Source organism: Athene noctua, chromosome 15 (assembly GCF_965140245.1).
Source record: "Athene noctua chromosome 15, bAthNoc1.hap1.1, whole genome shotgun sequence".
NCBI lineage: Eukaryota > Metazoa > Chordata > Aves > Strigiformes > Strigidae > Athene > Athene noctua.
Genome location: NC_134051.1, coordinates 2,621,607 through 2,759,400, shown reverse-complemented (window position 1 = coordinate 2,759,400; position 137,794 = coordinate 2,621,607). Strand labels below are relative to the sequence as shown.

Genomic DNA, 137,794 nt, shown 5'->3' with positions numbered 1-137,794 from the left:
GACCCATCTCATCAAAGTGGATGGGAACTGAATCAAATTATAAAGGGCTAAGAAAAGCAATATTTTGTTTCCTGAAGGCACAAAATTTTATGGCAGTATTATAGAACTTGCTTCTTTAAAACATGAGCTAACTTGAAGAGAAAACTTTAAAAAAAAAAAGCATGTATGTATTTAAGCACTTACTGAAATGTATTTATTCAAAATACTAGCTTATTTTAAATTAATTTTTAACTTATTTATAATTTTAGAATGACTATTTATTAAATTCAATCACCTTTTTTAATGGCACGAACTTTGTTTTAGAAAGAAATAACTGATTGTCTTCAATACCCAGGAATCTTTCTACTTAAGTTCTAATCTTTGTGATCGCTGGATGTTCTTGCATAAAGGGCTGTATCATACATAGCATTTGGGGTAAGGGCTGTCTGTCATCTTTTCCTACAAGGTGAGGTTAGAGTCCTCTGCCTTCGAGACCTTAGAGGGATGTTTCTTAGAGGCCAGGGTTGAGTTCAGGTGTTGTAAGAAGACAGTGCATCTTCATGACACACCAAAACCACCATGTTTGTCCATAATCTCCACAGATTATCCCAGAGAGTAGATGTGTAGTGAAGGTGCTAGTCGTCCATTTATCAGGTTGGGTAGCAAAGTTTTGTATGTGTCCTTGTCTAGGTGGCAACAAAATGAAAACAGGTGTCGAATACTTGATTGCCCTTAGGCAGCATTTGCAGCTGGCAGATGTGCAGGACTTGTGATGTGGACAGATGTCTGGGTTCAGATCCAGCTGTGCTGCGTGAAGGCCTCACCCCACCAGCTGGAGGTTACCTCTGCGCAGATCTGCTGCCTACAGAAGGATCATGAGGGTACTGCCCCTGCAATTGCTCAGGTTATCCCAGCTGAGTGGCTCATGTCACATAATATGGCAAATGTGGTCTGAAATGAATGAGTTTACAGTTCCCTGGCTGGGGACAAACAGCACAAAAAGTTCTGGGCTTGAGGTGCAGGGAAGCACAGTTAGTGGTGGAAGTTGGTTTCTTTCTCCATCACAGTAATCCATGTATCTATGGCCATCTTTTTCAGTAAAGATTTGGGGCTTCTTTCCCTCTCGCCAAGTTTTTAAGGTTGATGGAGTCTGTGCAGCTAAGAGCGACATACATGTAAAGCAGTTCCTTCTAACCATGCTTTTTTAATCACTGGTTTTGAATCACCAGGCACTGACAAGGGAGATAAGAATATTTGGAGCAATGGGAGATTAAGAACTTGATGTGTTTAGGTTGCTTGTTTCTTTGAAGGATTGGAGCCAAGGCAATTACTCTCCCACCTTGCATCTCTCACTGTAAGAGTGGAACAGGAAACTTTTATGCAGGCCCCAGGGAAGTTCTGATTTCAGAGAAATCGGTTGTTCTGAGGACTTTACCATTTCTCCCAGATGAATGAAAATCAAGAGTTCTGGAATTAAAAGGGCATATGTGTATCCCTCATGTAAAATCCTTTACCCATACTTCTGATGCTATTTATCAAACATATATAATTTATACATGTTTCTTTTCTAAGTAAAGGTGGCCTATCCACCTGTGTCCAAATCAGCAATTGATTGTCCAGATCAGTAATTCATGTCCTTTTACCAGAATAAGTGACACATGATTTTGAGTCCTATATCCCTACATACTGTCAGTGGTTTCTTTTCATTGCTCCTACTCTTTTCCCTGGGGCCTAACTCACTCTGGTTCATCCTGAGACTGATTAGTTCCACCCTACTGATAAGGGATATACAGAAGAATAATTTATTGAAATAATTCATTACAAAGTAGAGCTACAGATACAAGGTGAGGATTTAGAACTGTATGCAATTGACTAACAAAGTTATGTACAATATCTACTGATGATGGACAACGTTCAACTTTATCCTGTCGGGAGCTGGAGAGTCCCAATTCCACCAACAATTCGTAATTACCCAGATACCATTTGTTTGCCACCTGCACACAAAGGAAATCCCATAAATTTGATAATGGTAGCATTAGTCAGGTCTTGTACTTGATCTTTGAGATGTTGATATTTACTTTCTCCGCTGCTGCTTCCACCGATGACATTGGTTTACTTTCATACCCACTTGTGACATCTACCGCCAGAGCTTTTTCCTCTTTGACAAATACCAAGTCTAGCTTATATAATTAATTTTGTTTGTCTTCTGTTTGTCTTGAAATAATTCCCATTCTTTCTTTTTGGCCTTTTCCACCAATAGTTCACATAGTTGGTTACGTCTCTTGATTCCAGCATCTTGTACTGCAGGGCAGTATCCAGTGATGTGTGAGCAGGTCTCATTCTCCACTTCACAGTGTCGACATGATTTAATTTGTGTTTCCTGTCTTCTCCTAGCCAAGAATTCTCTCGTGGGGTAAACATTAGCTCTTAGTTGTAACACAGTGATGAGCTTTTGTTGGGGAATGCCTCTAATATTTAATCCAGTTGTTACTGATTTTATCCTCGAAGGTGGAAAGTCCACAGCCCTGGGACAGCAGCTTGGTCTGGTTCACAAATTCCTGTTTTCACCAGTTACAGGGTCTCGGAAAGACTTGTTCTTCTCTGCCTAGTTCTGTTATTACCATAACCACTTTCGGGTCCCAAATAGATGGAATTTTCTTTTATCTCCTCTTGCTACGATCCACAACTGTTCACAGTCCTCCTCCTCAATAATTTCACACCTTTATTGTTTCATCTGAAGACTGTGCAATTCTGTATAGTCTTTGGGCCTGCACACTGGGAATCAATCCCAAAAGTCTGGTAAGGCCTAAGCCTCCATCCTTAGTGCTGGAATATAGGGAGGCATCACAAGTACTTGCTGGTAGATGTAACCATTCCTTAACAGCTGCTCTTATTGTCAAGTTGAATGTTTCCAGGTATGGGGCTCTTACACCAGCCTGCTCTGCCAAGTAGTTCAGATATGGAATAATATATCTCTTCAAGATACCAACTTTCTGAAACAGCTTCAAAGATCTCCTGATCTGATGTCACCACCCTTTCACTTTGTCCAGTAATTCTGTTTTTAATATTCCAATCCACGGGTCTACACGTAGGCCCAGGTATTTCTCAGAACTTCCAGGTTCGACCACACTGAGGGGGTGCCTTTAACAGTCCATGGGGAATGGTCATTGATTGTATGAGTCCTTTGTAGGCTCGATGTAAAAGCCATAGCACTTCTCCCCTTGTGTTTCGAGGCATGTTAGATCACAAGACCCCCACAACTCCCCCACAACTTTGTTCTTCTGCAGCCCCTCCCAAGATCTTGATAGTACCAGGTTGTCTGCAAAGGCCATAGTTGTTACATGTGTTGAGTAGTGTTGGTTTCCACTTCCTCCTCCAGTTGGCACAGCAAGAGGGTCCACAGTTAAAGTTTCAAACTGACTCCCAAAGCATCAGGAGCCAACCCAGCCTTGTCCTGCTTAAGGATTTCAGCTTGATTCTAACGTGGTTGGTCACATCCCACAGTAGCAACGTTCCTGTTTCCTGTGTTTCCCTTGGTTTGCTCTGGTTAAGAATCTCTTCGATTGCACTGGATTTTGTTGCTTTAATTTTAAAATGTGGCGTGTGCTGTTCTCCTCTCCCCAGTAAGTTTTGGGTGTTTACCTCTTGTCAGCGACACACCTAGAACTTGGTCCCCCCCAGCAGGTCTCAGAATGAGCCAGGAAGAGGTGAAGGGCTGGTCCCGGTGCACTCCCTCAGCTGCCCCCGTGGAAGTCGCAGCCGCAGCGTTTCCTCTCGTTCGTTCTTCGGTGGCACGGTGAGAGGTTGCTGCACGTGGCTCTTTGGGAAGCAGCTTGCGACCTCTCCCTTGCCAGTTTTAAGCAAAACTGCCCAGGTTATTCCACCAATCAATTTACTCAGCTACCAATTTAAATAATCCAATGTAGATTCCCCCCCACCCCACCCCCTTTTTTCCTGAATGTTAACATAACAGGAAAAAGGGGGCAACAGCCTGGATGTTGCAGCTGATACTGTGCTGTGCTTTTTAAACCTGACTTTGTGAACTGCAGATACAAGAGAAGCAGAATTTTTCTAATACACCTTTTTCCCCTCTAAAATGACATCAGCATGCTTTAGGAAATCAAACACGCTGTTTTCTTCACAGCAACCTCTTTGTGAGCTGAGACTGGGAGAAGTTCTGGATTCTGGCTCCCTGGGAGCTACTCATCTCCCAAAAATCTTGTAAGCCAGAACCTTGAAAAACAAATTCCAGTTTTGGGTGATGAGGTGGTGGTGATGCAGCAGGGCCCTCCCTGCTCCCTGCAGCATCCCGGCAGCTGCTGTCCAGTGAAGTTGGTGAGCTCAGGCTGTGTTCAGGTAACTAGCTGGGTATGTAAAAAAAGCTCCTTGGTAAATTGGGGCTTCCCCTGTTTCAAATATTCGATATGCAAAACACAAAATACCTACCTCAAAGAGCTGTTGCCATGTTTAATGTCCGATAGGAGGTTCTCAAGAGAAAGGATGTGGTGTTGTAGGTACAAAGTGTTGTGCCATTGTTTACAATTAAATGTGGCCATATGTGAAACCTTTATTAGCAATTTCTAAAGGTTTGTCCCATCCCACCATTTACTGGCTTCTGTCCCAGCAGGACTGGGAAGGGCAAACACGGAGCATGTCAGCAGTGGGCACGCAGGGGCATGGATGTCAGACTATACGGGGGGCAGAGCTGGAATGCAGGAACTGAGTAATTTTGGCTAAACACTTTGTTGCCTTTTGGGTTTGAAAAGGGCTTGCTTTTTTTTTTTTTTCTAAACTGCTGTGGACAGGGCAGCTTAGCCTTGTGGAGGCTCTAGCCCAGGAATGCGCAGCAGTGCTGGCTGCACCAAGTGTTATGCAGCTCTGGGTGCTCCAGCTTGTCCTGGGGGTTGTTTCTGGGCTTCCTGTCCCTGCTGGGGGCAGAGACATGAGGTGAGGGAATTCTGAGTGATTGCAGTCGTGTTCGCTGCAGTGTGACGCAGCCTCATTCACTTCCATCTTATGGCTGACCCATTTGGTTGTATCAGTTCCCTTTCAGTAACAGGAAAAAAACCCAACCAACTATAGTCCCAAGTTGGTTTCTTCATCAAAAGATTTTGAAAACGCCATAATCCACTCATCTTAAATCTGTAACACCTACTGCAGCTCAGAATTCCTGGCAGGAAGCTGCGAGCCTCCCTGTCTGCTGTGGGTTGGTGCAGTAGCCAAGGCCAGCTGTGCTAGTCAGAGGAATCTCTGATTTCAATATGCATTTTACTAGCTCATGCTTCTTTAATATCAGAAATGTTTATCCTGTGAGCCAAATAATGCAAGAAACCTTGGTCTTAGATGCTTAAGGACTAAAACTGACAAGCATTTGTCAAAGATTCCTGCATGCTGTGAGCTTTAATATTCTTCTGAGTTTGTGATTATTCTTATACCTGATTATTTATATCTTGGAAGTCTAAATTGGATTCATGTGACATGCATTGGCTTTTAATGACATCAACATCCACTTCCAAGCTATTAGTTACATAAATAAATGGGCATTATTTATTTTTTTTTGCAAGCATGCACTTTGTCTCCCTTGCAGCCGTCTTCATTTTTATATACTGAAGTCCTGAATTTTCTCAGCCAAAAAACCCCAAACCTTCCTTAAGGGCACACTAGCAAGGTGCAGAGTGCTTTGTAATGTGTTACATGACAACAAATGTGCTTAGTTACGGTATTTGTAGGTTCTGGTAGGAGCTGTACATTTCTGTATGTTGGAAATAAAAAAGCATCTCTAAAGAACATGTCTAATTGTTTGATGCAACTGTTCAAATGGTAGTAAACTCTGAAAATTTAAGTGTGTGTGCTGTGCTCTACCCACAGAAATGGAGGTAAATCTTGCTTGTATTCAGTTATTCCTACTTAAAGAACATTTTAGTTAAATTTTTTTTTTCCTGTGGAACCACAATTTTTTAATTTTCATACCACAGTAGGCTGGTACAACACCTCATACTGCAATGTAAGCAGTTACTTAAAATAAAAAGGGTTCACAGGGTTGAATGCCCAACAGACATTAACTGGGAAAGGATTGTGTCTTCCTTCTGCAACGGACTTTTAAGAATAGAAGTTTCAGGCAGTTATCACTAATAGACTTTATTCAAGTTTCAAAGAGTCTTCTGTAAATAATAGAAAAATAGAATCTTCTGTTTACAGGTTGATTTGACACCAAGAGTGGCATAAAAATTCCATATCCTTTACAGGGAGAGACAGAGTGCATAAAAAGGTTCATATTCAGGCTCAGACAGGCGTTAAAACTCCCTTTGCAGCATTAAAGTAGCACATTAAAGGCTAGTTTTCCCTCCCATGGAAGCAAACTCCAATCTTATTTTTTTTAAAATGCATTGTGCAAGGATGTATTCTAGTAAAATGTCTGACTTCCAGCCAAGACGTTCAGGATCTTGGGTTGCTTCAGGGCAGTGGTTCCCTCGGATGAGGGAAGGGCAGTTCCAGCAGCAGGGGCCGGGCCAGGCCAGCCCTGGGCTCGGTCAGTGCCACCCGGCCCTGCCAGGCTGCTGCTGCCTCTTCCCTCCCCCAGGCAGGAGAGCTCCAGGCTGCTGGGCAGAGCATGCTGGCTTCTGGCAGCTGCAAGAGAACGCAGGAATTCTTGAACCAAAAAGGCTTTTTATATTGCTGTACTGCAACAACCCACCAGACACACAGTGCTCATGGAACACCCGTTAGACTACTTCTAGGACTAAGGATTCAGTAAGAAAACATTGGCCCTGCAGTCAAGAGCCAGGTGAAGAAAGTCAGGTGCAAGAAAGGCCCAAGCCTGTGTCAGCCCTGGAGCCTACCACTGCGGGCAGGAGGAGGAATGCTGGGGTTCAGTGTGTGCTCCACCTCTTTCAACATTTTAAGATGACTTTTTTCAGTTCTGTGATAAAAGTCTGAGCTTACCCAGGAAGGGCAGACACTAACCCATCCTTAAGCCAGTTTCCTTAAGCCTAGCTTTATGCCAGAGGCAAGTTATCTTGCATCTTAAACATACCTACCACTGCTCAGGGGAGATGGGACCTTTGGAGTGCCTATGGCTTATGTTCCTTACCCCCTTCCCTCAAGTATTGGAGGGAATCAGCCCCTTTCCTTTCCTGCTGCAGCAGTGGGGTTCCCTCATCCACCCACGGGTGGCAGCTGGCCCATGGCTTGTGCCTGGCTGCCTCTCATGGCAACTAATTAGAGTCCTGTTTGTTCCAGCTGGGGCTGCAGAGGGAGGCAGGGACACTGGCCGTGTTCTCGGCAGGGCTGGGAGCAAGGGAGTCCTGGGACTGTGGTATCTTGCTGCTGCTGCTCTTGTGTCAGTCAGCAGTGTCACACCAGGCCCGCACAGCCTCTGTAACAGCCAGTGCTGTGCAGCAGCACAAGGTGCAGAGTAAAATACCTCATCTCATCCGAGATGCTAAAGGAGCTCTTGGCTTTGGTCCTGAGTATCCTCTGTCTCAAAAGCAGCCGATGTGGAGGTGTGAGTAGCTTCCCCGTTCATCTCCCTCAGAGGGTGGTAGAGATAATCACCGCTCTCATGGAGCCTCTCCGACCTGCCCTTCAGAAAGAGGCCCACGTTTCCCACGGCACTGATCGCCAGAAGCAGAGCCAAGACAGAGGTCAGGGAGATGCAGGTTTTCCTGTCACATGGAAGAAAAATCCACATAAGCAACATTTCCTGACCTGCTTTCACATGTTCCCAGTGTGCAGATGCTTTCTCAAGGTTTGCACTCCCTTCTCTGTCACCACAAGCTTGTGGTTGTGCTCTCAGGCAGGTGAGAACACGCTCTGTGAAAGGCTGCTCCAGCAGCCAGAGCAGGGGGATGGTTTCAGCTTTCCCCTCAGTTCACAAGTGCCTGGCTGTGTCTGCAGCACGACTGTAGCTTCACCAATGTTGCAGAGGCCAGGCTCCGGTGTCAGAACTGTCCTTGTCTGGCTGTTGCATCAGGGAGAGGGAAGGTGGCTCTTGTTTAACTGCGCCAGGCTCAGCACATGAACTGTCACTGATGGCGGCTTCAGCTCAGCCCTTGTCTTACCACTACGATTTTAGCCCCTTGCCTTCCCTACCCTCATCCTTCCCACCACGACAGCTGCAGGTGACACAGTGAAATCAGAACAGGGAGGGCTGGGGCCATGCAGCACCAGCAGGTCTCCAACCTTCACCAACACAGGGCCCTGGCACCCATCTCGCAGTGAGCAGCTGATGGCATGGACTCGGTGTGGATGTATGCACATACAGGATGAGTATTACACACTTACTCTGAAAGAGAGAATTTTTCCTTGCTTCTTCCCCTATTCTGGGAAGCCAAACAGCGCCCAGCTGGAAAACAAAGAACAGGGAAGAAAGGCACTGTCAGGGGGAGGGTGTAAAATTCCCCTAAAAAAGAGCAGCCTTAGGTAAGATGACAGCCAGCGAGAGCTGATAACCAAGGAAATAGAACATTATGCACTAAAGCTGCTCTTCCAACTTTTTTTTTTTTTTTTTTTTTTTAAAAAAAAACCCCAACCACAGTAATCAGAGGTACCTTTGTTTAACTGGTTCTGTACTGCCCAGTCATAGGTGATGTTGCAGCTGCCTGTCTCCCGGTCGCAGGGACACATGTGTTCACATGCACACTGGTTCTGGCAGTTTGGCCCATACCAGCCCATAGGACACTCTAGGGAATTGATTACAAAGAAGTTGCTCATTATCAACTCATTATCAAAGCTCCACCTGCTTTGAAACCAACCAGTCTGTACTGCAGCTACCTCTGCCCCCAGCTCAGCTCCACCTGCTTCCCAGCGGGTCCCAGCTCAGGGCCAGGGAGGGTGGGCAAGCTCAGAGCTTTAGGAGAGGCTCAGACCTCGCCTACATCTCACCGAGGTGTTTGTGTTGCTTTACCACAGCAGTCTCTGGCCTCGCTGCTTCCCACGTGTTTTAAGGTCCTGCTGTTTGGCTCCTAAGCAAAGGCAGGGGTGGGGGCAGCAGTGGCCAATTCCTAAAGGGAAGCAGCCAAGTCGCCAGGTTTCCTGCAGCCTGGCAAAGCTGTTCTGCCTGCCCACCCAGCTTCTTCCAGCCTGGAAGCAGCAAACTGAGAGTTAACCACTGTTATTTTGTTTTCTTCACAGAGAAGATTTTGTGAAACGGGGATCAGGCTGGCTGAGTGTTCCTAGGCTGAGAACAAAGCATCACTAACCATGCAGAAAAGAAGTTTACACCCACGCTGTAATTAACTTGTCCTGTCACCAGAGCAGGCTGTTCATTCAGATACACAGGGCCTCGAGCACTTCAGAAAAGCTGGAGTGGTTACACAATCTAGTTACTAGCACAGGTACAGCAGGAGTCTGAAGGCTGTGTGCCAGAACGGCCCTCTGGAGCATTTCACACACTGACTTGAGGAACCTGGAGGGGGGGGGGGCAGGCAGGGCCTGCTGCAACACCCCCAAGGAAAGGATCACAGAATAATCTGGGTTGGAAAAGACCTTGAAGCTCCTCCAGTCCAACCATGACCCTCACCCTGACCGTTCCCAACTCCTCCAGATCCCTCAGCGCTGGGTCAACCGACTCTTCAACCCCTCCAGGGATGGGGCCTCCCCCCCTGCCCTGGGCAGCCCATTCCAACGCCCAACAGCCCCTTCTGCACAGAAATCCTTCCTCAGAGCCAGCCTGACCCTGCCCTGGGCAGCTTGAGGCCATTCCCTCTTGTCCTGTTGCTGGTTCCTTGGCTCAAGAGACTCATCCCCCCTCTCTGCACCCTCCCGTCAGGGAGTTGCAGAGGGCCAGGAGGTCTCCCCTCAGCCTCCTCTTCTCCAGACTAAACCCCCCCAGTTCCCCCAGCCGCTCCTTGTAATACATGTCAAGTATTCACATTCTACACTAACAAGCTTGGGAAAGCAACACAGTTCTGTGGGAAGAGGCCACACAGGCATCCACAGTTTTCTAATGCTGAAGAAAACTATTTGCTTCCCTCCTTTTCTTTTTAGCCAGTTTGGTTAGGACAGACAAGCCCCTAGTGCTGGCAGGTTATGCTCCAGCCTGAGCCTGCCTGGCAGAGCTCACGCTTGCTGTGCCTACAGGAGGTGGCTCAGATGTGACAGCGAAGCCTCCCCCCAGCCCCGCCGTTACTCAGAGCAGCCCCTACCGTGCTCACAGCTGGTGCCGTAGTACCCGGCCGGGCAGGAACAGGCTCCCTGCACTGGCTCACAGGAGCCACCATTCTGGCACTGGCATTTCTGGGTGCAAGAGTCCCCATAGAAACCGCTGGCACAAGCTACAGGAGAGAAGCAGAGCTCTCGTCAGGGCCCCAACTACAACGGCGAGCACTCCCACCCCACGCTTGCACCCCCGGAGCATTCACAGCACAGGGTGCTGGCGGCTGCGCAGAGAACACAGGCTGACTGTGCCTTGAACAAGGAGCAAGGCTTAAAGCGCTTCGCACCGAGCCCATCTTAAGATGCTCAGGCTGCAATTAAACTCACACTGACAAAAAGAAAAGCACATGGTGTAGGCTTTCCCTTCACTGCTCCCTCTTGGGAAGGCACCCACCACTGCCAGCAGCCAGCCCTGAGGAAGTGGTTCACACTCTCCTCTCACTGTGGAGAAGTGGAGTGGAAGTTAGCATTACCTTCACTGCAGTCCCTGCCAGTCCAGCCAGCGTCACACAGGCATCCAGCTGTGCAAACACACACAAGCAGGCATTAACAACAATAGTGAAAGACTCAGAAACAGCAGGAACTCAAAATTAGGAGCCTCTGCTTCTTGGGGTGCCCTCTTAACTCTCCCTGCCAGGGAACCCATAGAAGACAAATCCTGAACCCACTACAGTTGCAAACACAGCAGAACCTCCTGCTGATGGCATTTCAAGAGATTAACTCTGGGTCAGTTATTAGCAACACCTGCAGCCACTGAGCTCTGCCCAGTAACTTCACTGCTGCAAACTTGACAGTCAGTTGAATTAGGGTGGTAGCACAGGAAGAGGATTGAGCAGGCATGGAAAAGCAGAAGCTGGTGTGGGCACATCCAGCAGTTCCTAGATTTGAAATGTTTATGGAAGAGCAGCAACTGCATACTTGTAAAGCTCATGAAACAGAAGAGTCAAGTAAAGAAGGAAAAATAAGGGGAGGGGGCAGAACTCAGCTGCTCTGTCATACAGCCCAACACACCGCCCTTCCCATCAGCAGCTTTACAACCAAACCAGGAGCACAACCCCAGGGAGCCGAGAGGGAAACAGGCACAGAGTTCCAAGTCAAGTCCTATTACAGATCTGGTTTCCAGCCCTGAGCCCCAGCCTAGCCCTGATGCTGTCTCCTAACGAAAACGTGTTCTGACCGCCTCTATGGGGAGGGAAGGGGAGAGCAGCTCCGTGCGCCCAGAAGGGCTGAGGCACACAGCTGGCTGCCGGAGTCAGGGCATGGGCTGGCCAGACAATCGGCACCTGCAGCCCTACAAGGCTGGGAAGCCTCTCCAAGGGTGCTGCCCTCTGCTAGTGCCAGTCCATGGGAGCCACACTCCTTCACACTGAAATGGGCAAGGACGCTGTGAACCAGCTGGGCCTGTGCCCAGCAAGGTGCTGAGGGACCACCATGGTGCCTCGCAGGCAGGCAAGTGATACTGCCCATGGATGTACTGCCCGGGGCCGTGTTTCCCCTAGAGCCGCCCAGGGGCTCCCGCTGGCATCTCAGTTAAAGGCCTCTGTGCACCACAGGGACTCACAGCTGGTGCAGATGCCGTGCAGGCTGCAGTTGGAAGGGCCGCAGTCCAAGATGTCACAGGCTGGACCTGTCCAGAAGGCGCTGGTGCAGTGACATTCCCCTTCCACGCAGGCGCCGTGGCCGCTGCAGTCGGCCGGCTCGCAGGCGGGCTCGTGGATACACATGATGGTTGAGATGCTCCGAGGGCAACGCCACATGTTGTCAAAGGAGCTGGGGACAGAACATGGGTCCCATAAGGCATGCCAGCACTGTGCTGCTCCCAGCCCTATGTGAAACCAGTTGATATAACCCACAGATTTTCATCCTGATGCACACTGGCAAACAAGAACATTAATAATAAGAAAATATAAACATAAAACTAGGCTTGAGTCAATGTTTTAACCAAGTGTTAACTCCTCTTGGATAGCCATGATTTCAAACACGGAATTACAGGAAGCAATGTGCAGTTTCCCTTGAAGCAGTCTCAGCTCACCTAACTGGTGTTCAACATGCCTTGTCTTGAGTATTATCTGCTTTGATATAAGTGACATAACTGCAGTTATAGCAATGTTTGGCTTTCACCTGTCAGACTGCAAACTGAATTTTAAATCCCTTCGTGTCTACAGTCAGAAATGACTAAAAGGCTAAATTACTAAATACTTTAGTAAAATATTCTTTAGGTTCCCTCACATGAGGCAGGGATGGTCTCTAAGTCAGTGCTTCTCTTCCATAATAAAAAGCTGTTGACAGATCTCTGCTAATTCCTGTGAAGGTGCAGCTCTGAATCTCCCAGTGCAGGCACTGTCTCCTTATCTGACTCCCACATCAGTCAGCTTTTGGAGTCCCTCTCTCTCCAAAAACTTGTCACTTGACTTCACATTGCGATCTCCCAGCAACACAGACGGACTCCCTGGCAGAGCAGGGGGGTAGGACCGAGCTCTGCGCGCTCACGGGAGCCGGACGGTACCTGCACAGCCCTGGGCATGTGCCACCAGCACCTACCAGTGCTCAGACGGGTAGCTGGCAAGGGTCCCATTTAAGACCAGCGTTGCAGAGCCTCCACCATCCAGGTTGATAGCATTGATGACTCCCTGCTCCTTCAGAAATTCAGCCATTTCCCAGAGGTTGACCCTGCAAAAGCAAACAGTTGTTCCTTGTTTATTCATCCTATTTGACTTCAACAAAACTGCTGCATGGGAAGCTTGGTCCCTCTCCTCAGTGGAAGGGGGAAGCTCTCCCATCCCAGGTCTGCTGACTCGCTGCCTGCAGGCTGCCTTGGCCTTTTCTGGCTCTGCCAGAAAGACACCAAACAGCAGTGTCTTCAACCCACCTCTTGAGCTCTGCAAGCCTCTGCCTTAAACATATCACTGGCAGCTGCAGTGTCCCTCCAGTTCCAGTGACAGAATTTAAAGACCAATCCTGCACGCATCCCAAGACCTTACCACAACCCTGGCCTTACCCTCTGGATTCTGTCTGTCCATCCACATGAACCAGGACCAGCTGCCCCTGCCTGTCGTGTCCAACTGCAGTCCTGGCTGATATCACATTGATGAACTTGTCAAAGGTTCCTGTGCAGGAGAGGGAATAATTCACACATCAGCTGGGTGACATTGGCTGTTTAGACACATCTGTCTGCGAAACAGCTCCCAGCAAGGAGCTCATCTAAACTGAAACACAGTGAGAACAGAGCCCAGGTTCCTCTTGTTCATCCAAGCCCCTCTAGGAATAACATTTCCAGAAGTGCTCTTGTTAAGTTTTTGTCTGGCACAGGGACAAAGAAGGGGATTCAGACGTTTTAAACCCCTGTAAGAGGGATCTGCTTTGAGTTCCTCTAGACCAGCACCAATACTAATCCTGCCACCACTATTTACAGTCCTCAGCAAATTCTGTTCAACAACCCTGAACAGGTGAGTGCAGCCTCACCTTACAGGCAGCCTATTCATTGCACTGCACTTGCCCCAGACTCGGTGTAAAGCAGCACAGAAGAAATTTGGACCTCTTAAGTGAGTAGCAAACTGCAACTAGACAACACAGTTCCCACTGCTACCCCCTCCTTCCAACAGCCCCACCAGAAGGACAATCTATGCCCTGGCTGAAGCCAGGCTTTACAATATTTACCTGTGGTTTGAATTTCATCACACTCAGCCATTTGGCTCTGACTGATGTACACTTCTCCATCTCTTAGGAGCCAAACTACCCCACTCACAAGCTGCACAAAAGGGTTTGCTTGATCCAAGACATCTTCTTCAGACAGGTAACTAGGAAAGAGAGAGCAGGAGAGATTACCCACAGTCACAGCAGGGTCATGTAGAAGCCTCTTCTGCTGCCAGCAGGCTCCAGGAGCAGGGAGAAGGGGAGGCAGTGGCCAAATGAAGGCCAGCTACATACAAAACTAGAGCCCAAGCAGTGCAAAACATCACTTGTAGCAGCCCAAGTGGACCCTGTTCTCTGCTCTTCTACACAAAATCACTGTTAATGGCAGTCCCAGGACACTGTGCATGAAACAACTCCTGTCAACAACGTGGCCAGCAGACCTGAGCCAGGATAATAGGACCAGAAAGCATCTGGCAGAACATGAGGGCAAAGCCATTGCCAAATACTCAGGGATCTGTGGAAGCAGCTGTAACACCTTGCTGTCTGTCAGCTTCCATTCTGCAAAATAGTGTCACCAAACAGCTTTTGAGAGGGTTTTCAGCCACAGCATCCAGTCTGCCCACAGTTGCACCAAGGGAAAGACACTGCTGGACACTACCTGCTCCCCTCTGGCTGGAAAAGAGCTTCCTCTGCTCTTCCAGACAGCAAAACCTTTCACTGAACAGTCAGACAGCACAAAGGACTGTTCAGCGACCATTTCCGTGATGGGGCATTGTGCAACACTGTGGGGTGCTTCCCAAGGGATATTCTTCTCTCAGGAATTAGGGTGCTGAGTACCATCTGCCTCATCAGAACCTGACCCTAGGGGATGCTTGCAACTGCCAGGAGAGGACAGCAGCAAAGGCTGGGCTGAACAGCTGCGTTCTCGCTGAAAGCTCTGCCAGTGGCTTTTGGTTTACAACTGACTGCTCTGCATGCTCCAGGCATGTCTTGTGAGAGCCGGATGCTCAACTTTTAGTTTTTTAGTATCCATGACTGCAGCTGAACAAAGCTTCATGCTTTGTAGAAAAGTGTAATTGAAATTACCTGAATGGAAAACATGCAAAAAGAAATCCCTTTACTGGTGGGAAGAGAACACAAAGACGAAACGAACACAGCTGAAAATGGATCAAACTACAAAACAGCGGCAGTTGAGCATGGACTAATCAACTGCCAGCTTTTAAAGATTATCCATCCTCAGTCCAGGTGGTAGAGGCATAATCTTTCTTAGGTGGGGGGTAACAACGTGCCCCGGTGCACTGTGGCGCTGCTCATGATACAGTGTGACAGTCAAGTGCAAATTACTTTCCCTACAGACTAAATTACTTACACCTTAACTGTTTCTACCGTCATGTTTTGGAAGTCACAAAGGCACTAAGCAGACAACTCACACAATGCCACGACTCCATTAACATGGGAAATCCTGCCAGAGCAGGAGAGAAGCAGGGCAGAGCTGAGACTAAGACTCAAAGGTGACTTTGCAGTTGCTGCTGGTCCCCTCGGTAGAAGCCCCCTCACTAGAGAGGACATATCACCAGCTCTGCTATGTAAATCAAGGCTGTGGTTCTCCAGGCTGTCAGAGAACGGCTGCACACTAAAGCCCCATCTTGGTACACTTGGTTTGGCTTTGCAGAGACCCATGCTGAGGCCTGAGGGCACATGGGAGTGGGCTAACAGAAGGGTGAGGAATGCAGCAGCTTCCAGACTGCTTCCCAATCTTCTGAGACCATCAGAAGGACCTCGGAGAACCCTTCTAGGACCTTTAGGGTGCCTCCTGCTGCTGGGGAAAGGGAGCTACTGGGGGCCTTCACTCCCAGCAAGCACTAACAGTCCCTCTGTCCGCTCATCAAAGGGTGCTTTGAGCTTTTGTCTCCAGCTGATGAGGGGGTGTCACACACTCTTTCAGCTGGTGCCAGGCAGAAGCCCGTATGATCACTGCTGAGACCACAGCTCTCAGGAGCCAAGAGATACGGCATGTGGTGAGGAGCTGGAGCTTCTGCAGAGGGCAGAGCAGACACCTTGATTCTGCTCAAGCTGAGGAGGCAGAGGGCAGTGCTCCAGCTCTCAGGCTGCAGGGATACCTGTGCCTCTCGCTGGGGCCAGGGGAAAGGGTGTCCTAGTGCATGCTGGCTGGGGAGTGACACTGCTGGACCAAGGAGCTACAGGAGGAGTTCTGCACAGTAGGGATGATGAGAAAGAGGTGGACAGGTCTTCCCTAATAGCCTGCAGAAACAAAACCCTGAACCCCCCAATGCCCAGAAGGAGCAGCCAGGATCTGCTCAGTGGGGTGGTAAATCCTGTGATGATGAAGGCTGGAAGACTCTGAGCTCTAGCACCAGGAGGGTTCTTCCTTCCACTCGGGTTCAGTGCCCTGGCAGCAGGCAAGGGGCTGGGGGCTCTGTGAAACAAAAGCATCTGTGCCAGCTGAGCCTGAACCCTGCAGCAGAACCTGAGGCGGTGGGTGAGTGTAGGGGGAAGCTCCCTGCTGTGGGGGCAGAGGCCCCCATCTGCTCATCTGTCGAGCTGGGGGCTCAGATCTGGGATGACATGAGAAGACCAGTGAGGCTTCTCCAGCCCCCAGCCTGCCATCCCCTGCTGCTCTTCCACACGGGCACAGCAGCACTGCCAGGGGAAACCTGGAGCGTGTCAAGAGCAACTGCAGAGCTCTAAGGGTGACAGGACAAGGAAGGGCTTGAGAAGCAGGGGATGGATTCTGTGGGTCAATGTGCAGTAGCACAGCTGGTGTTGACAACAAGGATTTGGCTTTTTCAAGGACAGAACCCTCTCTGAGAAATAAGGACCCGATCAAGTGAGGCAAAAGTAACTCTGTAAATAGGTGATCTGTTGAGGAATGGTTTAGACCAGGAATGGCACAGGAGGGAGATGATCAGCCCCAGTCAAGTGAGGAAGCGGTGGAGCAGGCTGACAAGTGAAGGCTGCAGGGTGATGCGATGGCTGGAGGGCACAGCAATCAGACAATGAGAATTTTCAATTCTTGGGGAAGGAGTGAGGTCAGCAGAACTGCTACCCTGGACTCCTGGAGGGCAGTAGGAGCCTAGTTGCCAGAGTCCCTCGGGAGGCAGTCCTGAAGGGCAGAGGAGTCCAGGAAGGCTGGACATTCTTCAAGAAGGAAATTTCAAAGGCACGGGAGCAGGTCATCCCCATGTGCCAAAAGATGAGCTGGCAGGGAAGAAGACTGACCTGACTGAATAGAGAACTTCGGCTGGAACTCAGGACAAAAAGGAGTTTATGACCTTTGGAAAAAGGGGCAGGCAACTCAGGAGGACTACAAGGATGTCATGAGTGTATGCAAGGAGAAAATTAGAGGAGTCAAAGCCCAACTAGAACTTCATCTGGCTACTGCTGTAAATGGCAACGTTTCTATAAATACATTAGCAACAAAAGGAGGGCTAAGGATGATCTCCATCCTTTACTGGATGCTGAGGGAAATACAGTGACAAAGGACAAGGAAAAGGCTGAGGTACCTAATGCCTTCTTTGCCTCAGTCTTTAAGAGTAGACCAGTTGTCCTCTGGGTACCCAGCCCCCTGAACTGGAAGACAGGGATGGGGAGCAGAATGAAGCCCCCATGATCCAAGGGGAAATAGTTAGTGACCACTTAGACACACACAGGTCTATGGGGTCAGTTGGGATCCACCCATGGGTACTGCAGGAGCTGGCAGAAGTGCTCACCACGGCACTTTCCATCATTTACCAGCAGTCCTGGCTAACCGGGGAGGTCCCAGGTGACTGGAGGTTAGAAAAGATGACACCCATCTACAAGAAGGGCTGGAAGGAGAATTTGGGGAACTACAGGCCTGTCAGTCTGACCTTGGTGTCAGGGAAGGTTATGGAGCAGATCACCTCGAGTGCCACCACAGGGCACGTACAGGACACCCAGGTGATCAGGCCCGGCCAGCCATGGGTTTATGAAAGGCAGGTCCTGCCTCACTAACCCGATCTCCTTCTATGACAAGGTGACCCCATTAGTGGATGAGGGGAAGGCTGTGCATGTTGTCTACCTAGACTTTAGTAAAGCCTTTGACACTGTTTCCCACAGCATTCTCCCGGAGAAACTGGCTGCTCACGGCTTGCACAGGTGTACCCTTCTCTGGGTAAAAAACTGTCTGGGTGGCCGGGCCTAAAGAGTGGTGGTGGATGGAGGTAACTCCAGTTGGCAGCTGGTCACACGTGGTGTTCCCCAGGACTCAGTACTGGGGCCAGTTCTGTTCAAGATCTCTATCAGCGATCGGGATGAGGGGATCGAGTGCACCCTCAGTAATTTTGCGGATGACGCCAAGCTGGGTGGGAGCGCTGATCTGCTCGAGGGCAGGAAGGCTCTGCAGAGGGATCTGGGCAGGCTGGAGCGATGGACCCAGGCCAGTTGTATGAGGTTCAATAAGGCTCAGTGTGGGGTCCTGCACCTGGGTCACAACAACCCCCTGCAACACGACAGGCTTGGGGACAAGTAGCTGGAAAGCTGCCCAGAGGAAAAGGATCTGGGAACGTTGGTTGACAGCCGGTGGCAGCATGCCCAGGTGGGCAAGAAGGCCAATAGCATCCTGGCTTGTATCAGGAGTAGTGTGGCCAGCAGGACTAGGGAAGGGATCGTCTCCCTGTACTTGGCACTGGTGAGGCCACATCTCAAATACTGCGTTCAGTTTTGGGCCCCTCACTACAGGAAGACATTGAGGTGCTGGGGTGTGTCCAGAGAAGGGCACCAAAGCTGGTGAAGGGTCTAGAGCACAAGTCTTGTGAGGAGCTGCTGGGGGAACTGGGGGTGTTTAGTCTGGAGAAAGGAGCCTGAGGGGAGACCTTATGGCGCTCTACAGCTACCTGAAAGGAGGTTGTAGCGAGGTGGGGGTTGGTCTCTTCTCCTAAGTAACAAGTAACACAAGAGGTTTAGATTAGGAAAAGTTCTTCACTGAAAGGGTTGTCAAGCACAGGAACAGGCTGCCAGGAAAGTGGTTGAGTCACCATCCCTGGAGGTATTTAAAAGACGTGTAGGTGTGGTGCTCAGGGACAGGGTTTAGCGGTGGGCTTGGCAGTGTCAGGTTAACGGTTGGACTCAATGATCTTAAAGGTCTTTCCCAACCTAATTGATTCTATGATTCTGCCTAGTCACTGACCACAAACTAGCTGAGGGCTTACAGGTTAGGATTAGAGCTCTGGCAGATCAATGTAGGTCACATCATGGTGGGTGTTTGCTACAGACTGCCTGCTCGGGAAATGGTAGATAAGACCTTCAGAAAACTGGGAGAAGCTTCATGTTAACAGGCACTGGCACTTACGGGGAACAATCCTGGTATCTTGCTAAAAGAGCAACACAGCTGAACACAAGCAACCCAGGAAATTCCTGGATTTCTACTTAACAGTAAGTAACTTAATATAAGACAAAGATTTTTACTGTAAAGGATTGCCAATCACAGGAACAGGTTTGCCCGGAGAGGTGGTGGAGTCTCTGTCCTCGGAGATGTTAAAAACCTGACTGGACATGGCCTTGAGCAACCTGCTCCAGCTAACCCTGCGCTGAGCACGTGGTTGGATGAAGCAGCTCCAGAGGTCCCTTCCAACCCCAGTGTTTCTGTACTGCAGCCAGAGCAGTTATAGTCTGCTCTGCCACTCCTCTGGGGGGGGGGGGACAGAGACTCTCCCCCTTTCCTTTTACCATAATCAAGGGTAGCTGTTGCATGTCAGGAGCAGAGACACAGGAATCTAAGCAGTCAGAGATCAGTGACTTATCTGGCAGCGGCCAGACGGACAGCTCAGGACATCGCTGATTTCAGCACTCAAAGCCTGCTCCTGCTCTAACTGGGAGAGGCCAAGGAGGCAGTGCCTGGGCAGCGCCTCCCTCCTCAGTAATGCCTACTGGTCTTTGGGGAGGAGAGAGCGTTCTCCACACAAGCCACAAGTTCTTACCCGAACACCATGGTGCCATCCTTCCGGATGCCAAACTGAGCGTTTTGCAGGCCTCCAGAGTTTCTCACCAGCTTTCCATCGCTCACAACGTTCCCAAGGCACTCTCCAGTTCCCATGTCAAAGTACCCGCCGTTCTGGGCCACCAGACACTTCCCGAGCTTTGCGGTCTCTTCCACAGGGGCTCTGCGGTGAGCCTGGCAGCCTCCCGCGCCGCCCGGCTCCAGCACAGAGAACGTCCTCAGGGGGTTCCTCACAAAAGTGAAGTGGCCATAGACCACCTTGTGGTCCTTCCCCCCTGGGGGGATGTAAGAAACAAACGTTCTGGTGGTAGCCACTGGGCCACTCGTCCTGTTGTCGCTGGGCCAAGCTTCGTGCGTTATGTTGCCGTACTTGAGGGGCTGACAGTCTCTGACGTGCCTGTGGTGGTGCCGAGGGCCGTGCCCGGAGGGGAAATAGGGCTGCAGGAGGGGGTCGCTGGGGGGGCCCCTGCAATGAGAAGATCCGGTTGCCCCAAGGCTGCCCTGGCAGAGCAGCCAGCGCTGCGCGGCGGGACGGGACGGAGCTGCTCGGCTGGGGACGGCTCCACCGACAGCCCGGGCCCCGCTTCTTGCCTGCCCCCGGGGACTGCCCGGTACCGCTGTAACCCACCCCGGCTTAAGGCGGGCCGTCCCGCTTAGTACCCGCACCACCAGGCCGACCTCGGGGCGCCGGGTCGGCGGCGCCCGGCCAGAGCCCCAAGGCGAGGAGCGGCGCCACCGGCCGGGAAGGGACCCCCGGGGCCCGCCCGCACCGGGACGGCACCGCCCCGGCCACCCGCGCACACTCACCCGGCGCCGCGCGCCGCCTGCAGCCAGCCGAGCGCCGCCAGCGCGGCGGCCACCACCGCCGGCACCGGCCGCCGCCGCCCGCGGCCCCCGCCCGCGGCCCCCGCCGCCCCGCAGGCCGCCATCTTGGCGGGCGCTGAGCGGGCGGGCGCTGGCAGCGCGCCCCCTGCCGGCCGGCCCGGGCCAGGCCGCTTCCCGCCCTTCCCCTCCCTCAGCCGCCTGCGCGGCGGCCGCGCTCCGAGCCGCGGCCGGGCGGACTTCTACGACTAGAAGAGGGAAAGAAGTAATTTTGAAGTCCGTTGTTTCATAAGAAGCTGTGGCCGACCTCTGTGCGGTGGATGTAGATGTTGTCTGAGTTCACTTTCACCCGGGGAGGACACGCTCTCCGTTCCTCAGGGTCCGGCATTTTCTCATCACCGCCTCTCACAGGCAGCAAAGTAAAACTTTACAGCCACTACAACTTCATCATCCTCATTTGGAGGATTAGGGCTTTGTCCATACTCCGGAAGGGAAATATAACTAAACTGGGGGGGATAATGACATGGTCGGTCAGCCCTAGGTTTTCTCTACTGTAACTTCAGTGGCTTGGATTCTGTGATACACCTCGGCTGACAGTCAGGACAAAAATCTTGCAGAGAGCCTTAGTTTACAAATCTGGGAATTCTCTCTTTTAAAAAATACTCAGGTCAAATACATGATTTAAAAAAGCAAATCCTTCATTTCTGTATCTGCCTATAAGATTTTTTCGAACCAGGAACTATATGCCAGACCACTCATTTTCAGTAAAAATGTTTCTAATCTCCATAATTCTGTTTTGAATCAAACAACTATTTTGTTAACAGTGGTAAGGGCATCTACTTTATTCACTGTGTTTCATCTTTATATTAAGTGCTTAGTCCTGTCACCTCCTCAAGCTGTACAGACTGCTCCAAACACTTGTTAAGTTTCATATTTCTTTTTCTTGACGTTAACTTGCTTTTTGCACTTCCAGCCAAGTTGCAGGTCTAGCACTGACCCAACAAAAGAGGCTGTTTGGAAAGCCATAACCACCCGAAGAGCAACACTGAAAGCAGGCACCCTTCAGCGTTCTACTAAATTCTAATGGTTTAAATAGAAGAAGAAATTAATGGGTTTTTGCCAGGGTTTGGGGGCTAGTTGTTTGGGGGATATAAAAGCTAACATCAGGACATGGTTTCAGTTTCATTGCTCTGGTCTGAGCCATACCCATCACTGAGGAAAATACTACCAGTATGTTATTATATTGGAAATGAAATTTAAAAATATTTTTACTGGGAACAAAATAGATCTTTTAGGCATGCAGTCTGCTCCCAGGCTGGTGGGGCTCATCTTGAAATCCAAGCCTCTGTTCCCCCGGAGGCATGGCTCTGGCAGGCTTTCATATCTGTGACTGCAGAGGGCAGGCCTGCTGCTGCTGGCTGACAGCAGATGACCCCGTCGTCTTGGGATGGGGGATACAATTAAACTTTTCCTTTCTTTCACTGTGCGCAAATGTAGCTTGAAAGAGAAATTTCATATTTATATTGCAAAAAAATCAAGCCTACTGAGCTGCATTGCACACAATTTCCTTGAACTACTTGCTGAGTGAGGGAGAGGGGAATTCAAGAAGGAAGCATTGAGAAAGCCCCATCGTCACTGTAGAATGGTTCATTGCATTTGCCTGATGTGCATTTATGTCTGTTCAGCCTACATGAGGCTGATGAGCTCAATTGTCTAATTATTTTCAAAACTTTGATTCTGTAAATCGTATGACACAAGATATCACCCCTGTGAACGGGGGGAGTGGGGCTGTGGAGCCACGTGGCCAAGGCCGTGTTGCAGGTGGCAGACACTGGTGTTTCCATGGCCGGTGCTAAAGCACACACGGGTAGTGCCTCAGCTCTCCCAGGGTAAGTGTACCTGGTGTAGGTAAGTGTGTTGCTTGGCACCTTGCAGGTGGAAAAATGTACTTTTATTTCAGAAATGAAATGGAAAACTCTCTTAGTATGAAGCAGTGTGTTAAAAGATCTTAGCAAATGGGTTATTATGGCTCCACTTTCATTCAGCAGTGGAGAGCAGCATGTGTCCTGCTTGTGTTTTGAGCTGGAAAGAAGGGTGCCCAGTTGAAACTTCAGGGTGGACTAATAACGTGGTTTTAATGGCCTAAACTCAGCTCTACATAAAGCAGTGAGTAGAGTACTCTGGGAGTTCATTCAGGATTGTGCTTTGTTTTTTGCTCAAACACCTTAAACTTTTCACAGGGGACATCCTAAGGGATTCATCAGAAGGCTCCCACCCAATTCCCAAACTCATCCTGTCTGTTCCGTAGCTTACAGGAAAGGCCAAGATCACAGCATGGGGTGTAGAATCCACAGGTCAAAATCTGCCTTTGGAAATCCATAGGCGACAGAAACCTCATGCAAACTGGAATGAAAACAAAAACAAAACAGTATTTGAAAACTGAATAGTCTTTTCTCTCAATATAGGGCATTTGCTTTCCTCTCTAAAGCAGCTCCTCCTATTGCACTAATATGATGTAATGCATGGAGTGTAGGTAACTTCTTTTTCTATTTTCAAAGAGGGAAGGGGGCACTGTCAAAATTTCCATGTTTACAGCAACACAAGATTTCCCCATTAATGGAGAGAACTTCCTGGTGGTAAAAATAACCAGTCTCGATTTCAAGCGTGTCACAAACACACCTCCCCAAAATACAGGTTTTAAAGTATATGTATGTACAGGTGCTGGCAAAACACCTTATGACCACACTGATAAGTGTCACTGACATAAGTCACCACTTATGACTGAATGAATTTCGGAAGCTAAGCTGTCCTGGGCTTTGTTACAAAGACACAGCTCCAAACCTAACTTAGGCTTTAGTCTAAGTCAGGTACTAAATCAGAATATCTCTGGTTTCTCCACTCAGTGGAGGTCAGCTGAGCTTGGGCTTTTTGTTGTTTTTTGGTTTTTTTTGTTATGACAGTGAATATCATGAAAGGAATGTGCATGCTGATGTCTAGATCTAATACTAGCTCCCCCTCTGTCTTGATCCTGAATTTCAGCCCAGCTGTGAAAATTAGAGCATGAACACAATTAACAAGTATTTGATCCTTTTCCTGTAACTTGAAAATTTTTAGTTGTGGAAAAACATATCTAATAATTAGTAATTTGAATTTGCCTGTGGGAACTTACTGGGAATCTTGTAAGCCATATATACTGGCTTTTCTCTTTCTGATTAACTCAGCATCTCCCTTCTCCCTCTTCTATGCCCAGATCTCTAGAACTGGGTGGAAGTAAAAAGAGTATTTCTATAATGTACACCTGTACCTGTCTGAACAAGTGCCTAAGCCAATATAAATCAGTCAGGAGAAACTGTCTTTGGAAAGTTATGTAAAAATTTCCTCTAACTAGGTCACTTCTTTTTACCTTCACGCTTTCCTTAGGGATCCTTAGGGATTTTTTTAGGTGGGAATAAAGCAGATAAAAAGCACCTAGTGAGATTAAAAGGCAGCAACTAAAAGAAAGGTACAGAGTTTGAAGTGGTAGAAGGTGCTATAGGTGGAGAAAGGAGTATTTTTAAAAGAGTCCTTTCACACCATTTTCCCTTCAGGAAGGAAGGTTGAGGTTGGAAAGCTTGGTGAAAAAATTATGTGCTGTGGTTCTATCTAGTGCTAGTTGTAGTCTTAGCATAAAGAGGAGAATGGCTCAATTAGAGAAGGTCAGGCAGATGTACAGTTCATGTCACAGCAGGTACTGAACAGAATAAAATTAATTTCATATTTTAGAGTATGGTGGTCTTTGGAGGAACATTTAGCTTGGGGCCAGGGAACCCTACCTTTAAAATACCATGGCCTTGTCATCTTCAGTGCAGTGAGCAAAGCACAGGAGGTTCTCAGCAGCATGAACCCAGCTGTGGGCTCAGCACTAGGCTACCTGGAGTAGCATTTCAGGCTACCCAGAATTGCTTCCAAGTTGAGCTTATTCTGTGACCGACTCCTTTTCTCTCCGCGGTAGCAGAGGTTGCACTTTAGAAATTGGGCAAACAGGAGAACAAACACAAAAAACAAATTATTACCTTGCTGTTAAAAAAGGCAGTAGTTCATCCTCTGAAAATATAGCATGGCTTCAGTAGTCTAAACCCTTTGAAGTCGTATTGTGTTTGTGACTACTGTTAGTCTGTACCCCCACAGCGCAGGTGTGATTGGTGCAAATACTTATTACTGAGATATTCCGTGTTAACATTTTCAGTGCAAATGAAAAAAACCATAATGCCATTTTTAAAAGGTCTGTACTACATCTATTATGTGGCAGTAAGAGTAACCAAGGTAGAGCAGGTTTTTGTGAGGTTAGCTTGAGACATCTGAGTTGGTGACTTCTGGGATTACCCAAGTTCCACTAGTCAGAAGAATTTAGGCTTCTGTGTCTCTACTTACTGCACTTGCAGTGATCTGTCAAGGGGAGGGAGACTTGAGATGGATCCTCAGTGCTTACACACATACATACTGTGTATCTGTCAGGGAGAACAAGTTTGGTGATGTTCACAGGAACAGACATGACTCAAAAGCGGTGTAGCACTTCGGGTTTTTAAGTGTTCTGCGGTGTAACCCAGTGAATAACATAGTGGCTAACTGGTTATTCTGTTTTAGCAAGATATTCACAGGGATGATAAAGGAATTAAAAATGAAAGTGACTTGGAATAAAAATCTGCTAACTCAGCACTGCTCCTGAGAGCAAATATTGCTGGGATGCATACAAAGTGACCAGACAGTCTTAGGAAACTGGTGCTGAGTCTAGATTTTTGACTCACTGAGCTTAAATAGACCATTTCCAGAATAAACTGCAAACAGCATTGCCAAACTTTCTGAAATGTCCCAGGAAGAAAAGAGGGAAAAAGCCTTTTGAAAAACATAACTGTTATTCAATAAATATGAAAAATTTTACAAGTAGAAATCAGTTCTTTCACAAAATTAATTTCTTATAAATGCACATCTCTATTCCTATTTTCAGAACCTCAGATGTAAGCGATGACTGCATCATATTTATCTTTCTCTAACTAAGTGCTTTGAGGAATAGATAAGGCAAAAGAACAGTTATTGCAACTCTACCTTTATAAAGTCAAGCCACACTATCTATAAAGCTAATACACTTGTAAGTAATTTTAAGTAGTTTGATAGCCTGCCAGAAAATACAGGTATATGGATTTTGTTATGCCTGGTAGCCTGCAGGGATCAGTCAGTCACTCATTCCCTCACAGGACACAATATTTGCACTTTATTTACGAAAAACAATTTGCATTTCACAGTAAAGTGATATGCAGCAAGTAGCTGTCAGGTGAGCTAGCTGGGAATGAAATGAGAGATTCCCAAAAGAACAGATCTACAGGCTGGTGTGGGCGCGTGACTGCCGTGCCAGGGGTGTGTGCGTAAATCAGCTGCAGATGTGGGACAGCGGGGCTTTTCTTGAAGAGATCTTGACTGCTTTCCCAGTTAGAAAAAGATGCATTCTGAACAGAATCTTTGAGCAAATATTCCAGGCTTTATTATCTTGTTGAACCAGTCTGCCCACACTTGTAATTAGTTATAGGCTTTAAGAGGGAACAATGTTTTCATTGTTAGCACATGCTTGCTGGTAGGCAATATGGAGAATTACAATGGAAATATAATATATCTAACATCTGGTTTTGCCATAAGGGTAAAAGAAACATAACCAGAACACCAGTGTACCACGCAGACTGGGTGGCCATTAGCATCTGCAGAAGAGCATCCTTTATTTGTGTCTTTATTCCTATTTGTAGTGAAGAAATACCATTTGCTCTCTGCATTGTGTGACACATCTTATTTGATTCCTGGTCAGTACAGTGAACTTAGTTTTAAAGTCTTGCACAAGGCTGTAAGTTAATGATTTTTCACCTTGGAGTTCAGTTACTTCCACAGGGCTTTGGCAAGATAATGTGGCAAATGTTTCTGTCAGGAGGCTTCTATTTGCTCTTGGCAGCTGCATTTCCATGGGAAAACAGGGATCAGCAAACTGAAAACGTCTGAAAATGGTTTATTACATACATGTATTAGAACCTAGTGGAATGCAGATGTTTGAAGGTATTTAGTACCTGGTAGGATCAGGACTGGAGACAGCAAATCGAGAGCTATCACAGAAATATCCAGGATAGTAATTCAGATCCAGCGAAGTTGAAGAGCTCTTTAGATTTTAGTAGCATTTGAGCTAAAGAAAATCATAAGCATTCAGTGGGAATGGGGCTGCACTGAAATCATCCCTGACTCTCTGGGACACTCTAAAACTTGCCAGGAAATACGACATTGTGGACGACTGTTCAGTATTGCTGTAATTAAAAGCTAGCTCCCCAGGTGGAGCTCCTCGTTGTATTGCAAAGTGAGATTGTGATTTAAAAGGTCTAATCCTATTTCGCTATGGAATGAGCACTAGGATTGCTCAAGGAGCAGTCACCTCTCTGTGTAAATGGCATTCCCTGTTGACAGTCTGTAACTGTCAGCTGTCCTCATTATTGAATGAGGTTGCCTGGCTTGCATACGGGATGATCTGTACTGATTTTAAACCCCTGCATATCTGGAAGACTACAGTAGTTTAGTCAGGGAGATCAAATGGTAAAGGTGAACTGCAGGTTAGAACTTCAGTTGGACTTTACAGCCATCTTTACCCCATGATTTGTGTGTGACCCTGAGTTCAGCATTTGACCTTGGATAAAATACTCTTGTGCTCTATCATACCCAGCTGTAGAGAAGTGTAATCCTGTTTTTTTACCTAGTGGGGATATTGTCAATCTTTACAGTGATAGCCACTGAAGAGAAAACCTATCCTTTTTATAATGAAAAACATTTATTTCATTATATGAATTTGTATCACAGTATGAATAGCTTCAGTTGATATTTGTATGTGCTGGAATTCTGTAGTTCCAGAGACCAGAAACATGGATAAACAGATTAATACTGGAGTTTCCACATGAGGTGAAAATGTAAAAATTTTAACATTTCTGAATTTCCTAGTGCTGGGCATCCTGCAGTATAGCTTAGGGAGATATTTGACTCATTTTATGGGTGAACATTAGCTCTCTGACTAAACAGCCTGCTTTAGATAACATCTAGCATTTGTTAAGTGTTTTATTTTACAAATGCTGTATCCATCATGTCCTCCAGAAGCACCTTTTATTTGTTTAACCTATATAGATACACGGTAAAATGATAATACAGCTGGTGAATGTGAAATTTAACCCCCTTTGCTCACAAGCCACCTGCAAAAGGACTTGGTGTTTCCAAGTGTTAGTTTGTCAGGGCCCCGAGTGCAGCAGATGGCCCTGAGCAGACCCATGGGCCCTCCATCAGACCCTCTGCCCAGGGGCCTAGAAGCTTCATTTAAGCTCAGGCCTGGCCTTCAGTTCTTCCCTGAGGTATGTTGTGGGTGTACCTGTTTCCAGTCCTGTTCCTGAACTGTTGTTTAGATTTAGTGGCTTGACCTTGGCCTTGATACTTTGCTTTTGTCTGATGATCAGTGTGGACTGGCAATGGGACCTGTTGCTGTCACCATCTGGCCAGGGTTGCTGTGGGCCTCTGGTCTGGTGGCAAGATCATTCCTGGCCCGTGCTGTGCTCCCCTTTGGCTTGTCTTCTCTTAGAACACAGCTGGCTCTTGCTGATCCCTTTCTTAGAGTATTTTTTCCAAACCAGTTTCAGGCTCTGATTATAACAGCTTATTCAGAATGGGTGCAGACTGGAGTTTTCATTCTGCGTTCATGCTGTGAGATCTGTCTCCAAACTCTCATTTAATAAAAGGATTCCTCCCTGACAAAAATCTTGGAATAATCAGGATCATTTTTCTTATTCATGTGAGCATTTGTGATGCCTTCTTTCTGCAAACATTCTTAGGGAGACAAGAAGGCTGCTCCTACATGTAAGAAAGGGAACTCAGAATTACCTTGGAAACACTTGTATTGATTTATATTATTGAATAATTTATGCACAGTTGTTCAACAGTAACTGGAACAAAGCTTTCTAAAAGATACACCTTCCTACAAACACATCAACTATTTTTACTTGCAAACAACTTTTCCCTTAACTCTCTTCAGCAGCTGCTTTTGGTCTGCTACTCCAGAGGTGTGTTCAAAATCTGTAAGTGGAACAAAAAAAGAAGAAACAAGGAGAAATGGATTGCTCCACAATGCTGAGGTTTCATTCCCAGTGGAGACCCTAGTTAACACCTCTCTCTGAAGTTTCCACTTTCCTGAAGCAGAGATGGCCTTATACTGCTGAAGAAAGAGCCTGTGAGTGAGGAAACTTAGTACAAATGGGCTAAGGTTCTTTGTGACCAGGCACGTTCTTTGTGCTGAAGGCTGCATCATGTTTGTGAAAGATTTTGGACATAAAGAACATTAATGATTGTTCCTCTTCCAGTGGAGAAATGCTGTAAAACAGCCCCTTGATTTTCAGTCTATACCTTATATGTTTAGGCAAGGTATCACAACACCTCACTCCTGTGGTGAGGCTTACTCACTAGGTTCTCCAGAGAATCCTTCCTTAGGCTTCTGCCAAGTGAGAATCTTCTCCAGCCATCACCTGAGTCTGTAGAAGTCTGAGAAACCACACAACATAACGAGGGGTAACAAAATGGGCCAGAAAACCACATTACTGCTTTATATGTTTAATCTCCAGAAAAAAAAAAAACAGATGCTCGTAAAGCTGAACCAAAATCATACCCCATTAATCCTAGCAATCTATTTTGACAACAGATTTAGGCAAATAAATTCCAGGTTTAGAAATGATGGCCCTGATGGTACAGCTAAAGGATATAACAATCATAAACTTCACTTTATACATCTTGCTTAAGTTGGGATAAAAATTCAGGTTGTAAAATTTGAGATATTGTCTGATGCTGATGTTTCAAAAGTTGTGCAATTCATTACTTTAACATTGCAAGTATTTCATATCTTTTGTTAGATGATTCAATGCTGCTAGAGAAACGCCTTTGCTTTTATTATTGCACAATAACATTTACCACATTGTTGGTTAACTGAGGATAACATGCTGTTTCCCATTAAGAGGTCTTGAGTAGAAAACTCAAATCCATTGCTTTCAATCTCCAAGTTTATTTTCATCCTGCTAGCACAGAAAATACTCTTGTAATACTCAGAAACAGGTGATCCAAGCATTTTCTCTAGATACAGAAAAGAACTGAGTATTTGTCACGGTCCACTCGGTGGACTCGTGATGGTTCGTTTCCTACGATCTCGAAAGTGCAAAATTAAGGCGGCCAACACCAAAGGGGATTGTATCAATCAAACCGTGAAACTTTATTGTGTTGCCCATGAAGTGGCACACGATAGTTAGGGATGGGTGAAAGAAAGGGGAAAAGTGAAGTTTAGAAAGAAGAGAAAGAGAGGTTATAGCTACCACTGCTGATCTCTAGACGTCCCAACGGTCCCGGGTCCAGCCAGCGCTCCGTCGTCAGTCGCGGTGATTCTTGGTGGGGAAGCTTCACATTTTTGTTGCCCAGAAGTCATCTTTTATGCTTAGTGACACACCTTGCTCCTCCTCTGCCTCAGGGATCTCCGCCCTTCTCAGAATGCAATTATCATATCTCTGCCCTTCTCAAGCGAGGCTCCCACACAGGCATGAGGGGGAGTGTCCGAGGCGTGGTCAGTCTTGGAGGCGGGCAGCCTTCAACCAGGAGGTGTGTTTTGGTATTATAATGAAGCAAAGTTCATCTAAAGTTCATGATTTCTTCACTGATGTTGTGGCAACAGTTGCGATCCATCTTTTTTGACAGTGGCTATGTGGTTATCTCTAACGGCTCTGGCTGGGCCCAGGTACCAAACAATAGCACAGCACTCTGTAGCAGACAGCCCAGGCACCGCAGAACAGCCCAGCGCTGCCTGCACCGCCCGGTCAGCGTTCAGGAGAACAGCCCAGCACTCGCTGTGACACACAGTTCTGTATTCGGGAGCCTTTGCACCACATTCCTCTGTCAGGATCAGCAACTGTGTTCCAAGCAGGCCATTGTCAAGTACCTCACTGTCTGTGTCCCTGATGACAATGTTGAGACAACGCTGATCTTCTGACCCACTCTTACACCACCCTCCAGCTCAATGTGAACATCAGGATGTCAGGACGTCAGGAGCGCATGGTGGTAGCACAGTAAAGAAGAAGAAAAGCAAAAGAAAGAGAGAGAGAGAGGGAGAGAGGGAGAGAAGAAAAAAGGAAACAACAGTGATCAAACAATTTACAAAATTTAAATTGTTGAAACAATTACAATCAAAGCTGTTTGTATTAAAAAAAATTAACTTTTTTTTAAACATCAGTTGATTTGGGGATATCCACATTGGATGGGACATCAAGCATACTATGTGTTTTCAATACAGACATCAAACGTGTTAACTGATTCATCATTCTCCAGGTTATGACATACAATACTGCTGACACAACCAAACTGATCAAAACCAATATCAAGGGAACCATGATGGGATGACACAGCTTGTTCAGGATGCCTGCAGCAGTAGGCAACCATCCAAAAAGTGTGTCCCACCACTTACGTTCTGCACCCTTTTGCACTCTTTCCAAAACTCGTTGTATTTCTCTCACATTATGGTGAACAGTTATTAAGGTTTTCTGCCCATTTTCCCTATTTTTTTCCAAAATCTCTATCAAATCCTTGTACTAATTGCTTTACCAAAGTGAGATTCATCCCAGTGGGTGCAGGCAGCAGGCAATACAATTAAAGCTCAAGATATCTGTTTAGATACTGGACAAAGTATTTTGAGCTTTAATCGCACTGCCTTCACAGATAAATCCTTGTTACCGTACAATGCAAGATTCAAAATTGACAGTTTGCCATTTTTCATCCACCTTTCACCTTTCGGGCCCATACTCTATGCTCTTGGAGGATAGAGTATAGTTCCGTTACGGTGCAACCCTAGTGCAATGACAGGATAAATTGAGTGTGTGGTGGCATTATATATGTGGTAAGCACAAAGGTTTTAGCTGTGTTTGTGATGGGGTCATGGGTAAAGTTTACCAGATTCCACCAGGATTGAAGTTTCCTCTCAAAACCAGTGGCACTGTCCCAAATTATTTTCCAAATTTCAGTGGGGAGAGTGCCTTCTTCACCTTATCATAATTGAGGCAGCTACCGAATGCATCCACGGTTGAGCCTGGATACAACTGAGAGCCAAAGAAAGGTTATTTTGGATCACAACAAATGCATCTGCAATCAATTCGTGGTTCTTTACATTTACTTTTTCCCATTTTGGTAATATATTTGACAACAGCCACTGGTTAGTCCCCAAAGCCAATAAGGAAGATCGCAAAGGCTGCTGTAAGTTAGTCAAATCACTAATTGAGGTAGCCAATTTGTTCATTATTACCTCCAAATCGATACTATTTAAAACTCCCAATCCTGTCCCCAAAACACCGGTTAGGTCTCTCTGTGTTTGTCTCGTGTGAGGAGTTTGTTTTTGCAGCCAGTTTGTCCATCCCTCATAAAAAGCCTTTAGGAAAGGTGAGCAAGCTGGCTGAATTTCCAAAACATTGTTTTGCATCATCAGCTCAACTCATTTGAGAGACCATGCCAGGTTAAACAACATTTGTTGTTGGCTCGTATTTCTGATTACATGCGGTCCAATTCCAAAGATTTTTTGGCTAAGCACAACAGTTGGTTGGATAGTAGATATTGCAACATCTTTTTGAGTTCTCCCCAGTATTTAGTGTTATTTTTGCCATGCATAACTTTATGGGAGTACTGTACAGCAGTCAAATTTAGCCAACAATCTAGGTTTTGAATTTTACCCAACAAAATAGGGCCATGTGGTCCAGTTCCATAACTGTTTGTGGGTTCAACAAGGGATTCAGTGATCAATCTGCATCTTATTGCGATGTCGCTCCTTGTACCACTGTAAAAGAGGGTATAACTTCATCTTTGTCAGTGTGAAGAGGGTATTTATACCATGGTGTGTGACTACTGCAACACGCGTCACTGGAGGCTTAGTCATAGCATTTAGTCTGAATTTAAATGTTAGGCCTGATAGGCCTCCTGCCAGTGGATAAGGTTGCCAATTGCATACCACATAGACTGGCTTAGTCAAAGTGAAGTTATACCAACAATCTCCTTGTTCCTTCATACAGAATTTGGTGATTTCAACATTGTTGGTACTTGGGTCTAAGTTGTAGTTACCGACATTCTTTTGACGGCAACACATTATGAGAGAATCCTGTTTGCTACATTTCCATTCTGTAGTAGGACAGAGTTCTGCAGTGATGCTGGAATTTGGATCCAATAGATTTCCAGAGATGGTAATTGAGGAGGCTTTCTCATGAAGAGATCCTTCTACTTTTCTGCATCCCACCTGAATTTTTTCTCCAATAGTTCCGGTGAGGACATGGAACGAATCTTTTCTGTCCCATTCCCATTCCTGGGGATGGTACACTTCAGTATCATGCAGTACTACAGTGGCTAAGCTTGGGAGACGGTCTTTGGGATAGTGTCCCAGAGTGCTAGTATGCTTGATGGTAGCTTGGGACCATGGCCATTCCGTATTCTTTTGGTTACAGGTTAGTGGTAAGATGCAGAAAAGTACTACCAATCCAATTAAATGATTCATGATTCATGCTATTCTTGGCATCCCTCGGAGTTCTCCTGCAACAATAAAACAACAGAACTTGCCTCCCTGAGGCAAAAATTAAAACCAGACAGAAAATTAGAATGATGGAATTACCCAGTGAGTATTTATCTGATGTTCCTTCCCGAGGCCATCAGAAGCTACCCATGGATATACATTCAGTGGGGTTTTTAGTACGAGTGGTACACTTCCCATGGTGGGAAGTTCTACCAAAATGGGTTGATCTGGGAAGTGAGCTGGATTCGCAGAATTATCTGGTCATTTGTACAGGAGCTAGTCTTGCTAATTCATCAGCTCTGTTATTCCATTCCCTTGCTGAGCCCCCATCTACCTGATGAGAAGCTACCCATCCCACAGCAAAGTTCCCTTGGCTAGCAGTGCTTAAGATTTCTTGCCACTTGTCCTTTTGCCACGCTGGAGTTCTGTTAACCTCCCTTTCATTCTGCTCCCAGAAAGAGAGCCATTCAGTACATCCTTTAAACACTGCATAGGAATCGGTGTAAATGTGGACAGCGGAGATGGTTTGTGCTTCACACTGGAAAACGCTCCATACTGCAATTAATTCTCCCTGGGCACTCCCTTCTCCCTCTGTTATTTTCTGTTCATCAGCAATAGCGTGGAGAGCTACTGCCTGGTATTTCCACACTTTCCCTTCTCGCTTTGCAGAAGTGTCGGTAAACCAAGCATTCACTGATTGATCGTGGGAAAAAGGAGGGGCCGCTCGAATGACTGAGATAGGTTTGTCTTGGCTGCCGTCCAGGCTCTCTGTTTCTTGGATAGCTATAGTTTTTTAAAGCTCCTTCAGTCGCTGAGAAAAGGTTGCGGTAGTGTTCACTCTGGACATACCACTTTCATACCGAGGCTCTCCGGGCCACCCCATCAGGAGGGGGGGTCCTGCTAGCGACTGCCTTTAGAACTTTGAAAGGGCCTCTTAGCACGATTGGTTGCTGACATGTAATTTTCTCCACTTCTATGAGAGCCAGGCTAACCACAAACAAACCTTTCTCCCATGCAGTATATCTCTTCTCAGCATCCTTAAAGCGGCGAGAGTAAAATCCCACGGGGTGGGCTGGACCCTCAGGACCACGTTGCCAAATGTGTACTAAAAATCTGGTTGTGGCAAACCCCCATTCTACCTGAAAAGGGTCTGTAGGGTGGATAGGGCCAAGAGCCTGGTGAGCTGTTGCTTCAAAAATTAACAATGACATTGCTTCTTCCTGGGAAGCAGTCCATTCCCATTTGGCCCTTTTTCTCAGCAAATCATAAACAGGTCTGGCAATGATAAAAAAGTCCAGGATGTGTTTCCTCCAGAACACCAATAACTAAAGCATGCTGCAAATCCTTTTTTGATTCAGGCATTTTAATCTGATCTAGGGAAGTGAGGGTGCCCAGTGGGATACATGTCATTCCCCCTTTCCACCAAATTCCAAAAAACTTTACTTCTTGTGAGGGCTTTTGGATCTTTTATGGGGGAATTTGCAAACCCAAGTTCTCCAAATAAAAGATTATATTCTGTTAGGTTGCCCCCACCTCCTCTTCTTTATCTCCCCCAACGAGAATATCATCAATATACCGACAGACAGCTCTGCCTTCGGCTTTTGGTATTTTCTCCAGTGCTTGAGCTAAAGCATGGTGAGCTAAAGTAGGAGAATGTTTGTATCCCTGAGGCAGCCGGGTGAAGGTAAATTGTTTCCCTTCCACGTAAAAGCAAAACTATCTCTGTCATCTGGTCACAAAAGTATAATGAAAAACATATCTTTAACATATCTTGTTAATGGTTGCCATGATTGGATGAGCTTTCTCCGGAATTGTTATTACCAGTTCGGCCATATTAGGGACTGCGGCAGTTAGAGGCTCTGTGTTAGCATTCAGTCTCCAAAAATCTACTGTGAGCCTCCACTTCCCATTAGGTTTTCTCACTGGCCACACCAGAGAGTTGAAAGGAGAATGGGTATTTATCACCACTCCTTGCTCCCCCATTTCATGCACGACTGGTTTGATACCTTCCTTTGCTCCCAGGGAGAGGGGATATTATTTAACATTAGTTACTTTGCTAAATGGCAGAGGGGGTGCAGTTTGAAGTAGCCTGATATTCAGCTGCGGTGTCCCAAAAGTCCACAACAATCCTTCTGAGTCCTCCCACCCCCTTCCTTTAAGGGCATCCATTCCTAACAAGTCAGTTGGAATGTCCCCAACTACCATGACCAAATGACTGTGTTTTCCTCTCCCGGCAACGTCAGCTTTACCTCTGTTGACCCTAAAGCATTCAGGACACAAATGCTTCGCTTAGAGGGAATTCCCCCACACCTCTGTGCATCTTCCTCAGTCAGGGCAGAGATCTGTGCACCAGTATCAATTTATCAAAGTATCAGGTTACGGGTGTACGCTTAGGACCCACAATAGCTGTAATCAATAAATCTCCTCTATTAGTTTTAGTGAGCTGCCGGGCGTAAATCCACCCTCCATTCCCCCGCCCACTACTAGAGAATGAAGGTTCTAGTTTCCCTGCTCACTTTTCCTGTCGCCTGTGTCCTCCACGGCGGGGGACCATGGGCATGACAGGAGAGATTTCTTTATTCTTCTGTGAGTGCCGTGGGTGTTGTTTAGGACTACACCACTTTGATACCAATTTGCTCAGCTTATCAGTGGGTAAACCATCCATTATATCCCTGGGAACTCCTTTTTTAATTCCCAAAGCCCACCATTGCTGTCGAGGCACGGGCTGTCCTCCCCTGCCTATTTTAGAGCGGGAACAGTCAGCAACAGCAGCGTGGTCAGTTTTACCAGCAAAAAGGGGTAGATCTTTAGCTCCTACTTGATGGATTCCTAACGATTTCTCCTCCAGAGTTTTCACAGGACCATATTTTCTACTACAGTCTATCAGTTCCTGTGCTACCTCTCCCCATGTCCACACCTTTTTAAGATTTGAAGGGGAAGGAGTTGAGCTGTGATTAAAAGGTGAATCTGTGTAAGCATTAATTTCATCTCTCTTGCTTTTCAGAAAGCTCTCAAGCTTTTCTGCAGGGCCTAATGACGCGATGGTCCTTTGGAGATCAATCCCCATAGATTTAAGCAACTCTGGGAGTCCCCTTATCAAAGGAGTCATGATTTCAGGATCCACTGGCAGCATCATTGGAGATTCGCATCCAGGAACTAACTTCCTTTCATGTATCATTTGCAGGCAGGCTGCTTTGTGTACACTTTCTAGCAACTGATCAGCTGTGCCAGTGATTGCCAGGGGATCCCCCCTGTCCAAAGGGGTCAAGCCTCCGGCCCAATAAGCAGCCCGCTGGGTTAGGGACCATGGGGCACGTCCATCCCCTGTTGTTAAAAAGACGCCATGACCCCAGTAACCAATTGCTTCTTTTTCACTTAACTGAATTTGGTCCCCCCCAGTTAGGGATATGCGCCACACATACTCCGTTTCAGATTCTTTAGGAAGGCGTCCATATACTCTTTTCATTTTGGCCAATTCAGTGAGAGTATATGGTATCTCTTTAGTTGTAATATGAGGGTCATTATCCTCGTCATTTATATAAGCATATTCTGCTTTAATCAAAGGTCTCACTTGGGGGTTTTCCCTAAAGCATTTCCTCGCTTCCTTTAGTTCCTTTTGGGGATATATGGGGCTTATCTGCTGAATACCAAATTTCTCCATCTTAATTTGTACCTCACCCAATGATTCAGCAGTCTTTGAATATTCCTCTCTTAAGGCATCTTTTAACAAACCATTTTCTTCCTCTATCTCCTCTTTTTCTTCTATCTGCTGTTTTAACAAGCAAATTACTTTCTCTTTCTCTGCTAACTGCTCTTCCAGGTTGGAGACTGTTTTCTGCAAAAGTTGCACCAAATTTTCAAGAGATTCTATGATTTGTTTTTCATTAGTACGCCGCTTAAAGCGGTCTTCAACTGCTGCAACCAGGCTGGCTCCCAAAACTGCACAGATAGACTCATCCTGTAAAGAAATCACTCGGTCTGTTACACTCTGCAAATCTGTCCAGTTATCTCGAGCCCAATCTTCCCCAGGTGGGGAGGGTCGAGCTCCATACTTTGCCAAGAGTGCATAGAACGAGTCAAGATTTTTCACTAACGGAGAGTCTTGATAATCATCCTTTTCAGTCATTATTATCACAAAGGGTCCAAACTCACTTCGAGGAGGCTGAACTTAGTTACACACACACAGCAACTGCTGCGTCACCCTTCTCTTCCCTGAGTGACTGAAGGGACCAAAATCTACAACAGGGAGTTAAAACTTAGTTACCCACAAGTGCAGACTTCCTCTGCTTGTCCCTTCAACTTCCCCAGGTAGTCAACCTCATCTATTTGAGGACAGTTCCCCCTTTTGCATTAAGAGATCCTTGTACTTGATCCTGATAGACAGAGCCCTCAATTTGACATTGAGGTGCAATACACTGAGGTATGTGTGGTGTGTGGGAATTTCGAATCGCCCCCCTTGCTTTCTGGACACCTCTCACCCTTTCGGATGTAGGGCCAGGTGCGGCTGGAACGAAACGTTCTTCCCCTGTTACAGACCACACACAACCTGCACCCCCCTGTCTCTCGGGATCCTGTCTGTGATGGTCGTTTAATATCACGGTCCACTCGGTGGACTCGTGATGGTTCGTTTCCTACGATCTCGAAAGTGCAAAATTAAGGCGACCAACACCAAAGGGGATTGTATCAATCAAACCGTGAAACTTTATTGTGTTGCCCATGAAGTGGCACACGATAGTTAGAGATGGGTGAAAGAAAGGGGAAAAGTGAAGTTTAGAAAGAAGAGAAAGAGAGGTTATAGCTACCACTGCTGATCTCTAGATGCCCCAACGGTCCCGGGTCCAGCCAGCGCTCCGTCGTCAGTCGCAGTGATTCTTGGTGGGGAAGCTTCACATTTTTGTTGCCCAGAAGTCATCTTTTATGCTTAGTGACACACCTTGCTCCTCCTCTGCCTCAGGGATCTCCGCCCTTCTCAGAATGCAATTATCATATCTCTGCCCTTCTCAAGCGAGGCTCCCACACATGCATGAGGGGGAGTGTCCGAGGCGTGGTCAGTCTTGGAGGCGGGCAGCCTTCAACCAGGAGGTGTGTTTTGGTATTATAATGAAGCAAAGTTCATCTAAAGTTCATGATTTCTTCACTGATGTTATGGCAACAGTTGAGATCCATCTTTTTTGACAGTGGCTATGTGGTTATCTCTAACGGCTCTGGCTGGGCCCAGGTACCAAACAATAGCACAGCACTCTTTGTACTGCACGGCTCTGTAGTCCGCAGACTAGCACAGCACTCACACCACACAGTTCTGTATTCCCAAGAACAGCACAGCACTCTTTGTACCACACCGTTCTGTATTCAGGAGCCTTTGCACCACATTCCACTCTTGGGATCAGCAACTGTTTTCCAAACAGGTCGTTGTCAGGTACCTCACTGTCCATGTCCCCCATGTCCCCATGTCCACTCTTACAACATTGCACAGCATTTTATTAAACTTTTTCTTTTCCTCCAATCTGAAGTAAGAAAGGGAGGATCTGAGCTGTGAATTGCATTTGAAAATCTTACACTGGATTCAAATATTCTGCAATAAGCCAGACTAATAACATTATTTTCTTAGCAGGATGCATCTTCATGGACCATAGGCTCCCCACAAATATAACGTGTCCTTCTGAACAAGCCTGGGGGGAATGGAAAAGAACATCAGTATCTGACATACCTACACATCCAGCAGGGACTCTCATCATCAATCTGTTTCAACAATGTATGAAATAACATTTTCAGCCAGCTTGTTTGGCTTTCAACACATAGAGTTGTCCCAATAAACACATATTTTGCCTGGTGCCTAAGAACTAATCAAGCACAAGCATCATACCGTTGGTTACTGGTAACACGTCACACAGATGATGTGCGTTATCCTTTGCAACTGGAATGGCTGTTCTACAGATCTTTGGGATGAAGTACACAGAAAAAATATTGGTGTCAGTCAGGAGGGAAAGGAGTAGCCCTAAAATTAAGTTGAGAAGTTGGGGAAAACCTGACCAATAAAATTACAAATACGTTCCTAGCTATCTTAGGTGTATCACTGCAGTTCAGGCTATTTGCAAGTGGAATCAAGGAACCACAGGGTCTTTGCTCTGTCTAAACCTATTTTAGGAATGGTGTTCAGGGAAACCTGTTTTATGGCAGAGGCTAGGTTCATTTCCTTTTCCTGTGGCCCCTTTTCACAGCTGCTTCTTCCTCAAATTCTGTAAGCAAATCAAAGAAAGCCTGTAATTAATGGTGCTGTAGAGGGAGTTCTCAGGTTCTGCCTGATTTCTGTGGTGTCTATACCCAAAGGTACTCTCACATGCATATGCGTGTATCTATTCTGAAGAAACATCCATTTAGCCAGTTTTTTAGCTTGCTGACATACCACGAAATAAGGCTCTTTATTTCTGACATTCTATAAAATGACAGAAGAGTCCCTTTAAAGAAAGTTAATGGTAGTGCTATAGAATGATAGGATGTCATTTGCAAATAACCTATATGCCAGAAAAAATAATTTTTGTCTCTCAGCAGATATTGGCCAAGCGCATCACTGCAGCTTCAGTGCCAGACAGCTTAGAGGGACCAGACAGGGAAGCTATGGAAGGGACCACAGGTTTTGTTCCAGTGACTTGAAAACAAGCACTAGGCACATGATCAGCAAGCCCAAAGCTGATCTGGCCTCTCTGTGGCCTTTGCAGCTAAATATCCCTGCTGTGCAGACCTGCCCTCAGGGGTTTTCTCCAAGCCACCCAAAAAATCATCAGCAGGGTCTTGGCCCTGAAGAGCCCTTGTTGCCTAAGCACACTCAGGGTGGATGCCAGATCTTGCCCTCACTCTTCATTAACTTCAGCATTTTTGTTGTTTCATTGCATAAAAGCAGAACACTCCAGTACAAATACCTTGAGCTTCAACAAGAACTGATTTTCTTCACCATCACAGGTACTAGTTATTTTTATCTTTGAAATATCTGGGGTTGTTCTGTGCATTGGTTTTTCAAAGAAGACAGCCCCTCACGAAGCTTTCACCTCAGACACACTGATCAAGTAATTAATGTTCTGAGGGCCACTCTCCAGGGCTCCTTTCAAGTACCCTGAAGAAAGAAAATTCATTTGCCCCACTACCATAAACTGGCAGGCCATTCCCCCCCTTTTTTTGGTCATTTTAAAATACAGAGTTTTGAGGCTTTCTCTAATGACCGCTATTTTTCCCCAGCACGTACCCCACGTCTACATTTCTTTTTTCTTTTTTCCACCCCGCCGCCTCTGGCCGCTCTGCTCGCCCCGCACCGAGCCGGGACCAGGCCGCTTCCCCTCAGAGTGCGCCGCCGCCAGGGGGCGCCCTCCCGCCTTTCCCGCCGCCGGTGCCACAAGATGGCGGCGGGCGGCGCGGCGCTGGCGCTGGCGGGGGCCGCGGCGGTGGCGGCGGCGCTGCTGTGGCGGCGGCGGGCGGCGGCAGCGGGCGGCGCGGGGCGGGTGTGCGTGGCGGTGCTGGGCGACCTGGGCCGCAGCCCGCGGATGCAGTACCACGCGCTGTCGCTGGCCCGGCACGGACGCGACGTCGCGCTGCTGGGCTACCTCCGTGAGTGAGGGCGGGCGGGCGGCTGGCTCCTTCCCTACACCCTCCGCCCCGGCGCGGCCCGGTTTGAGCCCCGCTGGGGCGGGGGTCGGGCCGGGGCGGTGTGCGGGGCCGCAGCTCTGACGGGCCTCTCCCCTCTGGCAGAGAGCAGGCCGCACGGCGACGTGCTGCGCAGCGGGCGGATACGGCTGGTGCCGGTGGCGGAGCTGCGCGGCCTGCGAGGTGAGTGCGGGGCGGCCTCGGCCCGGCGGCGCGGAGGAGCGGGTCGCCGGGGCCAGAGTGAAGCTGTGGCGGGTGTTTGTTCGGGGGGAGCGGAGGACAAAGGGGAAACGAGGTTTAGTGGGAAAAAACCAATCTGAAGGGGGTTCGAGCCTCGCCCAGCCCAGCCGCACGCAGAGGCTGCACACCCTCGGTGCCTCCCTAGGGGCCTTAGGCACTTGTCTCTGCGGTATTGGGCCCCCTTAATGTAGTTCTGATGCAGGCTGAAGCAAGGACATTTAAAAAAAATAGTTGTTTCTTTTTTATTTTTACCTTGCGTGTATGTTTATCTATACCTCCCCCACTTTTTTTCCCCTGTACAAAACACAGAATAGGAATTTGTAGGGGTTGTGAGGCATTTGTTTAAAAACAGGTTTCCATTTTTATGACACACCGTTATTTTAAACCTTTCTCTGCAGAGGTGGCTGATTCTCTATGAAGTGCACATTTCTGGAGCGCTGTAATATTCTTACCAGGTTTTCTGTCGTTTTACAGTTGGCCCAAAGCTTTTCCAGTATGTCATAAAAGTCATTGTGCAGACAATACAATTACTGTATACAATGCTGAAGATAGATCAGCCATCCTATATTCTTCTTCAGGTAGGTTTTGTGTTGGGACTAATATTAATAAAAATAAGTAGTACAACCTTACATGGCGTTTTTAGCAGTCTCAGACATTGTTCTAATTATTTGAGAACTAAAACTGGCCACATGAACCGTGTAAACCTATATCAAACTATTTGGCTTTAAACTTTAATTTTTCTGTTAACAACTCGTGTTTGTGCCTCCTGTTGAGCTTTTGAATTTCACTGGCATGGATAGCAGTAAAGAATAAATTTAAACATGAATGTTTGTGTGTTTATTGGAGGGGAATTTTGATCCTGATCGAACAGTAAAGTTGAAGTGCCCACCTATCTTCATAGGATAAACTGGCAGTTCTGTAATGGGTGAATACAAAAGTGTCTCTGTTCATTAAGATCCTTTAAAGCGATGAATTTTGATCATCTGATTTTCTTTCTCTGGTAATTGCTTAATGTTTGTCATTTGATCACAGTCTTCTGCTATTTTTATTTGTTTTATTTATTGAACAGAATCCTCCAGGCTTACCTAGTATAGCTGTTGCCTGGATAGCCTGCCTTTTTTGGAGAAGCAAACTGATAATTGATTGGCACAACTATGGATATACGATAATGAGTATGAATCTTGGAAGAAATCACCTGCTAGTACAAATTGCAAAATGGTTTGTACAGTAATTTCTTTTCCTCTTTATAAATTATGTACCTTTGCAGAATTCAGAAGAATGGAAACCAGTGGGGAGAATATAATTAGTGAAGGGCTGTTTCCATGCAGGATTTCTGGATTTTGCTTTGTTAAACTGCTTTTTATTTCAGAAAGTGCATTCTGTAAAACACCTTTGTTAAAGACGTAGGAAGGCGATTGATGAAAGCAGGTTGATTTTCTGTGCATATGCAAACTTCAATTTTGTTACTAGAATTTCTTTATGCGTACTGGGTTTTTTTATTCTTTAGTTCTGCTTTACACTCCAACTCATCATTGAATGTCCGTTTCTTGCTGAATCTGACTGGTTACGTGTAGGCTTCAGAGGCTTTCAAGTCTGATGTTCTTGGACCTTAGAGTATAAGGGAATCATGCAGTATCCCTTCTCATAAACTGATACTGCTGCAGTATAAGGAGCCGATAATTAAATTTCATTTGCTGGGGGAGAGTTGTTTTTTTTTTTTCAGGCATGGGCACTGTTTGGCAGTTACTGTTTGGCTAATGCAATTGCCTGCCTATGGTTTTTAACTAAGATATAATTTTTGTCAGGTATGAAAAGCTTTTTGGGCGTTTGTCTGACTACAACTTGTGTGTCACTAATGCAATGAAAGAAGATCTGTGGGTGAATTGCAACATAAAGTAAGTCGTGTACCTCTGACAAATTGGTGTGTGCATATGCAAAGTAAAGTGAAAGAAAATATCCCTTATTTTGAGTTCAGAGCAATCTCACAAAAGCAACTTTCCCAGGCCCCTCCATCACCACTGAAACACATTAGGTCAGTTATGTAATGAGCTAGTGGAGTGTGGACCTTCATTACCCATCATAATTAACACCCCATTGGCTAGGAGGTGGCAGTCCAGATGTTGTGGAAATTTGCTACAAAGCTGCCTAGGGAATTGGAATTAGGCAGACATCACTGTGTTTTTTAGCAATTAGTGTGCCCTGCAAACTTTTCTTTTGCAGTCAGAGGGCTTTAAGGTCAAAGTTGCTCAGGGAAGGTTGTGAAGTAAGTTTAAAAATCAGGACAATGATGTCTGCAGTTTTTGCAGTTGTATTACACCCCTTGAATCTGCACAGAGGGAAGGGTTCCTTTGTTACAGGATTAATATGTCCACCTTGGTGTATTCTAGCAAACTTCAGGAATACAGAAAGTTGTAAGAGTCAAAAAATTAATTATTTTGCTCTATTGATTTACTTAATCACTTTTTGCATTATGTTGTAGCCTGTCGCTTTACAATACACATTTTGTCACATCTGTTTTTTATTTAACTTGTGAATTTATTTCATTACAGGGCAGTAACAGTGTACGACAAACCAGCTTCTTATTTTAAGGAAACACCATTAGAACTTCAACATCGTTTGTACGTGAAACTTGCCAAAGACTATGAGGCTTTTAAACCACGGTATGTGTAAGTGAAGCATGCAGTTATAGTCCTTAACTGAATGATTTAAAGTTATTGCACTTAGTTATCAGAAATACTTTTGCATGGGATCACAAGTTACTGAACATCAGCAGGGAGGGTGGTTTCTGTATGCTCTTAGCCAGCAGCTGATGCTGTGTAAATTAGCTTAGCTGTCGCTAGGAGAAGCCAGAATGAGTGAAATGATTGAACTGTGCTAAGACAATGCTTGGTGTGTGGAAATAATGAAGTGTTTTATTTTTAAAGAAGTTGGCATAAGTACCGAGGCAATCTGTAATAGATTGTCTCTGGGGTGGAACTCAGCAGTTGTCTAATTCCCACTGAACTAGATGGCAAGGATTGAATGCTTCGTTAACAGCATCCCTTCCTTTCACTTACTATGGAGAGCTTTTAAGCGTTAAATGTTCCCTGACTATGTTCAGGGTGTCTCCTATAATAGATTTAACAGGGAGTTGCTCTATCAAATCAATGCTTGAAAACCAAGTGAAAGCCACCAGGTTCTTTTTGGAAGTGCCCACCACAGAGTGTATAGGTTCTGAGTTCAGTTGAATAAAGGCACTGTTGGCCTCCATGCTCTACTCTGTGTTTGAGACAGAGCTGGAAAGAGAGGCTATTTTCTCAACTCATTAAGGAAAACACTTTGTTAGAAGATGGGATCGTGCTTGTAGCAGTAGTATCACTAGGCTCTTGAAAAATTATCTCTTATGATCAGGTATCTCTCTGCAGCTCAGTATTGTAATGTCTGTGTTTCTGGAGAAGTAGAGCAGCAAATCTGAACAAAGTGTTTGGAAATTCATGCCAGTTAAGCACAGTATTTCCTTCTGTGTTTGTGTAGTCCATACTCAGAAAATCCTGTTTCCGTAGTACAGAGTCTGTCGGTTGGAATGCAGAGAGGTCTGCCTTTACAGAAGTGGATGAAAAAAACGGACACGTGATAAAGACCAGAGGACGGCCAGCTCTTCTCATCAGCAGCACAAGCTGGACAGGTTTGGAAACAGTTCTGTCACCAAAACTGGATAAAATATTGACACCATGTGATGTAGATGAGCAGACACTCCTTTATTAACAGCTGGATGCACAGGGGAGTGATCTCACCAGCACCACGAACCTAACTCGTGTAGCATGCTGATTACATAGGGTACAGTCAGACATATTAATCACTTTCTCATACTTACAGGTGTTAACTCCCATAACTCAGTTTCTTATTCCCACCTCTTTCCGGTCACACGCGCTTGAGTCCTGAAGTGAGTCGGGGGCTGCTTTTGTGACCACCACGGACTGCTGACCTAAAAGAAACACACTACAATGCCCTTGACCAAGGACTTTGGCTCATGTTGCAATTTTAACATGCTTCAAAGCCCTTTCACAATACAACCGTTAGAACACCTGGTCTACAGGGCAATAAATCATCCTCTCCAAACAGTCTTAACAGTGGTACCTCGTCTAGCAACGTAACTGCTTGTATGGTTACTTTAAACTAAATACAACATCTCTATGACTACCTAAAACATTACACCACTATTTTTTGTAAAAACTGATATTTTTCTGAGATTCCATTTAATTGATTAGTCCTAATCATTCCTTATCAAAATCACCAAAAATCATCAGCTCAATATAACAGTTTTATTTTTAATACTTAACCACTGTTTAACAAAAGATAAAACTGGGACTGTTTACACTTCCTCACACTTGACACCCTGTAGAGGCACATTTACATCATCAGTGACAAAGTTACATTTTCCCTTCATTTGTCTGGAAGAATTTGAAGACAAGTTGTATATGATATATCTCAGTGGCTAAAAATGAATTATTTTTTTAAGCTGTATTTTAATTATAGAGCTACAGTCTAGTTGCTCAGCTTCAAGAATGATTAAAAGAGATTTCCAGCTTCTTTTTTTAACTTTCATTCTAGATGTACTATTTTGCATGGTAGTGTAAAATAGATTAAGAAACTAAAGTATTTACTCTTTATTTCTGATAACATGTATTACATAAGTATCTTTTTTTCCTCTGTATGAAAAAGGGAACAGTGGAAACAAATCCACTGCTAGTAACCATGGGCACAGTTGGCTATACCTTTGAATTAACAGGGCAGTTTCTACACTTAATTCTCCAGCTTCAGAAACTAGAAAATGTTAACTTGATAGCTTTGAAGATGTTCAGTATTTGTGGTTTGTTTGCCATGGTGCCAATAAGGGGAGCAAATAAGGACTGTATGTGGTTATAGACTTTTATTTATGAAGATAGTTACAGCAGATTTTTTAATAGGAAGAGCATGGTCCATACTTAAATCGTGTAGAGGAAGGTGAGGAAAATTTTGATATTTAAAGACAATAATTCATTATAAATTATAGAAATATGAATGTCACTAATAAAGCCTTTTCTTTCAGAGGATGAAGACTTTTCAGTCCTTTTAAAAGCTTTAGAAGGTAGGTGTGAGGGAAATAATCTCACCTATTTGAAGGGGAATGGTTGTATTCTGGACAGTTATGATGAGTTTTGTTAAAGAACAGTGCTTCCATATTCAAGTGAAAGTGCGGGTGTATTTGATTAATTAGCAGTGGTTTCAGAGTAGTAGTTGAATTATAGTAGTGTAATATCTGTATTCAATTAGAGTAGTTGTCAGGGAGAATTATATTTCTAAGTAGCTTGTAAATTGCAGTTTCATTTTCTAAACTGTTACATATGCTCTCCATAGGCACCTACCAGTAGGAAAGGAGGGAATACACATTGTCTTATTTTGGAGACTTTGCATCTGCAGTTTCTAGAAACTTCAGATGCCTGTGCAGTTGATAGATTAAACAGCTGATAGGGTGTAGTTGAACAAATGCTTTGTGAACAGTGCATTTTAAACAGACCATAATTTATTTCTGTAGAAGTTTTCAATTTAATGTTGCTAAATTTACTGCTATTTCACTAGGTATATGCGTGTAAATAAATTACTTGAAGTAGGAAGCTAAACAATATGCTGTGACCATTGTTTAACCAAGCATCTGTGTATTTGTCAATTCTAAACAGTTTTTTATCTTCTCCAGATTATGAGCGGTATATCGATGAGGGAATCAAGCTTCCATCTTTAGTGTGCGTGATAACAGGTAATAGTTTATTGGTGTTACAGTTCTTTCAGTGCTAATAATAGAAGATTTCATTTTCACTTTTGTTCTCTGCTGACTCTTCTGTTGGTGGTGGAGAGGAGGGGCTCCTGGCTTTTTGTCTGGTTATAAAAGTAGTGATTTATAGTTGGACTGTTGCAGCCATGTAATTGTGGTACATTTTTAAAGAGGAGAAGCTCTCAGCCTCTCTGTCGAGTACACCTGTGCGTTACTCCACATTCAAAAGAATTTAAGATCAGCATTGAGATTAAGTTTTGCCAGAAAGTTGTGTAGACAGAATGTGTGTTATTTGGGTAGCTTTCTCACTAAGAGCATGTCCTGGTTCAGCTAGGATAGGGTTAAGTTTCCCCAGCAGAGAGGGGGAAGGGATCTCCAGCTGGGTTACTCATACCATGCTGAGGTCAGGTCCAGCACTGCAGCGGGAATTTTTTTTTCCTTTGTGGCTTTTGTAGAGGGAAGCTCGGCGCTGTCTGTATCCATTGCGGTATTTCTCTGTATATCTTCTGTCTTGTTTACTGCTATTACTGTTTATTGTTGTTATCATTGCTACTGTTGTTGTTCAGATTGTTTATTACACTGTTGTATTAAATTTCTTCTTATTTTAACCCAGGGTTTGTGCCTCACTGCCAGCCTGACCGGCTGAGGGTGGGGGAGGGGCAACGGCAACGTGCTCTCCGGTCCCGGCAGGGCCTAAACCAACACAGAGCAAGCTAAAACTTAGTGTGATTTTGAAAGGCCAGTTGTGCCAATGAAATTTTTCATTGGTTGTTTGGTTATCTGATGGCTGTAGGCGAAACGCAGGTCAGGACTGGGGGATATTGATGGGTCCCCAGTTGTATGAGGTTCAACAAGGCTCAGTGCCAGGTCCTGCACCTGGGTCACAACAACCCCCTGCAACACGACAGGCTTGGGGACAAGTGGCTGGAAAGCTGCCCGGAGGAAAAGTATCTGGGAATGTGTGTCGACAGCTGGCTGAATATGAGCCAGCAGTGTGCCCGGGTGGGCAAGAAGGCCAATGGCATCCTGGCTTGTATCAGGAGTAGTGTGGCCAGCAGGGACAGGGAAGGGATCTTACCCCTGTACTTGGCACTGGTGAGGCCACATCTCGATTACTGCGTTCAGTTTTGGGCCCCTCACTACAGGAAGACATTGAGGTGCTGGGGTGTGTCCAGAGAAGGGCACTGAAGCTGGTGAAGGGTCTAGAGCACAAGTCTTGTGAGGAGCTGCTGGGGGAACTGGGGGTGTTTAGTCTGGAGAAAGGAGCCTGAGGGGAGACCTTATGGTGCTCTACAGCTACCTGAAAGGAGGTTGTAGCGAGGTGGGGGTTGGTCTCTTCTCTCAAGTTACAAGTGATAGGATGAGAAGAAACAGCCTCAAGTTGCACCAGGGGAGGTTTAGACTGGATATTGGGAAAAATTTCTTCACTGAATGGGTTGTCAAGCGCAGGAACAGGCTGTCCAGGAAAGTCGTTGAGTCACCATCCCTGAAAGTATTTCAAAAATGTGTAGGTGTGGTGCTCAGGGACATGGTTTAGTGGTGGGCTTGGCAGTATTAAGTTAATGATCGGACTTGATGATCTTAAAGGTCCTTTCCAACCAAAGTGATTCTGTATTGATGGCACGTTATTCTAAATCCTGAGTGAGAGAGGTCTAGGTTCACATTGTTTTCAAGGGGACTTAGTCTTTTACATACCTTTTTGGGGATTGTGTGTGATATCTGGTACAACAGGAGTTTGTCAGCTGTACAGTAAGATGCACAGGCCACAGTATTTTCAGTCATTGTGATAAACTATTATATATTTATTTTTCTTTTTTAAACAGGTAAAGGACCTCTAAAAGACTACTACAATGGACTGATAAATAAACTGCACTTTAAGCATATCCAGATCTGTACGCCGTGGCTTGAAGCTGAGGATTACCCTCTTCTGCTTGGTAAACAGTGGATTATGAAATAGGCTTCAGAATGTGTGAAGAAGAATTTAGCACAGTTGCAGAGAGCTGACAACAGATTTTGCACAGAAGCTGGCAGAATATAATAAGCAAATGAAGTTGCTGGTTAATGACAGTATATTTGTGGGTTTGGCTCATGCCAGCAAAACTGCTAAATTTCTCTAACTACAGTTTTTCACTGTTATCCAATGAAGTAGGCATAGTACCTGTGTTGCTGTTTTAGCCTGTTCTTTGTACTCTTTGTTTCTTCTAACTATGCTGAAGTACTGTGCAGTTTCAGGGTCACTAACAAAGTTTTTGGCTGAGCAACCAAAAATAGCTGAAATTCTAAATTAAAATATCCCTGGAATAGTATTCCCTTGGTGTGTTTATTGTAATAACATAAAGTGTGAGTAAGCTTAATAAAGTACATATTCAACTTGATCTACATTCTGCGGGGTTAGAGCCTGCCAATTTCTATGGCTGTAAACCACTGTGTTTATTTGGTACTTTTTAACTAATGTCTGTAAAATCACACCATAATTTCTCTGTTTTGAAATCACTTGAACAGGAAGAGGTCGCTAGTGAGCCACGCAGCATAGCCTGTCTGGATTGTGATGGAGTTTTCCCGTGCATTTACCCATTCTTAGTAGATTAAGAGGCAGAAAGGCTCTTTTAAGATAAATGAAATTTAAAATTCCCTTTAATTTAATCTGCACTTGCCTGGTATGTTTCTAAAGCCTGACTAATTTTGGTTACAAAATATATTGCTCTTCCTGCCCCTGCCCCGAGTGCTTAAAATTGAGTCAGTCTGGATGGTGTTCAAGGTTGCTCATGTTTAGCTTGTATCACCCAAAGTAGTACATAAATAGAAAGGTTTACAGTAAGACTTGAGGTGCTGCATTGAGAGAATTCAGCCTCTTGTCTGTTCTGTCTGTTCCGTTTGCTTTTCAGGCTCAGCAGACCTGGGAGTGTGTCTCCATAAATCATCTAGTGGTTTGGATTTGCCCATGAAGGTGGTGGATATGTTTGGCTGCAGTTTACCTGTGTGTGCAGTATATTTTGAATGGTAAGAGCTTGTTTATTCTGCTACAGTTTAAGTGGATCATATAAAATATTATTCTTAAAAAGCAAGAGTTCAGCTACCGCATGCACCAAATGAGATTCCAGTAGTATTATACCATAGTAACTTTAATTCAATATGGTAGGTTAGAAATCAAGGTGGCTTTACAGTAAGTTAAAAAATTAACACTAGTTTCTACAAAGTTGGGAGCTTTTAATGCAACCACTTGCCTTAAAAAATAACTACCCTGTGATCCTTTGTTTCCATGTGCTTCATTTTATCTGCATAGACGTGTCTGTTCTGTGAAGGGGTGAGTGTATGCGTCATCAGTCTTGGAATTTATGGTCCTTTGGGGAGACAGTAGCTTTTATAAAGAAAGATAAATGCTCTCTGAAGAGCTCATGAACTGGCTCATGGACAGATTTTCCTTGTGGGGTAATTTTAAAGTAGATTATTGCCCTGATTTTTAATGTATGTGCAGATGAGTGGCACAAAGCTGGAGTGAGGGCCCTTTTGCACTGTAATGGTAGATATAAATAGTCTTGACATAGAAGGGAGAAAAAATGTTTACACTTAAATGTTTAAAAACTGCCACATTCATTCTGTTTTGTCAGGTATGAAGCTCGTAGCTAGACACCCAGGATCATTATGTAACAGACATCCTAATGTGACCTTTTTGGGTGTCACTGTGCAAGTTTTTAAATGTGTATGTCCTTCTCGCAGCTTTTTGTCTCACGTTTTCTTCTGTTACTTTTGATCACAGTTTACATGAACTTGTGAAACACGATGAAAATGGTCTGATATTTAGGGACTCAAATGAACTTGCAGAACAACTAAAGGTAAAGGCTTGACTGATTTTACTTTTCCACTAGCTATAACTGCAAAGGTGCTACTATGTGAGCCACCTTTCTGTGTCTGTCATCCATGTATTTTGCTTTCTTAGAAAATAACTGTTTTGGCTGATGAATATTATTTGCCTCGCTTCTATTTAAATATGAATCTGAAGCTCGCAAGAACATTTAAAATTTGTCATTGTTCACTATTTATAGGTCCAGACCAAAGCATGCTCCCTTACTGCAGCAGTGTAGTTGAGGGTTAACAATGGGGAGGTTAGAATAAACCTAAAATGTAACATGATGATATTTTTCTGTTTTTCATTTTTAACTTAAAGATGCTTTTCTTGGGATTTCCTACACTGGAGGGCAAACTTCACAACTTCAGAAAAAATCTTCGTGCATCCAAGCAGCTGCGCTGGGATGAGAGTTGGGACCAGACCGTTCTTCCTTTGTTTGGGCAGAATGAATGACTTTTTGTGGGGGGAGGAGGGTGTCAAAAAAAGCCAATGCATTCCTGGACTTGCACAGATTTGATAAATAGTGAATAAACACTTTGTCTATAGTTGCAGTTTTTAACTACTTCATCTTGGAACAAGTGTTTGGACACACCTCTCCCTTTACAATTTGAGATTCTCATGTGAGTAAGAATAGTGCTGAAGGTGCAGCCGAGGCTATTTGTTGTGTGCTAACAGTGTAATCTTGAGGGAAGAGATGGTTCCTGTGCTGGAGAGCTTGAGGCTTGCCATCTGGACTGCCTTTCCTTCCTTACCACTTGGGATGAATCTTTAGAAAGTGAGAGGGATGTTTAGTTACTCCAGGAACTCATGTGCAAAATCTGTTACCTGTGCTGCTTAAAGGTCACTTTGGTGGAGATACTTGAATGCGTATGTAAACTATCACCAGTTACACCTATTGTACAGTAAGCACTTTAGTAGGTGATCTGGGTATGTTTTCTTACAAATGGGGGATGCCTTCTATGGGAATTGTTTTATTTGAACTGAGAATACAGTGGGATTTTCATTTTTTCTACCAGTTAATATCTTGGCTAGTCTTCCCTAGACAAGTGCTGAGTATCCTTGCATAATTTTGAGACAGAACAATTTTGTTTCAAAGTTTTCTTTTTTACAGTGTGTGCAAGAATGTGAAAGCACAGCCACTGGTATGTGACAGCTTGATTGAGCACTTAGAGGAAAATAGACCTTTCAGTGAGTGTTGTCCTTGTACACTGAAGTGAACATGCCCATTTACCTTGAGAAAGAACATAAAATTTGTCCCTTTTTGAACAGATGAATAGAAGTCAAACCAAAACATATTATTGAAGTATGCGACTTGATAAAAGGGCACCTCGCTTTCTGAGTGCTCACTCAGGTATACCCTTCATCTTTTGATTGTTAATATCAGTATTCATGTACAGACCTAATGCTTACAAGATGCTTTTTTAATCACTTTTTTGATTATAAAATAGATGTCAGTCGTTTAAGGAATAAATGCTTGGTTTATCACGTGTTTACTGCTCTTTGGGATTCCTCGTTCAGTGGTGGCAGATGATTACAATGGGTTCTGTACCAGCATTTTTGAACCCACTTAGTCATTTAATAATCAGGCTTGACAGCCATTTGCTAATACTGCCTTTCCCCTTCTGCACCGTGGTTACAGTAAACTCTTGTGAAAAAAGATTGTTGACAATCATTTTGTTCCACTGGTGGGAAGTTGAAAATAAGATTGCTTACTGCAGGAGTTTGGCAATTTCACTAGTTGGAAGAATGATCCATCAAGATTTATTTGGTGATTTTATTTATTTTTTTTTTTTTCCTACTGTTGTCAAGCAAAATCCTGTCTGGTGGTTTGGCCATTCCCTTTTAGCCCTTGATGTACACATGGAGTTGAATTAGGCACTTCTTTGAACAGTGTGCTGAAAGCTTGAGAGAGGTTTCATCTTCCTGTAAAAATTTTTTAGATCCAGAATGAGCCATCTGTACAGAATATTTGAGTGACTTGAAAATTTTTCTGTAAGGGGAGATAAAGGAGCTCTTTTTTGGGCTGCTAGCATGTACTTACAAATAGTACCCTTTGAATTCTTCTTGAGGAGTTACTTCTGCACATCCAACTTCATAGCAGCAGTCATGGCCTCCTTTGGCTTGGAGAGTAAAGTGATTGTTCAAGTTTCAAATTACCTATCATCCATTTTCTCCCCATTACTACAGAAGGAGGCAGCTAAAGTCTGTGTTCATCTTCTTTTAAGTAGCTTTCAAAACAAGGTACAGAAAAGGAAGTCAAAAGTGGAGAAAGAGCAGCATATTTGATTTTCTGTCCAACAGGAAAATGATTAATGGATTACGAAAAGTTTCAGAGAAGGTGAGGTCCATTCTTCCTCACACAATATATCTAGGGCAGTGCTACAGAGTGAGATTCTTTTTCCATTTTCTGGCCAGTCTGAGAGGCTGGCTTCCCCAGAGCTAGTTGTGACAGTCCTTATGGGGGAGTAAAGATGAACCTTAGTTACAGCAGCGTCTCTTAACCTCTTGCAGCATCGTGTAAGCTTGAGACACTATCTGCTACATTCACTGGTGGTGTTACTGATTTGGTATTGATTTGAGCTGATTTTAATGATTTTTGATGATTTGGATTTAAATAAGGAATGATACAGAGTAACACATGTGCTGCTACAGAGTTCTTTGTAAAGTCCCAGCCTGGGGCCACGTAGACTAGTGATAATCATTAACCAGATTTCTATACAAAGAAAAAGACTCGTGATGAGGTACCATTGTTAGACTGTTCAGTCAGGACGATTTATTGCCCTGTAGACCAGGTGTTCTAAAAGTTACATTGTGAAAGGGCCTTGAAGCATGTTAAAATCACAATGCGAGCCAAAAATCCTTGGGTCAAGGGCATTGTAGTGTGTTTCTTTTAGGTCAGCAGTCCGTGGTGGTCACAAAAGCAGCCCCCGACTCACTTCAGGACTCAAGTGCGTGTGACCGGAAAGAGGTGGGAATAAGAAACTGAGTTATGGGAGTTAACACCTGTAAGTATGAGAAAGTGATTAATATGTCTGACTGTACCCTATGTAATCAGCATGCTACACGAGTTAGGTGCGTGGTGCTGGTGAGATCACTCCCCTGTGCACCCAGCTGTTAATAAAGGAGTGTCTGCTCATCTACATCACATGGTGTCAATAGGTTCTTTTATCCTGTTTTGGTAACAGGGTTGTTATTAAGAGGACCCATACTGCAAGTATATACAGACAAGTATAAAAAGTAGACAATTACAGCTGGATTTAATAGTAAAAATATTTATTACTATGAAACATCATTTTGCTCCCTTGTCAGTGCAGCCTGCAGATGTGCCTCCCACTATTTACAAATCAAAACATGGGGGAAAAAAACTACAGTTCAATTCTGTTGCTTTCTACAGAACTGAAGTGCAGTATGATTTAGGGCTTTTCTTTTTCCCCTGTTGCTTTTCAGGGGTAGCATCTTGCTTGCATACATGCTGACAATTACAGGAAGAAACATAACTTACTTTATGCCTGGACTGATGTCAGAGTTGTATCCTCAGTCCCTCATGTACATTATATGTTGCATGGAGAAGATACTTCCCCTTGGTCTGAAAATTCTGGTTACATTATATTTGCTAAGTCTGTATAAATAGCTGAAGAATAGTTACATTTGGCTGCATGTCACAAAGAAAAATACTGTTGCTGTGAGCTGGAATAATCTGCCATCTGATCCCAACTTTATCTGTAAAGAGAAACACCGAGAATAATATTTCTGCTTAATAAAGGGAAGAATAAAAGTTGCATGTCAAGTTCTTTAGCACACTGTTAAAGCAAGCTACAGGCAAATGCTCATGAATATGTATGTTTAAAAATTAACAGTAATGCTGGTGCTATGCACTCAGCATAATTTTGTGAATTAACCAATTGCTGTAGACTGTACAGCCAGGAGACTGCAAAACACAGGCTTTTGAAGAGTATGTGAAAAAAAATCCAAAATCTCTCCCCAATTTACTTAAAACTCTAAGGTTTCTTAACCCTCAAAGAACAGTTAAGAGGTTTTAGGCTGCATCTTGAATGTTACCACTGTGACAGTGCAGCACAGATGGTTTTCCTTCTTTAAGCTTAACCCTTTTTTAGTTTTCTGTTGCCACTACACTTGCATTTCAAGCTGGCACTAACAGACATGAGTTGTGATAGACAGGATGTAGAAAATAGCTACATTCCAATCTCCTGATCAAATCCACGTGGAAAAGTTACTGCTCTTAAATCCAGCTCTAGATAAAAATCTCACTATTGGACAATAATCACCACCAGAAAATGCTCCTGTTCTTCTCTACTACAGATGAAATAATGGGGAAAGAGGCCAAAATTATTGATACGCTTCATGAAAAAGGCACCTACCAAGTTCAGCCTGGAACAGGTGATACGTGTCTGGATTACGAATGGTGGAAGCAATGTAGACCTCGGGAACTTTCCTATCTGCTCTGAAAGTGGAGAGTTTTTGAAGCATACCAACAAGGGCTAAAATTATCTCTGGATCATATACCACATCTGTGGAAAAAGGAAAACATTCAATATTTATTGAGAAGTGAGCAAAAAGCAGAATGAAAACTACAAACAAAAATTTCACCTTGCAGGAGAATATTTTTGTATTCAGAGGTTAAAAACTCCCAGGAAAAGATCTTAGAAAATACCTCTATTTTATGTGCTGTGTCAAGTTGCCCTCATCTCTAATACCAGTCCAAAATCACTAAGAAATCAGTGCTCCTTTTTGTAAATGGATTGTCAGATACTCTATTTAAGCCCATTTTAAGGCAGACAGCAAAAACATCAAGCGTTGGTACTCTCTGGCGACTGTACTTGGTAGACTGAAACTGCATTGTTCAAAAGCTATTTTAGAAGCTGATTGCAAAAGACTTGATTCGAACTGCAGCAGTTTTCATCTTGAATAATTTCCTTGAGAGCAGAAATAGTGACGAAAGGTAAAACTGATCAAGGGGTACAAAATGTCAGCCTTACTACGCTGAAACGCACCCGTCTCGTGTTCAGAACTGATATTCAAGAGGTTGTTTACTACACAGAAATGTCGAGGCATATACATGTACCAATGACAGCCCAGTTACTCTTGGTGCACCGTCATAAGGGAACGTCCTTCAGTAACTAGTCACAGCAAACAGAAGAGAGATACAGATAAATCACCTTCAGTTTTGAGTTGCCTTGAGTCCAGCTTGGGCTGGTTTGTGCATTCTCTGAACACTATGGTTGGCATTAGGTAACATACATATGGTGACTTACAGAATTCACATATTTAATGTGTCATGTGATACTCTGATGACAAAGGCAGTATATTTGGTCATTTTTTAACCTAAATTCTTAAGTAATTCTTGCTTTGCAAAGCCCCAAATCAGGAAGTAAAATCCTGTAGCTACAGCTAAGACATTTTACTATTGCTAGATTTCCATTATTAGATTTTTTTTTTTATACATAGATTTATAAATCAGATTTATTCTACAAACCCTCCAGATTTACAGATAGGCAAGTTCTGGAAAAGGTTTGTGGTTTGTGCTTTTTTTTTTTTAATATGTTATCCCTCAAGAGAATGCCAAGAAGGCCTGTTATTGATGTGGCTCTTAAGAGCCACAGATATATCATCTTCTGTTTATAGATATTATTTTTTTTAAAACGCTGAAGGGAAAAATAATTTGCTTTTTGACATTATGTGCGCAGCTGCTGAATATCTGAAAAAGACAAAATGGTGAAGTGAACCAGATGTCACACCCTTCCAGATACAGTAACTGAAGTAGGGTTGTGAATGAGTCCTGCACACAACTACTTTTGCATTTATCTCTCTAACCTGGTTATTCCTGCATGATTGCACACCTGTGAAGTACCTGCTGCAATGATGACATCAGGTTGAAGATCCAACAGTTGTTTTCCTGTAACTGAGCCCCAGTCAAGTTCTGCAACAATTAGTTTTGGGTTTTGGTAATTTGCTGCTTCTGCCTCCTGGCCTTGGGACTCTGTTGGGGTACGCTGGGTGGCTTCAGGCTCCAAGACAAAGCCATTCAAATGGATGTTTTCTGTCAGCTGTTTGAGAACACAGGGGTGGTAGTCACTAAATATGTATGTTTTGGGATTGCAGGTTTTACAGATTGCAATTCCAGTGAAGCCGATCCCACTTCCTAATTCCAAGACTGTCCTGAAGGGTGATGGAGTAAAAGAAGTACTTATTAGGACTCTAAATTGACTTAGAAAATCAAAACATTCTGAGTATATCTAAATGTAAAGTCAGTTACAGATTATTTCAGTAATTTTTGAGTAAACCATCTACAACTTAATCTTTGTCTCAATTGGGAGAGTTGGTAAACACTGAAGATGCAATTGTAAACATAAAAATTAATTACTTTAAATACTGCTTTTGCATATAGAATGCACTTCCACTGCGGGGATGATATAAATTCCCACCTGTTTCTAGACCCCCTGCAGCACAGTTGTCTCCATATGAACTGGTTGTCCAAATCTTTTCATAGTCAGTGGAAAGATACTTCGGCATCACAGTTCCTTTCCTTGGGGGGCTGATAAATTAATTTAGCTGAACCTTTCCTCAAAAGTGCTTGTTCCTCTCAACTGTTTATATAAACAAAGTTGAGACAATGAGATCAGATGTGCACACCTGCACATCCACCATCTAAAGTTAGGTGAGAAGAATCCCACCATGAAGTGCACTAGTTGAAGTTACTGGCTAGACAGTGCAGTAGCTGGAATTTAACAGCTTACTTAACGGAGCATATCTGACTGCATGCTGTAAATGGTTTTGATTTTAAAACCTGTCTTAAAAGGTCTCCTCCTGGATTAAAGTTTGACTGTTGCAAGAACAGTGAGAGCACCAGTTATCCAGTAACAAAAAGGTGTATTCATTTCAGTTATTTGTGGGGTAAATATTACTAAATTACAGTTGTGTAGCTCACAACATGAATGAAAATATCTTTCCATCTGTGCTGCTGTCGTTACCTGTTAGTAAAAACCTCAGAGGTGTCCATTGCCCATTCAGCGAGATGAAGAGCAGCGTCCCACGTGACGAGCCCTGTGGTTCCTCCGGAGATAATTGCCACGTTCTCGGAAAGGGTAACGCATTCTCCCCTGGGCTGGAGGAGACACGAGAAAGCAAAGATGGATCAGCACAGACAACAGGTTTTACAGTTTACAATCAAGATTAGTGCCTGGAAAAACGTAGGAAGCACTCTGGTTTTCTAGGGAGTTGTTTTTAAAGCCAATTATTGCTTAGTTCAGATAAATAAAAGTGATTTATAACAACACAGCATTAGTTCTTACCAGTAAGTAGGTTTTGTAACAATGGGTAGATTCTTCTTCATTTAAAATATCTGCCAGTGTATCGTACAATTCATCCAGGGGCTCAGCTGCTGTGGATTCATGCTGTGTGAAAGAGAACAGGGCAGTTTCAGGTATCAAACTGTCATGAAAAAGAAAATGTACACACATGAAGTCCCATTTTAATACATTGGTGGCCATAATATTTTACACTGGACATTATCTTCAAGAAAAAAAAAAGAATTGCAAGCAACATGAAAAGTAAGCACTACCTTTTTGATGAGTTCAGTTAGAAAGCATCTTCTGTACTTGGCGGAAGGGGGATATTTTACACACAAAGGGTGGAGGATGGTCTGAAACCAGAACAGCAATTGAAACCAGTTACCAAGTGAAGCTTTTATGACAGGCAGTAAGGGGCCAGAGAAAGGCCAGGGAGTCATTAGTTGGCTCTGTGTGTCACGAAATGCATTGCAATTCAGTCTGTAGCTAAAAGAAGTGATGCTGAGCCAGAAAATGAAATCTGGCGTTTTCTAATCAGTCGGTTAGTTTACAGATCTAACAAAACAGAGTGGGAAAAGAATCCAATTTACTCTCCTCCTTCTTTTGATTTTTCTCTTCTCTTTAGTTTGCCGCCTTATTTGCAGTTTCCCATCCACGTGCAGACTTTAAGCACCATAAGAGCTGATGCATCACCACAGTGATCACCTTCTTGACCCTCAGAGTACCGAGACACAGGGCCAGGTGGGCTGGCTTGCTTGTGGCATTAGAGACACCCGTGCTTAGGCACATACGTCTTAATTTTGATGCTAAGAACAGCTAAATAACAGAAGGATAAGGAAATTTACTGTTCTGCTGGGCCCAATGAAAAACTGTGACAGCAGGTCACTTATCTTTGTAATTACGAGGAAAAAACAGCAATTGCTCTGATCCCACAGGGCGGCATCGCACGTTCAGAGCAGTCTGGGCCCGCTGCCCGGGCACTGCTGTGACACCAAGTCACCCTGGGACCTGAAAGTGCCCGGTGTGCAATAACCCGATCTTAACACGCTCAGGAGAGACGTTGTATTTATTCAGGCCTGGGTGCTTCGTGGACTTCTCCACAAATCAAGCACCCCAACAGCAGGTTTTCATGCTCCTTTTATACACAAAAAACAGAAGTTAGTACTTTTCCATAACATGCCTATTAGATACTAATTGGTTAGTGTTTATTGCTTACCTGATATTTCTAATACTATGCAATGCTCAGGGGAAGGGTCTTAACCAGGGCGGGGTCTTTTTGACCCAGGTGTGTGTTTTTTAGTGTTATAACAAAGGCAGTTCACTGTAAGGACACTCAGAAGTTAGTTTCATTGCCAAGTTAAGTGAGCAAATTGTTGCTTCGCCAAATTGTCAAATAATTCATCCTCAGAACAATTCCAGACATTGTCTCTGTGGTCCAGGACGTTCTACTTATTTTCTGAGATTTGGAGGTCGAAGCTTGTTCTTTTTGCTTGACCTCGCAATTGTTCCCATGTGGTAACTAATCACTGGCGTGATCCTTAACCATGGCTACTAGCAAATGTGAAGTACATCAAACCCACAGTACCTTGTGCAGGATATCCACGAGGAGGGAGGAATCCGGTGAAGCCTGCAGGTTTTGCTCCAGTTCCTAAAACAGAAGAAAGAAATAAAGCTTCCTAACGGCTTCCTCGGAGCCGAGGGCGGCCGCCCGCGCCCCGCCGCACCGTACCGGCCAGGGGAAGGAGCGGAGCTGCCGGGCCGCCAGGAAGCGACGCTGGAAGCGGCCCGCCAGCCCCGGCCCGGCCATGGCCCCAGCAGGCCGCGCGTCCCCGGCCTCGCCTGATGACCGCCCCGGGGCGGGGCCGCGGAGCGGCGGCCAGCAAGAAAGATGAACCTCCCGCCTGAACAGGGGCTCGAACCCTGGACCCTCAGATTAAAAGTCTGATGCTCTCCCGGCTGAGCTATCCAGGCCCACCGCGGCCTCTCCCGGGCCCCTCACACATCCCCCGGGCTCAGCCCGCCCCTGCGCACGATGATGACGTCAGCACGTCCAGAACGTCACCGCGTCCCTCTACGTCATCGCTGCGCGCCGCCGCGAAGGACACGGCGCCCGCCCCGCCGCGCAGAGCCGGGCCAGGGGCTGCGGTCGGCGGCGCCATGAGCGGCTACACCGAGGATGAGAAGCTGCGGCTGCAGCAGCTCCGCGCCCTGCGGCGCCGCTGGCTGCGGGACCAGGAGCTGAGCGAGCGGGAGCCCGTCCTGCCGCCGCGGCGGCTGGGGCCGGTGGCCGCCTTCTGGGAGCGCTTCCTGCAGCCCGGCGGGTTCTGGCGGCACCAGGTGAGCGGGGGACAGCGGCCTCGCACCGCCTCCCCCGGGCCGGGCGGGCGGCCCCGGGCCTGACGCGCGTCCCTGTGCCCCGCAGGTGTTCAAGGCCTACCAGACCGGCGGCTTCGTCCTGACGCGGATCGTGGTCCCCTTCTGGATCATCGTCTACTACATGAAATACCACGTCATGGTGTGTGCCGCCCCTCTGCGCGGGCTCTGAAGGAAACGGGGGTTAAGAGGAAAGCGAGGGAAATCGGGGTTAAGCCCTGGAAGAAGCCCTCTTGTAGAGGAGGTGGGGGCTGGTGCAACAAGCAGTCACATAAGGGATTGTGTGATCATGCTGGTTAAGTGTCTGCTGCAGGTCACAGTGATTTCCCATGGCCCGTTTGCTGTTTGTTTTCCCCTTCCTGGGTAACACAAATGCATTTTTTTGTGATCTTCTGTGGTAGTGACCAGCTTTTACTGTGCTGCCTCCTGTGAGATGGAAAGCTGTGTCTTAATTGTTGCTTTCCTGGGAATAGCCAGACTGCGGCTGCTGGTGTGGGGAAGGGGAATGGCCAGTGCACTGATGATGGGACAGACCTTCCATTTCTACACTCTTGCTTGGCAGGGGTAATTTTATTAGCCTCATGTATTTCTTTAACTAGTGGAAAGAACCTGGCCTAGTGAGCCTTGTACTCAGTAGAGCCCGTGTTTTAGAAGGGTCATTTTCCCCATTTTGGAAATCCTTTGTACTTCCTTTGGGTAACACTCGTTTTTCTTTGCCCCTTCCCTTTCTTCCCCCCACTTTCAGAAAAAGCCACACGGTGTCATTACGTCAAATCCACGGATATTCCCAGTAAGTCTATTAATACTTGTTTTATCTTCCAGCTTTGTAAAACAGGTAGAAAAGGGATGATTTGGGGGAGAAAGGCAGGTTTGTGCAATAGCTGTGCGGGGACAATTTCTAGAAGGATGAGGTTGATACTGTGGGCAGGCTGCCCTGGAGCAGCACAGTTTTCTGAGCAGTTTTCATCTTGTCCTCAGAGCAGACAGTCCCTGTTTCAGTGGTACCTCCCTCTGTAGTGGCACGCTTTTGAGTACCTGGCTGACAGCACTGCCCATCCTGGGTGGAAAAAAATGTTCCATTATGGGAACTTAAGCGTTCATGACAGTGCAGTAACAGTATCTTTGTGAAAGGGGTCGAGTATTTAAAGCCTCCCTCAAAGAGTGGTTCTGCTGCACCTCACTGACAGGAGCAGCGATTGCCACGAGGAGTTCAGCGCTGAGCACGTTGGTTCTGGCCGCACAAGCTTGGTCCCAGGTGTCCCCAAAGGGATAGAGTTGTGTCACCTCAGCTTGGGACGAGTTTATGAAGTGGAGTGTCAGATTGTTTGGTCTTTACGGTTTTCAGGCTGCTCCAAGCTGTTCCTTGTTGATTGGTGTAGTGGGTCAGTGGGCAAATATTCATGTAGAAGTTTAGCTCTGCTCCGTTTCTGACAGTTGCATGTTTTTTGCATAACAACTGCCTAATTGTGCTTAATCTAAAATAAAATTATTAAAAGTTCCATCTCTAACCATCACATAGCAACCTACTGAAGGCCAAGCTGTGGGCCTCTGACTTCAGCCTACTCACTCACTCAAGTTAGGTCAACTCAGTAGGCCAAGGCAGTGCTGGGAGCTTTAACAAATGGCAGCTGGGCATCAGATTGATTTTTGAGGGATTACGTAGCTCTTTGTGAGCTACAGACTGTGGGTTGGGAGACTCACAGCTGGGCTGTATTAAAGGTAGTTATGCAGTGCTGTAAGTCCAATATATGTTTTTTAAAAAAGATAGTGTCAAAATCTTTGGCTACTATTCTTTAGATGAAAAGAAGGTGTAAAGCAAGTACAGATTTCAGGTAAATTGGCTGTGATGTTATTTCAGCATCCTGGGAAATGTTCAGTGGATGAAAGTGTTCTGAGTAACTTGTATGATTTTTATTTTTTTTTTTTTTGGTTTGGAAGTGGGGACAGTTACATCTTAATTGAAAGACTATGCTGTGTGAAGGGAGAGACTGCGTGTAGGAGGAAATGCTTACCATCCTCTCTCATTCCATCAGGGCGACAGAATTTTAGAGACTGGAGAAATTATGCCACCCCTGAAAGATGAACCCAATGAGCACCACTGATGGCTAAAAGCTGATTTCCTCCTTCAGCGAACAAGGCGGGAACTGCAACTGGTTAATCTCTTCTATAAAACAGTCTTTATTCTGCATCGCCTCAGCTTTTCTGTCACTTACTTTCTCCTTAGTTGCTACTTGTACAGGAATTTATTTTGCCTTTGGTGAGCTTTATTTGCTAAGGCCTGGTGATATCTGACCTGACAAGATCTGGCAGCAGGACAGCGTGGGCCTTATAGTAACAGGAGAGATGCTGTAGGTCCCAGGGGATGGTGAGGCTGTCTGCTCGAAGGAAGGGTGTTGCGGTGAGCTCCCACACGCACACAGCAAGCCCTTTTCTACCAACCAGTTCTGAGGGAGACTTCCAGTGAAAATTATCTTCTGCCTATGTCATCCTAGTTCTCTGCCAAGAGAGGGTAGCAGAAGTGGCACCGTTGCAAAAAAGTCTTTATTTTTGACCCTTTAGCACTTCCTTCTCTGTCTTGAGCCCTTTCTGAGTTGGACTCTTCCTTCTCTCATGGGCCTCATGTATCTGGATGCTTCGTACTGGGGAAGACTAACCTCTTAATGAGCAGGGAATTGGAGTCCGTGATAGGGAGTTGGAGTCCATGATCCTTATGGATCCCTTCCAGCTTGATTCTATGATTCAGAGTATTTTGGTGGCTACTTTGGTGGGTAGAACTGGTTAAACCAGCAATCCAAAGGGTCACCTGAGGTACGTAAGGGGAGGTGCTAGGACGGAAGCCCCTCATGACCTCATGGAACCATGTGTGACCAGTACAGCTAGTGGTTGTGAGGTCAGGGTGACAAGCAGGAGCTGCTGGCCCTGGGGGCAGCCAGACCCCTCATAACCCCTCCAGCAGGTACTCACACCGACAGGGTCATCGCCAATGCAGGGGAGAAAACTACTGCAGCTGAAGGAGATCAGGGAGGCCATGGACCCCATGTCAGGGTACCCATGCTCAGCCTGCAGCCCCCCAGGCCTTCTCCAGGCCTGCAGCTGCCTCCTTCCTCAGGTAAAAAGCAGCTCAGGGTGGGACAGCAAGTGGAGGAGCAGTTGTGGGCTGTGAGGGGGCAGTTGGATCCTGTGGGTCATCACTGGAGGTTCTGGAGAGGGGCACTAGAGAAGCTTGAGGGTCCCTGTGGAAGCTGGGGAGTCAGTGGGTACTGTTGGGGGGCACTGGGGAAGGTATAGAGTCAAGGGGGAGACTGGGGAGTTGATGGGGGCTATTGAGGGTTATCAGTGGCAATAGGGAAGCGATGGGGTTAATAGAGGGGTTGTGGGGGCTGCAGGGGGGCTGAGACCTGTACGTACTTCCCATGGCCACGGGGGTCCCTGTCACTACCTCTGCCCCACGGTGTGTCAGTCCCCGCAGGAGAGCTCTTCCTCCAAACTGCTGCAGTCTGAAGCGAACCTTTGCCTGCACCAGCTTGCTGCTGCTCAGCCTGGCCAAGCCCAACGCCGCCGCAGATGGGGAGGCTTCCCCTGGCTCCCGCCTCCATGCCCTGAGCCCCAAGGATAACACTGAGCCCACCACCCCACTGGTGAGTGACTGCTGGGGATGCCCCACCTCTGCCTGGGGTCCCCTGACACCCCCACCCCACTAATGAGAGGCTGTTGGGGTGCCCCACATCTCCCAAGGTCCCTCTGCACACTTCTGCAATGCTTGTGAGCAGCTGGAGGCTGTGACATCTGCTGAGGACACCCCATGAGGATGCCTGATACCCCCAGGGCTCCCCGCTTCCCCCGAGGAAGCCCTGACACCTCCTCTAGTGAGAGCCTCCCCAGGACTACATGAATTCATAGTGCCCCCCAAGTCCCATGGACATTCCTGCAACTCCAGCACCCCTAGAGCCACCCCTGATCCCCCTGTCCATCCCATGTGGGGCCCAGGTGGCTGTTCTAGGCCACAGACTCAGTCCCAAGTCTCAAGGACCGATGTGGGTCAGCTTGTAGAGCCCCAGGATTGCTTGGGCATTTTGGAACAGATAACCCTCCAGGAGCAGTGGGATTGGATACCTCTCTCTCAAAGAGGGAGGGGTTTGAGTGTCACAGCCCCACCAAAAAAGACAATACAGGACACAGAACATGCCTTGGCACAATTACAGCAGGAGCATTCATCACCACCGCCTCGCCTGCCTCACTGAAGAAGACAGCACGTGACACTCAGCGAGCAGGAGGACCCACATGCCCCCCCGACCCCGATGGAAGACACCATCCTGCTGGCATCGTGCTGGTCCTGTGCTGTGAATGGGCCTCTGCAAATACAGCATGGCTCTTCCCTTGGGGACTCTGGGCCTCAGTTACTCTTCTCAGATTCTTTGAGTCTCATTTCCCTCTTCTGCTAAACGTGGGTGATGTGTTCTCTTGATGGTGAAATCAAAATTCTTCTGGGTTTGTACAGTATTGTTCCCTTAAAGATCCTTTTGTGTTACACGTGCACGTACACCATACACCTATGTACACACAGGACTACATCTACATAACTTTGAGATCCCTACTACCTAAAAAAATATGACTCTGATCAGAGATAGATGCAAATATCTATAATACATGTTTAGTGAAGAGTTGCCTGTCTAGTTGCAAAAAGCCTTCCATTACAGCGGCTCAAGGACACATGGAGGAAGACCTTCCTCCCAAGCAGGTGATAGACCCTATGCTCTGGGCTGTGGCTTTCTGTCCAGCCCTTCGGAGAGCCATCAGAACCTCCTTGTTCCTTGGGCTGCAAATGAGGGGGTTGAGGACAGGTACCAGGAAAGAGCCACTTAACAGTCCCAAGCTAGGGTAAACTGGAGGCAGAGCAGGAGGTAAGGATGGAGGGAAGCACTTGTGAAAAGCTTGGTGTCTTGGGAAACCAGGACTGGAAGATCCTTGGGTGGTTGAACACATTAGCCCTTCCTCCCTCTCACCTGATGCGCCTTGAGCAGGAGCTGCTGGCTGCAAGCACTCGGCCAAGCAGCCTCCGTGGGCATCCTGCAGTCCTTGTCAGCCCTGGGTGTGCCATCCTTTGTGCTGGGCTAGCTGGGTCTGCTCCCAGTCAGCTCCCAGTTTCTCTCACCCCACAAGCAAGCTCCTTTCCCTGAGGAGATGGAGCCACCCCATCGGCACCTCTGTGTACGCTGACGTACGGTGCAACCTCGAGGATTCATGTGGCTGTTTGTTTGTTGGATCTTGACTGTGCAAGTCCATGGGGCTAGACAGGCTGCAGCCTAGGGAGAACTGGCTGATGCTCTTGCAGAGCTACTCTCTATCAGCTTTGAAAAGTCACAGTGACTGAGGGGAAGCTGTCAAGACTGGAGGAAAGCAAGTTTTGCACCCAGTGTCAAAAAAGGCTCAAGATGACTTGGGCAGTGCCAGGTCAACCAGCTTCCCTTCAGTCCCCTGGAAAAAATATGGAATGAGTCCTTTTAGAAGGCATGGCAGGTGGAGAAGAAGGGGAACAGTCAGCATGGAGTTATTGTCTGAAAAATGCAATTGCTTTCTGTGATAAGATGATGAGGTTTGATCTGGGCAGAGCAGTGGATGACATTTACCTTGCCTTCAGCGAGGCTTTCAGTGCTGCAAAGGTATTAGTTTCCAGGAACGCAGTTCACTGAAATATTGATGCCTCTGCTGTGTCGGCCAAACGTTTGATTCTCTTTATAAATCAATGTCAGAAATAGGAACTGATCTGGAATAGCTGGAACCCTCTGTCCATTGCTCAGAGATGAAGATGTGATGGCCAGTACAATTTACATGCTTCGGTTTATACATCTAAAATTTAAGTGATGTGAATCCCAGTTCATGTGATTTCCTAACAGAACACGCTAGCATTCATCCACTACTTGAAATCACTTTGTAACTGGGTAAAGTGGGTTTATACATTTTTTTCTCCAAATACAGAGGGCCAAGCTGCTAACAATTTCAGCCAGAAGCTGCTCTGTCATGCCAGAAGAGCTGGATGTCAGCAGCTGGTTTTTTGTGCTGTGTAGACAGGATGTTGAAATCCACATCGAGTATGCAGTGACTCCTTTCTTCGCTCAGCACTCTGCAGCCATACTTCTCATGTCTCAATGATCATATGCATAACAAAAAGGGCTTAACTCAATTGCCCACACATAAGTATGCAGAGACATTTTAGGTGCTTTGAGGGTTCTCCCTTGTCTCCAACTGCTACTCAGCAAGGTTGATGATAGCGAGGATGAAGACATCCAATAGGTCTCATGTGACGTGTCGCAGACTTGTGTGGACATCTTGGACATCTGAGGGTACCTCACATGGCACCAGATGCCAATGAATGGTGCCCAAATGTGTCACTGTGGGCTGAGTGCCCAAGCTCCTGCTACAGCTCAGTACTTCAGACAGTGACAGGTCTTACTCGAAATAGCCACCATGGGGTAGCCCGTGGCTGCTTTCTAAGCACAACTTCACCCTTTCCCCTGGGGACCCTGACAGCATTTGCCCTACAATGGGCAGGGGAGCCCCACCAGCCATTTCAGGACGCTGACCCCGTACGCCTGTGCAGGGCCATGTGCTGGAATATCTGCCCTGTGCTTTGGTCGGGCACAGGCAGGGCCCCAGGGAGGCACCGAGCCCTGCGATTTCCCCAGTCCAGGAAACCTGCCTGGGAGTGAGGGCAGGGGGGACTGTTCTTCCCCTGGTCTGCTCCTGGCAAACAAAGGGAGAGCTGCCTCAGCAGCCTCGAGAAGAGATCTGTCTACAGATAAATGCATTGATCTGGCTAGCAGTTACATCTTACAGAGAGATGAACAGAAGCAAAAGCTATCCACATGGCTTTCGGTCCCTGTATCATCTTTATAGAAGATAGGTCTCCCAAACGTGTTATCACAACTGCCCTCAACTGCCCACACAGAAAGCCTTGGGTCCCCTTTGGGGAGAGCCCAACAGCCTAAAGATAACATTTCCCCTATTAAGCAGCTGTCCTTTTTCATTTAGCAACCATTAACCCTTCAAGTGTGATAGCACGAACAACGCTGCTTTTGCTGGAATGGCTTTCACATGCGTGTGTGCTGCATCGGCTTGGCTGATTCACATCTGGAATCCCCCTTCCTTTTCCGTTTGTGACTCCACGAGGGGAGCACCCCTGCACCCTGAGCTCAGCAGGTGCTGGATGAACCGCTCCCACTTCTCATCTCAGTGGGGCAGAAGGGTTTGAAGATGCTTCTTCAACAGGTGAGTCTTGCAGGGGGCTGAGTTGGGACATCCATGACTCAGAGCGGGGGGATGTAGATTTGAAGCTGGATGGAAGAGCAGGCCCCACCTGCGCACCACAGCAGCACCTCAAGCACCCGAGGGCGGCGGTTCATGGGGGGAGCTTTAGGGAGGGCCACCAAGGCTCCCACCACTGCCCACCAATGCTCTCCACCAGCTGGCATGGCTCCATGCAATCGGAAGCAGAAGCACGGCTGCACATCGCCTGGAGGGCTGAGGCAACTCCGTGCCACTTTCAGGTTTGCTTCATGTGCCGCCAGGTCATTAAGGGCTGTAATTAGCCGGGGTGCAGCAGCTCCTTCCAAGGCGGCTGGGCTGGCCGTGCCGTGGGAAGGCTGGGAAGCCTGCCTTTGCTCAGCCCCAGGCTTCTGATCTCCACAGCGGGAACGCCCGAGTCCTAATCCTCCATCTCCTAACGCTGGTGTCTTCCCCGGGGGAGCAGACGGGGACCTCGCCCCGCGGCGTCGGGACACACTCAGGGGCTCACGCAGGCTCCGAAGAAAAGCTGTTCTCTGTCTGAGAGCTCAGGACTGCTCACCCTGTCTTCCCTACTCGAGGCCCCGAGCGACGGGAGGCCCAGACCGGCCTCGGCCCAGGCCTGGCCCGGCCTCGACGCCCCTCGCCGGAGCCTGCGGGGGAAGCGCCGCCCTCGGTACCGACCTCCGGCCGGGGGCGGCCTCTCCCCGCAGCGGCCGCAAAGCACCCTGGGAGTTGCAGTCCTCTCCCGCAACGCGGCGCCCCGCTCCCGGCCGCGCCTCGCCGCCTCCCCCCCCCCGCTCCCGCCGGCCCCTCGCCCCGCCGCGGGACCCCGCCGGGCGCGTCCCGGCCCCGAACCACCGCTCCCGGCGCGCCCCGCTCGGCGACCGCTTTCCGCTTCCTCCGCGCGGCGCCCCTCGGGGCTTGTAGTCCCCCCGTGCTATTCACGACGGCCTCTGCGCTGTTTCCGCGCCGTAGCGCCCGGAGGCCGGGATGGGGCGCTACGCCACGGCGGCGGCGTAAGGGCGGGCTCAGGGACTCCGGGGCAGGCCGGGCGGGCGGCGGAGCGGGAGGAAGGCGCCGGCGGAGCGGCCGGGCGCCGCGGCGGGCGGGCGGGAGGGAGGGGGTGGAAGTTGCTCTGCCCGGGGGAAAGTGCGGGGCCGGGGTGGGACGCGAGCAGCAGCGCGGCCGCCTCCATCCTCAGGTAAGCAGCGGCGGGGGGTGGCGGGGGCCTCCGAGAGCGCGGGGGAGGCGGGAACGGGCCGCCGGGGCCTCCCGCCGCAGCCCCTCGGGCCGCGGCTCCCACCAGCGCTGCCGGGTTGGCGCTCTCCCGGCTGGAGCCTCCGGCTGGGCCCCGGCCTCCCCCGGGCCGCCCCGCACCACCTGTTGCCGGTGGCCCCGAGCCCGGCTGACCGGGGGGCGGTGGGGGGGCGGGAGCCGGGCCTGGAGACCGGGGGGGTGGGAATCCCGCTGGTGGGGCAAGCCGAGAATCCTGCCTCGGGGGTCTGCGGCTGTTTGGGTGCCTTACGTGGGGTTTGTGAGGTGACCTGAGGGCTGCGGCCACCCTCCTCGTACCTCAGCCCGGCCACACGCCCCGAAGGGGGGTTTAACGGACTTGAGTGTCCGTGGGGAGGTGGGGGCGGCTTGGTGAACCCCTGCACTGCAATGCCTTACCTGCCTGCGCCGAGCCCTTGCAGCGCGCTCTGCTCTGGGTACAGGGAGATCGAACCTCCCGGTTCTCCTCTCGGGCAGGTAAACCTCGCTTATGGCAGTTAACGGGCACGGTACTGCTGAGTGCCGGCCGGGGCTGGACCACGGCAGAGCCCCCGAGAGAAGCAGGGACGCCTGTCCTTCAGGTCTGCACCCTAACCTCCAGGTTGGAAACCCATCTGCTGGGGGCTAAGCAGGGTTTTGTGCAGAGTTTCAAAAGCGTTCGCGAGTTTACCCTTTAGAATTGGTTGGCTGGCACTCAAGCTTGGGTCTTTGAAGCGTCCTAAGGCTGTTCGGCCCCCGGTGCCTCATCAAGACCCCTGGATTTTACTGCACGTCAGCTCAGCTGCAGTTGTAAGAGTGTCAGCCTCCAGATGCTGGATGCAGAAGTCTGTTAGAGTGGATATAAAAGGCTCTGTACACCGGCTAGCCTCTCCATTTTCTGAGCAGCTCTCCTCTCCCTGTGCCTGCTTCTGGGGTATGTCCCTTCCCTCCCAAGCATCAAGAAACCAATGTTTTGGGATGATCATCTGGTGAACTGTTGGTGGAGATCAAATAAAGTGCACATTGTATCTGAAATGTCATATTATTTCCTCTGAGCGTTTTTTCAGATCAAAATCTCAGCTGGTGCTCAGTGCTCCGTAGGCCTTCAGGCCCAGGATGCGGATGGGTGGTTTTTCATGGTCAGATGGAAGGTTATCTGGGAAATGCTTACTGTACGTGGCCTGGGGTGTTCGTGCACACACAGTGGTGCGCTGCCGTGGGTCAGTCAGGAGGTAATAGAGACCAGGAGATGCGTTTAGAGAAAGCTGAGGTGGAGATGAGTGGTGCAGAGCACCGCTGCTGGAGATAGGCTGCAGATCCCAGACTGTAGCCCTTGTTGATCTGAACATGGAGGTCTTGCTATACTTTGCACATTGTCACTTGGGACTCGTGGGGACTTGTGCTTCAGGGTTGTACTCTGTGAGCTGCCACCTTTCTTAAACTGGAGCAGACCTGTGGTGGGAGGGTGGCCCAGTGGCAGACCGGCCTCCTGCGAGGCTGTGAGTCTGCCAGCGGCTTTTGCATGGCCATTTCTTGAGACTCGTTGCCAAACAGACTGGCTTCTGCCTATGAGTGAACCAGAGCAGGACTGAGCACTGCCTGAGGAACGAGCTGCGGTAGCATAACATGTGTCAGGCATGATTCAAATTACCCTGATTTTATGTACGTGGGGATATTAACTAGTTTAAAGTTGCATCAGCTTCTGTTTGTGTCCAAGACTTTTAACAGTTGAAGGCAGAAGGCAAGACCCAACATTGCTCCTTTCCCCGGGTGGGGTTGGAGGGCTGGAGAGGCCTTTGAAGGTTTGATGTGACTTGCTGTGTTTGCTAAGCCATAATGCTTTGGCAGGAAAGAAAGCAGCCTCCTTCAGCCTGATGACTTGGTGCATAAGGGAAGCTCAGGCATGGGCCAGGTATAATGTCTTTTGAATGGGAATAAATATTGGAAAACAAACCAAAACTGCTAAAGTTGCACATAAAAAAGGCCGGGCGTCCTGCCCAGGCTTGGAGCTGTCTCACAGTAGCGGAAGGGCTGGGTGACCCTGTGGAGGGGCCTGGTTGCCCTAAGATGCACCATTTACCCCGCCGCTCTCCTGGGCTTCCGCAGGGCACCCTTTATCTTTTCTCTGAATACCGCTGGCTTTGCAGAGGGAAATGACCTGAGCCCTGGTGTTACCTCAGCCAGCTGAGCACAGTTGCTTTTATCTTGTGGAAAATACACTGCTTTCTGCCGTCGTGAAGGTTTTGTGGGAGCTTGCCAAGTTTGCAGCGGTTGACTGAGAGACCCGGCCAGTCCCCAGGCCGGCGTGTGCGGACGCGGCTGTGCTGATCTCCGCTGGCGGGGACATCATCTGCTCTCAGGTGAGATGCAAGTGGGAGAAATGCTTTTTTCTTTCCATCATCCTGCTTTGTCTGAAGCCAGGCTTTTGCTCGTTTCTGGGTTCATTCTGACCCTTTCTGTGAGCAATTTCTCTGGCATTTCTCCAAGTGAGGGTCCTTATGAAACGGAGAAGCTGGAGTGAAGGGCTGTGGGTATCTGGTCAGACCTGGGGGCAGGCAGAGAGGAGGCTGATTTGGAAATTTGTCTGTCAGAGCCCGGTGTCCCGCTGAGATGGCTCTCTCTTACTGCACAGTGCTGTGGGAAAAGATGGGAACAGTCAATTTGCTGGAACTTGGGGTTCTGAGAAAGGTCATATGCAATGCAGCCTTGGGAAAGCTGCTTATGCGGGTGGGACAGGTGAGTCTGTCTTCCTCCTCATTTTCTGTCATAATCCCACTCTTCAGAGTCAGACATGCTGTCTGCCTGCTCCCCAGAAGCCTTCTGGTTCTGCCTGCATTTGTCTCAACCTTGCTGGTTGCTGTTGGACCCTGCCTGAGTCTTCAGCCCTTTCCAGGCCAGCATCACTTAGCCGGACAGGGAGGAGCAGGCTACTACTGAATTGCTGTCGGGCTGTCATTGCTATTTGGGCTGTTGTCACTTGCCGTGCGTTTAGCAATGGCAGCTGAGGAAGCCAAAGGAGGTAGAAGGGCTGTTGTCTGTGCACAAGAAACAAATTTAACTCTTGCCTTCACAGCTCCCTTCCCTGTGCGTTGGCAGCTCTCAGGTTGGCTGATAGGAATTACCAGTGATGTTCCCAAAAATTTACTTGTGTTTGGTCGCTTAAAAGATGAGGAGGGTTTTTGTGTGCCATTTCCTCTTGCTCTGGAAAAAAATGCTGCTGCCCTAGTGCCTGGGCAGAAGGGAGAAGGGGGAGCCCTGGAAAGGAAATAAGATCCAGAGAAATGTGTCACCAGCAGAAAGAGCAATTGTTTTCCTGCATTTACATTGCAGAGCATCGTCCTGTTCAGACAGCCGATTTTTGACAGCCAAGATAATACATTTATATTGATGTAATTAGTGGGACATGGAGTTTGCTGAATGGCTTGGGGGCAGCATGATTTTCAGTCTAACTCCAGCAAATAGATCAGGGAGGATTAGAATGCTGTCGTGGGTTGCTAGAATTGGCCCTTTGGGTTTCTGGAGGTTGAGTACATTACTGCTGATATTTCCTATTGTGCTGTACCCTGCCTAGTTGAAAAGAAAATAACTTGAGGGAACATGGGGCTATTTTTGCCAGCTTGAGATGATCAAGTTTGATTTCTAAAAACTGAAGCTGAGTCTTTAGGCTTGCACGTTAAAAACAGTATTGGAACCATATCTCGGTTCCTCTACAAATGCATGCCTCTGCACTTTGCCAGTGGTGTAAACTCTAATGTGTGTTCATAAAAAAAGAAATAGCTTTTCTGTTCCTGCAGTGCAGCCCCTTTTGTAGAAAGCCAGGGCACTCACTAAATGCTGTGGGCCTGAACAGCGTCAGCATTAGAGGAGGGTGGCGGTTGCACTGTGTCAGGGAGGCCAAGCTGGCCTCTTGCCCCAGTCCTGGGATCAGCAGCACTTGCCAAAGCTGCAGGGTTATCAATACACATTTGCGTGGGTAAAATAGAGACCAAGACCTTAGAAAAAGCTGGCATCCTCCTCCAGTGATGTTGCCCAGCTGCATCTAACACGGTGCTTCCTGTGGCACTGAAGTTTCCCCTTCTGTGTCTTGTTCCCAGCACTAGCCCAGATGATTTTGGTTTACTGAGGACTGAGGATATCACAGGCAGCTTCCCAGTCTGCGTTGTTTTTTGTTCCTCTGAGAGCAGAAGGTCCTTCTGCTGCCGCGACAAAATTTTTGGAGAGAAGTTAACTTTCAGACAGCTTCGCCGGGTAGCAAGTTAACTCCCCCATGTTTGTGCTGGTGTGTGGACGTGGGAATGCGGCACAAGGCTCTTTGTGTGCTGGGCTGTGTCCTCCCCACCATTGCAGCCCCGCTCTCCAGAGGGGCTGCAGCATGGAGGTGGTCAAAGTCTTGCTCTCCAGCTTGTCCATTTTGGTCACCCACCTGCGAGATTCAGGTCAGGCCAGCAGGCAGAGCTCAGGCAGTCCTTGAAATTGCAGCACTGCCAAAGGGCTTTATTTTAAGCTGCTGGGTGTTAAGCGGTTTCTCTTCCTAGCCCATGTGTATGTGAACACGTCTGCTGCAAGAAAAATGACGTGGTGTCACGTAGACTGATGTAGGCATTTGGGGGGTACTCTGTCCTCTGGTGTTGGTCTCTCTCTCTCTTTAGCTCTCGTAAATCTTAAGCCTTTCCAGTGAGCGGGAGCGGCTCGGCTGTCTGAGCGCCTTGAAGATGCCGTGGGCTGGGAGTTCCTGATGTAGCCAGTGCTGTACAGACCATTGGGCTGAAAGGGTCAGGGTGGTCCTTCTGAACGATAATCAGTCCCTTATTTACTTTTTACTGGTCTGCAAGTGGTGCCTCTTGCCTGCTCCATAACATTCTCCATTTGCTGGTTTGATTCCATTTAGCAGCACGTGTCCAGGTGTTCACCACAGGTTGTCTTTTTCCCACTGCCTGGAAATCTCAGTGGTGCAGAGTGCTGGAAGAGAAGAGCTCTTTGTGAATTCACCATAACCTACTGCAGGGGCATCACACTGCGTGGGGAGAGTGGGCAGGGTGGTGGGGGGCAGAACTGGGTCTGTTGCTCTTGCATGCTTCTCACATGCTCCCAAAGAGGCTCAGTGATCACATTGTTTGGATTGAATCCTTATTTGTCTTTTTCCTCCATCTCCAATCTAAAATAAAGAAAATGAGAGTGTGCTGGTGAGCCAGTTATTGACAAGGGTTCTAGTTGCCTCCATCTGGTAAAAGCCTGTCCCAAAGGAGACGGCACTTTCACAAAGTATGAATTTCGAGAGCAGAGAATATGAAGGGGGAAGGGGAAATGTCTTGGGGGAGGGACGTTTGCCAAGGCAAGTATTCAAACGTCATACATTCTCGGGTGGGATGGGCACATTTGACATAATCAGAGGAATTTGTACTTTTGAATTTTCAGTGGATGTTAACTGCTAACGATGTCCTGGCCATGTGGAGTAATTAACATCTGTTTCTGTGTTTGAACATTCAGGCAGTGTGCCCCTCCAGACATCCCTGCGTTCACATCCAGACCCCTTGGGAGATCCTGCCCTGTTGCTAATTGTCGAGAGCTGTCCAGAATCCTTATCGTTAAGATCCTGCGGTGCTGGTGAGGTGTTGCGTTACCTGGTACGACGACAGCTCTCACCAGAATGCTAAGCAGCAGCCGCTGTCAGAGAGAGTAAGGCCAGTGGTGGGAATGGAACTGTAAAATCACCACCAAAGGTCCTGAAACAACAAGTGAAGAATCTGAGTTCTTCAACAAGCAGACCGGTTCCTGTCTCCAGGTGGGACTGAGCTCCATCCCGTTGCCAGCTGGATGCCGTGGGATGCCCAAATCCTTCTGAGAGCTGTAGTTCAAGTGAATGCTGATTGAGTGACCTAAAATATGAGGTTGGTTGCATGTGCTGGTGTGATGCTAATCAGCCCGGACTCTCAGCAGCCGTTTTTTTCTTATGTGCCTTTCTTTCCTCTCTGTTCATCAGCTTGGTGCAGCGGCCACTCTGTCTAGCAGGCTTGATGTGCTACTGGCGGCTCTGAGCAGAGACCATCTAGCATGCTCCTCCAGCTGGGCTGCCCAGCTGATGCCAGCAGCAGCCGTTTGATTCCAGGGACACCAGGCTGACTTCACACCAACTGGGCATTGGACCTGCAGAGCAGAAACTGTGTTGGGTGAGAGGCTTTTCTGACTGCAGTTGGCTCTGTGCTGGGCTGGGAAGGGCTGAAAGGAAAAAGACCTTTTCTCCTCTGGTTTGTGAGCACAGTTACCCCGCTTCTTGTCTCCTGTGCCTTTCGTTCTTGTCTTTCTTCCTGTTTTGATTCCTTCTGCTGAGTGTTCTCCTTGCTGTCTGTGTGAAGGCCATGTGCTCTTATGGGTGGGGATACAGGCGTTCTCTGGTTTTCTCATGCTGAAGAAGAAGCTGTGAGAGTGGAAGAGAAAATGTGGAGTCTTCTAGGACTTCACAATCTTAAGCCGCGGAAACTGCATGACTGTCCCAGGCTGTGTTTGAGGGAGTGCAGGAGTAGGGAAATAAATTATTTTAAGAAACTCTGCATTGTTTTTCCTGCAATAACCACAGTGCCATGGCAGTTCCCAGCCCAGGACTGGGACAGAGAGGTGACTGTGTTATACCTTCTGTGGCTGGGCTGCTTTCAGCTTGGCAATTCAGAATCTGCGCTGCAGAGATGGGAGGAGCTGGTGGAAGCCCAGTCTGAGGTTGTACCTTCAGGATGCGCTGCAGTGTCTGCTGCGGGGGAGCGTCTGATGGTGTTGTCCTTGTGTTCAGACGAGCCAGGCTGATGTGACCTTATCCAGGCCAAGGCTTTGAATTCATCAAATGGACACTAGCGTGCCATGTGTTGGTGATCTGGTTTGCCTGGATGCCTCTGGGCTATCTGAAGTCTCTGTGTGACATTGGTGTCCAGCCTCAGCAGAAGGTCTGCAGGAATCTCTTACAGTTCAGGGCCATCTGAAGCCAGGCCACGAGCACTCTGGTCTTTGAGTGGTGACTGTCACCAGGCCAGTGTGTGCCATGGCTAGCTTTCATCTGTGGGAGGGATGAAGTAACATTCCTGCTCTTGGATCAGTTTTGATGCAGCCTTGGAGTGTCTTGTGAATGCTACTGCAGGTGTGCAGAGCCCTTGTTCCTGTTGCCTGGCCTTGCCGTGCAGGGTGCAAGCAGAGCCTGGTGGAGGGAAGGTTGGGGGTCTGTAGCACCGCATGAGACTGAGGCAGCTGGATACGTATTGCAGAGCATGTGAGAGCGTCTCTTGTAACATGATCTCCTCTCCAGCTGCCTGTGTGGGTTACTGTGGGTTCAGGGTGCAGCCAGCTGGTCTTGGTTAAGAGGCTGGCTCCGTCACTGTGCGGGGAGGGATGTTGGATGCTGTAGCAAAGGCAGCTTCTTACTCAAAGCATCTGCATTATGTTTCAGCCCTTGCAGAGTACACTATTTTCCTCATGTGGTCATTATATTTGTTCAAATAACTGCTCTCATGGGCAAATATTGCTTAAGGCATTGTGTAATTGAACACATCCTCCAGTTTCAGCTGTATTGGTGTGGCTGAAGAGGAGCTGCTTGTGATGGAGACAGTAAGCCAGTGTAACTACTCTGGTGAGGAAAGGGTAGTGTCATAGTGGTGTCAGGCCCTGTCGTATCTCTGTCACTTCAGTTGTACCAAGTGTTATTCCAGTCATAGAGTTTCAATTACAATGTCATCTTCTAACAGAAATAATGGCATGGCTATGACATTGGTGTGCAGAAAGATTCATGGGTTTTTCAGGATGGCCCAGGACAGAGTACAGGTATAATCTGGAGGTGGACGGGGGTGAGGAGTAATGTGATCCTTCTCCATTAGGTTACCACACTGAGCTGTGCTAGAAGAGGAGATATTTTCTTGCCCCCTCTGGGTTTCACTTTCCCTGTCCCACCTCCCCTGTGATCCCCTGGTTCCCTGTGCTCGCAGAGAAGGCAGAAGCCTCTTGTGCAGTTCTTGGTGATTCTTATGCTTTTATCTCCTGGTTGTTTCTGATGGAAATGCCAAATGCCACTGTTGTCTGTCAGGCGTATCCTACCTCTGCGCTTGTCTGAGGCACAGCCAGAGACATGGTGGTTTAAATCTAGGCCAGTTGGTTGGAAATTGGGACATGGAGTTTGATTGAAGCTGGGAAAGTCCAAACTGCATACAAATGGCAGAAGGAGGCACGCAGGTACTGCTGCCCCTGTGAAAAGAGCCCTTGTGACTCTGGACAGGGCAGTGTGGCAGAGGCTGGGAGCTGTCTCTAGCAAGGAATGCAGCTGGATGTGGCTTGGATGAATCACATATTTACTGTCTGTCTGATCTATGTTAGAATTAAAGCTGTGGCTGGAGTTTCTGGGGACAGTGTCCTCAGGGGACATCTCCTCCATCTCCTGTCTCTGAGACTGCTTTCCAAGTCTGTGCCCTGGGTTTTCACTGACTGTGAGATTCCACTTCTTGCTGCAACATTCTTCCCCTCCCTTCCGCAGTGGCCAGCTCTTCATCTGCTTATCTGTCAGCTTAGCATGATCTGAAGATACAATCCCTGATGTCCTTTTAGGTATGACCTCGTGTGTGTGCTATGCCTGGGCACCTATGGCCTTCTACGAATTCAGCTTGTTGAGTGATTGGGAGGAACTTCATGGGTCATCAAGTCCAGTTCCCTACTGCTGATGGCAGTCATCTTGTGCAGGTCATGAACTTGTCCAGGAACTAATTGTTGGAACTAACTCTGTGCTTTTTTTTCCCAGTGCTTCTGGAGCAGCTGGTCCAGAGATCTGCTCTTTGAAAGGTTAGAAACCATCCTCTGACTTCCAGTATCCAGTTTTCCTGGGCTGGTTTATTGTACTTGTGCCATTGCAGAGTGTCGTCTTGCAGATGAGAGATGACTTGCAAATTTTTTTCCTTCCCTGGTTCGCTGTGACCTTTATGTCCCGCACCAGTCATGGCTCTTGATGCAGATTTGTCCTGAGAGATGTGTTGAAAGCTGCTTTGTTTTTCCATTGCTTCTTTCTGGGAGCTTGGTTTTGTTGGGCCCATTTATTTTCTTGTTGTGCTTTTGAGTGCTTTGAGTGCAGGTGGAGTTCTGAGCTGCACAGTTTGTGAATGTTAGCGAGTACAGAAGAGCACTTTTTGCGCTACTGTCACTTCTTTTTTAATGTTTGTCCTTGCTACTTGTGCCATCTTGCCCCTTCAGGAGGGAGAGATGTTGTTAGAAACAGTTGAATCAAGGTGAACCTGATAAAGCAACGTATTGAAGAGCCAGTGCCTGGCTCTTATTCGTGGCTCTTATTCATGTTTATCTCTAGCTGTGAATGTGCAATAACAACAGTTCTGTTCTGCACAGGCTGGCACAGCCTCAGACAGGAAGATCTGCTGTTTACTAATCAACACTCTGCTGTAAGTGAGAAAGGGAAAAAAAATGTTTTATTGCTGCTGGGTAACCCAGAGTGTAGTTAAACCTTTCTGGAAAAAAGAGGAAACTAAGAGCACATGTGTTACTTAAGATGCATTTTCCTGGCAAGGGTCCCGTGTGTGTGTTCTTCCTGCAGAGCATCCCCGCTTATTCTACTTCCTATTAAATCTATAGCATATTGGTAGCAGGCAAGTAAAAGCTTCCTGTTTTTATAATGCAACTGGTCTCAGCAGGCAGTCTGTCGAGGTGATTTTTCAGCCTGGCATGTTTTGTAGCTGGGGCAGTCTGTGGGCTGAGTAGGATGACAGGACTCTGCTACAAGGATTATAAACACAGGGAGGAAAAGATCTGAAAATTAGATCTGCCGGTAAAGCTTCCCCAGATTGGATGCTGTGGCTTGTCTTGTTTTGTTTCTTCCCCTTGTCTTTCTTTCTGTGGCATTACCGCGATGTTGTTAATGAGTTGAACCATGCCAGCCCACACACACTTTTGTTAACACTGCACTCAGAAGTCAGCCACAATTGGCTAGTAAACTGGAGGATACAAGCAGCTTGTTGAACTTCATTGAAGCAATGTAAATCGACTTAATAGAGCACTAGGGTTTTAGAGATTTGGTTGTGGGTTGTTTTGTTTTGTTTTTTTAAATATGTGTACATTCAGGGCAGTGCCTTTGTTGTCATTTTCATGCTTATTCAGAAAAGGACCTTCCTGCTCTTCAGTTGTCAATGGAGACAGGTTTAGAAGTTAACTCTTATCTTGAAGAAACGTTCCTGTTGACTGCTTCTCCCTCTTGTTCTCCCGGTGGCTTGTAATTAAGATGTTGATTGTCCTTTCAAATCTGTATAATCCCCTCTCTCAAAGTGACCGTGATAAATTTCCAGTAGCTCACTGGATAATCTATCACTGGTTTATAGTGTCCTGTGCAAGGAAGAAGAGGAAACTTTTTTCAGACTTTGACGCTAGTTGCTTTGTGGCTAAGCTGGCTCTACAATAAATCTACTTTTCCTATCAATCTTTCACTTCAGGCTTTGGACACCTCTTCCTCTGCCTGCATACTTACGAAGAGTCAGTGCTGGGCATTAAATGCAGCTCAGCCCAACTCAGCTGCTGTGTATGAGTTTCTTCTGTGTTAAAGTTGAGCCAGAACCAGTTTCAAGGCAGCTGAAAGAAGGTAAAGATCCTCAAGCTTGCCTTTGCATGTTAATGTCCGTGGCCAGAAAGATGTGCTGCTGTTCTGGACTTGGCTAAAGTGTAGCATGAAGCGTGAGGTCCTGTTCTGTGCTGGTCTAGAACTCCAGGTTAAATTATCTTGTTACCTTATTAATAGCCCATCTGGCAATCTGTTTCCAGGCAGCTGATTTCATCTAATGATTTCTCAGCAAGTAGCATACCAATCTTGCTTCTCACTGTGATGTGGAAAATAGCTGATTTACAGTGTCCAGTCCCCTAGATTTCCTCTGAGATCAGAACATCTGACTCACCTCTCAGCCCTGCAGCCCCATAACAAACATTTGGGTGGGTTTGCTTTACCCTTCTCTCCGTTTATTACCCTTCTCCTCCCATTTGCGGTGCTTGTGCACTTGCCTGTCATCCTAGTGCCTTGCAAACCTGAAGACTTCTTTGCCCTGGGAGGTAAGGCAGTGCTTTCTGAGTCGCAGGACTATGCCCCGAGTCACACAGGAAGTTTTGTGGTAGAGCACGAGGGCTGGAAAAGCATCCTATGTTCCAGCTGAGTGTGCCAACTGCTGGCCCGTCCTTCCTGTTATACCTATGCCTCAGTGTGTCCTTGGAGGTACCTTCCCACCCCTCCCTGCCAGAAGCTTTGCACGAAACTGGAATTTGTTCACACCTTAATTTCTTGCCAAGACTGCAGCACTCAGGCTGCCTTGTAGTGCTGGCTTGGCAAGTGAGGGCAGAAATAAAGAGCAGCAAAACTTTGTTTCTTGTCACCAAGACAACAACTTTGTGCAAGACACCTGCTCAGCATGGAGCATTCCAGTTTGCTTGGCCACTTTGCAACAGCAGTCCCACAGGTGATGACAGGAGCTCTTGCTGCACTTGAGCCGTAGAGCTCTCATTGGGTTGGTGATTAGCATCTTGGATTTCAATCTGTACTGCCTCTGTCTGAGGTGGATGTCTTGCCTGCTCTTTTCCCACTGGCCTTGTGGAAGAAGAGAGATACTTCACCTTTCCTACCCTGGGGTTATGTCTTTTATCAGGGTCATTTCAGCCTGGTAAATGTAAGTCACGCTCTACTTGATGCTGGTACTTGGCTTTGCACATCCTCAGGTTCTGCCACCCTGCCTTACGGAGCTGGGAGCCCGGCTGTGTATCACTTGCTGTGCACACAAATGCTTGAGCTTCTTTTCTTTGGTTGGTTGGCATGACACACCCTCAGGCCTCTGCTCTACATCCTTCTTTAGTTATCCTACGCCTGACCTCCTCTGCGACTTTATAACCTTCTTACACAGACGTGTCTCGTGCTGTGTGCCTTACCAACTCCTTCACGCTGTTCCTGCTTACCCTGGACCTTGTGAGCATGGGCCTCCCTTGGTGGTAGATGGGGAGATCTCCTGCTGTGTGTGGTGGCCAGACTGGTAGGGGGCCAAGAGTTGACCATGTCTCCGTGATGTATGAAGTGGTCTCCTCCAGCTTGATGCCCCAAGTCAGCCACACTCCTCCTGCTGCACTCATCTGCCCTGAACTACTTTGTGTTTGGGATGTGCAAGACACATCCTGCAGTCCCCTGAGAGGAGGCTGCTCCTGCCAGGGCTCTGTGTGGGGACTGGACATTCAGAGCTCCTCAGGAACGGTTTTTTCCTCCCTGCAAGCAGCAGGTTGCACAGGAGTGAGAGTATAGAGCTCTTCCTTTGCTGTTGAGGGTGGTACTAGATCCCAGCTCATCTTAGCCAGCCACCTGACAGGGGAGTTTGCACACCAGAAGGAGGAGAAGGACTGGTACTTGCAGCTTCAATATCCTAGAAGAAAGTCTCCTGCTGTGTGACTTCCTCTGGGCACAGCTTTGAGGGATGGTGTGCCTTCTCCTGGGCCAGCTGCTGCCTCAGCACAAGAGCTATCCAGTGTGTAGGGTGGCTGTTTTCATGCCTGGGTCTTCTCTGGGGCAAGGGAGTAGCTCAGAGGTGACTTTATTTATAGGTTGGGGGAGTAGAGGAATTAGCGCAGTGACAAAGTTGTCCCTGAGTCTTGGAGGCTGAGAAGCAAGGGAGGTTGGAAAACTCAGGCAGGAGCTGAGCTGGCTTTTGCTGAATGGATGAATTAATTAGAAAGAGAAGGAATGTATGGGATATCCCTTCACAAGGAAGAGGCTTCTCCACATGGGACCAACTGGGGTGAGTCTGTCTTACGGGTTTCCTCAGCAGGCTGGAGCAGCTCCAGGGTCCTCTGTCTCTTCTTCCTGCTGCCTGTCAAAGGGAAGAGCTTGGGGCTGATCCGAGGAGGATCCTCGGAAAAGTTGATCCTACAACTTCCCAGATATGTTGAAACACATGAGCTAGTTCCCTTTTTTCTTTTTTTTTTTCTCTCTTCAGAGCCAAAACCTGCTTTGAAGCTGGAGGGAAGGAAAGGGGGTTGGGCAGACCCAGCTCCCCACCCTTCCTGCCTACTTCACTTTGGGTGACAGAAGAGCTGGGGCCCAAAGGGTCAAGCACTGCTGACTGGTGGTGAGGAATAGGGTGTATCTGGAAGCAACCGGGTGATTGCTCTGCTGTCTCGGCAGCAGGAGGAACCTCCATGGGAAAGCTTTGCCATCCTGAGCTCCCTGTAAGTGCCTGCTGCTCAGGGTGCTGGTGGGGCAGTTTGAGGAAGGGTCTGCATCACGTACGACAGAGCAGGGTAAGTGGGTGCAAGTGGCTTGGGGGTGGATAGCTCAAATCTGGTTTTATTTTGGGAGCAGTTAAGCAGAGTCAGTTGAAACCCAGTAATTATTGCAGCTGCAAGGGGCAAAAAAAACAAAATCCAAACTCAGCATCTTGCTAAGGTGCTTAACTGTTAATTTCCATGAGTGAGATCCACCCTTCTCAAGACACTTCAATCTGTTCACATTGTTGTTTCCTCTCCTGATTAGATAGGTGGAAGCAGTGCTTTATTAATTAGGAGGAAATTCCCGCTCCCTCCTGCCAAGGCAGAGGAGCTCTTGGCAGTTTGCTCCCCTGTTCTGCAGCTGAAGCCTCCCCTGTTCAGCACGGGCGATGTGCCTGCAGGGCATCTTCTGGGGCATCGCCCTGCCCAGTGGGAGAAGTTCCTCAGAATAAGGCTGAGTGCTTCCAGAGAGGCTTTCTTCTTTGTAGGCTTCTATAACTGACCCCTTCCCATGCTAGAATGTAGTTTTCATTCTCACCTTTGCTTCTTGCTTAGTGTTGGCCAAAGGCGTTTTCTGGCTCAGCATAGCGAGCACGTACATGCATTGAGCTGTAATGCTGCCGTTCCTCTTGTTTTCGAACAGGTTCGCCCTCTCTTTCCTTGGGCCAACGTTCCCCCCTAAATATTGTTCATTGGCTGCTCTCACCTAGCATGAGGGGTGACCCTGAAGCAAAGGATTTACTGCTTTGCCTGGAGAAATCCGATTTCACGCAGCGCTCGCAGCCAAGCAGCCCACTTAGACCAGGCAGTCTTGGAGATAACTACGACTTAGCTGGGTTATCCTCCACCTATTTATAGATCCCTTCCTCTCCCCAGCTCCACCCACTGTGGGGCTTTACTGCACCACTTTAAAGCAGGACTCCCAGCCTCGCCTCTCCCCGCAGAGTGTTTGCGTTGGGCTGCCTGCTCAGACTCCCTGGGGCAGACCTGGCAGAGGAGGACGGGCCAAGACACAAGCAACACATTGGGAGGCAGCAGTAATGCGGGCAGCAGGCATGTCTCTCGCCCGCTGTGGTGAGCTAAAACTGGCGTTTTTGTGTGTAGGAGGAGGAGGCAAAGGGTTGCTCTGCTTTTCCAGCTTGAGAGTCAGCTGAGGAAGTGGTCTCAAACCAGCCTGTGGAATTGCTTTATTTGTCAGTTTAGCTCTGCTGGAGGTGGGGAGAAAGGTTATTAACTGACTGAGCATCCTGCCTTCTGTTTCAGCCTGCGGTGAACTGTACAGGACTGTGTTTCTACCCATCTTGCCTTTATTTCTTTACTTTTTCGTGGTAGAACCCAAGTCTTGAGGCGAGAGGCGGTTTGTTCCCCTCGCAGGTCTCTTAGTTGCATCCCCTGTGGCTTTGCTGCCGCCGTGCAGGGTGGCTGCTGGAGCACGTACAGCACTCGGGACGGGAGAGCCGCCGAGGGATGCGGCAGAAGAGCCAGAGACACCGCAGGTGTGGGGCAACTGATGTCTCCAGTTAGACTTGAGCTGAAGAGACTTGGAAATATTCGTCCCCTCACATCACATGGCTTTCATTTAGCTAGAAATTCAGATCTGTTACAAATTAACTGCTTGAATAGCAGGAAATGAGAGGGGAAGCGCCAAGGATCCACTTTGGCTGGATCTGCAAAAATCAGTGAAATCTTGCTGTTGGGCAGGTAGCGGAAAGCAAAGCATGGAGCTGTGTTGGCTGATCACAGCAGTTAGGCAGACTGATTAAAATGAGGAAATCGAGACAGGGAAAATTGTGTTCTTGGGCTTTTTTTTTTTCAGTTTTATTTTGTTAGTCCAGGCTTTGCAGGTTACAGAGATGAGACCATGACAGAACAGTTAACATTCTCCAGCTAGTGGTCTAATGCAGGCACATTCTGGTATTAAGCTTGTAGCAAAACTGCACCTGCTTCTTGAGTTGCTGCATTTGAGAGTCTGTTATCTATCAAGGCCTTTCTTGATCCCTTAGATCAATCCTGGGATTGAAAAACTGTATTTTAGGAGTCTTCATTTCAGCCTTTGTACGGCACAAAGTAGTTTCTTCACAAAGGTCTTTCTATGGTTCATTCATCTCTATAAATCCTGGTGGGTAAATTTTTTCTTCTGTCTTGTTTCTTTTCTTTTGCTCTGTTAAATGTTCCCTTGATCCATTCCTCTTGACACACATCCAGATTGCTGTGCCTTTTTCCTTTAAGGAGAGACATGTGTGTGTTTAAACTTCTTTGAATACTAGAGGTCATGAAATGTTTCTGTAGTTTAACTGTGAGGATGCTCAAAGAATGAATTCTAAAAAGTAGGAGAGGGAGAAAAGGAAGAACAGTCAATGTCCCAAACCTGCTTCTGTGGGTAGGGGCATGCGTAGTATCAGCTAAAAATTGGCTTGAGCTGAAAGTATTTAATTGCACTGTGTGAAGTAGTCACAGAAAACATACTGGTGCAGAAACCCAGTCAGTCCAGTTTCAGCCTTACTGCGGTGTTAGTGGGGAATGGGGAAAGAGGGATATTTTATTTGACATAAAAGAAAAATAAAATCTCCTCACTGCATACAAGCTGTACTCCTCATAGCTGAGGTAACTAAAAACTTGGTGTGCCAGTTGGAGCCCAGAGCTTTCAGAATAACCTTTGTGTGTGTGTGATTCCCAGGGGCTGCTGATTTGAGTTCTAAGTGAGGCTTGCTTGTCCCCTTTTCTGCTGCTTTACTGTGGTGGCAAGGGCTTTCTCTGGCCTTTGGTGTGCTTTCCTCCCCAGTCAGGCTGCTACCCCCTGCCTGGGAACTCCTGGGGCTTAACTATGGAGGGCTCTTCTCAAGGCAGCAAAAGCTGGATACAGTGAAATGGCCATTCCCATCCCAGTGAGCGCTGGGATGGGGATCCTGGTCAGAGCATGCATTAATAAGCTTCTAAAACTGGAGGGTTGTTGCTGAAATCATACCTTATCTTTCTCTCTTTTTCTTTCCTTTTTTTCCCCTTTCTCTTTTTTTTTTTTTTCCAACTATTGATCAGAACCGACCTTCCTTTCTCCAGTGTGTTGGGATCTTTACAGCAGCCCATGCCGCAGCGCCTCGCCTATTCCACCCGAACTGCCCGTGCCACTGGCTTGGACCTAACCTAGGATAAATCTCAGCGTGGCCTGGGTAGGGGGGAACCATGGGGAGCTCTGCCTCATCGCTGGCCGCAGAGACGGAGTCGGACCATGGCTTCAGTAGCGCACCCTACCCGGGGCACCCAGCCGTGAGCTGGTATAGGAGTAGTCACAGTGGCCCTGTTTGGGAAAGTGCCCTTATAACGCGGCAGCACCAGCATTTACACCACCGGGTGCGAAGGTAAGGAGGAGGGGAAGGAGCCTGCTTACCTGCTTACCTCTCAGCTTGAATCCGGGGCGGTGCATTTGGGAGATAAGTTGCTTTGCATCCTGTTGGGTGTCAGGTCCTTCCGTTCAGAGGCTCAGTTCGATTCCTTGTGAAAGCTAGAGCCAAATTTTCACCCATTTGAGTGATGCCAAGCCATGTCCTTTTTACAGGGCTGCTGATGTCTCCTGCAGGATAGACTGCAGGACCCATCCCAGCTCTTCCTCGCTCACCTAAATTGTGAGGGTGGCTGCCTGGGAACGGGATCTCGGTTCCTTTAACAGGTTTGCCATGTTCTTGTGGCTCCTCTTCTTTCTGACCTCCCAACTACACTGTAGGTATCACAGATGAAGGATTGTGACTCCAGGTTGGGTGGCAATAAGTAGCAAGAGTTTCTGAACCCAAGAGAGCAGGAGAAGCTGTTTTCATGCAAAAGCAGTGAAATGCTTTTGAATACCAGATCCAGGGGAATGAAACTCACCAAAACAGTATTGCTCTGAAAAAGAGCTCAATGTTTCCAACCCTCAATTTCTATCCCTCCTCGATGAAATCAGCACCTCAAATTTGTCTCTCAGTCATTGCCTCTGCCCCTTCCCCATCAGCCACTTCCAGTGAGGAATTTTTCTTCATGTCGGAGGGCTGGTGTCCTGCATTCAGTCTCTGACAGGTTGAGAGGTATGTCAAAAGCATCTAAAAATCCTCTGCCCGGGGGCTTGGCTACAGAGGCTGCCGTGTTTTGTGCTAGTAATATTTAAGCCTTTGCCTAACGCCTGCTTTGTGTAGATTCCAGACTGGTTGGGTGTTTGTACTTGCTTGAGTCTGTTTGGAGCTGCTAGTTTTTTAGGAATAGCTGCTTGCTTCTGAGTGTCCCTGAGCTGTTGTGGCTTTCCACTGGAGGCGTTTGCTGTGATGGTCATGTAGCATCTGTCATGCAGTCCTTGTTTTCTTGCCTTTCTGCTGCTGCGAGTCCCAGAATGTGCTTCACAGTGCACAACTCTGGGAGACTCTGAGGCAAGCAACCACACGCTTTGCTCCTTTGTAGCCCTGTGTTGGGTTTCCCTGTTGAGCTGGTAACAATGTGAAACTGATTAGCTGTTGTCTTTGCTCTCAGTTGTGGACTTGAGCTCCTAGCAATGCCCAAGAGGCCTTTAAAAAGGCTATTTTGTGCAGTTCCCCACATCCATTGCTGTGTGTACCAACCTTTGTGGCTCGCCCACAGTTCTGTTTGATGGTCTGTGCTGTGTAGGTTTGTCCCCTCTAGTTTAGAGGGATCCTGTGAACAGAGCTAGGTCCTTCCTGCAGGATTATTTCTTCCAGACTGCTGTTTTTTCTTCTGTTGCCTTGAAGAGTTGGGGAAGGTGTCGACAGCTCACAGATGAATACCCCGATATGCCCATGCCCAGCCAGCACTGAGATTTAGGAGCTTCCAGTGCAAAGCTGGCACTGCACACTGAAAAGGTTGTGTCTCTGCAGCCTCATGTATGCCAGCAGTCTGTAACTTGGAGGAGCTTGAGAAACTAAATGAAATCTTGACACGTGGAAATAATTTTCCTGAACAACCAGCCTTCGTGGTGGAGCGGATGCTGGGGCAAGAACAGGAACTGCCGGTCTCAGTGCAGATAAAGCCTGTGTCCTGTTAGGACAAGAGTGTTTTTTCTGATAATTATGTATTTCCTCTACTAAAGGGAGAAGAGAACTCATCCTGGCTAAGTGCTGCATGGTTCCTGGAGACAGGAAAATCACTGGCCGTGATTCACTGAGCAGTGAATTGCGTGGGAAGAACTCGCTTTAGGCAGTGATTATGGAAGTGGGTTCAAAAGACCTGCTGAGATCAGCCAGGCTGTCAGGCATCAAAGTACCTGCGGTTCCCATGACGAGACGGGTGAAACAACAGGGTGAAGAAGCAGCAGATGATTGGTTTCCAGAGAGGAACAGATAAATATATTTCTTTTAAAAATTAAGTAAGTCAACAGAACGAGTCAGGGTAGGTAGCGCTGCCTCTGAATGTCCTCGTCCCTGGAGTCCTGTAGTGCAGGAAGGAAGTGGAGTACTGGGGAGTCAATTTGAGGCTGGACAGGAGTTCAGGAATAGACTTTGCTTTTCCTGCTGGTTTTCTGTCCCGGCCTGCAGGGCTGATAATGCTTTGGCTGCTCTAGAGCAGGACAGAGCCAAACCTCCTCTGGTCTGTCTCAGGGGTGAACACAGACCTTCCTTGGCAGGAAAACAGGGATGCAAGTAATTCATGAGTGACTTCAGCCTGTACTTGGTGAGAGAATTGGGGGAGTCTTCCCTGACAGTGGGGTGGGAATAAGGGAAGAAATCCATGCTGTTTGGCTTTCAAGATTTTAGAAGCTGGGAGGAGGCTGCATTGTCTCCTGCTGCCTGGGTGAGACTGGTGGTCTGGAGTTCCCTGTCAGCTGAAGACAGATGGGCAGGAGGAAGAAGAAAAAGGGCCTTAATTATAGAAGCGGTGAACTTGTGACATCCAGATTTCAGTCCCTGGTCTCTTTTGGACCAGGCTGCATAGTCTGTTCTATGTGTCAGCGTCCCACCTTTTCAACAAGAGCATGTCTCTGCCTTCCCCAGCGCTGCAGGAGGACGTAGCTACTTAAAGAGTAGAGGTACCAAGTGTTAGATGCATGTCAGTTAGAGGGATCTTACTGCACAAATCTGTACTTAGGGCAAAGATGATGTTTTTAAATACATCCCTGGTAACTGTGTAGCCAGACAAATTCCGGCTGTTACATGGCCCCTTGGGCTCCTTCTTGCTCGTACACTTAAAGGTGTTTGGCCTGGGCTGGATGTGAGTGTTCAGCTGAGCCTACAGACCATCGTGGCTGAGCTTCTTGATGTGCCAAACCCTTCATGAAGCTGAGAGCAGCAAGTTGCAGTGCCACAAGTCTGGGTGCTGGCAGTGGGACGTAGCTCCATTGCTGTGGCTGCTGCTGTTGAACGGTTTGGGGCTCACGGTGGCTTCTGCTGCAGCTGGGAGTGATTGTGGCTCCTTCCACATCTGAAAGGTGTTAGGAGGGAATTAGGGCACTGAACTTCTGCTGGGTGGTGTTTCTGTTCACCAAGTCACCACTCCCCAGGATTTGTAAAGAGCAACAGAGTCCTGTTGAGAACTGAGAACTGCTCGAGTTTTCTCTGCTCAGGAGAGGTTTTTTGGGGAAACTGTTGCAAGATCTGTGCAGCGGAGTCTTAAGTGTCTCTGCCTGCCACTTGGTTTGGCTGAAGCTCTCTGAGCTCCTTACTTTTCCAGAGAATATGCATTTTCTGGGATTTCCCATGGCGTTTTGCAAAGGCTTTGTATTTTTCTATAAAAGCCTCTTCAGAATGAAATACCTCTGGGCCTCAATGACTGCCGAGGGAGGAACAGACTCTTTTTTATTTTTAATGCTAAAAATATAGAAATCCCTCTGATTTTAGAGAAAAGCAAAGAAACCTGCTTTTTTTTCTGTTGGCAGCTGGTGGGAGGACACTTGCTGTACCACCCCACCTCCCTGCTCCCCAGAAGTGCCACTTCTGGAGAGAAACCCAGAGTGAGGCATCCGTGACCTTGGTGTTTGTGAACCCTGTGGCTTGAGCCCTGTGGAGGGGGGACGTGATTTTGTGTGTGCAGCTCCTCCCACCCTCCTATGCTGTAGCACTTCACCTCCGAATGCAGCGTGAGCAGAACTGGTGTCTGGAGAATGTGTTTCTTGTTGGGGAAACCAAGGCCCAGAAGAGAAGTGAGATGTCTGGGAAGAAAAGCTACTGGTAAAGCATCAGGTGACTTGGCAGGGGTTCTCTGCTTCTCTTTTCTGTCATTGGACCTCAGATCAGGCATCAGCCTCAGGAGGTCTGACAGCCTCCGTGGGCACCGTCCGTGCTCCTTGGAGTACAGTTATCCCAACAGAGCTGGGCCTGGGGCTGTGGGTTGGGACGGGTGCTGTTCCCTGGTTTTTATCAGCAGCCTGCTTGGATTTGGGTGTGCTCAGAGGGTTGATTTTGCACTTTGCATGCATCACAGACTGGTTGAGTTTGGAAGGGATCTGTGGGGTCCAGCTGGTCCAAGTCCCCTCCCAGGCCTCCATGCAAAGAACAGAGATGTGTGGCTGTGGAAAAGCTTGGGATAACCGAAATCTGCTCTGACTGTGTATCCACAGAGGAGGCATGAAGATGGAGAAAGAGACCATTCTTCCAAACCACAAGGGTACTAGCATCAGCTCTGATATTCAGGACATGCGTGTTCATCACACCAGAGCAGAGCTTGTGTTCCCCAGGTGCTGCGGTGAGGCAGATGCGTCCCTGTGCGGGTTGTGCTCCCTCTGGAAGTTGTTGTGGCATCAAAGTTGAGCTGGGATTTGGTAAAGTGCTGCAGGTTGTCGTGGATACCCGCTTGATGGGAACATTGGGCTTGTAACTGTTTGCTTGCCAGTTCTCACCAAAGCGTGCAGCAGCTGGAGTAGTGTCTTGCTCAAGAAAGCGTGCAGTGCCAGGGAGTTAGCAGCGTGGTGTGCTGTTTCATCTGCCTGAGGCTTCCAGTCCTGCCCATTCGCTTTCCACGCTGGCTGCTTCAGCAGTCTGCTCACTCACAAAGCCTCTTAGTTTTTTAAATTGAGGCTATTTATAGTTCTGGAGCCGTGAAGAACTTGGAGGATGACAGAGCAGCAGAGACTGAAGTTCTCAGTAGGTACCCAAACAAACTCTCCCTTTGTTCCCTGTCTGCCCCTCAACCTTTCCCATCTCCTTTTCCCACAAGTGCAGGTAAGAGAACTATCCTGCTTGCTTATCCTCTCCAGAGAGAGGGCAAAAGCCAGGGCAGAGAGTAATTTGGAGTGTGTGTCCTTGTCTTACACAGCGGGGTTGGCTAAAATCTGAACAGAAATGCCTGAACCCTGTTCCTAGAGTGTTGCTGTTACAGCATGGAGAGCACGGTAGACCTGTTCCTTTGATAGTGCCAACCTTAAGGGAAAGCAGCATATTTACTTGTTTTTGAGGTGCTCCTGACTGCAGTAGCTGAGCACTCATGCTCCAGGAAAGTCGGTTTAGGTCCTTCTGTGAGTGCAGGTGTTGGGGAATTTTGCTTTAGTGCTCTCAGGATGCTGCACTGCATGAAGGAGGTTAGCACCCCTCTTTGGCTGTGGTCGTCTCTTTTGGGAAGAGATCCTGCGGATGCAGTTTTGCTGTGAAGGAAGCTGGCCTCTTGTACCCTGTGTGGTTGGAGGGTCTTGGTACTCTGTTTGGAGCAGGCATCCTTCCAGAGGCAGGTATGTTGGAGGTGGGTGGGAAAGTGATTGCTAGGTGGTGAAAAATTTGAGGTTTTTTAATATTTTAAGAGCAGGAAATAGTAAGAGGAGCCAGAGCAGAGGTTTTTTTTCTGGAGCAACCCTTCTGCATTGCTCCCTTGACTTTTTTTGGTTGCAGAGGCAGGAGCTTGGTCTAGTGTTTCATGGCAAATTACTTGCCCCACCCCGAGAGGTGTCACACATGTAGCCTGGAGCTGTGAAGCGGTCTCAGTTCTCCAGAAGGAGCTGATGGATGGACATGATGACAACAGGAAGCTCAGGAGCCTGGCTGAGCTGCTGCAAGGAAGGAGAAAATGTAGGAAAGTGGGGGAGTTATTTCTTCTCCCAGTGTCATGTGAAAGAGCTAAGGTGGAAACCATAAGCCCATGCAGCTAACATTGTGCAGCGTCTGTCCTGGAGGAAGATGGGTTGGGTTTAACCTCATGGTCCTGCTGCTGTGGGCTTGCAGAGGGGGGATGAGGGCAGGAACAGCCTCCTGCTTTCTGTCCGTAGTGTGGGCAGGGAGCTTGCTTTCCCTCCAAGCTGCCACATGGCCAGCTGTTTCCTGGATTTATTCCGGAGCTCGTTGCTTTCCTTCAAAATTATCAGGTACTGGTTGCTGCAAAAGGCACATGCTGTATTTTTCTGACCAGTTTGACACTGGTGTCTCTGGGCTCAGGTCTCTGATTAACGTGGTTCAGAAAGGGAGAGGGGAAGACATGCAGAGCTGCAGTCTCCCTTTGCCTGCCTCCACCCCTCGCTGCAAGCACCTGCCTCAAGCTGGCCATGGCCCTCAAAGCCTGCGTTGATCCCATCTCTGCTGCAGCTGGTGCTTGTGTGTGGAGGAGACGGAGGGGAGCGTGTACTGAAAGAACCCTCTGCAAGGCTTTGTTCCCTCGGATGAAACAGCCCCCCCCCCTCCCCGCGGGGCTGCTGCGAACAGAAGGGCAGTTGTTCAAGGGGCGCAGAGAGGAGAGATAAGCTGTGACTGGACGCTGTTTGCATTTGGCAAGCTGGGGCTGCCTCGGTCTGTTCTTGCCCAGGGATCCACAGCCCACCCAGGTAGCTGTGCCTTATCAGTCACTCTCCTCAACAAATTGCCCTGGGCTTTTGTTGGAGTTGGGTACCTTCCCGTGCTTCTCGCCCTGCCGCTCCTGCCAGCCTTCCCACTCTGCCTGGCGCTGGCAAGGCACCAGTATTGCAGCCAGCAGCCCATGCCAGCCGGTGCATCTCACAGCATCCGTGCCCACAAGCATCACTGAATCCCAGCGAGGGGTAGGTGCTGAAGGTCACTGTAAGGAGGTGTGAAGAACTGATCTGTAGAGAAAGAAGCTGCTCCTGTGTTACAGATGGCATTTATGAGGCTGCAGCAGGACATTCAAACCAGAAGGAACCTTGAAGTGAAGTGTGAATGCAGCCCGCAGCCCTTCTGGATGGCGGTGGGACAGTCGGCAGGAGCGCTGGGGCAGTGCATGGGGTGAGGATGAGAGTTTGGGCTGCAGGTGCTTAAAGGCTGCCAAGTCGGCAGCTTGACGGGAGCTGGAGGGGCCTCGCCTGCCCTTGCCCAGAGCAGTACAGAGCTCAGCTTTGTCTCCAGACACACTGGCTCAAACCCTGCTGCTCCCAGTGCTCAGAGTGATATTGCATGCTGGGGCTTGTAGTTACACAGAGCTGGGCTCCTGCATTTGGAGCGTGGCAGATTGACTAGAGCAAAAGGAGATGCTGGGAGACTGGAGGCTGGCTCTTGTCACCTTTTGACAGGGAAAGGACAGAGTGTCCATACCCCCTGGCCTTCAGTAGCATTCCCCAACTGTGGAGTGGGGAGAAGGTGGACACAAGCAAGGTCTTCTGTCTTACTGAAAACCTGATTTTCACCTGCATACACTGGAAAAGTCAAACTATAGATGGATAGACGGATAGATGTGTGTGTGTATGTATATGTATTTTCCCCCTGATTCCTTGGGGCAGCAAGGAGGAGACACCTTTTATTCAGAGCCCTGGTCTTGGCTAGCATGTGCCCTGTGCAATGCTGGGACATCCCATCAGACCTGTGCCACCAGCTGTGGCAAATGGGTCCTTTTTAATCATCTGTGCTGAGGAGCTGAGGTTTCTCCTCCTGCCTTATCCCACAGCTGTTGTGGCTGTCTGAAGGGAGGAGCCCTTGGTGCTTCTGAAATGTGGAAAAGAATTTTTTGCAGGTGCTGCAGGGTTGCAGCCCATGGCACAGCAGCCTCCATGGCACATGCAATGATAGGTGTTGGGCACATCATTGCTTTACACAACCCCTAGAGAATCTCCTAGCAAAGCTTGGCACAATGTACTGTTTTCCTTAAGTTATGTTTTCCTACAGCAAATGTTTAGATGCTTTGTGTCTTCGGGGCACGCTGGTGTGGGCACTGCAGCCCCTGGCTTGCTCAGTGTGTGTGAGTGACTGTTGGAGGGACTGCTGTCGGTGGTGATGTGGTGGGGAGAGCACAGGAACTGACAAGACTCATCTGTCTTGTGCAGTGTTTTAAGTCTCTGCAGGGGGGACACATGCTATTTCTCTCCTCTCTGTCCTGTGTCCTCAGGTTGGCAGTGATGTCCTTCAGGTTGTCCTTGAGGAGCATGTGTGTTGAGGTTCCCCGAGAGCTGCTTGTGAGAGTGTGTGTGACTTGAAGAGGTTCAGGAGCTTTAAACAATCATGGGAGCTGCCCTCCTTGGTGGGAAGTGCTGTGTCCTGCTACAGGGAGGGGGTGCTGAGCTGTTAGAGGTGCCCCAGCATGGCCTCTGCTGGTTTCCTGCGATGGCAGGACGCTTCTCTGTGGCACTTGGAGAGTTAATTGCACATACTCAAGCCAGGAGCATCCTCTAGGTTCCAGCTGTCAAAGCACTAACTTAAGTATGTGTCATCTTTATGAGGCAGTAAACAGTACTACCAAGTCCAAAGGCCTCCAGGGTACAGCATGACTTGTAGGGCCTTCCCTGGTCATTACTGCCTGACTGACTGCCTGGCCAGATGTGTCGCTGACTCAGTTAAAGTAACAGTAGCTCTAGAGCATGGGGCATAAACAGGAGGAGCACGTTGGGGTGCTGGGTGGTCATGTGGCTCAGCCTGCCCCAGCACAGTGTTGTTCTGCTCTGCTGCTGGCCCTTTCAGCTCCACATAACCCACCCAGTCCTCCTTGCTGGCTCTGAGAAGCCAGAGAAACCAAACAGCCATCGCTTTCAAAGTGCACAGTGATGCCAAACTGAATCTGAGGGCAAGTATGGGTTCATGCATTGAACCTTTGTTTGATGGTGTGGTGGGAGCATGTGGGGCTTCTGATGTGGTGCAGTGCTCCTGTGTCCTCCTTGATTGTGTCCCACTTGGTTTGCCAATGGTATCGTGGTGGGCCATCTCCTGTGACACAACAACTGCTCTGGGTGGCCTCGGGGCACTGGTGACTGCCACATTTCACTTGGTGCCAGTGGGGCAGGGGAGGGTTTTAGGCTGGCGGGGATCACAACATGCTGAAGGAGCCCATCTTGCTGTTTGCTCTGGGTGCTGTGCCACAGAGGGCACAGCTCTGGGTTTGCTCTGCGTATCAAAGGTGTTTTATATGTGCACACTGGTACAGAAGATTGACCCAGGAACTGCCCTAGAAGCCATCAGTGCAAGGATATGAAAATGTTAAGTAGGCTTTGCAAGAGGGAAGCATTCATGGCCAAGCCACAGTAAAATCAACATATTTTGTCCTGCTGGACTTCTTGGAAACTGTTGATAATTGTCCCCTCTAAAGTTCAGGCACATGAGAAAGAGAATTAAGTGACCTTTATAGGTTGGCTGCAGAGGCACAAACAGATCCATTGCTGGTGGCGGGACTCAGCCTGTGCTTAGGATTCCACCTTCTCCCACCTCCCTTGCAAGAAAGAACTGGACTCAGTTGCTGGCTGGAGCACTATGAGAAGGTACTTTTTAGCAGGGCTTGAGGGCTCACCGGTGCCTGTATGCTATGGTTGGATTGATATTTTGGTCTCTCATTAAATTGCCCTGTGGTGGTTTCTGTAATGAGGTGTGAATCCTCAAGACTGGTCAGTCTCTTTCTGTAAAGAGCAGGGATACTGAGGTGGTGAAAGGCCAAAGTCTCCTTGGATGTAATTCTGAATTTCCTCCATGGTTTCAGCAGTATGGGACAGAGCATTTGGCTCAGGGCGGGGAGAGTTTCCCTGATGTCTAGAGGAAGCTGTTCTGTTAAAGTTCACTAAAGAGGTTTTGCTTTTCATTGTTTGAAGATCATGTGTCAGTGTCCAGTCCTGGAGCACAGAGCCAGGATTCCTTGAGAGCTGCAAGGCACTCCGACCTTTCTTTGGCTTTCCAAGGGGGAAGGGGTCAGGAGGGGGTCTCGGTGGGGGTGTCCTGTGGTTCTTTGCATGTGCCAAGATATTGATCCATGACTTCAGCCTTTTTCCTGCAGATCTAGTGTGCAGAGCTGGCAAGCTCTTGGAGGTACAGGGGGTAATGTAGCTCATCTCTGACCTCGTCAGGTAAGAATAGTGTTTAACCAGTGCTGGAATGAGAAGGTAGAAGGCGGGCGGGTGACATTTGGGGTGGAAGCGTCCCTTCTCCTGTCCTCTGGAGCCTTGGTGGCTGCAGTGTGGAAGTCCTGTGAGCAGCCACCAGCCTGCAGATGCCCTGGACCTTTTGTGTCATTCTCTGCCTGCTCTATTTATTGAGCCTGATGCTTCAGCGGCTGTGGAGATGGACAGGTTTATGTTAACTGTACCCTGTGTGTGCTCCCCTGTGAAGTTGAGCCCAGGTATTAGAATTGCAAGAACTGAAGGCTGAAGCGCAGCAGCTGGAAATGCAGGGTGATTTATTCAATAGAGCTGTGAGAGATGGGAGCAGGCAGCTTTGGAGCTGTGTTGTTCCTCCTGATCCATTTCTCCTCCCTCTCCTTTCTTTCGCTCTCTCTTTCTCTTCCCGCACCAGTCTTGCAATTTTATTTTAACAGCACTACAGATTGCAGCATAAATCTTAGCTGAGCAGCAATTCGGGTTGGCAGCCACCAGTAAATCTCCTCTTCCAGCCTCTCCACATGAGAGGGAAGTTGCACTGGGAGTAAGGGGCTATAGGTGAGTCCTGAGTGTGCCTGGTTTACAGTCCCATCAAGTTTTCCTGGCTTTTTCCAGTTACAGGCCCACAGCATGTTTAGGCTTAGTCCCACATCTCTCTAGTCCTGTGAAACAGGAAAATTCTCTTCCCACCCCAGCCTTCAGTACTAACACTGGAAATTGGTGTGAAATAACCTCAAACATGGGATAGGAGGGGTGCTAGTATAAGGTGCAGATGTCCTTGTTCAGGTGTGTGACATCTAAAGTTGTAGAAGGTGGTCTTCCTCCGGGCCTATAGACCTTTACATCCAAACTACCCTGCATGTACAGATGCTTTTGTTTTCTGATGCAGAATGCCTGTATCCTCTACAGACTGTGCTGGGAAGAATGGCAGGAAATAGCCCTGTGAGGTGTGCGAAGGGCAAAACCTTTGCCATTTAGTTCATGCAAGGGATCTCTCTGCACAGTCCCACACCAGGAGCTGTTTGTCCTGGCAAACCCGTTTCCCAGCTGCCTGTGCTGTCTCCTTGGATGTGTGCTCCACCTGTGCAGCCCCCTCCCCACCACACTTGAACTTGACCACCCTACACTGAGGCCAGGTATTATGAAATCAGAATAAAGGTACAGACCATGCCTTTGTCTTAGCCTCATCTTGGTTGTCTGTGAAGCTTCAAAAGCATTTTCCATGTTGGTTTCTTAAAACACAAGCAAGTGTTGAAAGATGCAAGGATAGGTCTGCCTGATGTCAACAAGACTTGCTTTTTGTGTGATGTACTGGTGAGAAAACCAAGGTGCAAAGGGGAAAAGCATCTGCTGCAGATGTCTGTTAGAAAACAGTGAGATTCTGAGGGTTTGGAGTAGCTGGGATTTTTGCAGAGAAGTGCAGAGCCAGCAGTCCCTGCAGTGTCTGGGGACTTGCAGGGGTCTGACTCTGGTTGCCCACCTTGCCCTTGCCCTGCTCTGTTCTACGGGGAGCTGTTGTGGTTTAACTCCAGTTGGTAACTAAGCTCCACACAGCCACTTGCTCAGTCCCCCCATTGTGGGATGGGGGAGAAAATCAGTAGGAAAACTCATGGGTTGAGATAAGAACAGCTTAATATTTGAAATAAAATAATAAATTGTATTGAAAAGGAAAATAACAAAAAGAGAGAAAAATCCAAGAAAAACAAGTGGTGCAAATGGAAAACAATTGCTCACCACCAACTGACCGATGCCCAGTCTGCTCCTGAGCAGTGCTCCCCGGCCAGGTTTCCCCCCAGTTTATATACTGATATACTGAAACTTGATCCCCTATGGTATGGAATATCCCTTGCCCAGCTGGGGTTCTCGTTGTGTCCCCTTCCAGCTTCTTGCCCCCCCCCCCCCCCCCCAGCCTGCTCACTGGCAGGGCCGCATGAGCAGCTGAAAAGTCCTTGACTTGGTGTAAGTACACTGAGCAACAACTAGAACATCAGCGTGTTATCAACATTATTCTCATCCTAAATGCAAAACACAGCACTGTACCAGCTACTAGGATGAAAATTAACTCTATCCCAGCCGAAACCAGGACAGGAGTGCAGGCTCTTTTGAGGTAGACCACAGACCCTCACTTAAAAAGAAATTCCTTAATTAGCTCAAAGACAGAGAAATGAAAGCAACAAATAGTGTTTCCTCTTCATCCAGCTTTCTTTCCTCTGCAGGGGTTGCTTTTGAAGTGATTGTTCAAATGTACCTCAGGTGTGGGTAGCTAAAAGGGGGGAATCAAGTGTCCTTTGGTCCCAGGAGTCCACCCTCCTTGCTGAAGATGTCCCAGCTCCTCAGATGAAAGAGCAGCTCAATGAGTTCAGTTTCTTGCTCCATTACTTGCTTCCTCCCCTCCCTTCTGAGAGTAGGTAAGTATTGTAAAACCCAGCTGTAGAAATCAGCTCCTGTGGTGCTTTCTTCCCACTTTCTCAGATTCGTAGCACTGAAGGGCTCCTTATCTTTCTGTGCCTCCACGCTTAGATCCTCCCTGAAAGAAGCGTTTGTCATGCTGAGTCTGTCCTTAGCCAGGGCTCCCCTGGTTGTAGAGGGAGCAGGCACAGCTTGATTCAGCATGAATACTTTGTTTCCAAGGGCTGCGTGTAGCTGCTTCAGCTCCTGGTGAGATCTTGTTTAACCTGATCTCTGGCTCAGGCCTTGTCCTGGAGATTGGACCTGCATCCTGTTCAGGGGATGGCAGCTGTTCTAGAAAGGGAACAGGAGCCCTGATGCTCTCCTGGGCTGGTATAAATAGGTGGGGAGCTATAAACTCATTCACAGCCCTTGGTCTGATGTTTGCAGACAGAGGTGGTTCTCTGCCCTTCTGTGGCCAGGCACTGGTGTCTAGTGTCTGTGTGCTCAGAGGTGCTGGTAGCTCTCTGAATCCCAGGCTCAGATGTTTGTTCTCTTGAGATTCCCCCCACATACATACACAAACCCTTTAAGCTGTAATAAACCATATGCCCCTGTTATTTAAAGTTGGAAAAGCCTCCCAGAATCATCTGGAACTTTACCACCTGTGGAAAATCAGCAGTTAAAGGAACTGTATATGTAGTGGAGAGCAGGGAGAAGAGCCCATAAAGACAGTGTCAGCAGAAAAAGAGTGTCTGAAACCCTCATCTTGCTGTTGGCTGTGCTCAGATGCAACTCCAACTGCTTTCTATTCTGGGATACAGGCAAGTGCGTGCTCCCACACTTGGTTATTACTGCTTGCAAAGAGCAGGTCTGGATTGACCCAAAGGTTTGGAAATTGTTGTGCTAGCGAATAGGAATTATTCAGAGGATGGTGAAGGAACATTGCCAAGACTTGAGAAATTAATATTTGGTTTCTGGACTCATCACGGACTCATGGACTTAGTGGTTGGGCAGGACCTGTTCTCTGTCAGTGCCTCGGTTGCTGTCTCGGTAACTGGCCCCATGGAAGGAGAATTCAAAGCTCTCCACACCACCACTGTCTGCTGCAGGCACAGGGCTGCACAGATACATGCGTAGAAGTGTTTACAGGTCTGAAATCTTAGATTTTTTACGTGCTGACCGTGTTTCTTAGGCTGCAGTGGGAAAGTCATTCTCAGTTCTATCCAAAACCTCTCCAGCTGCTTTTGTGGAAAGAGTGAATCTGGCAGCCAGATGGGCATTGCAGGCTAGGGAGGACACAGCCATATCTGTCCATTCCCTGAACCAAATGGACACTGGAATTACATTGCTTCAAGAGGGGGCTTCTGTATTGCTGCCTGTTCTCTCTTGGCTAATTCAGACACCTAACGTCCCAGATTCATCTTCTTACAGGTCTCCTACAAGTTAAGAGCTTGTATTTCCTGGCCTGTGAACACTCTACAGCCAACTTGAACTTCACTTATAAGCTCAAGATGCAGATATGAACATCCCACCTGGGCCATGTTGCTGGATGGTCCTTAACACTGTGCCTGATCCCAGAGACACTTGTGCCCAAATGTTCAACCCCTTTCGAGATTGAAGGGTTGAGACATGAACCCTCTAAAGAGGGGTGTGCTGAGAGGTGCCGCGATGTGTGTCTGAGTGCTGTGTTGAGCCCCTGCTGCTCACCGGCAGCCCTGGGTGTGGAGGACAAGGAGTGATGGCTGGCTAGCACACACGGTAGGCAGGTATCTTTTGCAGCCTGGTTCTTCCAAGTTGCTGATCGTCTTCCTCTGTGAGTGATGCGTATATCACTTGACTGCCGGTACCCTCCCCTCTCCTCTCCAGCACGTAAGCCTCTGTGTGTGTACACCAGCTTTGACAGAAAGGGCCAACCCTGCTGCAGGCTTTCACCGTTTGTCAGAATAAATTGCTGCTTCTTCCTATTGCATAGAGGAGATGCTGGTTCATTTGCCCAGAATCTGAACAGCACCTGAGGTGGCTTCTCCCCCCTTGTTCTTCCTTCTCCTGAGCCTGCAAGAAGAGCAGAACCTGCTGGCTGCAGCATAGCAACAGGCTCCCAAAACCACAGCTGATGCAGCAACAAATTTTGTGCAGTCATGCATTCATCTGCTTGACCTGACATAACCTGGGAACAGAGCTGGAGAAGGTGCAGATGATCCAGGAGCAGGAAAAGGTGGACCATCTGTGAGGTTGGTGGAGTTTACTGTGGTTCAAAGCCTCTGTGCTCCATGCTGGCCCAGGCAGGCAAGCTGACCAAGCCAGCCCTTGGCCCTGCTTCACCCCAGGTCAGTAAAGCGTGGAGGGACGTGGCTCCAGAGCAGCAGGCTGTACCAAGCCTTGTGCATGTTTTTTCCAGCACCTGGCAGTGAATGTGAATGCACTTGAAAGTTGCGTGTGAGGCCAAGGACTAGGTGGAAAGAGTGAGTGTGTGCATGTGTGTGCAAACTCCAGTACCCTGTTCATCTGGGTCCTTGCCCTGAGCTCCTGCTCTGTGCATTGAGGTCCTCCTCAATGTTCTTTGGAGGGGTTTTCAAATGTTATTCTTGAAGTAGAAGGAAGGACATTCAGGTTTGCCCTCTGCCTTCTGATCTCTTGTCACCAGTGGAGCAGGTTGAAACATAGCAGGGCTTGCTAGTTGGTGGCATTGGCTCTGGGAGGAACCTCCATCCTCGCCTTTCCCCTTGCTGCCAGATGACAATTGTAGCGTAGCTGTGGTGGCTTGATTACCGTGCCCTGATCCAACCATAGGCTGAACTCCAGGGACATCGGGAGTTGCCAGAGTTCCTCTCTCTCTTCCTCTGTCCCTTGGCAATCTTTCTTTCTTTCTGCAGATCACTGTGAAGCTTGTTGGCTGGGTTATTAAGCATGAGCTGCTTTCCTGAGGCACAGGACTGGCTTAGCTTTTCATTAAGGCCTGTTAATCATCCTGAAGAGAGCCTGACAGCCCTTGGCGATGGACCACAGCGCCCTGCTGCCTTCATCTCGCCGAGAGGCGTGAGGTCCTGCTCGTAGTGCCCCGAGTGTGGCTGGCTGCTGTGGGGGGAGAGCTGCGTGGTCTGGTGTGGGACCGTGCCACAGCAGCACTTGGCAGCGTGGGCTTGGGCCCTGAGAAGTTTCCTTGTTCACAGGAGGAGTGCCCGGCAGCAGCTCTACTAGGAGCTGGGGTGACAGCCCAGGAGAGGAAGAGGAAGCTGGGGGCTCTGCTTCTTCCTTCTGCCAGGCTGCAGCCTCACTCTCTGACCTTACAGTCTTTCTCTCTCCCTCCATCTCAAATGGTACCAGGATCTTAATTACTGTTGTTTTTTTCTTAATTGCACCTTGGAGCTATGCCTTGATTTGTTTTTTCAGGGAGAATTTAGGGAAAAAGATGGTTGTTGCTCAGGCAAATAGCGGCCTGTGCCATGCAGCTTTTTATGGGCAGGGCTGGGAACTGGTGAGACAAAAAGAGAGAGGGGCTCAGCAGGGTCCTTCCTCCTTCCCCACGGTTGTGCCTGCATTGCAATAACTCCCACCACTCTACAACCCCTGCAGGGCCATGCGAGGGGGCAGACAGCCCTCTTCACACTTGCGTGGCACCCTCCAACAACAGTATTTTTCCTTTCAGGCCTCAAAGGCAGCATATAGCTTTGAATTTCCTTTTCATCCTGGGAAAAAAAGGATTTAATTTACTTTCTGAAAGTACGGGGTGGTGCTTTGGAGCTGAGCTGGTGACGCTGGCTGTGGAAGTGAGGTGGGGATGTGAAGTTGCTCACAGAGCATCACCTGCAGCTCCTCAGTTCTGTCCCATGCCATGCTCTCCAGACGTGAGATGTCCTAAGAGATGTCCTCTAGTCCATTCTCTCCCACATTTCATCTGAAATCCTTCCACTCTGAGCTCTTCTGGCCATCTCTTCCACTTTTCCTGACCTAAACATTATAGATACTCATTGATACGAAGCTGTTCCCATCCTGGTGTCTCTGGGCAGACACCACGTGGGCAGGCAGGAATTCCTGTGGCCAATGCACAGGGGTGGATAGCAGATATCCCTCTTGGCCTTGGTGAGAAGGATTGATGGCCAGGCTTGGGGCCTAGCAGCTCCTCAGTGGAGATGGTTAAGAGGCAGTAACATAGGAGGGAGCTCAGAGGACAACCTCTCCATCATTGGATCAGAGGGAGTGGCACACATCCTTGATGGAGCCAAAAAGGACATCTCTCCTTGGTATGTTAGCCTTGTTTAGGCCTCAGCAATGTGTCTGACATAGCGCTTGAGGATGTGGTGTAGTTGAGAACTGTCAATGTTAGGTTAAGGGTTGGACTAGGTGATCTTCAAGGTCTTTTCCAACATAGATGATTCTGTGACTCCGTGAAGACAGCAAAGCCTTGCCCTTCTTCCTCTCTGGGCAAAAGACATGGTGAAGGGGATGTTCTGTGACCTCCCTGGGTGCCATTTATTGGCTACTGAGAGAGGTATTAACCCCGTGCTGTTCTTCCCTGGGATCTTCTCGTTCATGGCTGTTACCAACTTTTCTGCCCCTTTTAAAGGCGATAATTTCTGTTGGCTTTTTAAATTAAAACCTGTCATGATTTGAAATGAATTGGCATAACAGTAGTAGTAAAGAAAATCATCTTCCCAGCTGTTCCTGGCCAGTATCTTGCTAGTCCTCCTAGATCTGGCATGTTGGTCATAAATCCTCTCCCTGTTGTTGTTGATGTCCCCTGATTTCTATACATCTTGTGCAAGCCTAACTTCAGCGGAGGCTTGGATGTCTGTGCCCCTGATGGGAGTGGCACCTATATGATGTGTTCTGCTCTCTTGTTCCATGTTAAACTGCTCACTAGTTTGTCCAGATCAGCAGGGAGCCCTCATGACTGGAAGAGGAGAGGCTGCCTCTAGGGTGTGATTTGTCTTTGTACTGCTCTAGGTGTGTTTGTCCTTGGGTTCCTTGCGGGCGCAGAAGGCCATTGGTGCTTCTGGTATCTCCCACCCTTCTCCTGGCACACCTTGAGGTTTAAAGGATGTTGCTCCATGGAGGGCTTGTGCTACAGCTCATCCCAGAGCATTTGGTGTCTCACTGGTCCCTGATGGGTGCATGATCGGAGTGACAGCATTCCGTTAGTCCTTGATGTGCTGATGTTGCCAGGGCTATGTTTGCTCTGTAATAATCTCTTCTCCTTCCATCTTCAAAGTGCTAGAGTTTTTTGGGCTGAGAGTTGAGGCTGAACACTGCAGCCAGGTTGGCGGGCATCACTCCTCTTCTGCCAGATCTGAACTTGTTTGGCCTTTGACCACAGCCTGCCTTGCTGCCTGGCAGCTGAACCACTCTCCCCTCAACCTGATTCACCTTTTTTCAGTTCATCTGTATTACCAACCAGGGAAGGTGTCTACCATGATTGACCCCTCATAAGCTCTTGAGAAGCTTTCCAGGAAGGATTTATGGGCCAGTCAGGGAATGATTAAATAAGTTTTTGCAGTCCCTGCCCTTCCTTCAAAGTCTTCCTTCCTAACCAAGGGGATCTTTTCAGAGTTTGAAATTCTTCATCATTTTCTGCAGAATCATTCAGGCTTCTCCACATGTGAATAATTGCAAGCTCGCTCCTGCTGGGGCCGTTGAAGTGAAACCACAATGCACATTTGTACTAAACCTGTTCTCAACATGAGCGAGTGAGCGGGGCTCCGGGGCACCCACCAGTGTACATATGCAGTGAGCGCCACATACAGCGAGGAGCATCCCTGGTGCAGGCATTTGAGTCTTGTCCCTGACTGCTGGGGTGTGGGATCAGCCCTCTTCCTTAGTGGCTGATACTGAGTTTTTGTTCTGTCATCTTGGTGTGGAAAGTCGAAGGTCTAGGAGGTTTGTTTGGTGTTCATGGGCATTGCCACCCGATGGATGCTGGCTGGAGATTGCTGTGGAAGTTGGGTTGGCAGTGGGTCGTTTCCATGAAAACCTTTCCAGAAAATATAATTCCCAAATTCCCTTTTGCTGCTTCCAGAAAAACTTTCCCCAGGTATGCTGGTCTGTGGGATTGATTTCAATGGAGTCTGAATCTTCCTTCATTTTAGATGCTCATGAATTTTGATGGACAATTTTATGTGTGAAACTTTCTGGGACAATGCTCAGACCAAAGATGGAGTGAAATTACAAAAAAATATATGGGGTTGCTGAACCATTTTTTACCAGGCTTTCTAAAGAACAAAACTACTGTTCTGTAAGTGCTTTCTTATGAAGTGCTTTTTGTAGCTGAAGCTACTAGTATCCAGCATAACTGGGGTCCATCAGTCTTCTAGGGTTCAGGCCTTTCTGGTCTATCGTTTTTTTTAACAAAATTTAAAAAAAATCTGGAATTCTTATGTTGTGTTTGCTGGAGGACTGTGGTCCTTTTTCCCCTGAAAGAACTGTTTTTATGGGAGCTGCAGGCATGCTGAGGTGATCCCAAATGTTTTAGCAGAACCAGGGTATCTGCAGAGATCTTTTGGGCTTTCTACAGCCAAATTATACCAATTTCATGCAACTGTGACAAAACTCTATAAAACTGGTGTACCTCCGTTGTGTTTTGGCTCTTAAGTGGGTTCAGATATCCACTGTAGGTGGATTTCAGTCGAAGTCTGTGCTGTGTAGTCAAAGTAAGGCAAGAAATGGATTGACACCATTTGGTTCATCATCACCTTGAGCCAAATCAACGTATTATGACATTATTGAACCTATTTAAGCATATACATAGTATGGTGCTGGCTTGAGTTAATGACACATTTTCCTCACCTAATATAATACCTGGGTGCAATTGGAGCTTGATATTGTTTGCTCTTAATTTCCCCAGATACCCAAAAGACCAGGGAAATTAGATACAGAAAAGGTAAATAAAGTAATTGAGTACAGGAATGATGGCAGCAGTAGCGCTCTGCTAAATTGGTTTCTTTGAAGTGAACTGTGATTGCAACTGCAGAAATTTCCCATGCTTGCATGCAGGGAGGCGAGATGAGGTTATTAATTATAACAACAGGCTGGAATTGATCTTAATGAGAAACAGCGTAGCTTGAGAGGAGCTGAGGCTGTGCTGGTGGCGGTCTCCAGGGCTGGGGCTTCAGAGGGACCTTCCTGGAGTGTTCTTCTACAAGCCTTGCTGCAGCAAAGCAGGTCCTGTGATGATCCTGTGCAACTGGGTGCCAGTTTTACACATTCCCCGTGCCTCCATCCTGAGTTTTGAAGAGGTCACATTGCCATTGGCCATCTCGCCTGGGCCCTGCATTCTGATAACCTTGGGTGGATGCAGGAGGTGCTTCTTTAGGGTGAGACACCGGGACCCTCATCGAAAGCTTGTGAATCCAGAGCTTGCAAAACCTCATGACATTTGAGCAAAGCTAGAACTTGGATTTTACTGGCCTCCTTGAAATACTCAGTCTGCCTCTTCCTTTTGTATCCCCAGGGATTCTTCTTGTTGCCTTGGCAGAGATTTAGGTAACCTATTCATTAGTAGAGGAGCCTTTGAGAATGGTCTTGTCTCAGCATGCCTATACTGCACAGCACCCTGCCAGACAAACTGGTTTTGTTCTGAAAACTGGTATCTTACAACACCGAGACAATTAACGTATATTAAAGGCTAATGGTGCACATCCTGTTTTTCTCACAAGGCAAGCCTTCCAGATTCTGATTCTGCTTTGATGATTTTGCATGAAGAACGATAAAAATCTCTTGTCTCCAGTCCATCAGTTTAGGATAATGCTGCCTATATATCCTTAGCCTTGGAGGAAAGCTAATCTGGGGCCTGCTCCATCCAGACATGTGTCACTTTGCATTCGTGGTGCTGGGCCTGCAACGCCAGTGACCACGTGTTCAGATGAGCAGATCCCTTCAAAGACTCTGCTCCTTCTCTCATTCTTCTGGGCCAAACCCAGCAAGGGATTTCAGCTGTGAAGAGGACCCTCCAAGTGATGACGGTCTTCTCAACTTCCTTCCTTCATCAAGCCAGACTTTGGTGCATGTTACAGGAGCTTTCAGAGTGCTCCTGTCCCAGCTGTGCCTCTGCCCTCCTCCTACTTCCCACTGCTCTCTTGACAGGTTCTTGAGGCCTCTTCATGGCCAGCAAATGTTCCATTTGGATCCTTCACAAGCAGTTGTACTTGCAGAGCATTGCCTTGGAAGTCCTTTCTTCTCTGTCCGACAGCAAGATGTCCCCTCTCACCCACCATTATCATCTGTCTGTCTTAAGACAGGCAAGCCCTGGTTTTGGGGAGATGACGCCACACAAAATTGCAGGGAAAGCTGCAGTTTGAGAGCATGTTCTGTGGTTTTATTGGCTGCCACAAAAATACACTGCTGAATGAACTCCATACATCTGGAGCCAGTGTTTTTTTTCTCAGACTTCTCATTAGCAGAGTTCAGTTTTCCCCTGGGAACTTCTCATTGAAACGCACAGCCTCTTTTCTCCCTGGCTGGTGGAGCACATCTGAGCTGGCGGAGCTGTGTCCAGCGTGGGAAAACTAGAAGCTAAATAGAAACTGTGCAAAAACCCTCTTGAGATTTGGTGCAATGGGACCAAGAAATTCCCAGGAACTGGAGTGCGTCATCAGCTTGAAAAACTCTGAGCCTCTTGGCACCTTCTGGGGAGGGTTATGTGGTGTTGATGGGTCTTTAATGGACCCGTTCACCATCAAGTGCTCACCCTTGCACAGTCTCCTGCTGCAGAATTAGAATTTTTTTTTCCACTTCTGCTTTGATGACTGATTTTCATCTGTCACCATTGTCCTGCTTCAATTCATTGCAAGTTATTACCAGTGGGAAATGCTATTTTCTGCATAAATGTAATTGTCCTGCCCCAGAGAATGGTCAGGAGTGCTGATACTGGGCAGGGAGGAGGTAACCTTCAGAAAGAAGGGGTGTCCTAGCCAGAGGAGAGTTTGGCATGGAAGTGGATTGGGCTGATCCCTCAGCTCTTTTGCCTTTCCCTATTTAAGTTGTGTTTCTGGGAACTTCTTGACAGTTTGTCCTGGATTGATTCTAAAGAGTGAGAGCAGATACAAATATATAATACAACTCTGGAGCACTTCAAAATTAATATTTCAGGATCAAGAAGTCTTAGTCATCAACCGTTTCAACAAAAGGATGCATTTGTGTAGTTGTAGCTGTTGTGGTTCCTCTCCACGAGACTGATGGATCAAAGGAATGGTGCAGCCAGGAGCTCGGACCAAGGCCCCAGCTCCAGTCCCAGCTGGAGGAGCCACCTGGTATGAGACAGAGGTTGCATGAAGAAGGTGGTGTCCTTTCTGGAGTTGTTTTTTCCATCTTCCTCTGACCTTGGTGCGATGATCCCAGTGCTGCTTCATACAGGGGGCTGCAGGTTCTGGATGCTACAGGCCAGGTCTGCTCAGAGGCCAACCTCTGTCCTGGGCTGGACAGCCACTTGTAGTGGTGGTGCCTGGAACAATGTGAGGTGTCAGACATTGTGATAAAGCCAAGCTGTTCTAGCAAGAGTTTCTTTAAAAATTAGTTTTGTCCCTTTGTAGTCACCAGAAGGTGCTTTTGAAGTTGGCAGATTCCTGCTAGGGTGAAGCTGTGTTTTGTAGCAGCTTTTCAACCAGGGCTCCCTTAGCACTTTCTCAGCAACCCTGGGGGGAGGATTTGAACCACCAGCCCTGTTCTGCGGGGTTGTTCAGACCCACACAGTGCCAAACACCTCCCTGGTGCTGTGCAAGGGGAGCGGGAGTGCAAGCCAGAAAGGTTTAGTTGTGAGACTGCTCCTGGTTCAGTGGAGGGGGACTAAGATGGTCAGGGTGCCAGAGTGTGTGTCCTGCAAGGAGAGGATGAGGGAGCTGAGCTCGTTCAGGCTGGAGGCGAGAAGGCTTCTGAGGTCTACCAGTACCTACAGGGGCATCATCCAGAAGACAGAGCCAGGCTGTTCACAGCCGTGTGTAGAAACAACAGGCATGGGATGAAACAGGAGAGGCTCAGACTGGGTGTAAGAAGCATTTTTCCCCAAGGACAGTTAGTTAGTAGAGTTTGCTACCCAGAGGGATTGTGTAGTCTCCATGTTTGGAGGTTTTCAAGAGCAGACTGTATAAACCTGAACAACCTGCTGTGATCTCTTAAGAGATGTAGCATGAAGCAGAAGTTTGGACTGGAGACTCTCTGAGGTCCTTCCTGACCTGAGTTATCCTGGGATCCTCCGTGCTCGCTCTTGTCCAAGTGGGTGCTGCTTTCACTCACAGGTAGAGAGGTCCAGCAAGGTTCCTGGTTTGTGACATTGCAGTGGGCCTGCCTGACACTGCCTGACGTGGCTGCTGTGATATGATCTTCCAAGAGACTGTGGGTGAGCGTAGGGGAGGTTTTCTTTGCTGTCTCTGCCCTTGCTCAGCAGATCTGTGCTGGTGCAAAGTGGGAGAAGAGGGCAAAGGCACAGGGCCCTTCTGGTGCTTCGTTTTTGCCTGCACCTCTCTGAGACTGGGTGAAGGTCACTGGTATTGAAGCCAGTTTCATTTTCTTGTCTCGCTTTGGAGGAGTGGGAAAGGCAGGTTTTGGAAATACTTATGCAACCTGCCTTGTTTGTATGATGCTAGCAGAGAGCTTGAGAGCTTACTTCTATAGCCTTGGGGGTTTGGAAGTGTGAATCAGAGAATGTTTTTCTCCACTGATGCTCCTATAGAAATTTATAAAAAGTAGAAAGTCCTGGTTCATAGTTTTTCTGTGTTGCTCTGCCAGTATATCTGCTGCAACCTTCCCCTGGTCCAGCCTACCAGCCCTTGCCTGGCTCTGCAACAGTGAGTCAGCTCAGGCAACAGCATCTCCTTGCCTGGGCTTCATGATGTGCGGGCCATGATCCCAACCCACGTGCCCTTCTAACAGTTCAACTGCCAGAGCGATGCCGTGTGGTTCCTGACCTCCCGCACCCCCTCTGGCACAGGCATGGATGTCTCCTGCTCCGGCAGCCTCTGGAGATGTGGTAGGTCAGCGTGGGGAGGTGGCTCAGTCCTCTCTTAGGTCAGAGCACACTGTGCCATTGAAAGAAGGAGTTAAACAGAAAACAGCTGGATGGGGAGGAGGGGAAGTGATATGCAGCTCGCAGACAGTTGAGGCAGGATTTTGTTTGGGTTTTTTTGTGATTTTTTTTTTTTTTTTTTTTTCTTCCACAAAGTTCTTGTGCTTTTTCTTGTCTTTGTTGAACAAGAGGATTTTGCTACAATGTGTTCTGTTTCAGAGAACTCAGGGTTTGTACATTACTGACTAGAACAATTGATTTTTGTTTATTTACTGTGGGAGAGAACCAAAGCAGTAAGTTTTAAGACTTTAGCTGTTCTGGAGGAGTTTTATTTAGAGAAACAGCCTGGTTCTGTTGCTGTGTGTGATTGACACAAGCTCCTATAATCCTGTTGCCGGTGTGGGCTCTGCAGTGGAGCCCTGGGATCTCTCGCTCCAGTGCCCAGGTCACCTCAAGCCATTTGCTCTGGCAGTCTGAGGTGCTTCTGGCCAGGGCTGGTTGCCATCTCCTGCCCTGGAGCTCAGCTGCACATCACCCAGGCTTGGCATACCACCAGCTCCCTGCCCATAGGAAAGACACAAACTGCAGGGTTTTGGGCACTTCCCAGCCTCGCATCCTGCCCTGTTCCTTCCCATCTTGCCCTGCTCTGGTGAGGCTCCAGAATAGCGTTTGGTCCCAGGTGACACCCAAAGGTGGTGGAGACCCAGGCTTGTTCGGTGGCTGTGTAGGAACCAGGGCTCTGTAGCAACAGGACACGCAAGCTCAGCAGGGCCCCCTAAACTAAGCGATGGCTTAGCAGAGCCCTAGGAGGGAGACATCACAGTCCCAAAGTGGGTTTGGAAGGTGATGAGCTGGTGCCTTCTTAATCCCTTCCCTGTCTTGTCCTATCAGTCCTGCTCTGCTTCAGTTAGAGGAAAGTTTCTGCATGTCAGAGGGAAGCAAAGGGCCATGATTTCCTTGCAGTGATTCTCCCTTCCCTCCTAATGACAGCCTTCCCCTGCCACCTCTGTGCTCTCAGAAACAGTGTCCAGAGGGAATCAGCCACACATCTTTTGGGCAACTCTGCTGCCAGATCCTGCCTGTGAAGGCTGCTGGGGTATCCCAGCCAACATCCCTCTCTAGAGGCTGTCATCTCGGCAGCAGGCTGTCTTTGGCACTCCTAAATCTGCAAGGCAGAGCGAGCAGTGAGATTCCCTGGGACCTGATCAGCATGCTGAAAGCTGCCTGCTTGGTTGAGTACCTTCTATATTCTTTTTTAAGTATTGCAATTACACTCTTGTGACTGCCAAAGTAGGTGCAGTCCTGCCAACATGATGGTGTCTCCTGCCAGCTGATGTGCACCCTGTCTTGGTTGGTTACTGTGGTGGAAGTGTGGCCATGTGGGACCAGCCCTGTCCACGCTGCTGGAGCTGTGGGCTCATGTGGCTCTTGCCCTTTTCTTGCGGTGTGCACCCAATGAGAGCCTCTGGCAGATCCCTGCTGCCTGCCCGCCGGGCTGCTGACAGCTTGTGTCATCGTGCTCCCTGTAAAGTGCCCCCTTCCCAGGAAAAGCCCTGCTGTGGGTGGATGACTTTGCCAGGTCGCTGTGGAGTGGCTGTTTTTGAGAGGAGCTCCTCTCCTGCGCAGGCGTCTGGGAAGGTGGCAGGTGATGTTTATCTCAGTTGCGTTTTCTGGGGCTGGAGAGCATGTGTGTTATCATACAGCAGATGGGTCTGGTGAATAGATGGTGAAGACAACTGCAGGCTTGTTGCCTGCTGGGAAAGGAGACAGCCAGGCTTTGCAGGGAGAAGTACAGAGCCTGGACAGGCTGCGGTTGGGTTTCTCCTTCAGCCAGTTCATTTTTGAAAGGTAGGTGTTGCTGTGAGGCAGAGGCTGCTGTGGTGATCCACCATGTGCTGGTATGGGCTGTACCATGTAAGGACGAGTTCCAGCATTGTGCCCTCTGTGATCTTTGGACCCTTAAATTAAGTCTGGTGCTCCAGGCCAGGGACTTGAATTGTCCATCAGTCCTAGACGGGAGTCTGGTGGGAGCAGGCTGTAGTCTGGTGTGCTACCAGTCATTAAGGCTGGGGAACCGGTGGCTTGTGGGGGACAGCTGAAGATGTGTGTCCATACCCTCTCCCATTTCTGTGCATCTCCCACTACCTTGCAGGGAAAACTGTGTGGCTGCCAGGCACCATGACATGGTGGAGAAGCAGGCAGGGAAGTCTGCCAGAGCTTGTCACACCAGTGGCCTTGCCACTGCAAGGGCTGCCACAGACCTTTGAGGGAAGAGCTGATGGCCTTTCCGGGAGGCTCTTTGCTTTTCCTGAGAGCTGTCAGTGCAGAAAGTCAAGTAGGTGGAAATCCCAGCAGCGGGCAGGACAGTGTCCCTGTAACGGACAGTGTTGGGAGCTGACTCCTGAGGCATGGGGGAGAGGAGGGCACCGGGATGGGTCAGTGCAGCCAGGAAGCATCATGACTTGTACTGGAGCTTGGGGGAGAGCACTGCAGTGTCCTGGCTTCCACCTCCCTTCTTGCTGCCTGGAGCTTGGATCTCCTGCCTAGCCAACTGAAAGGGTGCTGCCTTCCCCAAGCCTGCACATTGTTACTGATGCCCCCCTCGTGTGGTACTTCTGTCTTTTAGGTTATCACGCTTTCTCCCTTCTCCCTGTTGGTATGGGAAGGGACAAGGTGATTTCTTTCTATGGTCCTGTGGTTGCATGGCTAGAAGCCTTTGCCTGCTGAGTAGGACCCTGGGTGCGAGAGCAATGTCTGCAGCAGGAAGATTGTGGTTGGAAGGTCCTGATCTGCAGTAAGCAGGGCAGCATCTGTGTTTAGGGGTGGATTTTTTGAAGCCAGTGCTCTCCAGCGTGGTAGCAGCATGGGATGCTGCAGGAGGATGAATGTGGATGGCACAGGTTGCTGACAGCCTTTGCTTGCCTTTTGCTGATGCCTGTGGTTTGATGAACCTCATCCAGTAAGACGAATGGGTGTGACAGGATCACGGTGCCCTTCATGGCCCCATTTGCTTCCCTGCCTCTGCTGGAGCTGGGCACACAGCTCCTTCCCTTTCTGTGCCTGAGGAGTGATCTCCCTTTCAGATAGCTGTGGGCATGGTACTGCCACAGGAGAGAGGACTGTACAGGGGCTCACAGCTGTAGGACTTCAGGCAGAAAAATCAATGTTTATATTTCTCTTAGCTGGGAAAGATTCCTTAAATAACTTCAGTAAATAAATACCTTCTGAAGTTCAAACTATGAAGGCATGGTATATGAACCAGAATGAATTTTCAAGCTCTCTCTTGCAATAAAATGGATTTCTTGAGTTCAGGCTTTATTTAGAGAAATGTTTGATTTAAGAAGGGAGTTGAAGGTTGTGTCTGATCTCTTTGTGAGGGGGAGCTGCTCTTCCAATAGCTCTAGAGCATGGTCTGGAAATGTGGTTGGATTGCTGCTGCTGCTGGAGCATTCCCAGGAGAGTTTCTCATGTACCCAGTCAAACGGAGGGTCACTCTCCTCCTCCCTGGGGTGATTCTTGCTGCATCCTCTGTCCCTTCAAGACCCCGCTGCTGCAATGCAGTCTGCTCAGCTGCCTTGGGAGGCTGGTTGTGCAGGTGCTGCTGCCTGGGATGCTGGAGGCCAGCCAGGACCCAGTTCCCTTCGCAGACTGCACCAGCATCATAGCTTTCTGCGCCTGCCCTCTATGGCACTAAACATCGTCTTTACCTTCTTTGTTCCAGCTGATGTTGTAGTTGAACTTGGTTGTTGAAGGGACTCTAGAGAGGGAGCCAGTGGTGAGCCTGCTGGGAGTGCAGCTCCCATGATTTAGGCTGCTCGTTCCTTGGTCTGGCATGGCCTGAATTCCTTGCTCCCAGGAAGATCTGAGGGCATGGTGTGGCCTCAGAGGCTTCTCCTGCAGAGTTGGCCCAGCTCAGGGTCTTGGGCAAGCAGGGCGGGGTAGAAGGGGTTGGAAGGTGACCAGCTCAGCTGGAGAGGGGTGCAGCTGGCCTGGAGCTTGAGTTCAAGGTTGAGACTTTAGACTTGGCTGCGTTATCTGGAAGCAGGAGTCCACAGAGGGAGGGCTCTGGGCTTATGCTGCACATTTACCTGAAGGAGAACTGTTTTGTCCTTGTGTGAGGGAGGAGGAAGCAGAAAGCTCTGTTTCAGCCCCGCCTTTGCTCAAAGCTCCAGGAAATGACCCTGATCAGAGGGCACCATGCAGGGCTAGGATTCCTTCTGTGTTTGTCAGCCTGCGTGCAAGCATGGCACTGCCTTCCTGAAAGCGCCAGAAGGGCCACAGTGAGGGAGAGCTGCTCCCTTGCAAGCTCAGAGGTTGCTGTGGCCTGTGGAGCTGGTGCTGGTGCTGCGCTTCACTTTCTGAAAATTGAACCTGCCTAGAAGACATTATTACAGCTTTCTGCCCTGGAATGAGGTGGCTCTGGCGTACATTGGACCCATTCCCTCATCAGGGTTTCAGGCATTCCTGGGCAACACTGGAGGTTGAAACGGAGGGCTAGTGCTGAGGGGCAGGGCTGTGTGCCCTCTCCGCTTCCCAGGTAAGCAGGGCAGGAGCTGGAGCTGGGACACGGTGTCCCTCAGTGCTGGGCTCAGAACCTGCCGGTGAGCTGGTTCACCACAACCTGCTTTGGCACTGGTTCACCACAACCTGCTTTGGCTCCAGCATGGAGCTACTGCTCGCAGGCTGGCTGGGCCAGGCTTCTGGCCCTGAAGCCTATAGCCAGATAAAAGCACCACCATGCACCACAACCTGCTTTTTTTTTGCTTTGTGGTGTCTAGTGCAGTACAACACAGTTATCCCAGTGGGGATAAGTGTTGTACCCATGGTGGTGAGCCAAAAGCAGGGGAGAGAGACAGCAACAGAAAGTGAAATGGGGGTGGGCTGGAGTGACACCGAAGAAGGAAAGACCTGACCCTGGGAACAGCAAGAAGGCAGAACAGGGTGTCACCTCCTCCAGAGAGTTAAAAACGAGCTGCAGACGTATAAAATTGTTGAGGCTGGGTGCAGAGGCAGTGTGCTTGCTCGCCAGGGCACATGAGACCGGGGTGGGATTGCGGTGCTGTTTCTTGTGCCCTTCCTGAAGTGTTTTGGGTGGAAGCCAGCTCATTGCTGTGCACTTGGCGAAACTGGTTGTCAGTGCCAGAGGAACAAGTGCCCAGAGAGCAATGACTGGATTTCTGGTTGCTCTCTTCCTGGAAGCAAGGTCCTGACCATGCCAGCCCAGGAAACGCTTGGTACCCCCATGTACGGGGTGGCCTGGACCTCACTCTGTCGTCTTCTTTCTTCCAGCCACTCCCACTCTCCCGGCTCCATGGCTGCTGTCCGCGAGTGGTCCTGCACCCGCTGCACCTTTCTGAACCCCGTTGGCCAGCGGCAGTGCTCCATATGTGAAGCCCCCCGCCAGAAACCCGACCTCAACCACATCCTGCGGCTCAGCGTGGAGGAACAGAAATGGGCTTGTGCCCGCTGCACCTTCAGGAACTTTCTGGGCAAGGAAACCTGTGAAGTATGCGGCTTCACCCCGGAGCCAGGCCCCAGCGGCTCCCCCTTGCCCGTCATCAATGGAATCTTGCCCAAGCCCACCGTGCTTGTGGAGCCCAAGGGCACGTCCAAGGAGGAGGCTGCCAAGGCAGAAAGCAGCAGCGAAGACTCAGAGGGGAAGAGCCCTGATGAAGTGGAGCTGGAGAGTGGCTGGGCCTGCCAGCGCTGTACACTGCACAACACGCCGGTGGCCAATTCCTGCTCGGCCTGTGGTGGCCCACGCAAGCTCTCCCTGCCCAAGATCCCACCAGAGGCGCTGGTCGTCCCTGAAGTCATCACCCCAGCTGGATTTCACATGGCTCCCTCTACCCCACAGCCTTTAGTCTCTGCAGAGATCTCTGATGGTGACGCCGTGGCCACCCCAGGCCCAGTGGCTATGGAACAAGAGGCCCAGAAGATACCAACCTTCAGTCCCTTCTCCCCAGGGCTCCAGAACAACCCGGTGCCCCGAAGCCGCCGGGAGGTGCCCCCCCAGCTGCAGATGCCGGGGCCTGAAGCCTCCCCACCTGTGGCTCAGAGTGCAGCAGGGCAAAAGGGCTCTCCGCAGGGTCAGGCCAGGGCTGCCCCGGCTGCCCGCTTCCAGGAGCTGCTGACCAACAAACGGCTGAGCGTGCTGGAGGAGGAGATGGAGGTCAGTCCGTCCCACTGGAAGTGCAGCTCCTGCTCCCTGCTTAACTCCGCCGGGGCCAGCAAATGCGAGGCTTGCAGCACCCAGAAAAGCAGTGACACCATCAATCTGGTGGGGGACTCGGTGCGATTCACCCCATGCAGCCCCTCCAGCCCTGACTTCACCACCTGGTCCTGTTCCAAGTGCACCCTCAAGAACCCCACCCTGGCCCAGAAATGCAAAGCCTGCGGCTCCTCCAAGCTGCACGGCTTCCAGGAGCACGGGACGCAGGGCGAGCCGTCCCCCCGCTGCTCCGACTGCGGGGCTTGTGACAAGGGCAGCTGCTCCTCCTGCGGGGGCAGGGCCCCGTCTGCCCGCAAGGTTGCCCGTCTCTTCCCGTCCCAGCTGCCTGCTGGCCAGGAGAGGCCGGGCCAGTGGGCTTGTCCCGCTTGCACCTTGCTCAACGAGCTCAAGGCCAAGCACTGCGTGGCCTGCCATACCCCCCAGCAGTACGTGGCCCAGCGCAAGGGCCTCAAGCCCCTGAAGAGACGGGAGAGCATGCACGTGGAGAAGAGGCGGCAGACAGACGAGGGAGAGGCCAAAGCCCTGTGGGAAAACATCGTGACCTTCTGCCGGGAGGTGAGTGCTTGCTGAACTTAGTCTCATTCCTGGTTTCACTTAGCAGGGACATTCTTCGGCCTCCCCCGTGGGTCTGGGGCATCCTTGTCACAGGCAAGATGCTTTCTGTGTCTTGGCTCCAGAGAAGGTCTTCACCTGCAACAGCTGGATGCTAGTGGTTAACACTGAAACGTAATATCTTAAATTGGTGCGAAATAATCTGTAGGGTGAAGGTGACCTATCTAGTTCACTTTCAATCCAAGGATAAGGAAGTCTGAGTGTTAACTCTGAAACCTAGTGATATTTTAAATCAGTGAGAGAGAACATCTGAGTTTTGAACATCTTAGTCTGGAGAAGAGGAGGCTGAGGGGAGACCTCTTGGCCCTCTACAACTCCCTGACAGGAGGGTGCAGAGAGAGGGGATGAATTTCTTGAACCAAGTAACAAGCAACATGACAAGAGGTAATGGCCCCAAGTTGTGCCAGGGAAGGTTTAGACTAGATATTAGGAAGCATTTCTTTGCAGAAGGGGTTGTTGGGCGTTGGAATGGGCTGCCCAGGGCAGGGGGGAGTCCCCATCCCTGGAGGGGTTGAAGAGTCGGGTTGACCCAGCGCTGAGGGATCTGGTGAAGTTGGGAACGGTCAGGGTGAGGTTCATGGTTGGACTGGAGGAGCTTCAAGGTCTTTTCCAACCCAGATGATTCTGTGATTCTGAGTTGAAGGGGGCATTCTTTGGTGGTCAATACAGCTCCTTCCCTGTCCAAGGGTGGGGAAGGCTGGGAAAGAGTGTGTCCAGGTTTAGTGGTAGTACCACTGTCTGGGCAGCAACTGCAACATGTGGGTGCAGGAAATTTGGGGATGCAGCAAGCAGAGGCTCAGAGCACTGGCAGGGCTGCAGGCAGAGGAATTGCTGCCACTGCCAGCAACTGCAAGTGTTCAAGAACCATGAGCTGGGCCTTGGCACTCTTGGTTTCGGTGTTTGTGAATGCACAGCTGCAGCTGCAAATGGCTCGCCCCTGTTTTGGGAGGGACAGCCGAGGTTCAGCTGTACCCTGGCTCCAGGTGAGGGTCTCAGGAACACATGCTATCACCCTCCCCTCCCACTGTGAATTATCTGGCTCGATCTGTTGGGTTTCAGTCTCAAACAGCACTGTGGTGGCCCCATTTTTTCCCCTGAGTGGCATACGGTGCTCCTTTGAACACTGCTCTTTCTCTGTCCTCCTTCTGGGGGAAGCCTCCAGCTCTTCTGGACCAGATGGAAAGGGAGTTGCAGTCCCATTTTGACGTACAAACAAGGCTTTTCCTGCCGGGGCTGAGGAGTGCCTCCATGCCTGTGCCTCCCTTGCACAGACTGGGGACCACAGAGAAGTTTGGCTCAGGAGGGAAGCTGGTGAGAGCGATTTTGGGGTTGTGGGGTTTTTTAATTGCTAAATGTCCATCCTAACAGATGTGGGTGTCTTTATAGCAGAGACCCTGATTCTGCTTATCTCCCTCTTTTAAGCAAATGAATAGCCTCTTTTATAGGCAGGGAACATCTATTACATCCTGTGGAATCACGCCTGAAGGATGAAGTATGAGAGATGGCCAAGTTGAATTAGCAGCTTGCCGCTGCCAAGAGGGGAGTCTGCCTTGCCTCATCCAGCACAGCTCTCGGTTGGAGCCTTGGCTGAGCCCGCTTAGCTTGCTAAGCCAGCACTAACAGGCTATTAGATCAGCGTGGGCCATCTCCTGAAAATCCCCCTAAAACTAAACCACTGCAGTGTTCTGACACTATTTATAGGGCTCTGCAGGTCCGAGGGAAGGACTGGCAGCAGTGGTGGGACCGTGCTGCTCCCATACTCATGTTCGCTCTGCTCCCAGCGTGCCCGCAGCCTCCCACCAACGCTCCTATTGGGGCTGGCATGTAAGGCAGCCTCCAAGCTTCCTTCTGTCCACGGTGTTTCACAGGCTGTTTAGCCTTCCCCTGGAGGAGAGTGTGAAGCTGGTCAAGTTCTCTGCCTGTTGTCCCTGTGCCCCAAGTCACGTGGAGCAGCCCTCCTTGCTGTGATGCGCACTGCAGGGATTTCTGCTCGAGCTCCTGTCGTGGGCGCTCTGTCCTCCACTATTCCAGGGGTGCCTTTTCCACCACTTCGCAGTCTGTGGTCCCTGCTTTTTTCAAGAAGTTCCAGCTTTACCCTTTCTCTTCCTTCTGGGAGGAGAGCAGAGCTGATGTCTCTCGCTAGCTGCCTCTGCACTGGGCATCTGCTTCCCTGTCTTGTGCTGTCTCTTCTCTTGCTTATCCCGCTGTCTCACTACTCTTCTCTAATTACCCATCCTTCTCCCTTTCTAAATAACAACACGAATCAGCACGTTCTGCAGAGCTAGAAAGCAAAACCCAGGACTCTTGCTGTCTGTGCCATGCTCTGGCACGTCTGCGTGCAGAGCCTTTCCCGAGTGCTGGGGGAGGCCCCATCTCTGTTTTCCTTCTCCGCCCATCAGACAGTTTGCCACTGGCAGCAAGGCCATGTGCGGGAAGGCAGCAGCCTTCCTCGGCTGATGTGGTCCCAAGGAGGTGGCCGCAGAGAAGGTCACATCTCTGGTCCGGAACGGCATGAAGAGGGTTGTTGTCAGAGCAGGAGGAGTGAAAGAGGTCCGATGCCCAGATTTATTCCCTTGCAGGAAAAATAAGCCAGACTCCTCACCTGGCACGATCTGTGAACAGGCTCATCACTGCCCAGGCACAAGAGGAGTTACCTGCTCTGATGCTGTCCCTGCAGCTCTTGTGCCTCTCTTTCCCTCCATCTCCAGGGATATTAGTAGTGACAACTTCTCTAAAGAATTTAGAAATAAGTGAAGGGAGACAGCATGGTATAAAGGGAGTTAGCTTGTTAGGCAGGCTTGTCCCAGTGTTGCTGGAGAATTGCACTGCTACGGCTCTCACGTTGCCTCCACTGTCAGTGCTGGTGAGGTCTGTGGGTGTATGTGCAGACTCCTGCAGAGCTGCTGGGTACTGTCCTGTTCCTGGTGGGACCCTGGTCATGATACCGGGGAGGCTGAGGGCTTCTTCCAGCTCTGCTGCTTGGAAAAGCACTGCAGCGACTCTTCAGGGGACAGGAGGATTGTGATGCCCATAGGCTCTGGCTCACGGGCTGCTGCCTTGCTCTGTGTGCACTCTGCCCTGCACGGTGGGTTCCTGGGGAGCCCCGGCTGCACCCCGAGAGGCGAGTGTGTGAGGCCGGGATGAGGCAAGGTGAGGTTGCTGGCCTATATGGCAGAGGCGGCTGCTCGTCAGCTGCACAGAGCAGATGCTCCCCTTGTGAAAGCCAGCAAGCCCTGGGACATGTCCATTTTCACCCCCATTGGTATTTGACCAGGGACATCTATTAGCTGAAAAACACCCTTCTGCAAAAGAGAAGCCGGAGGTGCTAATTGAGGCACCAAGTAGAAAGCATTCATGTAGGATTGCAACAAAAGAGAAAGGACAACTACTAGTTTGGTGTTCATGAAAGCTAATTTAAGTCAGAGCTGCCTTTTGCTGAAAGACTTTAATTTCATTTAATTAAGAATAACAAAGAAGTCCTGGTTCTTATTTCACCCTGTGTTTAAACTGTCTGAAAAAGCGGCCCTCCTCCCCTCGGTGAAGTTCTTTGTTCCTTCCCATCCTGCTTCTGTGGCCAATACCTACGGGATTATCTGCCCTTCAGCTCATCCTATTTTATTTAATGCGAGCAGCTATTGCAGGTGGGCTTAGACATGGGACACCCTCACTCTGGAATTGCTTGCCAGTTTGTGGTCAGGCTGAATCCAACTGCGAAAGGTGCCCCTAACATCCTCCATGGCTGTGCCTCGGGGGTGGCACAGGACTGCCAAGCCCAGCATGTCCCCCTCCCGGAGCAGGGACATCTCAGCCCTTAGCACAGGGCTTGCATTGAAGAGCGTTTGCTTGCCAGGTGGCTCCTCACAGCTTGCTGCTCAAGTGCTTTGCCACTTATAAGAGGCAGCCAAGGTCCCCCACGGTCCAGCTTTTAGCACCAGCACAAAGTGTGAGACGTTCCCTGCCCGGGGAGGTTCCTGTGAAATAGAAAAAGGCAGACTTGAGTCGCAGTCCGGAGCTTGGGGCCCGGAGAGGTGAGTCGGCTCGTGGCAGGGCTGAATGCTGGACCTGATGCACAAAATACATCTGTACCATTGCCACGGGACACCCAGTCCCAGACCTGCTTCCTGGCACAGCGTTGGAAGGGGCTGCCTGGGCCAGGCAGGAGGGCTGGGGGCTCCGCTCTCACTCCTGGGGGTGCGGTGGGAGACTTTGCAGGTCAGGCTGGTCCCAGGAGGCTCTGAGGAGCTGCGTGCTGCACAGCTGCACACTGATGCTCTCCTTGCCTTTCGCTCTCGCAGAACAAAGTCAATTTTGTAGATGACAGTTTCCACCCTGGACCTAAGTCCGTGGGATTCCCGGAAGGCGACAGTGTGCAACAGAGGGTAAAACAGTGGCTGCGACCCCACGAAATCAACTGTAGCATCTTCAAGGACCGATCGGTGAAGTGGTCGGTGTTTCGGACACCCCGGCCCTCGGATATCCTGCAGGGACTGCTGGGAAACTGCTGGTAAGGGGGAGTGAGCCGGGCTAACACCCTCCTGCCCCTTTGTCCTTTCCCCTCCTTTCATCCAGCTCCAGATCAGACCCCTCAGCCCTACTCAAACCCATTTATACCCCCAGGCGTGTACCCCATCCTCTGCCTCACCCCTTACCAAGCAGCTGCGACTGCAGTCCCCTGCGCTGCACGGCTGGGCAGCTGCCTGCTGCCTGCCCGTGCCCCGCTGAGACCGTCCCGCGTCCCGTCCCGCCGGCAGGTTCCTGAGCGCCCTGGCCGTGCTGGCCGAGCGGCCGGAGCTGGTGGAGAGGGTGATGATCACCAGGACGCTGTGCCCCGAGGGTGCCTACCAGGTGCGGCTGTGCAAGGACGGCACGTGGACCACGGTGCTGGTGGATGACATGCTGCCCTGCGACGAGTGCGGATACCTCCTCTTCTCGCAGGTCAGCGGCCCTGGCGGGGGAGAGGGGTGCCGGGAAGGGGGGAGCACTGCACCAGGGGCAGGGGGAGGCTCGTCCCTGGCTCTCCCAGGGAGGCAGTGGGAAGAGGTACTGCTGTGGTTCATGTGAAGCCCCTACTCTGCTCTGCGTGGGGTGTTTGCAGCTCAGGACCCTGCTTTTTGCTGCACTCTCAAGACAGCTGAACTCTTTGAGGCCGTAATATAAATCTATTTAGGCCCCTTTTGGCAATTTTGAGGCTATGATGGAGAAGTTTCATTTGCAGTTGCTTTTCCCTCACCCCCCCCCGGCCCCGCACGACAGCTACTTCACTTGAAGGGGAAGCCATCCTTATTCTTTACAGCAAAAGGAAAATATTTTAACCTGTGTGTTTTGTACTGCAAGAAGCTGAAGGAAAGCTGTTTCTTTCCTCTGCGGGAAGGTCTGGCAGCTTGGCTTTGCCAGGCAGGGGCTGTGGAGAGGGAGGAGATGGCACAACAAATCAGCCTGTTTCGAGCCAGTGCCTGGTTGCTCTGAGCACACTCGGGTGGCATCTGCTAGGAGTAAGGAAGGTCCCTCGGCCTCTTCAGGACGTCACTGCGTGTTATGCCCTGCCCTGCCTGCCAGGCCCAGGGGCGCTTGCTGGGATCATGTCCATGAAGGAGACTGGGAACGTCTTTATTGAAACTCAGGCAGCAAAATCTGCCAAGCAAAATGAAGTTTCACTGTCGGGGGAGACAGGAACCCAGGACTGTTGGGTTGGACTTTGTTTTGCAAATCCCAATCCTGTTTTAAAACACACACAGCCCCAAACTGCATCATGGGACAGGACTCTGGCTGGGGAAATGGGGCCTGAAGACAAGTATTTGGGGAACCTTAATGTCAGTGCAGCTTGAGTGGGCTCAGTAGTCTGTGCCTTTCGCAGCGTGGAGTCCTGGGGAAACCGCTAGTTGTGTTGGAGCTAATGGGCCTGGTGGGGCAGCAGTCCTGGCTCGGCCAGCAGCACTGGCTGTGGGCAGAGGGGCAGGGGCTGCACACTGTGCCACACAGGTGCGGGCTGCCTGGCTGCCTCCTCAGCAGGGTGGTGGGTGATCCCTGCAAGGACCCTGAGTCAGGCAAAATGGTTGTTGGTGCTGCTGGAGGCTGCTCCTGTTAAGGAGAAACTTTGGAGAGGGGAAGAGGGAGTATGTGTCTACATTTTGCCTCTTGGTAGACAGAGTAATTTCTTTATTTTCAACATACTTGTCTTGGGTTTTATCTTTTCTGTCCATCAAGTCTGCTTTTTGTTTTTTTAAGATTGAAGGTTTTCACGTGGGCTGGGCTTGCCTTGCTTTTGTTTCCAGGGGCATTTGAATCGTGACGAGATTTTTCTGCCAAGTGTTTAGCTATGTGAGCTGGATGTGGGAGCTAAAAAAAGGAAAACCAGAGATTTCTCAAAATAAAGGAAAATCAGGCTCCTATCTGAGCTCCCTGGCTGCAGCTAAGGCAGAAATAAACAACATGGATTTTGTTGAGGGACTCAAAAATCAGTGAAAAGCACTTGTAAGCTTACTTTATCCATCAGAAAGAAATCTTCAGTGTCCTCCTTTCCTCTCCCAGCTCTTGGCTGCCACCTGTGAGTCGCACACAGCCACAGTGTACCAGTGCTTTTCCCCCCGCTGCCCTCCAAGCACTCGGTCCTCAACCCGATTTGCTGGGGACGCAGAGGCCTTCTGTCCTCATACACCTTCCTCTTCGTGTCCTCACTGCAGACAGGGGCTGGAGTGGAGGCATCTCCCCCCAGCCTCGGGAGGGGTAAAGCAGCTGGTGACCGCACCCCGTGGCACGCTGAGGACCTGCCACGGTGACGAGGACATAGGGGTAAAGGCTGGGCCCTGAGCCTGCGTTGCCATGCCAGTGGAGGCTTTGCAAACATCTGGGTGCATTAATGCAGCTCCTGTGTTTCTTTCTGAGCCCGTAATCAGCCTAGCGATGCCGGGAGTGATAGCCTGGCACCAGAGCAAGGGGACTCCAGGGAGAGTTTCCCCCCCTGAAAAACTTGCAACTTGCAATTACATCTTACCACTGTCCCTGTGCTGGAGTAGGGGACTTTGCTCTCTGCCTGGGAGTTTTTAGAGCTTGTTCTTGAAACTTTGGCCCTGTTCCGTGGGTGAAATCTAATCAATCCCATGGCTGTGTGTGCTCTAGACAGCCTCCTCCACCAAAGGTGTGTTGGTTTTGGTTTCCAACAGTGTGTGAAAGGCAGATGTTCCAGATGTGCTCAATATCCTCTTATGTTACTAAACCTCTTTAAATCCAGGTTGAAGCAGAAGGAAAGGACTCTTGGCTTGCAAGGTGGACACCCACCCCTGCCAGCCTGACTGCCCGGGCACCCCAGGGTGCAGCTCTGTTGGCATCCAGGCCTCTTGGATGTTCGCTCCAGGCTGTTTTCCCATGGGGAATTAAACTGTGCAAACGAAAGACTGAGCAGGTTACTACCTTGGCCTCACGTGGACAGGCTCCTGGTGGCTTGTCCTTGCTGTTCCTGCCTCTCCATCTCCCCCTGCAGCAGAAGGGTGGGCAGGGGTGGGTGAGAGGGGCTTTGCCTTGTCTGCATGTGCTGCCTTTGCTTTCCCATCTCCCACTCGGGGCAGCTTGTGATGTTTTTCTCCTTCTTTCCGCAGGCCCAGAGGAAGCAGTTGTGGGTCGCCCTCATTGAGAAGGCGCTGGCCAAGCTTCATGGTTCGTACTTTGCCCTCCAGGCAGGGCGTGCTATTGAAGGCCTGGCTACACTAACGGGTGCCCCCTGCGAGAGCCTGATGCTGCAGGTCAGCTCCACTAACCCTCGCGAGGAGCCCATTGACACTGACCTCATCTGGGCCAAAATGCTGAGTTCTAAGGAGGCTGGGTAAGACGAGGCAGGAGGGCGCCGTGGCAGGAGCATGGACACTCCAAAAGGGGGGTGAGGGGGGCTGCTCTTGTTTGTTGAGGCTCAGAGGAGAGGGGCTAGTGCATTACCTAGGGTGGAGCCCACCACCCTTGGCACTCGTCTGGAGCATGGGTGGAGTTGTCCCTCTAAGCTCTGAGAAATTATTTCTCCTTTATTTAATTTTCTTATGGAATTAAAATCCTGGTGAACTTCCCTGTGCATGTTTACTGCTGTCTCGCAGGAGTTTTTAAGTGACTGGCATTAAGCCCGCTTGCTTTGCTTTGAGTTGTGGGTTTTTTTGTATTGTTGAGTGTTTGACTCTGCACGTGTCTCCCACCTGTATGTGGCATCTTTGCTGGCCATCCCTGGGCATGACTATCTGCAGTCTGTAGGAGACAAAGCAAAAGCAAAGACCTCTTGCTCATCACTCTGGCAGGAGGGCAGTCAGGTTGGCTGAAGGCAGGGTTGCTCCTGCCAGCCTGCAGTACGGGGCCACACAGGAGGCTGATAGGTCCCAGCATGTGGTGTCCCCCCGAGCCTGCCTGGTGCAGACCTCCTGCCCCAAACAGCCTCTCCTCACCCCTGTGGAATGGGCCAGCTGCCTACCAAGTGGAGGCAGACGTACCGCTTGCCTTTCTGTGCGGCTGAGCCCTGCCAGCCATCGGAGATGGGCAGGACCCCAGGGCCTGGCAGAAAACGATTGAGGTTTGGTCAAAACTCCGCTGTGCGTGGACAGAGCTTTCAGCCCTGCAGGTGAGGGCTCTGCTCAGAGAATGGACGTGGGCAGGCAGAGAGAGCCCATGCTGCCCAGGCAGAGCTCTGGCCAGCGGGGCTGAGGCACTGCTCTGGGGAGGTTTACAGTGTTGTTGCAGAGCTGGAATATCTGGGAGCCTCCTGGGGGGGAGTCTGTCCTGTGCCTTGAGTGGTAGGGATGAGCTTCCCCCCCATAGGTTTGGCAGGACACTGAGAGGTTTGCTGTCCCCTGTGCAGGTTCCTCATGGGCGCATCCTGTGGTGGAGGCAACATGAAAGTGGATGATGTGGCCTACGAGAGCATGGGCCTCCGTCCACGGCATGCCTACTCCATCCTGGACGTGCGGGATGTCCAAGGCTTCAGGTGAGTTTGGGGTGGAGCCTGGCATGGTACAGCAGACGTTCCTGCCAACAGCCTGAGCAGAAACCCTGGCAACAGATAATTACATGTTGGAAAGACCCTGGGGACTCCTCTGTGTCCTATCCTTGTGGCCAGCAAGGGCTGTTTGTCCATCCCAGGGTGTCACATAAATGCTGTTGTCATATAAGGTGTCTTTGCCTGGCACTGGCCCCACACCCAGGGCCGCGCTGCTTCAGGACACCCTGTGGTGCAGAACGGTTCACCTGGTCTCACGAGATGCAGAGGATTGAGTTGAGTTCTTTAAAAGAGGAGGCTGAGGGGAGACCTCATCACCCTCTGCAACTCCCTGACAGGAGGGTGCAGAGAGGGGGGATGAGTCTCTTGAACTAAGGAACAAGTGCCAGGCCCAGAGGGAATGGCCTCAAGCTGCCCAGGGCAGGGTCAGGCTGGCTCTGAGGAAGGATTTCTGTGCAGAAGGGGCTGTTGGGCGTTGGGATGGGCTGCCCAGGGCAGGGGGGGAGTCCCCATCCCTGGAGGGGCTGAAGAGTCGGGTTGACCCAGTGCTGAGGGATCTGGGGGAGTTGAGGGTAAGGGTTGGACTGGATGATCTGCAAGGTCTTTTCCAACCTAGATGATTCTATGAACTCAGTAAGGCGGTCAGGGCATCCTTCCCACCTTTGGAGGATGGGGGGATAGAAACATGTGCTGCCTCTGACAGCCTGGGTGCTGTATAAAGCCCCATTTTGAGCCACATCGCACACGGCAGCCTCTTCCCTGCTGAACCCCTTCATCTGGCTGGAGGCCCTTGGGGCAGGGGAGGACAGAGGGAGCTGCAGCATGACCAGAGCTGCAGGACGAGGGTGTGTGTGCCCACAGTGGGGGGGGCAAATCAGGTCTAGGATGCTGTGAGGGCTTTAAACGGCAGGGGCAGAAGTGGTGTGGTGCCCTCTGCAGAGGGCTGGCTGGATCTGCAAAGCTGGGAGAGAATCTCAGAGGTGATCTTCCTTGTGTTCTCTTTCCTCCTGGGCCTCTGACACCATTTTTTCCCCTTCCCTCAGGTTACTGCGGCTCCGAAACCCCTGGGGCCGCTTCTCCTGGAATGGCAGCTGGTCCGACGAGTGGCCACACTGGCCAGCTCCCTTGCGTCATGACCTGATGCCCCATGGCAGCAGTGAGGGCGTTTTCTGGATGGAGTACAGCGATTTCATTAAGTACGTAGTGCCCAGGAGGCTGTGGGGTGGGCGGCTGGGCAGGGGACAGAAAATGGGGCAAGGGGTGATGGGGCAGGCAGGACCGGGTGTCCCCAGAGGGTGTAGGTGAGCTGCAGCGTGCTGGGGTGGGGGGACAGAGCAGTGTACCTGCAGAGGACCTGCCTGGGGCTGAGCCCAGCTTCCCCACAGGTATTTTGACTCTGTGGATATCTGCAAGCTCCATTCGGACTGGCATGAGGTGCGTGTGCAGGGCATGTTCCCCAACAAGGCCAACGGGCCGGTGACGGTGACATCGCTGACGGTGTTGGAACGTGCTGCCCTGGAGTTCGCCCTCTTCCAGGAGGGCAGCAGGTAAGCCAGGCAGCGATGGCCTGCGGGCAGTGACCTGACCCAGGAGAAATCCCTAACACGGTGCCCTCTCGCCCCGTGCTGTCCCCCGGGGCCGCAGAGCTCAGGGGTGGGCCCCCGTCACTGTTTCTCCGATTCTCAGGGTCTGCTCATGTTTTAGCTGAAACCCGAGCCCTGAATGTGTGCTGTTTCCTGGGGCTGGACACTTGGGGCAGCAGGAGGACTCTTCCTCTGGATCTGCCATCCTCCCCATGGCCTCCTGCCATCCTCCCCATGGCCTCCCCGTGCTCCGCGGGCAGTGCTCGGATGACGTGTGACCCTTTTCCCACTCCTGGTGCAGGCGGTCGGACACGGTGGACAGTCACTTGCTGGATCTGTGCATCATGGTTTTCCGGGCCACTTTCACCAGCGGGAACAAGCTGAGCCTGGGCCGGCTGATGGCTCACAGCAAACGAGCCGTCAAGAAGTTCGTCAACTGCGACGTCATGCTGGAGCCGGGCGAGTACGCCGTCGTGTGCTGTGCCTTCAACCACTGGAGTGCTGCCCTGGCAGGCCCTGCCGCCACCCAGGGTAAGGGGCTGGGCTGCCCTCCTTGCAGCCATGCTTCCTGGGGGACACTGAGGTGGCAGAGCCCTTGATCTTCACCTTGGGGACCTTGCTGGGGGTGGAGGTTGTCTGCATGTGCAGCAGCCGGCAGCACCCCTGGGGACTGTGGACTTGGTGACGGTCTCATTGATCCTTCCCCTTCCTCTGTGTGTCTCTGCAGCGTCCAGTCCCACCAGCAGCCGACCAGCCACCGATTATTCCAGCTATATCCTGGCCATCTACAGCTCCCGCCTGGTGATGGTGGAGCAGGTGGAGGCGCAGCCCACCACGCTGGCGGATGCCATCATCCTGCTGACCGAGAACAAGGGCGAGCGCCATGAGGTGGGTGCGGAGGGCACAGGGCAGGGGCTGGGCTCCCTGTGGCTGCTGGTGGGGGCCGGGACCCCGCCTCTGCCGTGTCCTCAGTCTGGCAGGAGTTGGGCAGGGCTGTGCCAGCCACCTAGTCCCCTCCTGCCCCATGGATGCCCTGTGGCAGCGTGGGGTACCCCAGCGGATGGGCAGCCCTTGGCTGGAGGTGGAAGATGCTGGTTGCAGGGGCTGAGATTTGGAGATGGGGATGTCCAGAGGCTTCACCCCGCTGACCCTGCTGTTTGCCCCAGGGCCGTGAGGGGATGACCTGTTACTACTTGACACACGGCTGGGCAGGGCTCATCGTGGTCGTGGAGAACCGGCACCCCAAGTCCTACCTGCACGTCCAGTGCGACTGCACCGACAGCTTCAACGTCGTCTCCACGCGTGGCAGCCTCAAAACGCAGGACAGCGTCCCTCCCCTGCACAGGTCCGGGGTAGGCAGGGGTGGGTCGGCAGGGGGGGCTGCCCGCGAGGGCAGGCAGGAGACCTGGAGTGAGGCAGACCTGGGGCTGGCAGGGAGGGGCGGGCAGAGGGCGGGCGCTGGGGTGGGCAGGTTTGCCGGGGCGGAGGCAGCTGCCTGGCCCTGAGCCCGTCCCTCTCTCCGCAGGCAGGTGTTGGTGATCCTCTCCCAGCTGGAGGGTAACGCCGGCTTCTCCATCACCCACCGCCTAGCGCACCGCAAAGCCACCCAGGCCTTCCTCAACGACTGGATGTCGACGAAGGGCACCCACAACCCGCTGCTCACGCCCGAGGTCGCCGGGCTCCACGGCCCCCGGCCCCTATGACGAAGCGCCTCCCCCTCCCCACGCCACTCCCCCGTTATTTTCACCGAACCTCTGGCCCGGGGTCGCCCCCCGAGCTGTCAGCGCTGAGCCGTGGGGCAGAGTCGGAGCATCACACCCAGCACTTTGCTCAGCGCCGCGGGGCCGGGGCGAGCTCTCAGGGCCAGGACCAGCTCTGCCTGCTGCCCCCCCTGCGCCGCCCTTGGCACCGCCAGCCCCCCCCACGCACTTTATGAGGAGCGGCTGGGGGCACGGGGCCATCTCAGGATCCCACCTGCCCCGTACCCGCGCTGGGGCCCGGTGCCCTCGGCCCGCCCCGGGCACGCAGCAGCGGGGGGTGGCTGTGGGAGAGGGGGGGGCTGGAGGTTGCTGTCAAGGCCCTTCCCAGGCACCACGCTCAGGACTCTGCCCCCTCCTGTGGCGCCAGGGCCCTGGCGCTGCAAAAAGAAAAAAAAAAAAGAATATACCTCTGACGTCTGTCCGTCTGTGTGACCCTCCATCTGTCCCCGGGCCCTTCCCACTGTCTTTGTTACCCCCATCGTCCGCTGCCGGGACCAACGTGGCACCGAGGCACTGTAGCCAGGCTGGGGGGGACTGGGGTCACCCTGCCGTGGTGGGGATCTGCAGTGGTGCCTGGACCCCCCTCACCCACCTCGCCTGTCCCGGATGCTGGGGCTGCCCCCGCGCCACCCTGGGACCAGAGAAGAGGGCGCTGGGTTGTTCTAGAAAGCTGCTGCTGAGAGGTTTCTGTTGCACCTTGGGGAGAAAGGCAGAGGTGCTCCCCTCTGCTGCTGCAGAGCGGGGCCACGGGGTGACGCCTGGGGGGGCTGCGGCAGTAGGGACCCCCCTCAACTTGTCACACAAGTGTTACTATGCAAAGGCGGCCGCTGAAAGCAGTGCCTGGAGAGAAGCCATGCGTCCCTGCTGCCCCCCGGGGGGGTCTGCCCCCTCCCCGTGCCTGCGGAGGCGAGGGGTGAAGGGCGGCAGGTACGGACTGGGGTTTGGGGAGCAGTTCCTGTGGCTTTACCACGTTGTCGTGTGCCGGGAGGAGGGGCGGGGGGTATTCTGGTGGGGGGAAGCTGAGCCCCATCCTTCAGAGGCCAAGTGTGGAAGGTCATGAGCACAAGGCGAAGGCTTGCAGAAGCCTGGGGGTGCCGCTGCCCCAGCGGGGGCTCCGGGGTGGGGGGTGACCCCCTCCCCCCCCAGCTTCAAGGCCTCATGGCTCTCCTGCTTGGCGCGGCGGGCGCGTCTGTGTACGTTCGTGTGTGTGTTTTGGGGGTCCCCCCGCGTCACCCTCTGCTTCCCAAGCTGTGTGGACCTGCAGCTCGGAGCGGGGAGGGCACGATGGGAGATGCTCGGCCCTGTTCTGGCAGGGACGGTGCTGGGGGGCAGCCTGCACCCCAAACCCTGCGCCAGCGGCGGAGGGGGGGGCTGGGTGTGGGGTTTGCCCAGCGTGTCCTTCTGTGTCCCCCCAGGGAGCCGGGGGGGGCTGCCCTGGCACCTTCCCAGCCCCCCTGGCCGGGGCTGCTGAGCCAAGCTCTCTCTGTATTTTTGTTTGTGGATCTGTTTTCTCTCTTCCCTGCTCCTTCCTCCTCGGGATGATTTGTCCTTCACTTTTTTTTCTCTCCCTGTCTTTCTGAGCTGTGAATATTTTTAACCCTGTAAATACTGTCCAGCTCTCAAGAAACATAGGATATTTTATCAATTGTAAATCAGATCAGTAATCCCTGTATGATACAAATTATCCATGGGTGGTTTTCAAACTCAGGTTCTGATGGACCAAATAAAGTTTTGTTTTTTACTGAAGCTGCCTGGTTTTCTCTGCTCAGCTGTGGGGGGAAGGGGTGGCAGGGAGGGGGTGCCAGCCAGCACTTGTCTGTGAGATTTTGGGGTCCAAGCAACGTGTCTTGAAGCCATTTCAGTGGAGCGGTGGGCATCCATCCATCGGTGCCCTGAAAGTAGAGCTGAGCCCAAAAAAAAGGTGAATTTGAGTTTCAGGTTTCTCTAGCTGCACTTTGGGGTGTGGGGCCGGACAGGGTCACGCAGGGGAGCAGAAAGGGGCAAAGATAAAGCAAAATCCAGAAACGTGTCAATTGAGCAGCAGCTGCCCTCTCCCGGGGCCGAGCAGGGCTGCACCACAGCCGGGAGAGGGCAGCCGCTGCCCGCCTGCTGCCCACCGGCTCCGGCTCCCCGGCAGCCTCCGGAGTTTGGCTGGGGTCGAGCATCAGCCGGTGGGCAGGGCAGCTCCTGCCTCAGTTTCCCCCACCTGCACCGCGACGGGCTGTGGGATGGCCAAGGGGTGTGGTGGTGCCAGGGCCATGCCCGCTGCATCACCGACACCGTGCCCAACCTGGGGATGAAGGAGCGGCTTCTCCATCCTCATCACCACCCAGGGCAGCACCCACCCTCCCTCCCGCCTCCCCGTCTGGGCCGGGGGCGAGGCAGGCTGGCGCTGGGGAGAGCTTTCCGGCTGAGCGGAGGCGGCCGGCTGCGCGCCAGCCCGCTCTCGCCCGGGGTGGGCACCTTGAGACCAGTAGGGAGAGACAGAAGGAGAGGATTTCGGTCTTTCTTACAGCAACTTGTAATAGATTTTTCCGGGCGAAACATCTTTGCATTCAGGAGGCCCTGTCACAAGCCATCAGCCTCAGCCGGGGAGAAACAGATGGAGAGTTAATTTTGGCGGGGAGGGCACTGCCGCGCTCCCCTCCTCTCCCCTCAGTCTGTTCAGGGAGAGGAGCCGTGGCGGCAGAGGCAGGGTTTAACCCTCGCGGCCGCGCAGCCCCTTGCCCTCGCCCCTGCGGGCAGGCTGCCTGCGTGGGCCCAGCTCCTGCCCGCCCTGTTCCTCCCAGGGATGCCAGCGGGGTTGGGTGGCTAAAACTGCTGCCCGTCACCGCCACGGGGCTGCCCCGCGTGTGAATGGGGTCCCCCCGAGCCGGCTCTGTGCTGCTCAATGCCAGGGACACACTCGGGATTCTCAGCCCAGTGACCTGGTGGTGGCTGCGTGGCCAGCCCGGGTGGGCAAGTGCGTCCTGCCTTCCCCACGGGCCACAGCTCCCCAGAGCCACATCCCCGTGAGTCCCACGCCAGCGCTGGGGGCAAATCCTGCCATGCCGGCAGCTCGGTGCAGCCAGGGACACTCGGGCACTGGGTGGGCTGGTGCGTGGAGGGGACAGAACCTCCCAGGAGCTGGCGCGTGGATGGCAGGGGACAGCAGTGATGCTGCCTGTGGCCACGAGCCACCGGAACACTGTGGGGAGCCCTCAGGGGACCTCCAGGGTCACCAGCGGGGCTGAGAGCAGTGGGGTGGCCATGGGAGGGGTGTAGGTGAAATCAAACTGTAATTGTGTGCGGTTCACAAGGGTCGAGCCAGCATTAACTGCTTTATAATTACGTATAATTGTGTGTCAAAAGATAAAATTGTATTTGACACATCAGCTTCAGAGAAGCATGTTGCTTCATCAGTAAATTTGTCATCACTTGACTCTGTAAGGTCTTAAACCTGAGGTCTGAAGGGAGAGGTGGGGACGGACACCAAGAGCGGTGGGTCAGAAGGGAAGGATGGACAGAAGGAGGGACAGCAGGACGGAGGGGGAGATGGAGGAAGAGTGCTGTTGTACCGACCAGTAGGAACAGCAGAGAGGCTGGAGCGCGTGTGTGACAGCGGAGGCAGCGAGCAGGCAGGGGCTGTCGCACCGGGGCCTGGCACGCCTGTAAGAACGTGGTCAAGGAGCTGTGGCTACAAAAAGCCAAGTGATGGCACAAGTCAGCCCAGGGATGCCAGGTTGTGCTTGGTGGGACGGGGCGAGTGGGGCAGGCTGCTGTGGGCACGTGAACCCACCATGCTGCCTGCTGCTCCTGCCGCCCATCCTGCCAGTCCCTCCAACACGCAGGGTGATGCTGCTCCTCCCTGCGCGGTCAAGAGGATGCTCAGGCAGGTGAGGTGTTTGCTGTCCCATTAGTGTGGTCACCACCCCTTGATCCGCTGAGCCCAGGGGTGTCTTCTAAGGCTGGAGGTGGAAACGTGGGTCTTTGCCGAGGGCTCCAGGTGGGTGCTGGCTGCTCCTCAGGACCTGGCACTGGCACCGCCAGGGCCCGGCAGTTGCACTGGGGCTGCACGGGGAGGGGGCATGGTGGGGAGTGAGGGCTTGAGCACTCTCCGTGATTCACTCTGACTATAATGGGAGCTGCTGGTGAATATTTTATGGCTCCCACAGGGCAGATAGAACATATTGTGCATTTTACGCCACAAATCTCCGCCTAGAGACAGAGGGAGGCTTAAAAAAAGAGCAGCACCAGCGCTGCGCTGGGTTGGAGGGGGGCAGAGCTGCAGTGGCGGTGCCAGAGCAGGGTTTGCAAAGGCTTCGCTGCCCCCCTGTGCCACCCTTCCCAGGGTGTGCTGGTGGGTGCCCTGAGCCCAGCATCATCCCAGGCAAGGAGGATGTTTGGCAGGAGCAGGAGCAGGCCGCTGCCAGAGCGCTCTGCGGTGGCTGCGGCTGCGGGCCGGCTGCCCCAGGCCAGGCCTGCCTGCTCTGCGGCTCTGCGGCGCAGGCAAAGTGCTTTGCCCGGGGCTGAGTGCTGCAGGAGGGGGCCCTGCCTGCACTGCCGCTGCCTATGCAGGGCTCTGCCTTCGCCTTCGTCAATAATGCAGCCCTTGCCCCGGACAGCCCGCCAGCACTGCCCGCAATAATGGATCGGGGATGTGAGCAGCCGCCCCGGCTCAGCTCAGCAGGAGGCTGCACCCCCCAAACACCCCCTGGTCCCCTCCTCATCCTCAGCTGAGTCCGATGCTCTGCCAGCAGCTGGCAGGCAATGGGGGAGTCTTCACCTTCGCCTGTCACTGCCTGCTGCTGCCCAACTTGCAGACTCCAGGATGGGGTTTTGGAGGTCTTCCTGCAGGGAAACCCCGTGCCCACCCTGGCACCCCTGGAGTGAGCGGGTGCAGCTGGGGTCAGGGCTCCTGGCTGGTCCTCCCCAGAGAGGACACATGGCACCGTGTGCCAGGACGGCGGCTCAGGCTGGGACTCCCAGCCCTGCTGCAGCGCTGTGTTTGCACGGGCGAGCTCTGGGCGCTGGGGTGCTTGTCCCGCTCCCCTCGAGCACGCCCCGCTGCCTGGCAGGCAGGGAGCCATTACAGAGATTGCCGGCAGCTGCCTGCACTGACTCTGTCTGGGCTGGAGCTGGGGGAGGCAGCTCGGAGCCCGGCAGCAGGCAGGAGGAGGAGGAGGATGTAAGCACAGGAACCACGGGGTCAGGGCCAGCCCCCGGGTGTCACTGTGGGTGCTGAGCAGACCCTCATCCCCCGCCAGAGACCCCCAGCTCCCCACACAGCCACCACCCAGCAGGGTGAGGACATGGTTCTTGGGGGCAGGTGGACCTTCAGCTGTAGGAGAACTCCCTGAGGTCTGGGTCAGCCCTTGGCACCCCCCACTGCCCTGGGGACAGCCCCCAGCCCCCTGACAGGGCCATGCAGGCAGCGGGACGGGGACACACAGCCACCAGGGGGGCCTGCAACCCCCATCCCCACTCTGAGAGGTGAGCAGAGCCCTCCAACAGCTCCCCTGACCCTGAATCGGGGTACAGTGGAGCTACACCCTGGTTGGGGTGCTGCTGTGGAGTCCTCACCTGGGGGTCACAGTGGCACATGGCGTCCCGGGGGGGCTGTGCTGTTCCCAGGCTGGGTTTGCCCTGGGATGAGGCTCAGGGGGTGACACAGGCACTTGCCCCATCTGGCCCATGAGCACGGGCAAGCCATGGAGAAGACTGCCGGGATGAAAAGGAAAGTCCCAAGCCAGGGCAAGTCCTCTCCTCCTCCTGCCCGGCCTCTCCATCCAAAGGCGGCTGGGCGAGGGGCTGTGCCGGGGGCTGGGGCTGGCTGGCACAGCCGGGGCTGTGGCGGCCACGCCGCCTGGGCTGTCACGGGCTGGGCTATCGAATCTGAAAGCAATTAAAGCCATCATCAGTGCTCGCTCGGGGCTGGCTCCAGGCTGCAGGGAAGCTGCCACAACAGATCATGTGCTCAATGCTGCTGGCCCGAGGACCCGGCTCAGCCCCGCGCCTGCTCCCACCCACACCCCAACACGCACCAGTGCCAGCCCTGGCCGGTGCCCACTCAGGGGAGAACAGGGCAGGGCAGGCTGAGAGGCCACGGTGAGGGGCCACGCGCATCCTCAGCAGGCAGCCGCTCGGTGCATCTCGGATAGGGTCCTGCTGCCTGGGGGCTCAGCAGAAGGGCTTGGCCACCACCTTTGGCCACCAACTTTGGCCACCGCTATGACCACCATGTGCTTGTTGTGACAAGTGGCAGTGGTGGGCAGCAGGACGGGATGGCTCTGGGTGTTCCCATGGGTGCTGAGGAGGGCTCAGCACCGGGTGCTCTCCCTTGGGCACAGTGGGGCTGGGTTGGGCACGGCTGGGAGCTGCCTGCACCGGTGGCTGCCTGCACCGGTGGCTTTTCCCAGCAGGGTGGCTGGAGCCTGTGGCCCACGGCTCGTCCCGTGTGGTCACGATGGAGACAGCCCTGGCAGGTCATACACTGGGGCAGGGGGCAAGAAGGAGCAGATGCTGACCCGAGGAGCTGCTGAAAGCAGGGTGGGCAATGGAGGGGTGCTGTGACGGGTCCATCCCCAGGGTGAGGAGGGGGCTGTCACCAAGCTCCTTCCACCCCAACAGCCCCTTTCCCGTTGACACAGGGAGTGGTGCTGGCTCATGCTGCCCCCCCCCCCATTTCAGTGTGTCCGTGACCGCCTGCCCGCAGTCCCCCAGCTCAGGGCCCAATCCAGCCGCTCCAGGAGCAGCTCCTGGGGCTAAAACCATCCTCGTGATCCCGCCGGGGCACGTCGGGGCGGGGGGTCCCCCCTCCTCGGGCACCGCACAGTTAAGCAGAAGTTTGCTGGTACGGAAGTTGCACATTGTCTTGAGGCACATTTTCTGTTTTTTCACTTGTGAAATATTTCTGTCAGAACCAGTTAATGTACAAATTAGCAGCGGTGGTCTCTCTTACGTCTTCTGACTCACTAATTTGACAGGGGGTGTTTCGGTGGTGGAGCTCGCTCTTGACAGGCAAACGGGAGGTCAGGGACCCGCAGGGGGAGGAGGCGACAAGCCGCAGCTTCCCGGGGGTCTTCTCCTTCCTAGCCCACCCCACCGCTCCCGTCTAGTCATCCCTGGCTGGAGGAGTTGAGCTTGGGTTTGGGGTTTTTTCCCCAAATCATTTTTTTCTCCCCAAAAGGCTCCCGTGCTAGGTAAGGAAATGGGAAGGGAGCCTGGGGGTGTGGGTTACACTTCTGGGGTCCTGCATGAACCCAAGGTGCAGGGCAGGCGGGAAGCAGCATGAGGAGGGAACATGGGCATGGAGAGAGCTGCCCGCAACATGGCCGCATCCTTCACCTCCCTCAAGCCAGGTCACGCCTGGGACTCCAGCTCTGCATTTGTAGGATGACACCCTCCCCCACCCACAGCCCCCATCCTCCGCTGGCCATTAGAGAGAAACTAATGATGCTCACGTTATCTGTGCACATCACCCCTCCACCCTGGGTCATCGATGAGCCAAGGTGCTGCACAGCCCCCTTTTATTTATCTATCTGCATAATCAGGATGTTAATCAGTTGAAGGGGGAGGGGGCGGGGGGGGACACCGCTGCCTGGGGGGCATCATGGCAGCGGAGGGGAGTGCCCGGAGCCGGCTGTGCCTGCGGACATGGCCCCAGCGTTGAGCAATGCTCAGGACCATGTCGGGCAATCTGTCCCCAGGCTAGAGGCTCACGCGACAGATGGACCTTGCGCTGGGCCAGGAGGTCAGCAGCTCTTTGGGCTGTGGAGGGATGTGTGCTGAAAACCACCAGCCTCTGCTCCTGCCAACCCTCCTCTGATGTCCAGGGACCGACACGGACTGCAGTGGGTTGGCCCAGGATGGAGCTGCTTAAACATGGGCACCTCCTGACCACAGTCCTGCTGGAGGAGGGGAAGGAGCTTGGTGGCTGCTCTCTCCAGCCATGGTGGAGAGCTGTGTGGCTGCCAGGGGCTGGAAATGAACCCAGAAAAGTATGGGAAGGGCAGCTCCAGAGCGTGCGCATGCAGCCCCATGTTTTCCTCATTTCCCCTCTTTATACTCATGTTTGATGAGGGCTTTGTTGGGGGTTGAGCTCTCCTTGCTCATCAAATTTACTCCTAAAGACATAAAACTCCCCCCCTCCCAGATGCTGGTGTTGCATCCTGTGGCCAGCAGCCATCTGTGTGTATCAGACCCCTGCAAAATCCTCCATTTTTGGGTCAGACAGGGTGCCTGGGTGACCAGATCTGGTACTTCACATCAGGGCAACCCCCTGAAGAATTTTGAGCTGTTGCATCCTGCAAAGGTCTCGTCAGCCAGGCCGAGTGTCCTTACCTCCCTCGAGATTCAACTCCACGTTCAGACATTCTCTTCCCAAACTGAACTCCTGAGATGTTGCCCTGTAAGAGTGAGACACCGCACTTCAAAAGCAATAGTTGAGAAAACCAGTTTTCTATCACACTGCACAGAAAGAGTGGCTCAGTCCAGCCTCTTCCAGGAGCCCCTTGCCAGCAGCATCAAGTCTGGAAAGGAACTGGAAACTCCCAATTCCCCTTTCTAAATGAAAAACTGAAGTTTGCTTTCCAGAGATAAATCCATGCCCACTTGGCAGGCACAGGCAGTCTCTGGTTACGCTGGCAAGGCTGCCCAGGTGGCTGCTCCCCCAGCCCCACACCATGGCACGTACTGGCTCGTGACCCTTGAAGCGATGATGCTGCAGCGTCGGTGCCCTCCCTTTCCCGACGTGGAAACTTCACCGTGAACCTGCCTATGCCAGATGGCCCGGCAGCCACCCCAGCGCCTCTTGGCAGCTTCATAGAGATATCGCACTTCTCCCCATACCTGAAAAGTCCCTACTGGTAGTGATCTGGCATGAAAACCACCGTGCTTAAAGCAAGGAACGCTGCCTGCTACATCTACCATTCTCTAGCTTGCTTTTGGCAAGAGTATTTGGACAGATGAGCGGGAGAGATCTTGGGATTAACGCAGCAGCTTTCCCTCTTGGCCAGGTCCAGGCCTCCTTGGGGCCACGCGAGGTGCCACATCGCGGCAAGATGTCACTGCAGTGGGGGGACCCTGAGGAATTTCTGCTCGTGGCACAGTGCAGTGGCTCGGGAGAGCTGTGCACAGGATTTGCAATGGCTTTTAGGGGCTGCAGGGGAGTTCCGGTGGGGAGCAACTTACCTGCAAGAGACAGTACAGAGCCAGTGGATACCCCAGGGCTGCGAGAGAAATCTCCCCAAACCCAGTCCCCTGCCAGGGTGGGTGTCAGGCTCTGGCCAGGGGTGCTCAGCTCCTCTGCAGCCCAAGGTGCCCGTTTAACCATGTGGCTGCAAACACATCCATGGCACCACTCCATGCACTCGCCCCACACACGGTCCAGCTCTCACCCACCGCCCCAGCAGTGCTGGCTGTGTCCCACGAGGGACAGGGAGCAAGACCGTGGCTGGCTGCACCCCACGGAGCTGCTGGCCGGCTTCCCCGGCACGAGGGGCTGCGGGAGCAGCAAGTGCCGAGCACCAGCCTCGCCGCTGCCTGGGAGGGAGCTGCCGGATGCAGAGGCGGCTGGGGCGAAACAGCTCAGGCAGCACAAATCGACTGTGACAGCCCCAGAAAGGCTGAGCCCGGGGGTGCGGAAAAATACAAGTTAGTTTCCTTTTCCTTACCATATGCTCCCCTTCAGCTGTGGGCGGCACGATAATTACTGCCATCCACCATGCTGGTCTGGCTTGTCACACAGGCTGCCGGCTGCTCCGCAGCGAGGGCTGAGCACAGCAGCAGGTCCATGAGCAGAGCCTGACCCTGCCCCACGTGTGCTGGAGAGAGGGATTTGGGTTCCTAGTCCCCACGTTTGGTCCTTCCCGGCACCGGTCTGAAGGCAGCAGTGTTGGGGAGCAAGCTGCAGACCCCTCTGCCCCCAGCAGTGTCTCCTGGGGGCCATG

General features: G+C 49.9%; 6 protein-coding genes and 1 non-coding gene across 20 annotated transcripts; 3 read left to right on the top strand and 4 right to left on the bottom strand.

Moving 5' to 3' along the window:
* Positions 1-6,009: 6,009 nt before the first annotated feature.
* NAGPA (N-acetylglucosamine-1-phosphodiester alpha-N-acetylglucosaminidase) lies at positions 6,010-20,673 on the bottom strand. Its single transcript, XM_074919690.1, has 12 exons — positions 20,552-20,673; positions 19,725-20,210; positions 13,792-13,931; positions 13,133-13,241; positions 12,676-12,804; positions 11,696-11,904; positions 10,608-10,655; positions 10,125-10,253; positions 8,529-8,660; positions 8,263-8,323; positions 7,403-7,643; positions 6,010-6,606 (listed from the first exon to the last, which is right to left on the bottom strand). The coding sequence occupies exons 1-11, from the start codon at positions 20,671-20,673 to the stop codon at positions 7,421-7,423; spliced, it is 1,788 nt and encodes a 595-aa protein (XP_074775791.1). The 3' UTR covers positions 6,010-6,606; positions 7,403-7,420.
* A 15,015-nt stretch (positions 20,674-35,688) lies between these two features.
* On the bottom strand, positions 35,689-37,529 carry LOC141966683 (uncharacterized). The gene is made up of 2 exons (XM_074919689.1): positions 36,967-37,529; positions 35,689-36,918 (listed from the first exon to the last, which is right to left on the bottom strand). Exons 1-2 carry the CDS (start codon positions 37,300-37,302, stop codon positions 35,689-35,691), a joined length of 1,566 nt encoding a protein of 521 aa, XP_074775790.1. The 5' UTR covers positions 37,303-37,529.
* A 3,035-nt stretch (positions 37,530-40,564) lies between these two features.
* ALG1 (ALG1 chitobiosyldiphosphodolichol beta-mannosyltransferase) lies at positions 40,565-52,164 on the top strand. Of its 2 annotated transcripts, XM_074918788.1 has the most exons (13): positions 40,565-40,772; positions 40,914-40,991; positions 41,523-41,626; positions 42,118-42,266; positions 42,854-42,943; positions 43,598-43,708; positions 44,591-44,712; positions 46,117-46,155; positions 46,762-46,821; positions 48,660-48,770; positions 49,722-49,836; positions 50,594-50,669; positions 51,002-52,164. In XM_074918788.1, the coding sequence occupies exons 1-13, from the start codon at positions 40,565-40,567 to the stop codon at positions 51,134-51,136; spliced, it is 1,398 nt and encodes a 465-aa protein (XP_074774889.1). In that variant the 3' UTR covers positions 51,137-52,164. The 2 variants fall into 2 exon arrangements, with proteins under 2 accessions (XP_074774889.1, XP_074774890.1); XM_074918789.1 differs by lacking the exon at positions 46,117-46,155 and having other exon boundaries at positions 40,611-40,772.
* Positions 52,165-53,939: 1,775 nt separating this feature from the next.
* Positions 53,940-60,004, bottom strand: EEF2KMT (eukaryotic elongation factor 2 lysine methyltransferase). Of its 2 annotated transcripts, XM_074918790.1 has the most exons (8): positions 59,720-60,004; positions 59,576-59,638; positions 58,263-58,343; positions 57,994-58,095; positions 57,673-57,806; positions 56,553-56,860; positions 55,063-55,212; positions 53,940-54,403 (listed from the first exon to the last, which is right to left on the bottom strand). In XM_074918790.1, exons 1-8 carry the CDS (start codon positions 59,795-59,797, stop codon positions 54,297-54,299), a joined length of 1,023 nt encoding a protein of 340 aa, XP_074774891.1. In that variant the 5' UTR covers positions 59,798-60,004; the 3' UTR covers positions 53,940-54,296. The 2 variants fall into 2 exon arrangements, with proteins under 2 accessions (XP_074774891.1, XP_074774892.1); XM_074918791.1 differs by lacking the exon at positions 58,263-58,343.
* TRNAK-UUU (transfer RNA lysine (anticodon UUU)) lies at positions 59,889-59,961 on the bottom strand. Its single transcript has one exon. It is a non-coding gene; the product is annotated as a tRNA-Lys (tRNA).
* A 54-nt stretch (positions 60,005-60,058) lies between the features above and the next one.
* On the top strand, positions 60,059-62,549 carry NDUFB6 (NADH:ubiquinone oxidoreductase subunit B6). 3 transcript variants are annotated; one of them, XM_074918792.1, is made up of 4 exons: positions 60,059-60,327; positions 60,413-60,505; positions 61,109-61,153; positions 62,397-62,549. In XM_074918792.1, the coding sequence occupies exons 1-4, from the start codon at positions 60,148-60,150 to the stop codon at positions 62,463-62,465; spliced, it is 387 nt and encodes a 128-aa protein (XP_074774893.1). In that variant the 5' UTR covers positions 60,059-60,147; the 3' UTR covers positions 62,466-62,549. The 3 variants fall into 3 exon arrangements, with proteins under 3 accessions (XP_074774893.1, XP_074774896.1, XP_074774894.1); XM_074918795.1 differs by lacking the exon at positions 60,413-60,505; XM_074918793.1 differs by lacking the exon at positions 61,109-61,153.
* Positions 62,550-68,775: 6,226 nt separating this feature from the next.
* Positions 68,776-129,595, top strand: CAPN15 (calpain 15). Of its 10 annotated transcripts, XM_074919252.1 has the most exons (15): positions 68,776-68,848; positions 74,386-74,786; positions 74,879-75,065; positions 85,183-85,502; positions 114,003-115,500; positions 119,853-120,061; positions 120,309-120,492; positions 123,150-123,373; positions 124,385-124,510; positions 125,566-125,718; positions 125,908-126,069; positions 126,407-126,636; positions 126,833-126,993; positions 127,272-127,450; positions 127,631-129,594. In XM_074919252.1, exons 4-15 carry the CDS (start codon positions 85,327-85,329, stop codon positions 127,806-127,808), a joined length of 3,480 nt encoding a protein of 1,159 aa, XP_074775353.1. In that variant the 5' UTR covers positions 68,776-68,848; positions 74,386-74,786; positions 74,879-75,065; positions 85,183-85,326; the 3' UTR covers positions 127,809-129,594. The 10 variants fall into 10 exon arrangements, with proteins under 10 accessions (XP_074775353.1, XP_074775355.1, XP_074775356.1 ...); XM_074919250.1 differs by lacking the exons at positions 68,776-68,848; positions 74,386-74,786; positions 74,879-75,065 and adding exons at positions 83,076-83,220; positions 84,150-84,265; XM_074919251.1 differs by lacking the exons at positions 68,776-68,848; positions 74,386-74,786; positions 74,879-75,065 and adding exons at positions 83,079-83,199; positions 84,150-84,265.
* Positions 129,596-137,794: the final 8,199 nt, after the last annotated feature.

Excerpts from the sequence above, each read along its gene's own strand:
- NAGPA (XM_074919690.1), bottom strand. The coding sequence starts at position 20,673 with ATGGCGGCCTGCGGGGCGGCGGGGGCCGCGGGCGGGGGCCGCGGGCGG. Across the intron at positions 20,211-20,551 it reads CAGGCGGCGCGCGGCGCCGG|GGGCCCCCCCAGCGACCCCC; the intron begins GTGAGTGTGCGC and ends TTCTCATTGCAG. Across the intron at positions 8,661-10,124 it reads CGGCACCAGCTGTGAGCACG|AGTGTCCTATGGGCTGGTAT; the intron begins GTAGGGGCTGCT and ends TCAATTCCCTAG.
- EEF2KMT (XM_074918790.1), bottom strand. The coding sequence starts at position 59,797 with ATGGCCGGGCCGGGGCTGGCGGGCCGCTTCCAGCGTCGCTTCCTGGCG. Across the intron at positions 56,861-57,672 it reads TCTGAGGTTTTTACTAACAG|GACAGTCTTGGAATTAGGAA; the intron begins GTAACGACAGCA and ends ATCACCCTTCAG. Across the intron at positions 55,213-56,552 it reads TGATGTCATCATTGCAGCAG|ATGTGGTATATGATCCAGAG; the intron begins GTACTTCACAGG and ends CTTTTTCCACAG.
- ALG1 (XM_074918788.1), top strand. The coding sequence starts at position 40,565 with ATGGCGGCGGGCGGCGCGGCGCTGGCGCTGGCGGGGGCCGCGGCGGTG. Across the intron at positions 40,773-40,913 it reads CGCGCTGCTGGGCTACCTCC|AGAGCAGGCCGCACGGCGAC; the intron begins GTGAGTGAGGGC and ends CCCCTCTGGCAG. Across the intron at positions 50,670-51,001 it reads AACTTGCAGAACAACTAAAG|ATGCTTTTCTTGGGATTTCC; the intron begins GTAAAGGCTTGA and ends TTTAACTTAAAG.
- NDUFB6 (XM_074918792.1), top strand. The coding sequence starts at position 60,148 with ATGAGCGGCTACACCGAGGATGAGAAGCTGCGGCTGCAGCAGCTCCGC. Across the intron at positions 60,506-61,108 it reads ACATGAAATACCACGTCATG|AAAAAGCCACACGGTGTCAT; the intron begins GTGTGTGCCGCC and ends CCCCACTTTCAG. Across the intron at positions 61,154-62,396 it reads CAAATCCACGGATATTCCCA|GGCGACAGAATTTTAGAGAC; the intron begins GTAAGTCTATTA and ends TCATTCCATCAG.
- LOC141966683 (XM_074919689.1), bottom strand. The coding sequence starts at position 37,302 with ATGACTGAAAAGGATGATTATCAAGACTCTCCGTTAGTGAAAAATCTT. Across the intron at positions 36,919-36,966 it reads AGTTAGCAGAGAAAGAGAAA|GAAGAAAATGGTTTGTTAAA; the intron begins GTAATTTGCTTG and ends GAGGAGATAGAG.
- CAPN15 (XM_074919252.1), top strand. The coding sequence starts at position 85,327 with ATGGGGAGCTCTGCCTCATCGCTGGCCGCAGAGACGGAGTCGGACCAT. Across the intron at positions 115,501-119,852 it reads TCGTGACCTTCTGCCGGGAG|AACAAAGTCAATTTTGTAGA; the intron begins GTGAGTGCTTGC and ends TCGCTCTCGCAG. Across the intron at positions 124,511-125,565 it reads CGGGATGTCCAAGGCTTCAG|GTTACTGCGGCTCCGAAACC; the intron begins GTGAGTTTGGGG and ends CCCTTCCCTCAG.